Source organism: Larus michahellis, chromosome 4, assembly GCF_964199755.1.
Source record: "Larus michahellis chromosome 4, bLarMic1.1, whole genome shotgun sequence".
Classification (NCBI taxonomy): Eukaryota; Metazoa; Chordata; class Aves; order Charadriiformes; family Laridae; genus Larus; species Larus michahellis.
The window spans coordinates 66,361,890-66,504,564 of record NC_133899.1 but is presented as its reverse complement, the minus strand read 5'-3'; the positions used below and the strand labels follow the sequence as shown (position 1 = coordinate 66,504,564).

At 45.5% G+C, this 142,675-nt stretch overlaps 3 protein-coding genes and 1 long non-coding RNA gene across 12 annotated transcripts; 1 reads left to right on the top strand and 3 right to left on the bottom strand.

Annotated features, from left to right (window-relative positions):
- Window positions 1–72,409: 72,409 nt before the first annotated feature.
- Window positions 72,410–93,240, bottom strand: LRRC74A (leucine rich repeat containing 74A). Its single transcript, XM_074586814.1, has 14 exons — window positions 93,147–93,240; window positions 89,222–89,332; window positions 87,678–87,853; window positions 86,930–87,037; window positions 86,098–86,194; window positions 85,635–85,684; window positions 84,763–84,844; window positions 82,975–83,060; window positions 82,430–82,624; window positions 79,479–79,574; window positions 75,757–75,900; window positions 74,502–74,609; window positions 73,783–73,868; window positions 72,410–72,485 (listed from the first exon to the last, which is right to left on the bottom strand). Exons 1-14 carry the CDS (start codon window positions 93,238–93,240, stop codon window positions 72,410–72,412), a joined length of 1,509 nt encoding a protein of 502 aa, XP_074442915.1.
- A 2,165-nt stretch (window positions 93,241–95,405) lies between these two features.
- Window positions 95,406–127,385, top strand: ANGEL1 (angel homolog 1). Of its 8 annotated transcripts, none has more exons than XM_074585337.1 (11): window positions 95,406–95,558; window positions 97,538–98,137; window positions 99,289–99,515; window positions 100,125–100,194; window positions 100,614–101,047; window positions 101,729–101,855; window positions 102,746–102,856; window positions 103,611–103,680; window positions 104,112–104,275; window positions 105,129–105,293; window positions 126,759–127,385. In XM_074585337.1, exons 2-11 carry the CDS (start codon window positions 97,771–97,773, stop codon window positions 126,842–126,844), a joined length of 1,821 nt encoding a protein of 606 aa, XP_074441438.1. In that variant the 5' UTR covers window positions 95,406–95,558; window positions 97,538–97,770; the 3' UTR covers window positions 126,845–127,385. The 8 variants fall into 8 exon arrangements, 7 of the variants coding, with proteins under 7 accessions (XP_074441438.1, XP_074441439.1, XP_074441440.1 ...); XM_074585338.1 differs by lacking the exon at window positions 126,759–127,385 and adding an exon at window positions 122,973–126,272; XM_074585333.1 differs by having other exon boundaries at window positions 95,411–95,766.
- VASH1 (vasohibin 1) lies at window positions 112,295–128,093 on the bottom strand. 2 transcript variants are annotated; one of them, XR_012586775.1, is made up of 8 exons: window positions 127,379–128,093; window positions 122,221–122,309; window positions 121,079–121,135; window positions 119,918–119,992; window positions 118,515–118,896; window positions 118,008–118,120; window positions 117,223–117,426; window positions 112,295–117,007 (listed from the first exon to the last, which is right to left on the bottom strand). XR_012586775.1 is itself a non-coding variant. In XM_074585341.1 (7 exons), the coding sequence occupies exons 1-7, from the start codon at window positions 127,649–127,651 to the stop codon at window positions 117,354–117,356; spliced, it is 1,062 nt and encodes a 353-aa protein (XP_074441442.1). In that variant the 5' UTR covers window positions 127,652–128,093; the 3' UTR covers window positions 112,295–117,353. The 2 variants fall into 2 exon arrangements, 1 of the variants encoding a protein (XP_074441442.1); XM_074585341.1 differs by having other exon boundaries at window positions 112,295–117,426.
- Window positions 121,142–122,214, bottom strand: LOC141742620 (uncharacterized). The gene is made up of 3 exons (XR_012586776.1): window positions 122,062–122,214; window positions 121,604–121,805; window positions 121,142–121,487 (listed from the first exon to the last, which is right to left on the bottom strand). It is a non-coding gene; the product is annotated as an uncharacterized LOC141742620 (long non-coding RNA).
- Window positions 128,094–142,675: the final 14,582 nt, after the last annotated feature.

The window sequence follows — 142,675 nt, the reverse complement described above, 5'->3', positions numbered from 1 at the left end:
TGGTCAGTCTGATTTAGCCAAAGTTCAGTGGTGCCCCCAGCTTTGAAAGGCCTAGCTGTGACCCGTGAAGGTTTAGTGGGCTTTGTTCTGGGTGCTCGGAGATCCGTCGCTCCGCTTACAGGCTTTCACAAAAGTTGAGCTCAACTGAGAGCAGCAGAAGCATTCAAGCTATCAGTCCTTCTGTTTGTGAGGGTGGGGGTGAGACGCCGTCTTTGTATCCAGGGCACCACAACATGCTCCTTTGCTGAGTGTAACTGGAATCCCCGGACTTCAAATCCTGCTGCTGAGAGCCTAGCAACAAGTGAATGTATCTACTTAAGCTTTTAAGGAAGGAGTAGGTTAATGGAGATGAAAGTAGGTCAGAATGTTTTATTTTCTGAGTTTGTTGGGTTTCTTTCTAGGAACTGTAATGCTCTGCTTGTAAGTCATCTTTGTATCGAGAGACTAGCAGCGCCATATCCATTTACACTCCTTTATGCCCCACTAAACTTGAGATAGTTCATTCCCCTTTTGTTGACGGACAAGCTGCCTCACACTACCTCACGCTTACCAAAGGAGAGGAGCGTGCACTGAGGTGCTTCCTATGGAGCAGCTGACACTCAGCAGCTTGCTGTTCCTGTCATGATCTCTCCTAGTATTCGACCCTTGCAATTTTCTGTTTGGTTGTAGGCTGATTTAGGGCAGATTTTTACTGATCTCTTAGCTCCAAACAGCATTTTCTGAAAATATCAGCTGGCATCTATCTGCATCATTAGGTGTCTGAATAGCTTTTGAATCTGAGTCTCCCTACCTCCGTTCTTCAATTCTTCATCTAATAAAGGGGTCTAACTGCAGTTTGGCTTGGGTCAGGGTTGTACACCTGCACGTGAATGTGGCAGCGGAGGAGCTGTGGCCATCCAAGTGCTCCTGTGGTCCTGTTGAGGAATGTGGCTGGGGCCTTCCTTCTGCCCCTTCTGACATGATGGTAGAATCACAGAATCATAGGGTTGGAAGGGACCTCTGGAGATCATCTAGTCCAACCCCCCTGCCAGAGCAGGGTCACCTACAGCAGGCTGCACAGGAATGCGTCCAGGTGGGTTTTGAATGTCTCCAGAGATGGAGAATCCACCACCTCTCTGGGCAGCCTGTGCCAGTGCTCTGCCACCCTCAAAGTAACGAAGTTCCTCCTCATGTTTAGGTGGAACTTCCTATGCTCAAGTTTGTGCCCATTACCTCTTGTCCTGTCGCTGGGCACCACTGAAAAGAGCCTGGCCCCATCCTCCTGACACCCACCCTTTAAGTATTTATAACTGTTGATAAGGTCCCCCCTCAGCCGTCTTTTTTCCAGACTGAAGAGACCCAAATCCCTCAGCCTTTCCTCATAAGAGAGGTGTTCGAGTCCCCTAGTCATCTTGGTAGCCCTTTGCTGCACCCTCTCCAGCAGTTCCCTGTCCTTCTTGAGCCGGGGAGCCCAGAACTGGACACAGTACTCCAGGTGCGGCCTCACCAAGGCAGAGTAGAGGGGGAGGATGACCTCCCTCGACCTGCTGGCCACATTCTTCTTGATGCACTCCAGGATGCCATTGGCGTTTTTGGCCACGAGGGCACATTGCTGGCTCATGGTCATCCTGTTGTCCACCAGGACTCCCAGGTCTCTTTCAGCTGAGCTGCTCTCCAGCAGGTCAGCCCCCAACCTGTACTGGTGCATGGGGTTATTCCTCCCCAGGTGCAGCACCCTACACTTGCCCTTATTGAATTTCATAAGGTTCCTCTTTGCCCAACTCTCCAGCCTGTCCAGGTCTCTCTGTATGGCGGCACAGCCTTCCGGTGTGTCAGCCACTCCCCCCGGCTTTGTGTCATCAGCAAACTTGCTGAGGGTGCACTCTATCCCCTCGTCCAGGTCATTGATGAATATATTGAAGAGGACTGGACCCAGTACTGACCCCTGTGGAACACCACTCGTCACTGACCTCCAACTAGACTCTGTGCCCCTAATCACTACCCTCTGAGCTCTGTCTTTCAACCAGTTATCTATCCACCTTACTGTCCATTCATCAAGCCCACTCTTCCTAAGCTTCCCTATGAGGATGCTATGGGAGACCATGTTGAACGCCTTGCTTAAGTCAAGGTAGACCACATCCACTGCCCTCCCCTCATCTATCCATCCTACTGTCTACTGTAGGTAGACAGTACTTTGGTTAGGCCTGACTATTGCTGCTGTGCCTGAGCTTCAAAACTGTAACCTGTGTATTTTGCCATCCTGTCAGCCTACAGGGAGCAAATCCATTTCATCCAGGACTCAAACCACTACTGATGCAAGGAAATAGCGAGTCCTGAATTGCTCGGGTTTGGACTTGTGCAGTACCAAGAAACTTCAGAGAGGTCTTGCGGTTGTAGTCTTATACCTTATAGAAAAAACCAGGGCTGTCTAATCCATGTAACGCACATAATTTATCAGATATGGATCCCATAATGAACCATGGACAAAGATCAGCTGAGTTCTCTCTCTGTTCACTCATTTAACCTTCATAGTGAATGTCAGAAAGTGGATTATCACATCATTACAAGTGATAAAGTTCAGGGCAGCTTCACTGCAACTTCAGGCCCTCAGGTTTAGTTCCATCATTTTGCAACACTTACCTCTGTTCTCTTCCAGTAACAGATCTCAGTGATCCCCTTGTCTGATGGCAGGATGGAACGGGAGGAGAAAGGAGCCAGACCATGTGCTTATACAACATGACAGCTAGACACTATTATAATTCTTGGTTCATGGGAAATCTGCTCAGTTTTTCTCGGTGTTACACTTTGGATCTAGCTGCCAGAGCCAATTCCACCTTTGGGAGAGAAGTATCCCAATCTGTTTGAGTGATACCAGCAGTACTGCTTCTTCACGTTGTTCTGAGCTGGTCCTGTGTTCCCATCAGAAATAGAAGAAGTAGTGACATACCCTAAGATAACTGTTGCTCTTTGAGATATTATACTTCACGTGGGCCTTGTGACTGTGTTGACACAATGTCAAGCTAACACAGCCATCAGACTATGAGGGAACAGAAAGTTTCAGCTGCTCTGCTTTTTCTCCCCTACTTCAGAGTATCAGAACTACACGGTTCACACACGGCCATGCCAAACATAGTTGTTTAAAAAATCCAAACTTGTTCACATGAGGTACATGTGCAACTGCAGAAAGATCCGTGCTGCCTGCAGCATTTGAAAGAACACCTGAAGGGGCACCTCATCAGGGTATCATAAGGAAAAATATGTCAAAGACAAGGTAGTGCCCAGATGTCAGAGAGAGGACACAAGAGTATTTAAGATACTGTAACTTTGAGAGTCAGCTTCTTCTGTCTAGCCCTGTTTTATTCCAAATGAGCTATGCTTCACGCAGCAAGCAAACTAGGGATGGATACAGTGCTGGGATGCAGAAGTATTTTAGTAACGCTGAGTTATGACAGATTATTCTTAGCAGTAATTCCCATTTCTTTCCTGAGGCACACTCCTAAAAGCAGGCACTTTCAGGAAACCACCTGCAAATAACACAATCCCTGTTTGGCTGATACCCACTGTCTCTCTCTGCTCTTTAAAGTGGGTATTTTTCTGATGGAAGGCACTCGGTTAATTTTGGAGTCTAAAAGGTACATGCAGGACAAGGCAAGTTTCTTTAACATGGGCCTGATATTACTCCTCCTGCCCTCCTGGAAGTAATGTGCCTGAGGAATGCAATGGCCTCTTTTCTGAGCTGGCAAGCAGTGCCATTTGTAGTGTTGATACTTGTCCCAGTGGGACTCGGGCTGAGATTTTTCCACCCTTCCCTTGCCCAGTTCATTTTGTCCAGAGTGCCAAAAAGCTGTCAAATGGCATTTTTGCAACTATCAATCTAGACTGGGCTGGACCTGGTGACATGGAGGTGAAAGGATCTGGAGTCTATTTTCGTGTCCTGCTAAGCTAGCCAATATCTCCTTGTGCTTATTCAGGGGGTTAGCACTGATAATGTCAGTATTTTGCTGCCATTTAGTTAATAGCAACATTTCCCATTGCAAAATCACATAAAGGAAAATAAAGGGAAAAGAACTGCCGTGGCAGAAGACAAAGGTACAATTCAGTAGCTTGTTTAAGGTGTGCTTGTGCCATCGCCCGATTCCTGTTTAACGGCAGGTCTGACATAATGTTGTCCAACTGCATTGAGCAAATATCCATGAGAAGCTGTTTTTACAAACCAAATCCTTGAGATTATCATTTCACTGTTTCTCTCCAGCTGTTCTTCAGTCTCAAATACCATACACAGAGCAGATCCAACTCAAAAACAATGAAAGGACTATAGTATCTCAATAAGAAGCAGTTAGCCCCCCCTAATATCAATGGTAAAAATAATTAAGTCTTTCTACTTCTCTAGTGTGTTCCATCTGAGGGTCTCAAAGCATTTTACAAGCATTAATTAATTAAACTTTTCATCTCCTCCCTGAGGCTTTTTCTGTGCTGGAGGTGGTTCAGTCCAGTTTGGTAGATGTGGCTGTGGAAATGACAGCTGATTCTCAAACCAGTGGTTAAAAACTGCCTCCAGACATCTTCAGTTCTTACAACTGCTGCCCTTTCATCCCACAACTGTGCTTCCTAGTCTTAGTTTGGTGGATGAAGTCTTTTCCTCTGGCCCATACAGGCTCAGATCTGCAGGTCCCATCTCCTGACTCTGCCCTGTCCCGGGCTGGTGATGCCACTGGCACAATGCCCAGGAATAAACTGACCTTCTGCTAGCCCCAGAATTACTGCAGTATTTAAGTAGCTTAAAGCCACTTTTGGGTTCCATAACCCTCCCTCCCTGTTAGACCAGGGGATCTGGACTAGAAAGAAATGAAAATAGAAGGGATAAGGATCACTAAGTGCAAATATTTGAAAAGTAACTCTTTAGGTAACTATTTTAATTTGAAATATGCCAAGTGTTTATGAGTAAAATATAGAAATTGCTTATCTCACTAGTGAAATCCAGCCATTCTTAGGGCCAAACATGACAATTATTTAATAGTACATAGCAGCACTTGAATCGTCTTTTAAGGAAGGGAGGAATCAGGTTATATCCAGCTGAAACCAGAGAGGAAGTGGGAGAAGGTAGAAATTAACTATGCAAACTGGGAGGCAGTCATTGGGATTCAGATCCCATCTTAAAGGAAATGCATCAGAGAATCTGTAATCATAATTAATATGTTGTATTACTTGCCTTTTTTAAAACAGTGATAATAAAAATAGTAAAAGTAATAAATAAACAACTATGCTAAGTATGCAGCAAGCCTTGGGGCTTTTGTTGGTGAGAGAAACTGTTGAAATACTTTTGCATTGATATTTATGTAACATCTTTTGTCTCGGGGATTCCAAACTGTATCACCAACTGCAGCATTGAAAAGCTTGTGAACAAGGCAAGCCATATGTTGTTTTGTTAACAATATCATTTTGGAAATCATCTGTAGCATTTCTAATTAGAAATATGTAGTGTAAAGTATTTGATCATTAATTTGAGTTCAATACTGTGCATTCCCCACCTAGAAACCAAAGCAACTTGCACATTATAAATATGCTGGCATATAGAATAATAGGATGAATTAATAATTTAATAATATGTACCGCTAACTTCATGTCATATGTTTCTTTCCGAGCAATTGAAGTGCTTTATAAAGGCTGGTGGTAATAAAGAGTGATCCTTTCAGTTAATTAGACTTGTATACTTTGTTCCTGAGATACACAATTATCCATTCATTGAATTCTACAGTTTCCTTATGTTTAGTGCATTTTAATGCATGCGTTTTACAGGTAAAGTAATAGAAGGGATACATTCAACCCCACACAGTCAGTGGCAAGGCAAAGACAAATTCAAGCCTCTTGATCCTCTTTCTCAACATTGAAAACATTGTTTCTCTCTCAGTTTCACTCGGCAAGGAACACAGGACTGGAAGAAAGGCTTTTCTAGGATGACCTTCTGGGTCATCCTCTCCTGTCTCCTGCCATCAGGGGCAACATGTCCTATCGTGGCTTTTGTGACTGCAACAAAGAAAGAATGAGTCACACTTCTCTGCTGGACACCAGACTGCTCATTGATACAGTTCAGGTTGCCTTTCTGAAAAAAGGCAAGGGTGGTATCTTAATGGAGTTTGCAGTGGGAAAAGGCTGTTCTGGCTTGTGCTCTGGGATTAGAGGAGAATGGCAGCCTTCCAGTTTCAGGTGCTGGGAATTGAAAATAAAGTTGCTGCTGAGCAGGGTTTTTCTCACAGACTTGGCTTCAGCTCTGCACTTCCCCAGCCATGTCAAACAGTACTTTCTTAAGGGCAGAAGACTCTCTTTAAAACAGAAGAAAAAATAAATTCAGGAAGCATCTTTTAAGAGCATCCTGCAGACTATCTTTTAAACTGCTGCCTGAGTTTAGTTAGGTTGGTCACAGGATTGGAAGGTAGGATTAGGAGATCATTCCATTCATCCCCTTGGTCCCAGCAGGACAGCATTCCTGGCAAATGCTAACTGAACTGTCCCAGAAGCTTTCTGATGAGAGACTCCACATACTTCTCTTGAGTCATCTCTAGGCCTGTTCACTATGACAGCTTATCATCTTCCTGACCATGATTATTGGTCCGTTTTGTCTCTTCTCTCCGCTCTGTATGACCCAGCCCTGCCTGAAGATGTGTACTAGGTGGGTTATCTGTCCACAAGTCCCTGCATGTATTTCGTCCAGTTTCTCTCACCTTTAAATCATATCAGTGGATGCGCACAGGCGTCGGTAGGACCATTAGGGAAGAGTTCAGAGAACACTTTGGGAATGTCCTCACTCTGAGAGCTGGGAAGTCACAGCTTGTCTGAACTTCCTGTGCAAAGACTGTTTTCCTCCATGGCTGTACAGTACTCAGCAGGCTGACGGCACACGGGAAGTAGCCAATTCTGTAGCCAATTTTATTCTTTCTCATTTTACTGTCAAGGGGAGGGGAAATCACAAAAATTGTGAGGATTTCACCCACTTCCCCTCCCCGCTGCAGAGCTGCTGAACTATTTTCATTTCATAATATAAATAGTTACAGACACAAACCTGCCCAAACCTTGATGTGAATCCCAGCATGTAGCACCATACATGGCAAATCCATGTGATCATGCTTCTCATCACTGTTGCCTCCATCCTCCCCACCTGACTAGTATCCTTTGGTTCCTGTCTTAAGCTCTCTTGATAAGGTTTCAGAGCATAAGAGGAGCAGCAGTTGGATGGCAGGGACAGGCAAGAAGATGGTGTAGAAGACAGCAGGATGGGGAAGTAGGTGAGTGACAGCAGAAGGGTCACAGGAACACTGATGAAGCTGGGAAAAGCATATGCAATCACAGGAGCACTCTCCTATGGAATCTGGATCAGAATTCATTATATCTGCATGCTGACATTTCTCGTCTGTCAGTTTACTGGCAATCTGCTGGCAAGGTGTGCATCACTGTCTTTAGTTGTACATGCATTTGAAAAAACATCAGGTGTTCTAACGGTACTAAATCCCTTTTCCATAAACTCAGGCTGTAGGAAGACTGGAAACTAGACATTGAAATCTGAGTTTGGTTCAATTCACTGGGCTGGAAGACAGGTTGATGATGTCCTCGGTCACTGAACACTTCAGGACGCCTGGTGTACTGAATAGGTAGGAGTCTGAGGAAAGGGAAATGAGAGTAAAAGACCGGATTGCTGCACATGCATTTCTCACCTCTTTATTTCTGAGTGCTGGCCTCTGCAATCTTTACACTTAAATGTAGATTTTTAAAATACTATTTGTAACGTTTAAATTTGTAGTACTACTGTCATTTCCCCAGTCATGTTAGAAACACCTGCCTCTGCTTTGTGTTTCTTACTCCCTCTTAATGCTCATGCAAGCTGGTGAAACTGTTACTCATGCAAGTCATGGATTAGGATAATCAAAATATATTGAGTCTTTATCTTTCTTTTTATTTCCTTAGTTAGATCTTACCAAACACCAGATGTTATGTCATGGTGCTTTGTAATCTTCATCGCTTCATCCCTATATGCCATTGCAAATCAGACCTGGATGGATCCCCATAGGGGTGACAGAGCTCACTGCTACTGTGTTCAAAGCAGAGGCTGTTGAGAGCTGTGTCTCTGTCTATTTGGTCTAAGGAGAATTTTCTAGCTGAATATACTTGACTGAAATAGGCTGGAGGGGATCATCTGGCACTAACCTCTCTTTCTCCCACCCCCCTGGTTGGAGAGTCGATGGGAACTAATAGGTCTTTTCCTGCCTAACATCTCCGATTCACAAAACTTTCTGTGGCTGACATGGTGCCAGGAGGCAGAGGGGTTATTTTGGGGCAGATTCCTTTTCATTTGTTTTGTTTTCCTCTTTCTATAACAGTGTGGCAATCCTGTCCTGGCAATAGGGATGCCCTGAGGGAAGGGAGAGGAGCTGCTGCTGAAGACAGAGAATTCTTCATGGCTGCTTGTCCTCTCTTTGACTGCGGCATCAGCTGGGGGCTGGGGGAGGAGAAGTGCCTCAGGCTCATTCAGAGTTGACCCATGGTTATTTTTAGCTCCTTAATGCTCTTTCCAAGTGCCCCCCCTTTCTCCCCCCAGCGTATTTCTCTCCTCTTGGCAAATGGCACTTTGTGAGCTACTCAGTCACAGGTTAGAAAGCACTGAAAAAAGTCAAAGGGCAGGCAACTGAGGTACTCCTCAGAGAGGGGCACTTGAAAGGTCAGGAAATGCCTGAGCCGTGGGTAGGAGCCCCTCCTAGCCTAGCTCTGCTTATTAAGCAGGCTTGCCAGCCCATACAGACAGGGCCATGGGGCTCAGATCTGAAAGAGCATGTGAAGGAGGCAGAGGAGGATAGAGAAGAGAGTAAAGAAAAAGTAGGAAAAGAGATGGGGAGACAGGACAAGGAGAGTTGTGGTATACAAAGGGGACTAAGTGAGGTAAAGGAGGATGTGTGCTGTTGGAGCATGACTGAGAAAAAAAGGAAACAGGAATGGAGAGCAATTTACTTCCCTCAGATTGCAAGCCTGGAGGATCTCTCACCCAAGGGCCATGGGCTTCCTCTTCCCCTGGGGAATCCCTACATGTCAAAGCCAGGCCCACATCCTACAGGCATCAGGAGAGGGTATGTAGGCAGCTCCACTTAGAGAACACATCTCTTACCTTCCCATCGGATGGGAGTTGCCAATGAAGGGTGAACAGCTGGCCAACATGAAGCTGCTGTGTCCTGGAGAAAGACAGGTCTTTAGGGAGAGAGTCAAGCCAGCCAGCATGGAGAGGCTTCTTCTGTGTTTTGCAGAGCTGATGGCAGCCTGTCCCAGCTCCTGGCTGGTAAAGCATCAGGTGAGGTCTGAAGCTGGGCACCAATCCTTGAATCTTGATCAAAGCAGGAGTGCAGGATCTAAAACCCACCTGTACCTGGTGCTGGTAGAAAACAGTGTAGCTGCCACCCAAGCAATAAAGTACTAACTCCTGAGGTGCTTGGCTGCGGAGGATGTGAGCATGGGCTGCTCCAAGGGCCCATGGCATCTCTGCGTGCGTGTGCCAGTATGTCTGTCCATACATTTATGGTTTTGGCCCTTAGCACGTGCAGCATTTGAGCTTTCCAAACAATACAGAATTTTTCCTCAGAATGCCCCAGGAGGCAGGGTTATGGTGCTCTCTCCTCCTCCTCCCGCAGGAGCTGGGGAACGGCTCCTGCAAGGGGCAGGGTAAGCCTTTCCCCATGCCAATCTTGTGGGAGGATGAACAAGCCACTTCCTTTCCCTTCTCTCGGTGGGGACCCAGAAAGGAGCAGCTGGGTGGCTCCAAGGGCTACTGTAGCTGGGCCCAGAGTCACGCTGACGCCAGGGCAGAAATAACCTGCTCAAAATAACGTCTCCCCCCCTGCACCATATCGCCTCCTCCTCCTCCCCATAGCCCGCTCTCTACAGTAGGTTCTTCTTAGTTTTCCAAAGTCCAGCTGTGTGTGCTTGTCTCAGGCAGGAGAAGCGGGTTGCCTGGATACAGTCCCTTTGATGAGCAGTGCAGTCCCCCTGGTAATCAGGCTGCAGTCCCTCCTCTCCCCTTCCCAGCATTGCTGCTCAGTGTGAAAGATGGATTTGGGTCCCTGAAGGGCTTGTGAATGCAAAAAAGGGTTGGGGGGCAAAGACAAAGCATAACAAATGTCAGTGTTCACCCCCCACCCCAAAGAAACAGCCAGGTGTAGGGATCGCAGAGACAGGCAGGGCCAGGAAATGATCCCACCTGTTTCTAACCCGAAAAAAGAGGATCCCACACCCCAACTGAGCCAAGAAGCCACCCAGAAATGTGCATCATGAGCAACGGAGATTAGGACTACTTGATACAGTCCCGCAAAGGCAAGCTCAAGTGAGTTTACCCAGCCGTCAGGATAATCATCGCTCTGAAAATGAATTTGCACAGAATGGGGCAGGGTTGGGAGGGGATAAAACAATTCCCATTTCTCTTGGTGTGTGAAGGGATAAAACAATTCCCATTCCTCTTGGTGTGTATTGCTTCACAGTTTCGCAATTACACAGCTTCCTTGGCACCCGAGAGCTTCCTTTGGCTGATGCTGCTAGAAAAATTGCCTAATGTGGAAAAGCACCATGATGTGCTTACAGGTGTCTAAACTGTAAAGACCACAAGGAAATGTTCACATTGTTTCAAAAGGCTTTAACCAGGAAGAATATGAGAAAAATGAACGATAATTTATTATCAATATTGGGAAAAAATATCCAAATCAGTCTTTTTTGTTTGCTTTATTCCCTAATTTTCTCAATGCAAAAAGCCACACCTGCTCCATTTCTAGATAACAAGTACGTGTACTGAAAATCCGTACAAAGGATAATTTCTCAGCCACATTACAAAGTCTTCACAAAACAAAAATCTGTAATTGAAAACTACTATCTATATTACTCAAGCCATCTGTCTTCAATGGTAAGCCTCTGACGTGGGCCAATTTCAGAGAAAAGGAAACAGGATAATAGGACTAAACTGGCTGGTTCCAGCAGGAGAGTGCCTGCTTCAGAAATCCAGTAAAGTGGGTGACTTTTGTAGCAGAGCCTAAAATACAAGAGATGAAATGTAAAATACAAGTGTATTTCAGGATCAGAAGGAGAAAAAAATCCCTAAACTAAGACCCTTTTGTGGGGGTTGCTCTGCCAGGAGCACTCAGCCCCCCCGTCTGTACGGGCAGGGCATCAGTGGAAGTGCCTCTGCCAACTACAGTGCTGCAGGATCTCAGAGGGAGGTAGGTATCTTTCAGTTACACAGGTCTCACTCAGGGCTCTACTGAACCAAACAAACATTTCACATTCCCCAAGAAAAGCAATGGCCACCCACTGCAGTTTGGCGAGCACTAGTAGTTCCCAGTGAGAAAGTCTATTTAGCTGGCAGTCATCTGCATTCTGCAGCAGTTTCAGTTTCTTAGTGCATTTAGAGTGTATCTCCTGATGGAGTGCTTTAGAGCACGTTGAGCATGACATAATTCATAGATGACAGTAGGGATTTCTGCCCCAAGAGGAATGGTTGCAACCTTTTAGCCACATTAAGATAGAAAAATGCAGTCTTGGAACTGGCACATATGGTAATCTAAAATCATCCTGGGCTTTGATAGCTTCCCTGTGGGGCAAACCAATGTGCTAGTGAAGACAGGCCCCAGCAATCAGAGAGACTCATGGCAGCCCTGCCATTCTTCTTGGTTGCTTCCTTCAACCTCAGTCATCTCTTGATGTGACGTTAGAGAGTTACAGTCAGGCAACTGCGGGTTAAGGGCATTCAACTGCATCATATGCAAGTTGAAAAAGACTAACCACAAAGCTGGGATTCATCCCTGTATACAGACTGCCACGAGTCATGCCTTCTTGCTGGCCCTTCTGTTAATCCCATATGAAAATCAAGTAATGAAAGTAGCAAGACAGAACTGCACAGCACCCAGCAAGTGAAAAGCCCTGGAGCAATTGCCATCAATACCCTTCGGATGCTCCTAAGATAGGTGTGGAAGCTTCTCAGAGCAAACGCTCTGAGGGCAGGGCAGGGCAGGGAAAGGAGAAAGAGAAGATAGTACAGATCTCTGGCAGGGGAAAAGAGGATACACAGATGGGAGGTTTCTTTCTTTATTCTCTGAAATTAGGATTAATCAGTGCCTAACAGGATAATACTGATGGGACTTTTTAACAATGATGGCTCCTATGCCTCCATTTTCTTCTGCATCAGACACACTGAAATCAAGAGACCAGATGTAAATGTCATTGAGAACTGGGCTCTGACTGAGGAAAGAAGGAAAAGGGGAGACAGAAGTCTAATCATAGGTTCTTTTTTTACATTTTTTCTCTCATTCCCATTTCAAAGACAGAGAAAAAGAGAGACACATATAGAGAAAGAGAACGTGAATCACTTAACATGAATTTTGCCTGAATGAGGACAGACATAACTGTGTGAAACAGGAAGGAAATGTATGAATAATGCAGAGCAAGGCTCTGTCCGTGCAGACGGAAGACTGTTACTGTGTCCCTGTTTACAGCTTCTGAAAGCACAATCGAATAGATATGGAAAGAGTGCAAAAAGCCTCCATGGTCATCTCATGTTGAAAAGGTGTTAAAATACATTGCAGATCACAAAATAACACCTCTCAATCACTGCACTGAATTCGCTTATCTGCTCACACCAAGACAAAGAAGAGGAGTTGGTGTTGCTTTAAGTTAGAAGTGAGTGGAAGTAGGTTTTGTTCCCTGTGCAGGTTTGGCTTGCTCTAAGCTCTGCCCAAGCTGCAGTGGCTGCTATGGCAGACTAAGGCAGAAACACAAGGGGAGAACATACCCTGAGCAGCTCTGCCATGCAGCCTTTACCACGCACACCTGGGAGAAAGGTCTGTAGAACTACAGAAGACAGATTTTTTTATGAAGGTGACCCCTGAAGGAATTTATACCTGCCCTTCTGCGTATTTACAGTTGGTGTGTGCAAGAAGCTGAACCCATTTTGTATTCCTTTTATGGGAGAAAGTATGGCTAGGAACTAGCACACTCTCCCAGGATGCTTGGAACAGCTGGTTTCCATTTGTGGTTCTGCCACTGGCTGGTTTTGGCCAAGCATCATCATTTTTGTGCCACTGGTGAAGCACTTTGAAATCTTCTAACAAAAAGCAGCATGTAAGAGCTGGATATTAATTCTGATTATTCTAAGAAGCCCATCATCAGACCGTGTGGTCTCTTGCATTCTGTAATTAAGGCACACTTCTGCCCTAAGGAGGGTATTCTTATTTCTTCCCTTGCTTTATACCACTTCTGAATGGAATTTGCAATAATTTCCGAGGTAGCCTGTTGGATCCTCTCCACATGTCTGGTCCTTTTCCAAATCACAGTCCACAAGTTCATCCGAGTAGTGATGGGAGACTCTGGCTGTATTGTGTGCCTCAAGAATTCAGTAGCAGCAGAACTCACACAGTCATCCATAGCTGCTGAAGATTTCTCAGAAAGCTTTAAGAAAAAAGGCTGACCAACTGAATGACTCTTTCTCTAATTTATTGCTGTATTAGGAGCAGCCTGGTCTAGTGGGAGGTGTCCCTGCCCATGGCAGGGGGGTTGGAACTAGATGATCTTTAAGGTCCTTTCCAACTCGAACCACTCTATGATTCAGTCTATGATTCTATAATACAATATTCATAGGTTTATGGAGGTGACTGGAGGACATTCATAGTTTTTGACAATATAGAGAAGCCTACCTGGAGGTCTAAGGAAAGATGTCTTAAAGATTCCAGGGAGAAACAGAAGGAAGGTAGGGGGTAAAGCCGGGACACTAGGACACAAGGGAGATTCAGAAACATTGATGTTAAATTTTGGATTGAAAGGAAGCAGATAGAGGGAAGAGGCAGAAAGGAAGCAGACAGAGGGAAGAGGCAGGGTCTTTGAGGACAAGAGTATAGGAGACTTGAGAGCCTTGGAAGAGAAGGAAACTCTTTGTGGAATTATCCAATTTGTAACAGAAATACTCTTTGTGTGCAAACAGGCATTCTCACATTCAGCCTGCCTACCTAGCAAACCTCGTATCATATAAAAGGGCAGACTGTGAAAAGTGCTGTTGCATATAGAAAGGAAGACTGTGAAAAGCGCTGTTGCATATAGAAATACACACAGTTTTAAGTACAGTACTACAAGCAGCCAGCATGGAGAAGCAGTGATGCTGATGCAATGCAGTGATGAAAATAAATGTGCCTGCTACCTCAGGGGTGGAAAAGGTACATTCCGCCTTCTGCCTCCTAGAAATCTGCTGCAGCCTTTCATCAGCCAAAAGAAGCAGTGGGCCTGAGTCAAAATCAGTCTGCTTTTGGTTCCTCAGTTCACGCTTGCCCATTTCCCCTTGGTGCCCAGGAAAAAGGAGAGGCCAGCAGGGATTGCTATGTTTTCAATACACCGTATTTCTATGCTGATATTAAAGTGCCCTCTATTTGCTTTTTATCTTTTCACCTTGAAATGGGAGCTGCAGGTGCTTGTATGCCATGTAGCTATTGCACATAATGAAAAGTGACAGGGCAGTTCAATCTCTGGGGTCCTTTCAGTCCATAGACTCCCTGCTGAGAAACCCAGCAAGGTGGGCACTTGGGTTGATATGTTTTCCTAAGTTGTTCTAACATATCTCCTCCAGGAACTGTACTGATGCCCCCTAACCCTATCATGTAACCCCCCTGGCTGCATCAACTAGCATTTACTTCTGGTCACTGATAATCTGAGCTCCTATCAAACTAGTAGCCTAAATATGAAAGGCTCCCTGCTGTGTTGTCCACAGCACTGAGAACATTCCTGGGGAGGTAGATTTTTAATAGGTGATCAGAGGACAGGTTGCACTCTTTTCAGCTGGGCTTTGAGCTCTTTTGAGGGAAGATGATAGGAAAGATGGTGATTAGTGGCTTTTGGAGACAAAGAAAACATGCTTTAGGCCTGAATTAGAAGCTCTAAAATGCAGTGAGATCAGCTATTTCTGCAGACTGTGTGATGCTGCAAAGAAGCAGATCTGGTGTAGAAGTTGCTTGGGATCTCATGCCATCTTCCCCTTTCTTCATAGCAATATACCCACTATCCCTGCTTCACTGTGCTCTGAGGATCTGTAAAGAAGCACTTCCTTCTCAGACATTCATATAGGCTGCCACAACATCGTGGTCCTGGAATACATCATACCCTTTTCTCTACTCCTACAATTAATTTACAGTTCGTATTAGCTCCCTGTAAAGCGCAATGAGGACCAGTGAATCCAGCTTTTGTAAATGAGGGAGAATACCATCAAATCTATCTCTGCATAAATGAAGAACTATCTTGAGACCATCTCCTGTAAAGGAAGATGTATTACACTGAATCCAGGTTTCCACGCACTTAAATATAAAGTCAAATTGAATCTGCTCCTCTCATAAATGGGAATGCGCAGACAGGCTTCCGAGTCAGGAAGGCCTACAATGCAGAGTTCACAATCCTTATGTATTGAAGCTGCTCTGTCTTTCCAGACCTAATGTTGAGCTGAACTCCATGCATCCTCATGTTAGCTGGTGAAGTATATGGTGTCCAAGCCTTATATATATGAAGGCCGTGCTGAATCATCTCCACATACATGGAGACATATTCTGTCAATTTGCTTTAAAAGCAGATGAACCTTAATCGGTCCAACATACCACCCACTTTAATGAAGGTTGAGATATTGATCTCCCCAGTAAATCAAGGTGAGATCTATAGATCCCTCCCCAATAAATGATGTTGGCTGTATTGATTCTCTCCTTCCCACACCCCATAAGTGAAAGCAAGACATATTAGTTCCTCCCCATTAAATGAAAGCAAGCTGTATTGAGGCCACCCCCATAAATAAAGGGTGGGCCATGCTGACTTAGACCTTAACCACATAAATGGAGGTGAACTGTATTGATTCCATCTTCAGTAATTGAAGGAGCGCTGTATTATGGTCCTCCTTCCAACATAAATGATGGCAAAGCATATCGATTCCATCATTCTTGAAGCGAAAGGTGAGTTTTGTTGAATATCTCCAAAATAAGGAAGGAAAGCCTCCCAGAATTTAGCATCTTATCCAGAAATTAATTTTGAACTGTTATTTACATATTGAGGCTTTTACTGCATTTGGATGGCAGAGGTGTGTTACTGCTTAAAAGCTCTGGGCACAAAATGAAGTGATAAGGCACCAGGGTTTCAGCGAAGGGATCTGATGGCTAAGCAGATGGCCTCCTGAGTTCTAGTCCTTGTGTTCATGTAAACCACTTGCATTTAAGCAAGTTTACATGTCTGATCTGCCTAGTAAAGATAATGATTTTCCTCTGAAATTAGGTGGTAGATTAGATTTGTTCATGACTGTCTACAATGTTCTGTTGGCTGATGTGACCGAGTAAGTCCTGGAGACAACAGAGGAAGTGGATGGAGTGTTGTTAGGGCAAAATGGTTAAAAAATAAGGTGCACTGTATATGCCCTGTGCCTTAAGAGAGGCTAGGCCTGTACATGGCAGATAAATAATTAGCAGCAGCTGCCTGGAGCCTGTGGTGATTTTTGCTCTTTACTTATTCCTGCTCCTTCCTATTCCTTTCCACTAACAGCACTAGTTTTAAATGGTCTTTGCTGATGGGAAAGATACCAAAGGTACCTCACCTCAAAGAGATGCAATAGTTCAGGAATTCAGTCTTTCGAACTATGGCTGTTGCATCGAGGCAGCCAGGACAGTGCCCATCTGCAAAGCAAAACATTCAGATTGAACTGCACCCCTCCAGGAGATCATGTTCAGCCCAGGAGCATGACAAAACCCAGGACCGCACAGGGACAGCTGCTGGCGGTATAAAAGAGGTGCCAACTCCTTGCTTCCCCAAGGAAATATACTCATTTTCCCCACAGTGCTCCGTTGCACAGTTGTTGTCTTTTGTTACCTGTTATGAACATCATAATCCTTGGGGAAGCTACAGAAGACAAGTGAAGAGGACAGAACCAGTGGAGCCTTGCGGAGAGGCCTGTCTATGTGTTTCTTCCTGATTCTTCCCAGCAGTAGCAACAACACAGAAAAAAGAAAAACAAACAAAAAGACAAAGAACAAACCAGACAGGCACATGTAGATGACATGAGGAAGCTAAAAGTCAGTACTAAAGCCCTTAAAACATCCCACACAATAAATCATACCATTGTCACTTTTTTTCCCAATGTCATAGAAAAGCAGCACACCTCTGGTACCATGTCTTGTGATGAGCTGGCAGAGTTATGGTATCTTGTGGCTTGTTGCCATGCATCTGCACCTCCTCCACAATATGGGGGGGGGGAGGGGGGATAAGCATGCAGAAAGGGAGATACGAGATGGACAATTAAAGGAAAGCGTGATGATTCGGTGCATCTGTAGCAGTATACATGAAGAGGAACCCAGGCATCTTACGTTGGCCACATCACGAGTAATGAAAGCTTTGATCTTTTCTTTAGGATGAAATGCCGAGGTATATTTTACCATGTGTTTTTTAACACATAATAATTTATCTTAAGATCTCACAGAAAACAAGATGTGATAGCTTTTACGTGAATTAGCTGTTCCTGGTCTTCTTCCCACGTGGGTATTTCCAAGCATACTGCTTTGCCCAGAACAGACTTTGAACATGCCAGTCAAGTGCCAGTCCCCCCCTAAGCCCGTGAATGGAAAAGCCCAGTTTCTTTGCAGTTGTCTCATATCACCAGCTGTCTAAAACCCTCTCCGAGAGGATTTAGATTGGATTTTGTGCTGATTTTATACAGTTGTCTTATGTCTTCCCCATGAGTGGTGAAAGAGATTTGTTCCATACAGCATTGGGGATGCAAATATCATTCCTGTTTCACTGCATCATTTGAAAGGAGGACCGGACAGTTGCCATGGCAACAGCACATCTGAGCCAGCTGTAGTTGCTATGGAAACAGAAATGATGGGAGCCAGGAAAAATAGTCCCAGAAGACAAACCATTTTAAAACACACACAAAAATGCCCTTAAACTAAAATAAAATCTTGCTTTGAAATTCTAGGGCCTCTGAAACAAGGGGCACACCAGAGGAGAATGCAAACACCCTCTCATGATCTCGGTCCTTTCCTTTTTTACATTTCTGAGAGACAAGGGAGAAGTCGTTGGAAGTGATCCAGTGATTGCTAGAAAGGAGGTGAAAGTAAACTCCACCATACCTTTGGCCTGGTCTGCTGACCCTGTGGGAATGTGAATGCTCTGCATTGGCAACTCTGCGCCATGGAGGCACAAATCAGTACTCCAGTCAGGTATCCCTCTCATTTGCAGCAGGCTCTCCTTCTACAAAGCTAACCATTCTCCATACAAGTGCTTTCAAATAATGAGATTATATCTTTGGACACCCTGCAAGAAGCATAGTTTTTTATCATTAAATAGGGGGCATGATGCACTGTTTGAGATGTCTGGGAATCTCAAGCAACGTCTGGATGCCTAGCAGCATTGTGACCTGCCCTCTGGCCTTCAGGGATGAGCCAGTCTGTTTGATAGGTTCTAAAGAGACGAATCCATAACATCCTACATCTCATCGGGGTGTTTTGTTACTGTTTATCTGTAACTCTTTTTTAGCTTTAATATTACAGTTAATCAGAGAGAATGATTAAAATGAGAAATGAACGTGGAAGAGAGGAAGGCAAACAGCTTCAGAATCCACACAGAGATGTGTGGATTTGGGGTCTCCTGAGAATGTAACAGGGCAAACACAAGGACTGGGATGGGAAGTGGCGGAAGAGCAGAGAGTAGACGGAGGGAGAAGCTTATGGGAAGAGATGGAGTAAGAGGGCAAGGTGAGGCAGGAGAGATTGGGAAACAATAGGGAAGAGGGAGCATGCTGGAGCTGAGTATGTTGGGTAAAATGAAAAGCAGCGAGAAGGCGAGCAGGAGAGCAGATAAAGCCTGAGTCAGAGGACAAGGATGGAAGCAGGCAGAGATGAGAGGACAGAGGGGAGCAGGATGGCAGACCACAGGATATGAGGGTTGGCAATCTGGGGGCAACAGAGTTGGCACAGCAATATGGGACAGGACAGGGAGGGAGACCAAGCCTGGCTCAGTGAGTACAGGGGCAAGAAAAGGTGAAGAGAAGCAGGAGGTGTGGAGGCCAGGTAGGGCACAAGATGGTTTGTAGGGTAACACACTTTCTGTTGTTGTTTGTCATATTGCCATACTTCAGTAGATTTCCCTCGGTTTTCTAGAATCACTGCATGTATAAATACTTTTGTTAGCTGGTTCACTCATCACACTGTGGTGAGGGCTGCTTAATCCAATACAATGATGCACTTAAATTTTCCAAGCATTTCTTTCCTTGCTCTGTACCAAAAGCTAATATTATCGAATCTTTCCACTCTTTTCAAGGTGCAGACTTTCATTATTTTCTTACAGAAAGTGGGTTTATAAAAGCAGTTCGGCATCTCAGGTGCCTTTGAATTGTCACTGTATTTTCTGCCTCCTCATTTTGTGATCACAGTTCCTGCCCCTTTGTTTCAGTCTCACTCCTCTCTTTCTGTCTATAAAAAAGGGAGACGGATGCTGCAGTCTGCACACACCTGTAATTTCTCTTGAAGCCAAGGGAATCTGCATACATGTAACTAACAGGACTGGAAGATTTGGCTAAGGATTCCTGTTTAAAGGAATAATAAACTGCTCACGTTTACTGAGAAGGAGAAAGAAAAAAGTCTTTATTCAAAATGTAAATCTCTTCCTGCTGAGGAGCGAACCCAAAAGTCAGCCTTCAGGATATAAATATTTATGCCTTTTGCATAAACAGCAGATGTAACATTTCCAATTAACTGTCGATCTTTCCATTTCTCTGGCTGCTGCTGCTTTCTTTCACAATATCAGAATGAGCAGTCCGCTTGATTTGCCTGAGCTCAGATGTGTCACACATTTCCACAGTCAGTAAGATGAAATTGTTCCTGAAAATGTTTATTTATCAGAGCCTAACAATTTCCCTGTATTTTTCATTCCTTGTATTCAATGTAAGATAAATTCTATTCTGCTGAAAGATGTGAGATTCACAGCACAGATAAGAGGACATCAGAGAAGGAGCAGAAGCAGGCATAGGTGAGAGCATGCACTCAGCCACTGCAGCATAGTTCAGCCCAGCCCCAGAAGAAGCCCTCATGACATGAGGGATACCAGTCTCTGACCCATTTGGCCCCTAGCCTTTCTACCAAGGCTGCCAGCCTGGGGCTGGGTAGCATTCCATGTAAGAGGTTTTGCGATGTTCCCGAGGAACTGCCTCCATCACTTCTTTAGTGTCAGCTTTCTCAGGTGTCTGACACTGAATACTGCTAATGGCAGCTTCCCACTTCCACAACTTCTTTCTCTCAGGGAGAAAGTGTGAACTGTGCCAGCAAGAAAAGGAACCCTACAAGAGCTGGTAAACATCAGTTTTCATTGGCATCATGACTATAAAGCAGAAGATTTTGCTGGAGCACTGGAAGGAGAGTAAGAACAAAAATCAACAGCAGGGAAGCAGTGGTAGGTAAAAAAACCAAGCCAGAAGGAAGATGCAATGTGAAGGAAAAGCACTTGTCTGGTGATATGTCAGAAAGTGGGGATCCCTCTGTTCCCTTCTGCCGAGGGTGCTTTTGCATGTAGCCCTGTCCTCTGACCTGTCCCGCAACACCATGAAGTTTAGCTCAGAATCTTTTCATTTCCTGGGAATCAAAAAATGGGCTAGGGTATTGCTTCAAACCAGGAGCTGCTGTTTAGCTGATCCAGCTTTCACTGGGGGCTCAGGTGAAGAGCTCTTGGCTTCCTGCTTACGGGGAAAGCACTGGCCTGGAAGCTGCGCAGCTAGTCTGGGACAGGGTTTTGTGCTGCTGGCTGGGTTGGTGCGGGAGGTCAGCCTTGCTCTTTACCTTCCTCAGGAGCTGCATCCCGATGGCTGGCAGCTCTGGCAGGTGCTGTTGCTATGGGAACTGGCTCTGCTTTAAAACCATCCATGTGGCAGTGCAGGGATGGAGGCATCTGCAATCCTGACTGCTTAGGGGTGCACCCTCCTCACACAGTTCTGCTACCTGACGCTTGCTTTTCTCCAGCTTCCTGGCACTTTGAGCTGCATCTTTGCCCTCTGCTCAGGCTCTTCTGTCCGCCACATCCCTCCTGGCTCTGGATTCTCACTGGTGTGAACAGCTGGCCTCTTGCACAGCATGAGAAATCAAACACTAGCTGAGAAAAAAGGGTCCAAATTCACAAGTACCTGGAATTTTAATTGCTTAATAAGCACAATTTTCACTTTGTTCTGCGCTATGCCCAAAAGGCTTATATAGTAGTCTATATTGTAGTCTTGACTCAAGCATCTGTGACCAGTGATCAGGTTATCTGCACTGTAAAGTCCCAAATAATCACCATCATTTGCTTCAGGTAAGCTAACTGAAGTGCATTTTGATTACAAGTAGAAGCTAACTTTGCTTGGCTCACTTACTGCAAATCCATGCATGTGTAGGATTCCATCAGCAGCGGAGCAGGTGTACTAACATAGATGAAGTTATTGCCAGCTGCTTGCTACCATCCTCTTCTTTGTATTAACTTCTCTGTTTGATCAGTTACACCTGAAAAACCTGAGGTAGTGTTGGCAAAATGTCCAGGCTTCGCTTTCACACCAGGAACAGGAGCCAGGGTAGCCCCAGTGTTGACTGGCTCCTGTGTCATGCCCTGTCCTTGCTGGGAGTCACACTGTTGCTCCTGCCTGGGGATCTGCACAGGCACGAGGCAGCCCTACCAACTTTCTTAAAGTGGATCAATGTGGATTAACAATTTAGAATGGAGCAATCTCAAAAGGAGACTGAAAGTCAGTTTTCTTAAACCACAAGCATTTCTTTCTTTTTTTTTTTTTTTTGGTTCAGCCCCCTTGACTGTGGCTGACTGTCTGGTATTTCTCTTGAGTTTTCACTGCTGGCTGAAGAGGCTCTCTGGTTTAATGGCATTCATTAATCATACAACAATGCATCTCTGCAGCACCAGAGCTTAGAATTCAAGTTACATTACTGATGGGTGTTGGCTTGGCTTCTCAGGTTGAGGGTGCTCTAAGGTCAAGTCAGATACTTCAGGCTCTGTGCGCATTTTGGGTGTAATGTAGGACACCCGTGATATAGGCAGCTGCTGGTTCAGGCACAGGAACAGACCTTCAGCTGAGTGTGCTGAGTGCTCCAGGTCACGAGTCACTCTTGGGGCTGAGGCAAAAGGAATTAAGCCACTGTCACACTTCCTGGATTTGAAGGGGATCCGAGAGCTGCAAGGACCCTCCCAAGAATTGTCCTGATCTGTATCAGTTATAGCAGGTCCTTACAAAGCCCAGGATCCCAGTCTCTCATACCCACTGGCTGTTCTTCAAAAAGCAGATGATCCTCCTATGCACTCTTTGTTCTCTGTGTTTTCCCTAGAACAGTTTCTCAGGGTGTTACCAGGGTATCCAGTTTTTCCAGTGCGAAAGGACCCAAAGTCAGTACTGTCTTCTCTCACATGCCTTGTGGATGCTGTGATGACCAGCAGGCAGTCAGAAGCAACCTTCCAGTCTATCCTCCCCCTCCTAGCTGGACACAAAAGCAATTGCAGAGCCTGTGGCTAGAGTCCGCAGGAATGCACTAACAAATGGCCTTCGAGGGCTTCCTTAATCACCTTTCCCTAGCTCTTCTGTTGCCAAGACGGTGTTCAAAGGAAAATGTCAAGGCCTGATCCCAGCCCACAGACCGCCAGTCAGACAACTCACTGCTAGAACACTCCCAGATTTGCTTTATGATCCTTGTTTCAAGGCCTCGGGTAAGCATGATGGTATGCACCATAGAATTGCAGCATCAATACCTTTCCTTTAGCATGGGACTGCAGTTGTTTTTCTTACTTTTTAGGATACAGGATCCTATATGTTATCAGAATCCCCTGCTTTACCATTGACAGAGCTTGACTTACCCCTACTGTTCTTGCTCTGGGGCGGAGTTGGTTCCCTGTCAGGAAGGCTCCTATGCAAATTCCTAGGAAGTGGCATTTTAGTAAATGACCAGAATTTTGACCGGACACTGTTTTCAAGGCCCCTGATACAGCTGTGAAAGTGCACTAATGCAGAAGCGGATGAGATATGCCCTTTTACAGCTCCTATATACCTGAGAGTGACCTTTACGGAAGGTTCCTTTCAAGAACGACGTGGGTCGTTTGTGCATTACATCATTCTCTTTGCGAATATGCTCACAGAGCATTTGAATTACCTCATTCTTCACAGAATTTAGACCCTTGAATTTGCACATTAAGCAGCAAGACTCACTGAGACGATTCTCTGGAGCCCTACTGATGCGTAAGAAACCCATCCTGCCTTTCCCATGTCTTCCACGTACCCTGTTACTTTGCCCATCTGTCACGCATAGTGATTCAGCAAATAGATGTGCTTCTTGTTGGCAGGTTGTCCAGGCATTTAGCTTGATAGCAATGTAGAATATTCTATGTCCTTTTATTTATTTTGCCCAAATGCAAATTTGACTACAGGCTGTTCCATCGTCTATTTAATATTTTGTCCAACCTTCCAGCTTCCTTCCAGAGAGCAAGGAACCTGCAGGTGCTGCAAGCACTTTTTGTTCCTTTATGACTAGAAGAAACTATTCTATTCCTCTACAGCTTTTAGTCTGACTTGATTCTGGCTCGCCCACCTGCCTGCTTTCTCTGGAGAACTGGCAGGTGAACATTTTCAATAATTTACTTTAGAGCTGTTCTATCATCCTGCTATTTATTTCTGCCATAAATTATGCCCAGAGGTTAGGAAGCTCTTATCTTCACACTCACAAAGGAACCGAAGGAAAATATTCTGCAGGGCACAGAGGCATCTTTAGGTGGTTTGTAAATATTTCCAGAGGCAGGTATACTGGGGAGTGAAAAGAGCTGTAGTCCTTACCCTGTTAGTATTGCCTGATATAACCTGCATCTCCTAGGTTATGCAACAGGGAGCAATTGTGCTCGCACAGCCCCCCCTTCCTACTGTGATTTACATCCAGTGTCTGTGAGATACACCTGCGAGTGCTTCAAAGCATGAAAAGGAAATAATAAAAAAAAAAAGCCTTAAGAGATGATAGCTTACTCCTCACACAGTGGTTTGACTCATTAAAATCAGTGGAGCAATTTTCAGTGACTTCTCTGGGATTTGGGTCAGACCGTAAGCCCAAACCCTGAGAGCTGGACTGCAGCCAACTAACTTAAGAGAAGCAGAATTCCAAGCAAATAAGTTTTCACTTTTAATTCAGCAGCTAAATAAAAGTGAACTGCAGAGCATTTGGATGGGATAGCTCCAAGAAAAATCCAGGGAACTGAAGGAAGTGATACTTCTGGTGTGCTTGCCTCTTCTTAGCCATACCCAAAGGGGATAGTTGCTCCACAAAGCAGTATCAATTATACAGTAATGGTCGCTACCACTCTTATTATTACTATATGCTTAAATGCTCATTGTACACCAGGACTCCAGCAAGCTGGACAATAGACAAGTATAGAGCAAACAGATGGTCCTTGCCTCCCAGAGCATCTCGGAGTCTAGATTGACCATTTTATGCTCAGAGTTTGCTGATGGGTGTTGCACCACACAGAGTGGCATTGTTTTTTCCCTGCTGAAGTCAATTAGGTTCTTAGTGCCCCAGGGAGGTGATAGGGAGGTTTGTGCTGCTTGCTTTGATAGAAGAAATAAAACATAAGTCCTGGTTTTACCACCCAAAATCCAGTATGTTTTGTTGGAAAATGCCTGCAGAAGCTTGTTCAGTGTGAGGGTGAACTTGGTTGTACCATACAGGCTTGTTTACAAAATGCAGTGTTGCCTGCCTGAAGGTCAAGCAGGTACCTTGTGCCGGGGCTCCCTGTCCAGGTCTAGGCATAAATGGAGAATTCGCCTACACTATCTCACTGCTTCACAAGTACATGCCTTCCTCTGGAAGATCTCTTTTTCAGCATCTTCTTCTTTTTTTTTTTTTCCCCCCCCTCAGCACGCTCTGATTTCCTGCCCTTTCCTTTGCTACCTCTCTTTTTTTTTGTCTTTTCTGATAGCATCACCTGGTTACCCTCTGCAGATAACTCCTCTGGAGAATGGCAGACTTACAAAAATAACAGTTGTAAATCTAAGCCTATAATTCACTTTGTTTGTGAGTAGCAAAACCAGACTTAACTATTTAATTTCTTTGGGGGCTACTGTGCCCCTTGTGTTCAGATGGGCTGTCCCTGGAGGAGATGTACTTATGTTCCTCCAGACCTAGGCAGAAAAGGAAGCTCTAGAAATCCTGTAAGAAAAGATTGTCCTCGTTTCCATCTTCCCCCATCAAACCCTCTGCCAGTGTGAGATAAAAAACCCAGTTATGACCAAAGAAAGGAGAGGAAAGGAAAAGCGACTCAGAAACTTGAGGGCAGTCCTGGCTCTGCTCCAGCAGCTGGTGCTCATCTTTGACAGGTACAGGGAGAAATTGGACTGAAGAGGGGATCTCAACCAAACAAACAAATCAACTAAATGAACAAACTGGGTGATAAAGTAGAGCTGAGAATCAGTAACTAACGAACACATCTCTGTCGCTGCATCGCTTTCTCCTGGGCAGAAGGGGAGTCAATTACCCACCTTCCAACAAGCTATTGATTGAGCTGCTGCCATGTATTGAATCGGAGCCCCGGCAGCCCTGTGTGTGGCTCTTTGATTTTCTCTCCCTCTGTAGCAGCACGTGGATGGAAGCCAGATGAGCCAGCACAGGACTATCGATCAATCCGCCTCCCTTCTCCTCCTCCTCTTCTTCACCCCAGTCGCCATGACAACCACGGCTGCTGCAGCAGCAGCAGCACTGTTTACCTGGCCCATTTATTTTCCTTTTCAGTATCTTTCCCTTCCCCCCGCTGCTCTCACCTTGGCATGATATTGGCAAAGCACTCAGCAGTTGTAAAAGGGATGAGTTTTTATGACTCTGAGGAGGACAATGCAGTTCTCAGCTCTACTTTATCACCCAGTTTGTTCGTTTAGTTGATTTGTTTGTTTGTGAGGAGCCATTGCCTATAAACAACAGATATCTCAGTCACCAACTAGGTCGTGCTCCAGTCATGGAGGAGGACCTGTCATTACAAAATATAGGTCTCCTTCATATGGTCTAAGTGTGCCTGTATTAAGACCCACATTTTCTTCTTATATATTGCCCCAGAGTGGCAACAGAGAACTTATTCCAGGTATGACATCATTTACCAGCTGTTAATCTCACATGACCCCTTAACAGTGGGGACGGTGTAACATAACCATTGGGTGGACTACACTTTCTTTCAGGTCTTCAGCCACCCTCGTAATTTCTGTTGAGCGCACTGTGTCCATCGGGGGCCAGCTGCTGTGGACAGAGCAGCAGAGCAGGCAAGCGTCACCTCCCAGTAGAAGACCTTTGCAGTATGTTCATCACGGCTTTCAGATCCATACGCTGAGCCGTCCAGTTACCGCCTTTGCCCAGTTCTACAACGCTTTCCATCATCCCTGCAATCTTCCCAAGTGCCAATGCAGTCTTTTCCCATCTCTTTCCTCATACTGCTTCCACTGCCTGAAATTGCCTTCCCGTTCCTTGGCAGGATGACAGTCATGCTACGAAGACCAAATAGTAGATAAATGAACAATGTTTAAGGAGTAGCCCATTCCCCCCCCTCCTGAATGTTTTATTTGTTGTGCCGAATCATCCATCTGCAGCAGAGCAGGATTCTCCACTGAAATGTTAAGACAAAGAGGCTTTGTGCAGGGCTATGGGATATAAGACATATAAATAAACGATATCTCTTAAAATATAATACAGGTGTCCACCTTGTCTCAGAGGTCTTCCTGGCTTCCTTTTAATTGAAATTCTTCACACAAGTCTCACATTCCTGGTTCTTTCCACAGTAAAGCCATCAAACCCTTCCAGGAGACTCCTAGATTTCCTTATAATTCAATGATTGATACAGGATGTAAGATATCACATGCTGTTACCAAGCACAGATTCTCTCTCCGAAGCAGAAAGCTATGGGATAAACTGTGGAATTTGCTACTGCATGATATTAGGGAAGCAAATACTGTATCTTGAAGAGGAAACAGACATCTATAAGAAAGTGAAAGGCACTGGCAATTGTCTGCAGGAGCGTTTCAATCCCCAATGCTGGGAGGCACAGGAGGACGGACCGGGGTCAGTGAGGAGTCCTGCTTCATCCTTTTATTTTGCCTGTCCTAGAATAGTGCCATGCTGGGAGCACTGCAGAGCCATCATCCCTTCTCTGAACAGTTTGGCAAGTCTCAGTTCATCAAATACATTAGCAAGCTCAATTAGCCAGTGGTTTCTCTTTATGCAGCAGGAGCTCAGATCCGAGAGTGGCTGGGCAATGGATTAATTCAGAACGAGCAAGCCTTGGACAGACTCTGCAAAGTGAGACTGGGGCTGGGGGTTCAATCACCACCAGACACGAAGCCCTGGCATCGTTGGGTGACAATTAATTCAGAGCACCACGAGAAACAGGACTATGACTGGCTGGAGCAGTGGTCTGATGTGACATGGCAGGAAGCATGATACTAATGCAAATTGTTAGTACTTATTAACTAATTAAATTGTTGTTATGCCCATAAGGCACTTAACACTTTCCAGGCACAGAAGAGAGCCCGGTCCCCACCCTCAGGAGTAGAAGGTCTAAAAAGGCAAACACAGAGGAATGGTGAAAGAAAAACAATTAACATAGAGCAGAAGGGGTGTAATGAGAAGAAGCACATGGTTTTGCAGTTACAATTTATGTCTGGTTTTGAAAGAAAGAAGGTTTATGTGATCACAAGATCTTTGGCGGGGGGAGCATGTATGACATCATATGTCTGTCGGATGCATGTGTAATTTTTGATGCATTGGTCAACTAAAAGCAAATTGGATGGATGAAAGGCTGGCTCGGATGTACTTAATTTCATTAAAATAAAAAGCCAAGAGAAGAGATGACCTTTTCTTCAGCTCAGAAGGCGGCTGCAATAGTTCATATTTTCTCAGCTTTCAGAAAATTTGCATGGTCTGCAGCTCTTAAAAACACCCAGTTAGAAGAAAAGGCTGAGAGCCAATGAAACAAAAACCTGCAGGAAATCTGCGTACTTTAGTTGCAGAGAGCTGACCTGGGTAGAGATGCTGCTGCAAAAGGTGGAGCAAAAAGAGGTATATATTGGGGAGGTGGAATGAAAGAATATGAGGAGAGTGGCAGGGTTGGTGAGAGCTCACATTATTAATGGAGGAGACAGGGAAACACACTGGAAAAGATGGACGAGTAGTCTTGCACAGGTGACTTTCACTATAACAAGTTCCTTAAAATCAGTGCGAAGTAGGAAGTAGTGGATAAATTCAAGACAGGCACGAGACAATACAGTGTGCTGCAGAGATGACCTTTGTAGCTCCATTTGCCGTGTACTGCAGGAAGGAGAGGTGCACATCAGACCTGGGATGTGAGTGTTATAGTAATAAAGATGAGAGATGCAGAGCCCTTGATATTATGGCTATAGCAGAAAGATCTTGTGAATACTGAGTGTGAAGAAAAATTAAAGTCTGTCCACAGATGGGATGGATGGAATAAGAAAGAGTGAGGAATTTTAACGTCTAAGCCACACAGGGGCTGGCTGTGGAGTCTACTATAAGTAATAGCAGAGCAGTGAAGAGTGAGTGTAAAGGAAGATTAGGATTTCATTTTTTATCCAGAATTTTAATTAATGACAAGATGTGCAAGAGGGAGCATGCATTCAGGATACCAAATGACAGTCTGACCCAGCCAAGCCCGTCTGTTCCGCAAAGAATCAGAGTTTCAATAAACACACATCACTCTGTTGTTTCATCAGACACGCCGCTCTGGTGTGTATCATATGATACGGCAGCCGTTCAGCCAGGCGGGGAGCGGCACAGGCTATAATTTCCTGGTCATATGTAACTGGGTGGGGAAGCGCCTGATCCTTGGGGTGAGTAATGCTGGAATCGCACCATGTGGCACCCTGCTCTTTGCCGTTCAAGGCATTGGAGGTGTTGCTCTTGCTATTCAGGCAGACGTTCCCCAGGGCATCTGAATGCTCTTACGCTCTCCTACACTTAAAACACCCTCCTGTAACCTGTTCTGCTGCACACCCGCACCGCTTTCCCACGTTCCCAGCGTTTTGCCGGGGTTCGCTGCTCCGAAGACTCGCGGGTCTGAGCGAGGCACGTTGGCTTCCCCCTGGCAGGAGGCCAGGGCCGCGCCATAGCGCTCAGCTTTGCAGCCCGGTAGCCCCCAGCCGGTGCTGGCCAGGACGGCTCTCTCCCTTGCCCTGCCGTGCGCCGTGTATGTTGGGAAGGCTGCGGGCTGGTTACCGGGACGCCGGGGGGAGCACAGCACAGCCCGGGCAGCTCAGCTCGGCTGCCGGGGGAGGGGGGGGGGCAGCGCCGCGCTCCTCCCCGCCGGCCCCCGCCTCCGGCCGGGCCCCCCGCCGCCGGCCCGCACCAGCCGGCTCCGGCCCTCCCGCAAACCGCGCCGGGCGAGGGCTGGTTTGGTTGTTTTTTCTTTTTTTTTTTTTTTTTTTTTTTTCCTGCCCCGAGACATTTTCCTACGTGTATTTTTCTCCTGCCGAGCTGATTTACGAGCTGGGTTTGGCTAGGACCGGGGCTGTCGGCCCCAGCTCGGGGGCGGGGGCGCGGGGGGAGAGGGGCTCCCGCTGGGCTCCCCAGCCGGAGAAACGCACGTCTCCCCCCGCCCGACATGAGCTGTAATTTCCGGCAGACATTTGAGGTCCCCGACATCTGCATAAGGCGCGGCAGCCTCCCAGCAACCCCCGCCGCCGCACGGCGAGGAGAGGCGGCCATCGCCGGGGAGCGGGGCGGCCCCTCCTGCCTCCTCCCAACTCATTTATGTTTTACTCATTTCCTGCTCCCAGTAATGAGGCCAGCGATGCCGGGGTGGCGGCCGTGCTGCTGAGAAGGCAGATTGTTACACACACACACACACATGGATGTTTTTGTTTCAGGGGGAATTTTTAGTGCTCGTGAAAGGGAGGGACTAAGCCGAGCTCGCTGGAGCCTGGCACAGCACCAGCAAGCTTCCCGGCAGCCCTTTGCCAAAAAAATCCAGACATACAGCCTGTCCCCCCCCGGGTTCCGTCGGCCCCTCCTTGCCCCCTCTCTCCCCCCGCGGCTCTTCAGGGGCCTCCGAGCGCTGCCATTCCACCCTGAAGCCCCTTTGCCCATCCGCCTTGCTGTCGCCTCGCCACCCCAGTGCGAGGTTCCTCCTGCCTCACACAGACACGCCGCAGTCCTGACCCGTGACTCCTTAATCCCAATCTCTCTTCTCGCCTGTCTGTGGAATTGCCGCAGGAGGGTGGGGAGGCTCTGTGATATAAACATATTATCCTCGGAGGCGAAAACAACTTGAGGCCAAGCAGATTCATTGCACTAGTGACTTAAACTAGGTGAAATGTCGACAGAGTTACTCAACATCACATTCCCAAACTCTTGTTACATAAAATAAACAAACCTTCTAGTGATGTTTTGTATAGTCTCCAGCCCAGCCCCAGCCCTACTGATCTGCTTCATTCCCCAAGGGAGGGCAGGAATGTGGGTCTCTTGGCTTGCGACCATCTTCCCCTACATATCCGCCATGGATGAACTCTGCCATTTGTCTCCTCTGTTATAACGTACTAACAGGATTCTGCGGGTTTTGTTCAGTTTTGTTTTGTTGTTTTTTTTTTTTTTTTTAAATTTGTCATTAAAAAAGAGAACAAAAACTTTTTTGGCTGCGGCTATCAGCTCATTTTTGGTTGCTTTCTAACGCCAAGGCTAGCAGGATCCAGGAATTCATCTACTGGTGCCAGCAAGAAAGCACTGACCCAAACAAGGGAGCCAGAACTTGGACTGCAGTCCTTGCCAGGGATCAGCAAGAGGCCAGAGAGACCATGGTGCTGAGTCATCACCGCTCCAGCTGCTACAAGCCTTTTCTGGGGACGCGGCTGTTGCTAAGATTCCTGGGAGCTGACTGATTGCTCCTTCTATAGTCATGTAACACACACACATACACGTCAAAGGAGCAAGGAACAGCAGCTGGGGCCAGCTCAGAGCGAGAACACAGCCTGCTGGCCATGAGCAGCCAGACTTTGTGGCTGTGCGGATACGCAGATGGGGCAGGCTGTGCCCCGCAGGAGCTGCTCTACATAGCTCTGGGCTCCTTTTGCAGGGCTAAAGCTACCTCACTCCCAGGGAGCTTCTCCTGTCACCCACTCAGGAAGGTGTTTCAAAAGGCAAACAGTCCAGGCAGTGGTTCTGTACCAAGTTTTCTTTCTCTTTCTCCCTTTACATGTTTCATCGCGTTTCCTTTAGATCAGAGAGGCAGAGACATTAAGAGGTAGGAACATGCTTAAAATCTGTGCGTTGCATTCCTTGCCGGGCCAGTGTTAGGTCATTCCCTTCATACAGTAAATAAATATGTTCAATCAGCAGGCACATAAAGTGAGCGCTTTCCAGATCTGAGGCCCAGAACTGAAATTAATGACATTTCTTATTAAGCCCTGTCAAGTTTGAGAGCGTTCTGCAGCCTCACACGATGCGCAGGGAGGGAACACTTCTTCGTGTGCATCCTGCGTTTTCCTTTGCCCAATTTAATCTTTTAAATCTTTTTAATCTTTTTATTCTCCTGCCTTTTATCTGCCTCAGGTACTCGCCTCCCTCAGATGCTGCAGTTACCCATGTTTCCTGCTCCACATTTGACACTTAACAAACTAGATGTACACAGGTTTTAAGATCTCTCCCCTCACATCTAGGTTGTGAGAGCCTTGGGGTGTGGGACCTGTCTTCTCTCTCTGACGTTAGACACATCACTGATTCCAAAGGAATAACTAACCATACTATCATTTAATAATAAAACTAGTAATTCCAGAGCCCAGGCTCCCTGCTCCTCGAGTGTCTGTTGGGGTGCCAAACACAGAATTACCAATTGCCAAATAAGGTTTCAGAGCAATTGAGTTTCATGGTCACTCAAGGTAGTACCTCAGAGTCCTAACCACGGACCAAGACCACTGTATACCATAATACTGAAAAAGGGTCTCTGCCCCAAGGTGTTCACAGTCGAAGTATAGGAGAAGAGACAAGCACAGGCAGAGATAGATAGGGGAGGTCTAGCAGGCAGTGAATTTGTTTTGGCCAGAGTGGCAGGAGGTGGTCTTCATAAACAAGAAACCCAACTGAATTTTAGGGCAGATTCAGGTTCAGAAGGTTGGATTCTCTGAGATCCTCAAAAAAAGACAGTTTTTAACTCAATAGTTCCTTTTTGCAGGAGAAAATAGTTACCTGTGGCCATTTCCCACAAGGAGCTTTAAGGTCAGTAGCATATTTAAATCCGCTTCTGGCCAAATCAGCACAGAAATAGTCTCTCGGCATATGAAATCTGTTTACGCAGACAAATGTAGGTATAGCCAAATGCAGACATGGGTAAACTTACTTATTCGGTGTTTTGAGAAAGGTGATAAGAAATCCTATACATACCAATATTGAAATAAGTAAATTCTAAATTGCTCAAAGTGGATGTGGGTAATCTTCATCATACCAAGTGCAAGAAAAGCCTGAGGGACACAGCAAAAGTGCTAATGGAAAAGTGCTTGGGGACTGCACTGCAAGAAGCCAGTCTGTACCGTCTGTAAGGGAACAGATTAAATGGGATCAGATAGGATTCTTCTAACGTTAATTTATACAGTGTTTTAGGTATTTTAGAAAACAGAGGAGAAAAAAGCATTGCACACATTAAGTTGCCTTAATTACTTGCATATGCAGACTTGGAAGCTCCATTTGGCTTGTAGTAAGGCATTATAGTGCTCGGACAGTGTGCCTGCATGGATGGTGAAAGCCATGTATGGTGAGGCTCATCCCCTCCACTCCATGCAGCTACAGGCAGGCCGTCCTTAAAAAAAGTCTGCAGTTACAACATCTGAATCATGGTTTTTTGTTACCCAGGAGTGTTTTTATGCCCCTAGAGTGACTTGCTCTTCATAGTACAGGGAACTTTGTTGGGTGTTGCTTGCAGAAGCTCACCATCAACAAAACTATGAAGAAAGTATGCCCTGAACTAAAGATGCTATACAACATCCCCCATTCTCTAATTTAGGGTATTTTGGTGTCACGAGACCCCTTAGATGTGTTGTAAAGCATCAGTCACCACTGGTATTTCAGAGTCGTGTCTGCTATGGCTGGGATGGCCGGTAAAGGATGCCTGGGAGCAGCTTAGGCTGCAGCTGACAGGAAATGTTAACACTGCTTTTGAAGAAGAGGTCAAGTTCCACTGCATTCTGAGCCATACTGTTGTTCAGCCAGTCCTACCGATACCATCTCTGGAGAAATCAGATCTTCCAAGCTACTACTTGGTGTCAAACCTCCCGTATTCGAAGAAGGTAGTAGAGTGGCCCATGAAGAGTTGCTGCCCGAGCACCTATCCGTCACTGAAATCTGGGACGGTCCTCAGCAGATGTGTGAGCTTGGTCATGGTAATGACGGTGCTGGCAGCACAGACAAATGAACTCCTTCAAACCCACAGATAGGGAGGGGACTTCTGTATTCATTCTTCTGTGTCTGCCTGCAGACCTTGCTACACCTGACCTCGGCAAAACTTTCTTACCCCAGACACTGGCAATATTTAGCGAGCCTGTGAAACGGATCCTTTCTGTTTGTAAGAATGTTTGTTTGCATGAGATGGTCACAGATAGCTGCTTCCTCTGCCTTCAAAGAAGTCATGTGAAGAGCCCCAGAAGGTTTCAGCCTTACCCCCAATACTTTCTACATCAATTCTAGGTCTTGACATTTATTTTCAAGGCCTTCTGTAAAAATATCCAAGAATATCTTAGAGAAGCCTCTTTCTTTGCATGTTGATAGTACTGTTCCTCTGAACCCTGGGATAATGAAAGACAAGGCATTCTCTACAGCAGGGTCATGGCTTTACAGATCACTGCTTGAAGATATAAATCTCCTTTCTCTGGCTTTACTGAAGACAGATCTGAAAACAGCAAAGAAAAAACAAGAAGGCGAAAGAAAAAGATAAAAAGAAAGCATGATTGAAAAGTGCTAAAGCAGTGAGAGAGAGGGAGTGAGTAAAGAAACAGCTTGAAAATGACAATTAAATCAGTTATAATGAAGAAAAATATTTTACCTTTCCTGAGATATGGGAAAGAAAATCAGCCCAGTGGGATGGCATGCATTGCTCTGCTCTCAGATACTCTACAGGGAGAGTTTATGAGCACACGGAGAAAGGAATTCCACACAATACAAACAGAAATGCTTATATAGGTGATGCCCCTGCTTATACAGCTTAGGCCTGTCTAGCTCTGTGCAGACTTTCAGTCCAATATATATGCAAAATCAAGTCCTGTGCCACAGGGTTCCCAGCTGTTTTCTGATGTCATTCACAAGAGCATTTGACTTGGTGGCAGCAGGGGCCCATGTGGCATCGCACCCCAAATCACAAGACTGCTATGTCATGTAATTTTTAGCCTTTCTCATGTTTCCAGCCTGCAGCTTTAAAATTACATTTTCTCCAGTGCACTGTAGTGATACACTCTTTCCAAGGTCATGCCACAGCTCTCAACACACCAATATTAAACACCTCCAATATCTACAGGTACTGGGCAGATCTTAGGGCCACTGTGAGATTCTGTTAATGACAGAGTGAGGGGTCTGGCATGGAGAGAGATATCTGCACTCCCATGCACATCATTTTGAAGGTCCACGAACATTTAATCCAAGAGACTTAATAGGATTTTAATAGGATTGTTATTCTTGGAAGTCTCATGGCACTGCTTTAGTGTCGGTGTCATAAAGGTTCTAAAAATGGTAGTTAATCATTAATTGGTTTGGATACTAGAACACAGTATTGATTAAAATTGAAACATAAAGATCTAAATAAACCACATATCCACCAGCATTTTACAGTGCTGATCATTAAATTAATGGCAGTTCAGTGGCTGCTACATTCCTTTGTCCAGCCGCCTTCTGACACACCGCAAGCCCGCCAGTGCTGTTTGTAGCACTTTAGCCATACCAACAGACAAAATACTTTTCCAGATTTTCTTTGCATAAACTATTAGCAGGTTTTATTTCACCTATGGTAGGACCATCTGGTTTTGTTTTTGCTATACTATTTTTTAATCCACCTGAAACTTCTTTTCCTCTTCCATATATAAAGTAGTCCACTTGCAAACTCAGGGTGCATCCCCATTCCTCAGCAAGGATTCAATTGCAAAATGCTTTGGTGAATTTTAATGTTAGCAAGATCTAGTTTTACAGACCATACTGCACTACATTTAGAGAGAAATTTGAAACTAAACTGTTGTTCTGAAATAAATGAGCAAAAGATGTTTCCGAAGGCACAGCAACTCACAACAATAATACACAACAGGTCTCTAAGTCAGGAATGTATTAACAAATGATGCCTCACAGTGGAGTGTGAGATACTGGTTGATGGCAGCATCACTGTTGAGCAGAGTACTTAATCACTTGCTCAGCATTAATACATGTATGGAGAGGTTAAAGAGAATTAATAGAGGGCAGGGAAGCACCCAGCTTAAAAAGGGGCAAAAGCAGACTTTGACGTTGTAAGCAAGTCAGCTAGCTTCAATATCTGAAAGAACACCAGAATAAATTATCAAATAATCAATTCATAAGCACCTAGAGAATATCAAGGTAATCTAGGACAACCTGGGTTCATTTGTTAAGAACAAATAATGTCAAAGCAATTTAAATCCCTTTTTGACAGTGTAACTGCCTAACAGTGAATGGCTAAAAAGTAGGTATTTATGTCTGGATTTCAGTAAGGATTTCAACAATGTCTCATCTGACCTTTGTCTAGGCGTACAGCAGAAATGTGATGTAAATTAAATCATCATGAAATAGGAGCACACTTGTACGGATATATTTTTAAGGAAGAGCTCTCAGTAAGTAGTTTGCTGTCACATGGGTGGCTAGCATGTAAAAAGGAGCCTCCATACAGGTCTGTGCTGGTCCTAGTCAAAGGTCAGAATTTGTAAGGTTCTGGTTAACGGAGAAATGGACAAAACCTGATTCAGTAAAGGCAAGTCACATCCCTTTCTTTGTGTCAGCATAGGTTAGACAAAGCTCTGTGAGCACTTGTTAAGATATACTGCCTTAGAACGAGAGCGATTTCTGAGAACCTTTCCAGTCCTACATGTCTTTACTTTCTATTTACTTAGCTATTTGACCGAAATGAGAGTTTGCTGTTTGATGTTTTTATTAAGTGGCAATTTTGTAAGGCTGCTTTCTTTCCAGTAGCCGTATATAACTTTACTTACAACCTCAGAGCAGGGACATGTGAACAGGTTAAGCTGAGGTTGTTGATTTGTCTCTCAAAATGATATAGACCCTCTCCTGGTTAGACCAGAGGGTAACTCACGCTTTTGTATGCATGGGGGCCGGGATGGAGCCTGAGCAGTCTTCCAAACTCCTGAGCTGCCTGCTTCTGCGCAGCTACTATGGCAAGATTTATGCCTCAAGCTTTGCCTTTCCAATTCTGTGTCTCTAGTCCAAGAAAATGTTTAATAAATTGTATATGTGAACTGATTTTGGTACGCAAATATAATATATCTGGAAGAAGGAATATATTTTTGTCTATGGCACTAGATTTTTAGTTTTATCTTTGTGTATAGCACAAACATAAGACAGGAGTTTGGGCAACTGAAGGGAAGATGGGTGAAGAAAGTTTTCAGGGGTAAAGGGATTAAGGACACGTGAACCAGCAGCTATCAAGTTTTCTGCAGCAGCCAGTCTTAGGGATGAAAGACTGATTCTTGCCTTGATGTGTGTCCCAGATTCTCGTTGCCAAAACCTGTAGCCACACACTTATCATTTTGAGTGTCATGTGTCACACAGAGAATGGAGACTAAATGAAGTATGTGCGCTGGAGCTTGTGACAACAACAGCAATAACAACTGAAAAAACCCATCCCATATCAAATCCCAGAATCAGAGTGATGCAAAGATGCATTCATTTCAAAGGGCTGCGCAGTGTCAGACTCAGGGTCATTTCAAATCAGCAGTCAGAGCTGTCACAGTCAGGCTCTATAAAACATAAAAGGAGCAGAAGAAATCCCTGCATGTACACAGACACGCACACACTTCATGTCACATACTCATCAGGTATTCCGAGAGGAAAAAGAGTTACATGAGTATATGTGAATATTCTCCCCTGGACACAAGTAAAAAACTGCTAACATCCTTAACCCCTCTTCCCCCGAGTTACTTTTGAATGTTTGATGCATTTCCATATAGAAGTTTTATTATTTTCCCTCCTAAATAGCCTCCCGTGTAATTCTATGGCTGCAGCTCTCACTGCGTCGTCCTCACAGTAAATAAGGGCACAAGTCCTGGCTGTGGAAAAGCCACAAGTCAGAGGCTTTGCAGTTCTGCCACCTTCTTCCCCAGCCAAATTGTGTGCGGTCATGGGCACGCAGGGCCTGGTTCTAGCACAGATGCTTCAAGTAGATGGGAGCTGTGCCTTCTGCTACTGAAATAGCTGTTGATTTATTAAAATGTGAAAAATCCACATCTCAGATAACTATGCTTGATATTTGTGATCTAACGTGAGGTTCCTAAATTCATGTTTATGCCTCTTGACAAAGATGTTGTCTTTGGCATGGGACAGGGCTACAGGAGGTTAATGTACTGCCCTAAAGTAAGGGTCCTTATTCACTTACTACAAAGACTCCTATTAAAAGATTCAGAAAAAATTACTTTGTAAAAATTTTCTCTCGCTACTGAACACAAAGTTGTTCTGAGTGAATTTACTGATGGGCATAATTGCTTACTCTGATAAGCCAGTGTTGGTAAGGGAGTGAGCTGGGTGTTGCTCTGCTTTGCATTTCCATCAAATCCACGGCAGCTGGGTTGTGACGGTGGTTCAGGGTAGAATCATAGAATAGAATCATAGAATATCTTGGGTTGGAAGGGACCTTTAAAGGTCATCTAGTCCAACCCCCCTGCAGTAAGCAGGGACATCTTTAACTAGGCAGGGCTTAGTCAGGTTAGAGGTTAGAGAGGGGTTATGCAGTGAAGCCCAAGGCGGGAGAGGGGATCAGTCTGTTTTCTGACCATGTTGAGTTCTCCTGAATTCGATGCTCCTCTATTCTGAATCCTTGTTCAACTTACTGAACTGGTGGTGTAAGGACACCTAGCTCCCACCCCTCTCCCCATGTTCTTTAATACTAACTGTCCCACAAGTGTCCAGCTGAAGAATGTAAAGATCGTAGAGGTCACTATGTGCTGGGTGTAGCACAAACCATAGATCCTCACCAGGTATTTCTGGATCAGTCATGTAAGGGATGATCCAGGGCTGAGTGGGAGCATATTTTTAAGCTCCCTCTTGAATTACAGAACTCAAACAGCAGAAATTCTCCTGCATCCTAGACAAGATAATTGACCTCACTGTTAAATGTTTTTTGGTGTTTATCTAAATCTGCCTGGTACCTGATTCAGATCACTAAATATTGATATGCCTTTTTCTTAAAAATGATACAGTCAAGTACTTTCAGAACTCTTTCCTATATATCCACTTAGAGACTGTAAACAAACTACCTTAAATAAACAGATTAAACATCCCAGTTGTCATGGAGGGATGTGTTTTACGGTTCTCATATTATACCTGTATCTTTCTTCAGAACCCTTTCCAGCTGATCAGCATCCTTTCTTCAGATATGTGTTTTTGGTTTCCTCTCATAATCCATAAATATTTTTCCAGGTCCCTACAGTCCTGGAGACTTTCCCATTTCCCAAATACATGACTTTGCACTTGACTGTAGTTGTACACTTGTTGTTCAGATAAGCCCATCTTATGAAGCTTGCCAGATGGATCTTTATAACTACTACGTCCCATCATTATTTGTTTGTCTGCCAATTCTTCTGTCACACAAATGGATTCTCTGTTTTTCTTTTAGTTAATTAATAGAGATATTGAGTAGTTTTGCACCCAAAACAGATTTCTTAGATGCTCAGTAGAATAACTCACATATAACGATGATTCCCCATTTACAGTTACTTTTTTATGATATGTCAGTTGCATGGGAATTGAATTTGTTTAATAAGGGCAATATTGATTTGTGTAGTGCTATTTTTTATCAAATGCCAGAACAAACAAAGTCAGCTGCCTTACAGAAACCTAAATATATTATATCAGTACCAGTTACTTTATCAACCAAATTTGTAAATGCAGCAAAAACAATGTTAAGGTGGGACAAGATATTCCACATTGTTGCATTGTTTGGTATCAGTCATGCCACCTTCTTTTTATACTTCACTGACTGCCTCCCAGTTTCACAGAATTAATGCCAGGCTAAGCAGCCCAGAAGCCACACAGCATGCTATTTAGCTTTGCAAATATTTGCACACATCAGGTTATTTTCTCCAGTGTGCCAGAATTGTCTTGATATTCTGAAGTTTATTAAACGGAATTCAAAATTAAAGATTCAGGGTGGCATACACCTCACCTAACATTAGCTTTCTAAACCCTAGAACCTTGTGTAAATTAGTCATCTAGGCGTCTTCCATAGTCTGTGCTAAGAGGGCAGTTTGCCTGTTTGCAAGGTATATTTCTGAGTAGGTGAGATGAAATGCCAGAGGATGAAATCTCCTTTGGGGTGCCATTCTGTTTCTTTGGTTATGAAATGCATGAGGTGAACAGTTTATTTCATCTTTTGGGTACCTGGTCAGTCAGTTGAGATGCCTCAGAAAGTTTCTCATTCCTTCTTCTAACAGTCTTGCTCCCAGACACGCATAATAATTTTTACTCATATGATCAGACCATGTGGACTCTAAATACTTCCTTAGCTAGGCATCCAGCTCCTCATTTTTATCCCATAAACTAACACAGATAGATACACTGATATGTCTTTGTTATACTTCTGCTGAGATATTTTGGTGTCCAGGTGAGGCAATTGATCACTTAGGGACAGAGCCTGCAACCTTTGACTGAAGGAAGGAGATTATATGGCCCTTGCTTTGGGACTATTCATACAAAGAAGGGCTGCAGACCTCTGGTCTGTACACATCGTATGGCGTAGGACAATGTGCCGTTCCTACATTGTTACCAATGGCGGCATCAGGAAGCTAAAGGAGACACAGTGAAAATTATTCCAGTACAGTATACAGCAAAAGATAAAGGAATAAAGAATGGTTACAAAAAAGTTGACGTTTCATGGATTGCTATTTCAAAAAAAAGACATGTTCTTTTATCTGGAATTAAATTTCCCTGTTAACCAAATCCAGTAGCAATGGATTTAATAAACGTAAAGGGTTTTTACAGTTTTCCAAACCTACATAACAGTATAAGAAATATCCTACTGGGTCAGACTAATGGTCCACCTAACTTAGTTTTCTGCTTCCAGCAGTGCTAACTGGAGGCTGTATTTCAGGAAAGCACATGAGTATTTGATATAAGGAAGTATTATACAAATCCGTGTTGCCTTATTAATCAAATCTCATTCCTTGTGGGCCACCTTGGGGAGGAAACTGCTGAGGCAATTGCCCTCCTACTTGCTGTTGGGATATCTCCTTGTGGACATTTTGGAAAGCATGGGACAGTCTCCTTTTGTGCAGCTGTTCTTCAGGCTGTTCTTCCTGGAGTCATGAGAGTCTGCGCTTTCAGGATTCATGGACATATCCTCATGACAGCAGATAGAAGATGGAAGAATTGACCCCATAACAATTTCAGAAAACAGACTTAGAAAACAAACAGCAACATTGGTATTTGAAAATGTCTCATTGTTTTAGTCCTTGACTTTTGGTGTATGAATGCTTAGCACCGGCTAGTGGCTATAGTTAGTCCCTCAATGCCTTCATTTCCTAACTTTAAAATGCAGAGAATAATATCTGCCTCCTTCATGAGATGTTGTCATTATAAATATTTTAAAGATTATTGAGTTGTTCAGATACTGAGAAATAGGCTCTATCCAACAATCTGACCTGATTTCCAAGAAGTGGCTGGAATCTCTTCTTAAAGGGGAAAATTCACCATCTGAGGAGGTTGTTACAGCATCGGGAAAATGAGCAAAATGTGACCATGACCATTACAAAATAAGAATGTGGAGACATCAGAAGAAAGATTAAAAGGAAGCTTTAAGCAGGACGTTTTCACAGATGTGGTTACATGGGAATCACGTGGGAATGGGAGAATTCTGCCCAGAGCTGGAAGACCCAGTGTGGACAAGCATGTCTTTTCTGCTTTCAAATTCCAACATCACAACTGGCCATATGGCTCTGAGTAAGTCATACCGTGCATGAGGCACCATCCTCTCCATTGGTGACACAGGGGAAACAGGGGCCCTGACAGGGAGATGTGAGATTAGAAACGGGAAGGTTACATTAATTGATGTCTGAAACATTGTAAGCTCTTCATGGAGATATACTAGAGGAAGATCAAAAATACCACCATTTGTTAGTCATAACATCGACTAGAAAAATTTGGAAGAATGTGGACTATTTGTTGTTATTTTGAAAATAGGGTGGCTGTTGTTATTGATGGATGACAGAGAAGTGACACGGAGATGGGTGTTCTGGTGCAGGTGCATATCACCCATCTGATCCCTGCAGAGTTCAGATGGTGAGAGGTATGTGGTATCCTTTTCCATAAAGCAGGGACAGAAACAATTGTTATCTCCAGCTGCGCCTCAGGCCAGGCCAGGCCAGTCCTGGAGCCACCTGAGGATGAATAGCTTATTCGGCCTTGGACTGCTCCTTTGACAAGAAGTGCCAGGTGTAATGTGGCTTTTGGAAAGTAGGAACCATGGGAACTACACTGAGAACAGATAGTGCATTTCACCTCGTCAGCAGGGAGACATTGCCTGTGGTCTCTGTCCTCCTGGGCAGCATTACAATAGGCAACACGTGCTGGAAAGTGTGGTGAGGACATTGCAGAGCACTCGCACTGTCCAGAGTTCAACCAGCCTTTTTCCAGGTGGACATCCATTCTCCCCTCACTACTTTGAGTAACCTAAACATGCCTTCAGCTGCTGTGTTTCAAGAGGCAAACCATGGATATCTGGCACCTGTATGAACCATTTCACTTAATTAAAAAAACCAGAGTGCATTATAAAGACCTTTAAGCAAACCTGCTTGTTGCCAGATAGATAATTCAGAGGCTGCCCTGGTGGTAGCCAGCAGTTGTTGGTCTGGATTCCTAGCAGTTTTCCTCTGCCTGTGACACTATTTCTTCTTTGTCCCCTCCATTCCCATTGTAGTTATCGCTTCTTTGTCCCCTCCATTCCCACTATAGCCGTCTCACGTTTAATATTTAAACTCTGCGTTCCTTGGACAGGGCCCATTCTTTTCTTCTCTGTTTGCACACAGGCTAACACAGTGGGGTACTGGTCCATGACCAGGACTACTGGGTACTATGCTAATGATTATAATGGCAGTAATTAATAATGCTTTGTTCTTTGATCTCTGGGCTTGCTGAGGCAGTCAGCTGCTGCAATTGTTCTCTGCCCTAGGGCTGAGTGTGTAGTCAGGTTGCTTTTTGGGCTATCTGGTGGTTTGATCTCGGTGCCCCCTCCTATATGCTGACCCTGCCTTCAGACTGGTAGTCTGGAGTCTCCTAAAATGGTTTTGAGGGCAGTTGGCCAGGCTGTCTTTGGATACGGTCCTTCAATTGGGAATAGTTTATATTCCCTTGTATGCTCTACTGCTAGTGATAACTTTCTCAGTGCTCACACCAGCTCCCAAATAAGGTGTTCAGATTTCTCTGCTGTGCTGCTGCCTTGTCATGATACAGCAGCGTTTTTTACACTGACAAATATATGGATTTTTCATGGGTCACTTGTTACTTCCAAGTCCTAATATCCATACACAACTTCTGTTGGTTGACTGGGGATTTCAGGGGGAGAAATCAGAAGCAGTAAATATCTCTGAATGACTAGCCTGAACATCTCAGGTGATCCAAGGAGGAAATCTGAGAGGATAAAATGGTATGTATTTGTGTTTCATGTCACAAATCATTTATGCTTGCGCATTTTTTTGGGGATGCACTGTCAGAGAAAGTTGTATGTGCAGTCCTGGAAATGTCAGTGGAGATTGCATGAATTCCCTGTGCAGTGTTGAGGGACAGAGGGAGATTCCCCAGACCCTGAGCAAATGGCTTCTCCAGAGCAAATTGCTTCTCTACTTAGCGCTTAAATTCCCCTAATAACAGAACTGATGAAAATACTAACCACAGTGAGAATGGGTGGATTATTTGCCTTTCCCTCTCCCTTTTTTTACCTTTTTAAAAATCGTTCTAAGGCTTTACTGGTCCCTCAACAATTGAAGAGGCTCTCACCTAACTATGCCGCTAGATAGCTGAACTGTATCTTGCTGATATCTGCCGTGCTGCCAGAGTCTGAGTGGAGTCACTGGGACAAGCCAGCTAAAAATAATGTGGCTATCTATCTGAGGTCCTAAAGAGAGGCTGGAGATAGATGTGGCCTCTTCTCCCCAGAAAGACCTCTAACACTTTCTCCAGAAGTGGAATGGTGCCATGAGCTTGGAAGGTTTCTGCAGCTGTAATACCACTTAGATCCCCATATACCAGCGTGCCATAGGGAGGCAGAGTGTGAGGAGGTAAAAGTCTGGAAAAATGGGAACTGAAACCCTCTTGCCTTTATTCCAGCCTCTGACAAATCCATTTCCAAGCCACCCAGAACAGCCTGAAATACTGCACAGGTTTAACATCTAAAGAGGAAACTAAAATAGTGAGTCACTCCAGGAGGGTTGGACTAAGGTAGCAAAGCTGGAAACTTCATCCCTTCATCAAAGCCACAGGAGACCAGGGGATGGCCCGAACTGGCAGGATTAGAAATACAAGGGTGTTAGAGACCTAATCCAGCTTTTGGTGACCTGCCTGAACAAACAGCTATGACAGAGAGCTGAGAAATATGATATTTGTGCTTGTGTGAGAACCAGCGCAGTGGAATGGTTATTATCATCTGCTGAATTGGACAGAGCATGGTGGAAAGTCAGGACGGATCTCTTCTAGCTGGAAATGTGACCTCTCCAAAAATGATTGTTTCTCAGGACTTGCTGAGTTTTCCAGGTTATTCAACATCACTTCAACTGCAGTAGTGGAGAGGACAAAAACACTCTTGCAGCAAACCTGTCTGTTCAAGTTGAAGTTCCAGAGCAGGTCATATCTGACACAAGGCTTCAATTTTCTTGTGAGGTCTTTTGAAGCATTTGCAAGCGCCTTGTTACATCCAGGCCCTATTTTCCTTGGGGAAAATGATTCCTGCAGTGAAGACAATCAAAGATTTCCTTTCTGAACTCTCATACTCCCATCCCCTCCTCTTGGCAAAGCAATCAATACCTCTAGCAATGGACTCAGCCTTGCAGATGAACTGTGGGAAGAGAGCTGAGGCCCAAACATCTCGCCCTGCCAGATCCTTGCTGGCTGGACTCCTTAACTCTACAAAAGAAGGAAGATCAACATAAAACATCTGAAAAGCAGAACTTGGAACAGTCAGCTTCTTCTGAATACTCCACTCCCAAGAGTTTCTTTTCCAAACAAGATGGGGCAGTGCAGGGAAGAGCCAGAAACCTTCAGTTCCATTTTATTAGTGCGTTAGCAAGAATCACCCATTAGCTCATTCTCATCCTGCTGCTTCACTTAATGGATTTCAGATATGCTCTGATGTCTACCCTGAGACTAACGCTGACCCCTTCTGATCCCTAGCCTGTCCTCCTGATCTTCTCCTTGCATCTAGGAAAAGAGAGACGTCTTCCTGCAATCTTGGAAGAACTGAAGGATACAAGTGCATTTAAATGCTGGTAGGCAAATGTTGTTAAAGGACAGAATAAACCCCGATGCAGGGTTACACCCTTGTGTGTAGAGCTGTTCATTCTTGTGCTGTATTGATGTTTCATTCCCATTTTCTTTTGTTTAATGAAAGCTTCACAGTCCTTCCCTTTTCATAAAGGGACTGCGGTATTTATTATGAACATTCAGACTCCCTGCTCAGGGGACAGTTAATGAGCACGTAGTAAACAAGTAAGAGCCTGTGTAAACAAAAAATAAAGATAATTCTTTATTCACCTCGACCAGAGAGTCCCGAGTCTCTGAAATCTTGGCAACCCCCAAACTCAGAGTTCCTCCCTCCACCGGGATGAGACATTAGCTAGTGTATCAAGCAATTACATAGGGTATTTTTTTCTGCAGAGCTGTGACATCATGCCTGGCAGCTCCCCAAGGCACTAGATCCAATTACCTGAGTCACCAGCAAAGGGAAATTGCCAAGGGGCTGTCACTGAATTCAGCTCTGGTGAATGCAAGAGCAGAAAAAGCCAAGTGAAATGGCTGACAGCAGACAGGGGGAGGGAGAGGGGAGGAAAGGAGCGGCAGCAGCAGTTCCTCATCAGAGAGATGTAAGGAGAAATGGATAAGGAAAGGATGAAAGAAATCCAGGGAGAGGCAGCTAAGAAAGAGCCGTAGGGGAAACTCTGTAAGGGGAATTTCCAAATATTCCCTCTGTCCCACATACAAGATGATTGGAGCCACTAGATTGACACAGGTCAAATGCTTTTGGAGGGGTTTTTTGGTAGGTAATTTAGAAATGAATCTTCACAGTCGATGGAACCGATGCCCTTTTCTTTTGTGATCCCATCTGATACCTCCTTTTCTAATTTGCTGTGTTTTCCAGCTTTCTGCTAAAGCTGTTTTCAAGGACTGAGAAACAGACCTCCTTGGTGCTTGCCGTTCCCTGCCCTGGGTTATGTTCCCTTTGCAGCTGCAATATCTTCCTTGCCTGGAGGAGTTTGCAAGGAGTACAAGGTTCCTCTGAAGCTGGCACGTGGAGCCTTGTTTTCGTAACCAGGCCTCTGGAGGCTTCTGTTAATTACTTCACCAGAATTCTTATATATAGCAGCAAAATGAAATTCCCCCAACACAGGGAAGAAATATAGGCCTCCATTGCCTAAGGAGCCGGTATTGAAGTGGTGACTTTAACATGCACAAAAGTATACCAACTTATATCAAAACCCTGGCATAAATAGGTTCCCTCTAGAGATCACATTTGCAAAATGGGAGGTACTCAGAGGGAGAATTTCACCTGTGTGCGGCATAACCAGCTACAGTCGCAGAAGGAGGTTTTATGTGCTGCACACCGGCAGTGCACACAGAGAGAATTAGACAGAAACGCCAGCACATGCAAATATGCCAGGTAAGATGAAGAAAGAGAGTCCATAAACCACAGAAATACACACTGCTCACAAGCGCAGATTGAAGTACTGTGCACACACAAAAGCTATTAAGATGTAGATCCAGCCTCATTAATCTGGGCTGTTTTACAAACCTTATTCCCTAGCTTTCATAGGGGATTTAGGTGATAAATGAGGCCATTTTGAAATCTGGCAAAATGCCGCCTTCCTCAGAGCATACTACAGAATAAAATTCTTATATAATGTGTGAAGCACAAGGGGGAGGGGGCATCTCGAGGAAGGAACACATGTCTGGGCGTGTGTTTGCATGTAAACTATTAGCTTTATCTCCACTGCAGTGCGTTTGTGTAAGTATTCTGTCTGGCTGTGCTCTGGTGGGGGGTATGGATGTGCTGCTGAGGCTGTGTGAACCGATTTGTGCATCAGATAGGAAGAGAAGGGACCTTTGAATGTGGATGTCATACCTGCCCCCATTCCCAGGTTGGAAAACTTGCAATGGCTGACCTTCAGGGTCTACTGCAAAGGTTATGGGTTAAGCAGGAATAAGGGCCTTAATTTATCATGGGTGGGTTGGGGAGTTGTCTAGCAATAAAGATATCTTGTCAGCATTGTGACCTTTGCTTTGTGTTTGTGAACTTCTACTACCGGTACCCTAGAGGTTTAGGAAAAATGAAGGATATGAGCAGATATATGGGTACGTGTATGATATGACTATCTTGTTCATTAATTGTGGAGCCACATGCTAAAAATATTTACACACATCTTTTCCTTTCCTCTCCTGCATTAATTTCAGAGTTATGGACACTCAGGAACTTAGCAATTAGTCTTTATCAAGATTGCCTCTGGCAGTGCAGACCCTCAAGCAGCTTTGAACAGGTGCCACTGATAGAATCTTCCATGAGTGAGTGATGCTTTGTCTCCTGTAGACTCAGGCCCTTTTTCCTAAATCGTAGAGTAGCCCGTGTCATCTTGTCATCTCTACATCTTTACAACACCCCATTTGGGTAGGAAGCTGCACATACGCAAGTTGCCTGTGTGCTGACTGGGCACCAGTAGAGGCAGGCTGACTGGTCATCTGGCTGCTACCAGAGTGTACCACAGTTAGATTGTGCCCCCACGCCCTCTGTGGAGACACTAATTTGGATTGTACTACTTCATTCAGCCATTCATTTTCATTAAATTTATTGCGTGAGATTTTTCCTGGGATTTAATTGCCTGAGAATTCTGCGAATTGGACTGCAACTCATCACGTTGTTAAAAAGGTAACAAGGGAGAGAGGTGTGTAGGCAGCACGCTCACAAAATCTTTCTTTCCTTGGGAGTGTAGTCTAAAGAAGAATATTTACTTCTCTAACCAAGCAAAATTTACCCGGCTTGAGACTGAAGTTAGGCAAGATTCAGGCGTGTCACACCAGCAGTCGTTGAGTCTGATATCTTCCTGCAGGGGGAAAAAAAAAGACAGCTTTATCCTGTTGGCAAGCTAAGGAATTATGGTGGGGGAAAGAGTTGATTTATTTCTTTAAGATTACCTCCCCCAACCCCAGTTTCAGATAATCATTTCCATGTCTGAAATAACTGACCGATATAATAGCATAGTCTGTCTTTCCCCAGTTTTCTCTGGGCATACTCTTCTAACTGGCTTTGTGGAGTGCATTTGCAGAACACAGAGGCACACCCAAGCTAGCTTTCCTTGGGTTAATTCAGGTTAACCCGCTGCTGCTGCAGAAATGCGATCCATAGGTAGCTGCCTCAACAATTAACCCAGTTCCCAGGAATTCCCGCTGCCTCTGCAGCAACCTGTCCTGCCGCGCTTCCCTTGTCCTCCTCCCCACGTGCGCTCAGTTAAAATTAGGCCTCTTGCATTTCTCTCGGTCAGAAACACATTTGCCTGCAACTCTGCAGATCCAGTTCTGCAGCTGCCAGGGCAGAAGGCAGAGCGTTGCGGCAGGGCGAGCGCATTGGGCATGTGGGGGCCAGTGGCCCGGCCAGGCACTCGCCATCTTCCACGCGCAGAGCGATAGCACAAGGCCCGCGCTCGCCGTCTGTGCGTGCGCGGAGCCACGGCTCAGGGCACATACTCTCCATCTGTGCGTGCCTGGAGAGAGCACCCAGGCACGCGCCTTCCACCTGCCTGTGGGTGAAGCGGCCGCTTGCTCGGGACCACTTGGCATCAGGCACGTTGTCAGGGCTGTGGTAGGAACAGGGGTCTGCTCCCAGACAAATTCTTCTCTTCATCTCTTTTCACTTGTGCAACCTTTCTGCGTGAGAAAGAGGAACATGTTGAGGAACAGCCCCAAAGGTGTTTCAAGTGCACAGATCTGTGATATATGTGCTATTCACAGGATGGATTTAGTCCCCCGGTATAGCCCAGTTCCAGGAGGGACTGCAATACAGTGCAGGGAACCTACAACCCCTCTAACAGACTCACCTGGGAGCTGGGAGCAGTCTGGTTGCAGCAGCATGGAGCTTGACTCACAAGAATTTGCTGTGTTTGCTTTGTCATGTATAGGTTTGGGTTTGTTTTCAATCGGGCTATTCATCAGATGTCTCTTCATTTGAATTCAGCGTCCCCTGTGTAACGGCATCTGGATCCTGAAGAGGTCCTTGAGGTGTCACTACTGCGACAATAATGCCAATAATGATAATAACAGCAAGGGGAGGATCACAAGTGCAGCACAAAGTACTTGCTTCTAGCCTTCAGATGGATCAATACTCTGACCTTCAAAGTCAAGGCATATTTATGTACTGAAGATCTTTTTAATACTTATTTTGAATTTTAATGTGTTTTTATACTGCCCCTCTGCACCTTCAGCAATTAGGTTTGTGGTATCAGGGTATCTGTGCAGCTCAGCAAGTAGAGGGATTTAAAATAGCCTCTGTAAAAGGTTTCAGAAAGCTTCACACACTTTCTAAAATGGCTGCTCTGTAGCACACACATCTTAGAAGGAATAAATGGTGATAGGTGGTTAGAGATTTGTCTGCAGTGATTTGAATGATTCATTGACAACAGGGGTGTGTGTGAGCGGGTGCAGAGAGAGCCACGCAGCTCAGCCTGTCTGTGAGCCTGCTGTCAGCCAGGGAGTGCTGCAACATCCCCCTGTGCCCAAACCCTGCTTGCAAAAGCCCCAGAGCATGGCTGTTTGAGCCTGCTTTATCCCCCCTGGACCAGGTGTCAGCCAGGCTGGTGGGTGTCACTTAAGCAGGACTTCATCTGGGATGCATCTCAGGCAGCTGGGCTGAGCTTCAGCTGGCTGACAGCGTGTCGTGATCTATGTCCCCCGGGTGCCTGATCTGCAGAGGACTCTGGTCTCTCTCCTCTGCCTGCTACCTCAGCTCGAGCAGCTTTAGAAACTCTTACTTTATGTTTTGGAGACCAGCACTGTAATCCTGAGGGGGAGGCAAAATGGCTGTTGTTGTGGGTATTTGCATATATCCCTATTTATACGTGGTGTTTTAGGCATGGATAATGTTCAGTGCAATGCAACCTGTATGTGCATAAATGGAGCCTGCTTTCAGCTTCAGCGCACACAGCAGCATGCACTCAGCCTTTTCTTCTTTACAATAGCGCTGGTCCCCAGCTCTGGCCGGCGTGCAGTGCATTCCAGCGAGGAGTGAGATTTCACAGCTGAACCCCCTGAGGTGGCCCTATTCTCCTGCCTCCTGTTGTTGCACAATAAGGGATGGGGTGTCTAACCGAGACTTCAGCTCTCATGTTGCTGGTGGGGGAGTGGAAACAGCAGTAGAGGGATTTCTAATGAAATGTACCCCATGACCTGTTCTGTCCAAAGCAGGAAGCCATTCCCCAGGGGCCTCCTCCCATCCCCATGTCCCTGGGCTAGCAGGGAGGCTCTTTGTGGTAGGCTTGGGACCCCCAAAGTGGATGCATTTTCCATGTTGCGTACACAGCCTGCTTCCTCCTTTTAGAGGATGCAAAACATGTGCCAGGGGCTGGGTCTGCAGTGTTCCCAGGAAGACAGCGTACATGGCTGCATGTGTGGTGGTGGGGTGGGGGGTGAGGGAATGGGAAGGGAGCAGAGGATAGACAAGAATCCCCTTTCTGCCATGCAAAATCTGTCCTTCCTCCTCGTCCCTCCCTGTCCTCCCCCCTTCCCTCATATTTTGGTATCTCCACATCTGTGCAGAATTTCAGGCACTTGGGGCTCCCAGGAGATAGCATCATTTTTGTGTTAAAGATGCTTATTGAATTTGACAAACGATGATTTATGACAGGGCAACCCGCATGGGGCGCGGTAAGGAGTCTCAGTGCCTCGTCACGGACCGGGAATCTGTTTCATTCCCATCTCAGCTCCTCGCCTGCCTCTCATTGGAGCTCAGTGCAGATCAGACTCGACAGATGCTGGGAATGTATTGCTTAGCTGAGAGAGACTGCGAGAGAGACCACGACAGAAACAAAGAGAGCGGAGTGAGGAGCTCATCTCCCAGTGTCTCTCCCTTTAACCCATGAACACACCTCCGAGACCTTGTAGGACACTCAGAGGAAGTACATTAGCTTTAACTGCCCTGGTAGCTTGGATTTGAATCCAACTTCACTGAATTTTCTGCCTATCATGACAGTCTAAATTCAGTTTCCAGGCCCACTCTACTAACTGACTGAGGGCTAGATCTTCTGGATGCAGCTTACCCAGATCTGCAGCAGTCCCTTCTTGCTACTGTCTCCTCTGGCCATTCCACTTCCACTGTGTACCTTGTCATCCAGCATCCCTGCTGTTCTGGTCCTGGAGCCCACACACAGCTCTGCCTCTGTACTTCAGTCCTCACCGCAGATGTAGAAAAAGGAGAGCCGGGCCAGGTCTGGCAGGGCTCAGAAACTGAGGCTTTGTGCTGCACTGTGTGACTATGGCCACTCTGCTTCCAGAACCAGTCTAGGTATTTGAGTGGCTTACCCACCCCAGGCAGAACCAGTGGGGTTGTTTCAGGACCACACTGCTGGAGCTGCAAGGGCTGGGAACCATGGTGCAAAGACACCTGAGGGATTTCGCACAAATCCTGCTGGATCCAGCAAGGCCTGTTAAGCCTGGCTTAGCACCAGCCTGGCCAGACCTGGGCTCCCTTAGAGCCACGCAGGTGTCTTTCCACTGTCCCTGAGCATGGTGAAGCTCTCTTAGTTCAAGCACTATATAGATGCAGAAAAGGCAGCTCATGTCTGGCAAAATGCCCAAGCTAATAAACCCTCCCAAACCCAGAGTGCTGGGAAGCACAATGTGGAGACACTTGAGTGGTCCTGTTGGGAAGCAGCCCAGGTCCAGCAGGGTTGATGCTGAGCCAGAGCTAATAATCCCTGCTGGACTCAGGCTGAGCTTGTGCAGAACGACTGGGTGTCCCTGCATCGCATTTCCAGCATATCCTGTAGGCCCCTCATTAACAGGGCTTTCCACTGTCTGAGGTATATCCCAGCCCCCTTATCTTGGGTCATGGAAATTTGACAGTAATGTCTCAGGGAGGGACGGCGCATGCACTAGTCCTCTCGGTGACAGCAGCGTGTGAGAGGCAGGAGGGTGGGAAGGTCTGGAGGGAGACACTCCTCTGCTGGCAGGGACCGCAGCATGGTGAGGGGGAGGTTGGGCAGCACATGGCTGCTCCAGATGGAAGCCATTAACCAGGAATGTCTGTGATGTGGTCTGGAGCAGTGTAAACAAGAGCCATGAATTATCCAGCACCTTGTAAGCAGGGCTGGAAAGGATCCCCTGCCATCCTCTCCTTCCCTCCTTCTTTTCCGATCTCCCTCCTTCCTTTCACCTCCTCTCCCTTGATTCCCCATATTGCTGTAGACATTTCTATATTTCCATGTGTGGTTAAATAAGGCGGTGCTTTCTTCAGTCCTGCTTTTAACCCGTGCCGCTATTCCTGAAAGAAGGGGGAAGGCTAGAGCTAGAGAGGGGCCAAGGTCTCATGTACCACCTCTGAGCGAAATCAGCCCTCGGGTGAATGTACATCCACCTCCCCAGACACTCCTGCCTGCAGCAGTGCCCTCCCAGTAGCCCGGACAGTGACTCTGACTGATCCTGTTGCCTGTTATTGTTCAGTGGTCTGACTCCCAAGGAAGCGGAACATCATCAGCCTGCTGAAGTTCTAAAACAATTCAGTATTCTGTCACAGAGTCTAAAATGCAGCTTGCAACAGTGCTAGTGAAGCTCCTGTCTTCTTCAGGCTCCGGAGGAGTGCATCTGAGGCTGTCTGAATATAAAGATCAGTAGAAAGGTTTGAGGAGAGAGTAGTTGGGCAGAAATGTCCTTTACCTGGCAGGTTCTGGTAGAGTGGCTAAGCTGACCATACTGGATGCTCCTACCTATTAACTGCTTCTTCTCCAGACAGCAAAATCAAACCATAGATTTATGTTTATACATCTCAGTGATCCCAACTAGAAGCTCTAGAAACTATAAATACTAGGATCTCTTCAGTCACTATTGAAATGTAGCTATTTCTGGCAAGGAAGAAGGAAGTTATTTAACAGAGCATAGCAACGCTATGCAACATTTAAAGTAGCAGGATGCTGCATCCAGCAAACTAATATATGGAAAATTTAGGAAGCAAAAGGAAATTGGTCAAATTGGAATATGAATTAACACCATGGTTCTCCAGCAAAGCCATGAATTATTTCAGGGCCAGGAAAAGAATTTCAAGCTTGAAATCAAGATGAGTCTTCTAGCTATACCACGTGCCCAGCACAGCACTGGTTTGTGGGATCACTCCTCACCACCTGCTGAACTCTCAGTGCCCCATCCTATAGCACCTATTTACCTTGGACTCCTCTGAGAACGTCCAGTCGGACACCTCTGCAGCTGAGCTCCAATGGGAATACTGTCCTGAGTTAGATGGCATCACAGCAAATGTCACAAGTGTCTGCATTTCTAATTCTGCAATAGCAAATTATGAGTTTGTTCCATTTTAGCCAGCCAAATGCAGGGTATCTCCATGGGGGGCAGATCTTCAATGCTTCTGAATAAAGGTGTTTTAATCCCCCTAGTCTCTGCTGTTGGGGTGGATGTCATCTCTCCAGGACGATGGATGGGGCATGGAGGGCCCCCTGCAGCAACACACGTCCCAGGAAGCTATGCAGCTTGGTGGCAAAATGGCTTTTGACGGAATCTAATATGGATGGCAGTACCTCAGAAAGCAGATGTCAGGAGGAATAAGCCCCAGCCAGCTGGACTGCTGCATGATTTAGACAGCAGCCTAATGTCTGTTCCTTACCACCTCCAGGAGGGTGTCTCTGCTAATAGGGCTTCTTCCTGTCAACAGCCGTTCTCAGTTTCTTGAACAGTAATGAAGCAAAACTGCTTTGGGGAGAAAAATGTAGACGAGAGTGGGCAAAACTCCAGACCTTTCCCAGGGTTCTTGTGAGCACATCCAGAAGGTCACATCTACATCTATGCCATGGGGCAACCCACAACACCATTCTTCTAGCAATCCCATGGCCTAATCTTTATTAGTGGAGTTACTCTGTCCACTTTGTGGATCCCTGGCCTACTGCCCGCTGCAGATCCAAAGAGTCAGAGTAACGTTACATTTCTGTGATTTCTGTGAGTTCAATTAGGATGCACCATTTTATGCCAGGAATGAAAGTGGCCCGTTTATTAGATCTGGGCTGTGAAATGGTCTGGATAATCTCTGATCACCAGCAGTATCTGCTTGGGAAAGGAGTGGTAGTCAGATATGCTAAGCACAATATACACTTATGCTAAACATGATATACACTTGAAACAGATAGAAGTTTCAGGTTTTAGGGGTCGTTCCCCTGGTTCAAGGAAATTTCTTTCACTGTATACCACAATTACACCCTTGGCCAGATGGGTTACCTGCGATTCTCACTGTCCTCTGAGACTTCATCAGGTGGACACTGTTAAGACTGCCCTTCATGAACAGATATTCCCAGTCAATCTGGGAACCCTGTGTTCATGTTTTCAGAGATTTTAAGGACAGAGCACATCATCTACTCTGGCTTTTTACATAATGCAAGCCCTGATTTTAATTCAGCTGGGGCATACCCTATTCATTTTCACTTTCAAAGATAATAAGGGTAAAGTATGTCTTTGCACAGTCCTAGTATATAGAGCTGGAGAAGCCCTAATTGGTCTCATTTCACGTGTCTCCTGGGGACCGACAGAGGATCATTTCCTTTACCAAGTGCAGATATAAGTTCTAAGTGATCCAAAAGATGGTGTTTCCACTGCTTTCCTGGAAAAAAAAATCTCCTTCTGCAAAAAGGTCTTGCTTAGTTTCTCCACTATTCCTAGTATTATCCCTATAAATACAATAATTCAAACATCTGAAAGTGTTTTCATCTCAAAAGAGCCTACCAGTATTCTTTGCACACTGCCTCTCGGGGTTTTGTACAGCTTTTACCTGCCTCCAAATTCACCTTAGTCTCACCTTGACATATCTTTTCAGGTGTAAAATCCCCAGATCCTTGGGTCCACCAGTTCTATTTTTCCTGGACACCTCAAGAAAGCCCTGCCTGTCATCCGAGCTGAGCCCTCTGCTTCAGAGCACACCCAGCAGTGAGGAGGTTGCACAAGTACCAGGCCTTGGGCGTCTCCCCAGCCAGGAAGCTGCTGCCGCCCACTGGGTGCATCAGTGCCAGAGATACTGTCTCCATAGCAACGCAGGGCTTTTTGTTTTTCTGATGAACAGTTTCAAAGAATAGAAAAAGCACATCTGGGGTTGCTGTATCAGCTGCAAACCCACCCCCCCCCACCCAGCCTGCTAGAGTCAACAGGAGAGAATACCTTGGGTTTAGCAGGCTTAGAGCTGAACACCCTGGGGGGCAGAATGAGAGTGAGTGAAGTGTACAAGAGAGAGGAGAAGTGTAGTGGGGTGTATTATTGATTTAAGAGTGGGTTTGGGTTAGTTACCTTCCTACTGTCGTATGGGGGGTTTACATGGGAATAGCTCAACCACATCAGCCTGCTGTGTATTCTCTACTTGCGATATGTGTTGCTGAACATTTTAGTAGGACTAATTTTTGTATCCTGCATTTGTAAATCCAGAGTTTCTAAGTGCCCCTAGTTCAACTGCACATGTCTTAGAGGGTAGAAAATGATCATCTGTTTTGGTTAGCGCTTTAAAAAGGTTCTTTAGATATGTCATTATTTTCATTTTCTATGTTGAGTGCTGGCAGCAAGTATGTTGCTGCTGCTGTCTGCTGTGCGAGAAAGTCTCTTTTTGCAGCACTTAACATCTTACAGGGTATCAGGCAGAAGAGATGTTAGTGCCATGGGACCATACATAGTCCATTCTGGACTGTAGATGGTTTCTTTAACTTCTTTGACTCCTTATGGACCGTACTTCAGGTAATTTTTTGCTCTGTTCTCAGAAGGGAGAGCAGATGTTCCTATTCCTTCCCTGCCCCACTCCAGCTTCTATTGCATACAGCAGTTTTAGCAGACAATTTAAAAAAGAGGTGATGCTGGCTGGCTGTGTCCGGCACAGGAAGAGGCAGAGGAATCAGGCTCCCTGCCATCAACCTCTAACTTCAGCAGGCGGGATGTGGGAAAAAGCAAAGCCCAACCCCGGCCAAATAAAGCTGGCCTGCAAAAGACCTTCATTCCTGAGGAATTTTTGAATTAAATACTAGCTACAGCCAGCCAGATTCCACTGAAAATGACTATGTCAACTGGTTTTAAATAGCAGTCTTTCATGTATATGTTTTTTATGTTGCTTCCCATTGTCTGTTGATTTCCCCGTAGACACTGGGAAATTAAATCTTTTGCTCAACACATTTTTGTTCCTTCTTACTTGGCAAACATGGATTTTTGAGTCTGACTGGAAACAAGATGGCTGGCTGTGCATGGCTCACTGTCCGCTGCCCGAATGGCCGGCGGGAGGAGGTGACAGCTGCCCTTGTGCAGCCGAAAAAATGAGTGCCTCCTTTGGGTTTTCTGGACGCCTACAGCTCATTCCTGTAGCAGTCCCTGTTCCTCTTCCTGTTATTTTAGCAGTGCTGTAGGAGTCCTGCTGTACTCCTTACGGAACAAGCCAGTCCTGACTACACTGGGCTTCCTTTGTAAATAGGCAATTTGTTTCTAAACCTTCCCCTGAGTGCCAGCTCTGGCGTGCAACAGTAGCCACAGATTGCAGAATTAGTTTGCAACTTACCTACCTCCAGCGTTGGGCCAGGTAAAGAGAATTAGTCCCTTCTGGGGACGCCGTGCCCTTATTACACTGTATTAGAAGAACTGCAATTTCTTTGGAAAAGAATTGGAACAACTAAAGCCACCTGAATCCCTCTGTCTGGAAGAAAGTCTGACAGAGGCTTGGAAAAGGCAGCTACAGTATTCCTTGAAATTACTGAAAGCAAATGGTAATGAGGAGCATCTGGAAAGAATGAAATCTTCCACATGGCTATATGTGCCATCCATATTGGCCCAGATCATATGGCTATGGCCTGAAAATGAAGACAGATCCCTTACAAGCACCCCTGCGTTCCATGCCATTGCTACAGTAGGGATTTATTTTTAATGTCACTCGGAAGTGCCGTGAGAAAGCACACAAACCTGCCTCCCCCCAGGACGAGTCTGTTGCTGTTGATGTTACTGCAGCACCTAAGAGTTCTCCTGCTGCCAGAGTAGTCTTCTTCTCAGGCTCAGTAGCACATGATGCTGTTATTCAAACATTTCTGTAATACTGTAGGTCTTGAACATGGTTGATTGTCTTCCATCTGTGTCACTCCTTTGATGTATAACATTAGGTGAGCATAATGTCCCTCTGGCTTTTGGCTGCAAAGGTAAAATAATCTTCCACAGCCCAGCATTGTATTGAAAGACATTCAGGGCAAATCTGAAGCCTCCCCTTAAACCTCACCAGTATAGCTTCTGGCTTGGCCTGGGCTGCCTTTGCCTGGAGAAAGCATGTCAGTCATGATCTGCCATTTGATCTGCTGATTCATTCTAGCAACTTGGATTTAAGGGAGCAGATAAGGAGGAAGAGCAAGGGAGGGTTGACTGCATGACCTCTAGTGCCATAATGTTCTTCTGCCTCTGGCAGAAGCAGGCTTTTCTAATGCTTTATAATCTCTGAATTTCTGTGGTTTTTTTCCAAAACTGCTTGGTATCTGAACTGTTCCCTAGGGTGCAGAGTAAAGTCATCCATAACTACCATATCATACTTGGCGAAAGGCCCAAACCTAGGAATGTCATTTGTATGAGTTCGTCTCACTTGCTACGCCAGGTATTTGTAAATACATAGGAAACAAAAAAAACCCATAGTGGGTTCGCTATCTTTAAATCATTAGAGTTGGTACCTAATTCATCGAGACACCACAGCAAAAGGTGGGCTGAGAAACAGTTTGTAGGAAGACAGGTTCATGGTATCCTCTTCATAGCAAGGAAGAAGCATATTGATACTTGCCAGAAGGACACAAAGCGGGAAGTGAGAGCCATTCAGAGGAGTGAATGGACAAAACTTTCGTCATGGAGTGAGAGAGTAGCTGGTCTTTCAAATCCAAAAGCAGTTTCTGTTTCTGCCAGGAATTAAATATATATCTTATATTCAATTATGCCTTTCAGTACACAGTCTGGGCTCTGAGGAGGAGGAGGGAGACCATGGTTATGATCATTAGATTGTTTTTGCGGTGTAGTAGGAGTGGCATCAACTGGTCATCTTTGGAGTTTGTCCATTCTTCTTAACATCCTGACCTGTAGAAAGAACCAGGCAGCAGTTACTGAGTCTAGAGGAGTTGGCATCAGGGCACAGCAAGGGCCGACGGGTCCTTGGGGTTGGAGCACAGGGAGCTGCAGGGAACCCTGTGGGGTGGCAGGGCATGGCTGACAGCCTGGGCCTGTCCCACCACCCCAGCCAGGGCCACCAGGGCAGCCACAGCCCCGGGCACTGGGGACCTCCCAGGGGATGGGGACAGGCCAAGGCCAGGGTGTGATATCAGCTCCCCTGTAGGGAGCTGGAGACCAACATTCTACGTTGTCACTGGCACAGGGACTGATGGCCCTGAGGGGACTGAAATGGGGTCCTGGGCCATGGGCAGGGTAGGGGGAGCCCCAGGTGAGGGTGTCGGGGCCTTGTCAGTCAGGATTAAAACACCATGAGCAGTTTAAAAACAGCATCAGAAACCTCATGCCATTTGGCTGGTTTGGGGTCGCCAAGTGGCTGGGGCTGGATCTGGGCTCCTTGAGCATGCTCCCACTCTTCCTTTAGTCTGAATGGGTTTGGTCTGAGTTAGTTAATTACATTTAAATCTTTTATGAACCAGTTTTGTGAGGCTTCATTGTCAATTCAGAAGGAATTTGGCCTCTTCTAAGTGACTTCCATCTGTAAATAAAATGTGGTCCTGGAACCCTTCCAGTAGAGAGAGCTACTGGTGATGTTGGTGCAGCACCAAGCAGTATCATACAGAGATGCTCAAAATTAGATAGAGCTAATTTGGGTCAGGGAAGAAATGTAGCTGTGTTAGGTGCATACATTTAAAAGAGAGGATAAGGAGCCCAGTGAGAGAGCTACGTTAATATGAGTGTATTGCTTTGGGTACTAATGTTGACTTGGACATCTCTTAACTGCCCTATATGGTAGACACCCCTTAGAGGCTTCAGTTTACCTTTCTAGGTGAGTACATCCCTCAGGTGCTTTAAAGTGCTTCTGACGCAGAAGAAATACTCCCTACTGAGTCACCCCTTTCACTTCCACAGTGCCACAGCTCTGGCCCTGTGTGGGGACACCAGGGACTGACACAGACTCTTTAGCAGCAGCACTCCAATGAATCACTCCTATGGAAACATTTGCAGAGCTTCCAAAGATGTAGCTCTAACTATATTCAGTCCAGTCCGCGCACATATCTGTGAGGTTTCCACTGCCTTCTGCCCAGGGTGCCATGTGTGCGAAATTGTTCGGACTCCTGTTTTGACTAGAGGAGGCCTAGCCAGTTGCAAACTAAGAATAGCCAAAATATAACTGTCAGCATTAAAATATATATATATACATAAAAAAATTAACTGCTAGTAAAAGAATGTAAAAAATGGACCGTGTCAGTAAAATATTTTGGCATTTCATTGGTATAAATACCCAGACTCCCTAAGCACTTTCAATGCATAACCTAGATTTACTGCCTTTTTGAGATGGCTGAAGTGGTAGATTCTTTAAAGCTTGACATGACTGACCATAAGCATGAATTGTACAAATCCAGAGTTACAATTTTACGGCCTGTGTGAACACTTTTAACTGTGTGCTTTAGAGATTTATTGAGGTTTTCTATGTTTGAAGTGTTTTTGTGAAGAAAATTAGAATGTCAGTTAAAAATGTGAAAATGACTAATAAATTCTCTTCAGTTTTGGGAGGTCAAAAGAAAAATTATTAGTTTGCATCTCAAATAAACCCCCCCCTCAAAGGAAAATAGTTTTTTTACCTCATCTTCTTTCCTATTTTTTAAAGTTGATTCAACTTGATGAAGGTTACCAAGCCTAGAACTTTAGACCTGGAGGATGAAAAATGTCTAAGCTTCACAACAGCCAGGAAAATGCGAGTAGTGACAGGACAAGCTTCCCCTGTGTGCTGTTCCCCAGCCAACGTGTTGGTGCTTTCATTCATTCAGTTCTCACCTTCCTAGACTACTGCATAAAGTTAGCTAGTAATTGGATGGAAACCCTGTACCTCATTTCAAGAGAGCGTATAACAGCTGTCACCTTTCAGCATCGAGAAGACCTGAACCGGTGACTTGAACAGAAGCCACATCTACATCCTTCTATTGCAAGGAACCGTATTTCAGACCTGACTCAGCTCATCACCTCCCACCCTCATTGCCTCACATTCCTGCTGAGACCAACGGCAGAATGATGAAAATAGCAAGGCAAGGCATTTCGTGTTATATTTCTGATCTGTAGGGAAAAGCAAAAAATGAGAAATGTCAGGAGTAAAGCCAGCCTTAGGAGATATCCTCTTCCCAGACAAAAGAGATTTGGAAGCACAACCATCTTTATTTTAATGTCTTTCTGAATAAAACCTTTGAATCTCTTGATGCATGGGCCACCACTAATGTGATCAAATCATACTCAGACTGTCTGTGGATTTCTAAAGCACCTATCACTGCTGCAGCTAGGTGACAGATTACAAGAATTAGAAGAGACATTGCTGCAGTTCCATTTATACCATATTCTTTGTCCCCCCTAAGGCATTTTAAGATGGATTCTCTGGTCTCTGCTAAATTTGCTTTGCACTGGTTATGGAGCACAGAGAGAACTCAAACAGGCAGGAGATTCCCACAGGAAAATTCCCTTAATACAAGGGAGGTCTGTGCCAGTTGTATAGCTGTCTCATCTCTGCTGGCTGTCCCTCATCCCTCTACTCCCAGCAGGAGCAGGATGAAACAAAGTGCTATATTACAACAGATCTTTCTCTGGTATAAGGTCCATTATCTTGTTTGTGCTGGTGGTGTAAACTGGAGTATGTGATTTATTGTTATAGCTTCCAGTTGGATAAGGCGGCTAAGATTTGGACATCTGCCTCTCCAGCATGCCTTAGTCAAGGGTCAAGGTCTCTCTTATTCTAACTGTTTTGCAGGATAGCCATGTGGAAAGACACCCACTGTCTGTTTGGCAAATGACTTGGTAGAGAAGGATTACTGCGTGCAGGGGCACCATGTAGTGGTCTCAGTCTGAGGTCAGGCTGAGCTGTAACTCCACTGGAGAACATGACAAGATGTTCTCATAGCTGAAGGTTTTCTGGCTCATGAGATCTTTTTTGCCTCTGAGGATGGCAAAACACAACTATGGGCTTCCCAACCTCAACCTGCTCACAGCAAAATCAATTGTTATTTCTTTTCTTCTTTTCTCTTGCCTATATCTTTACAAAAACTAATCACAGACTCCTTTTACTGACTGCTATTGATAATTTCCTCCTGCCCCCACAAACCTCCTTAAACCAAGCCAGCCAGCCTAGTCATTGGAGAGGGGTTAGTTTCAGGTTGCAGTTTTACCTGGGCTGATAATCTGCCCGCTCTGCAACGAAGGTGCAGTTTAAATTTCCCTGGTTTTATTAGTCTTCCAGTTCTTTTGCAACTTGCTCCTACCGGGCCCTGCAGTTAGTTAGCCAAAACTCATCCTACACTTACTGCAGCCCAGAGAACCTCAGGACATTCCTTCTGGGCTTCTCAAGTCCACCTCCTTGCTTGCACAGCCAGCCATTTCATAAAATCCATTGAGTAAACGTGTCTAACTGCCTCTTAAAACCAGCTTGGGTTTTGCCCTTACTAAACCCATTGGGAGGCCTTCACAGAACATCAGTGCTCTCAGCATTAGAAACCTGACAATCCCTAGCCTAAATGTATGCATGGCTAGTTTATACCCATTTGTTCTTGTGCCAACATTGTCCTTTATCTTTAAATAGCTCTTTCCTCCTCCCCATGTGTTCACCCCCTGAAGTATTTATTTATAGATTGCAATTATATCCCCCTTTGCTAGGCTAAACAAGCCAGGCTCCTTAGTTAATTAAGCTCTGGTGAATGATGCAAGGCCAAGCATCGCGGATGCCCAAAATCAGGGCTACATTAACAGATCGTCAGGAGCCAAAAAGGACACACCTAATTTTTACTGGAGCTGATTCTAACTGCCCTCCTACTTAATAGGAAGCTTCTTAGTTCAAGCTGTGATCAAGTCTTCACTAGCCAGTCCTCCATTTTATCTTTAAGGTAAGGCAGATGTGGGCTGCCTTTGATGCACCCTGTTCCATCCTGCTCGACATATCCAAGCAGCTGGGTAATCCATACTACATTAATCACATCGGGGTTGATTTTAAAAATAGAATTAAGAGGTGAAAAATACAGGAACCTCGGTTGCTTGCTTGTTGAAAACATGTCCAGACAGAAACTGAGGAAATGTGTGAGAGGCAACAGTCCTGCGTGAGCTCTGGGAGATGGGCTGGAGGAGTTAACAGGGCTTTTCCATCTCTAGCCTGTAGGACTGTTGTAATTCATCATTTCTATAGCACCATAAATTAGATGGCGCTTTGCAAGCACAGAGGCAGTTCTTGCTTCCCTGAAGGCTATAGCAGGACTGTCAGTACGGGGTGCCTGGCTGGGGCACGCTCTTCCCCAGAAAGGCTTCCACTGTGAATACCATGCCTACAGGACTATGTGACAATACTGTGCCATTGTCCCACTTGGAGTGGGAGGAAAAACGCTGGGGAAGGCGTTTTTCCCAACTCCCCCATATCACAGCTGGACTTCTCGTCTCTCCATGGCCTGTTTTAACGTTGCCCGGATGGAGAATAGGCTTCTTGGGGCTTTGATTCAGTCTGGCTGTCCTCCAGCAATATCCACAGTACTCCCTCCCCTCCCATATGCTCTCCATTAACATCCTCCTGTCTGCTGAATAAGGAAAGAATAACTCTCCCAGCCCCAGCCAGAGCCCCTGAGCCAGGGGAGTTCATCAGTCAGACTGGTTTCTCCTGAACCCAGAATAGGCCTCGTTAATGGGCCAGGAGGGGATTTTATTTTGCCTTTCAGCTAGTGGCTGCCCTGAGCCAGGAGTAGAGTCAAGTTACTGTGTCCGGGAATCTCAGCTATTCCAAGAGTAGGAGCAAGTGAGCTGCTGACTCAGGAGGTTTCCTAGTATTTTCAAGCAGGGCTCAGTCCTGTCAGAGCAAACTGAACTGTTGGTCCCACTTTCTTCTAGCCCCAGGATGGGGATTAACAAAAGTCACAGCCGACTGGAACAGGCTGGGGAATGGAACAGGAGAAGAACTGTGTATCACACCCTTTCCTGGCATGGACACAGGTTCTTGCAAAGACTCACGTTAGTCCTTTACCCTTTTTTACTCCTCTCCTTGGAGGGCTGTTTAATATAGTACAGACATCCACAAGCTATGAGGCAGCTCAGCTTTATTTGCGCCATTTTCTAAAAAGGGAGATAAAATCAGAGGGAGAAACAGACTCGGGAGGCAAAATGTTTCATTGCAAATCAGTATCAAGAGAGGCTGGTGTTCAGCAATCCCTGCCTCCCTGCACCCTGCTGTCACCCAGAGACCACCCTGCTTCTGTTTTGTGCAGGAATGAGGGAGGTTCCCTCCTGGGTAGCTAAATCCTCCTTTGGGCTTCCCAGAGCCTGGAATGGAGTCCTGGCCTGTGTCTGGGACAAGCAGTTAGAAATCACACTGAGTTCAGGATTCTTGTCCTCGTTTCAAGTCTGCCTATGTGCTCTCATCTCATCAAAAGGAACCGATTTCTAGAGGTTAGCAGAGAAGGCGAGGCTACTAAAGCAGTCCCCCACACTCACCCCTCGTGAAGCAGTGCATACGCCTTTGCACAGGGATTGGTCACTGGAGAGCATATGTTTGCACCCTTCCGTGTCCCAGCACCACTATGACTCCAGCCAGCCAGTTATAACATGTGTCCTTTCAGCCCCTGCAAAGTTCTGTCAGCAGAGAGAGCCTCAGCTCTCTTCCAGACCGTGTTTGTCCTTTCTTCTTTGCTGCCTCCCTCCGTGGGCTGTTTCCTCTTGCTGTCCCAGCCCCTTCCTCAAACTCACTTCAGCAATGAATAACCAGACTAGGATGTAAAGGACAGTTGGGTACAAGCTAGTATTTATAAAACAGAAGGTTTCTATCTGCCTGCAGCTATTGGCATGTCTATCCCGGCCACATCCCGTAAGAATAGGATCTGAGATAGGGGCAAAGACAGGTAAGAGCTTCTCTCACTTTCCTTCAGTCTTGAAGATATGAAGGTCCCCATTTTGAGCAGCTAAGGAGATCATGGATTATGGCCCAAATGCCACCTGTCTCTGCAGTGTGGCCAGATGGGTAAGATGTCTCCCTTAGCTAGCCTCTCAGAGAAATGTCCCTATGTAAGGAGAATTTTCAGCTACTGTTTTGAAGGCACTTAATATCCCTTTAGAGCTGCCCAATATTACAATAGTGACAAGTTGCAGACTAAGGCTCTGGCCCCCTTACCTTTGACATGCTGCTCGCTTTAGATTATGAGCTCTGTAGAGGTCCAGAGATGGTGCCCAGGAGTTGTGTTGGGTACAAGGAAGCAGCCGGCGAGCAAGCGCATGGCCTGGGGCACTTTCATTTCTGGAAAACTGTTGATTTTTCTCCATCACTTCTTAACACACCGTTTGGATTAGGATGGGAGTCCCATCTACAGAGTTTGCCCATTGAACAATGACCCCAAGAAATCTAGGTGTCTTCCTCCAAAAGTCTTTGAATCAGAGGGGACTGAGTGGTTTCATTTCAGCTAACCAGGCCATGAGTTAAGTAAGTGGGACTGGAATAGAGTAAAAACAAACTGCAGAGAGCAATGCCTGTAGGAATAGATTTAATTTGGCCTGTTTGCTACCTGTGAGACAGGGATCCCTGTAAAAAAGGCAGGACAAACCTGCTCTCATAAATATGACCGTGTGAAATAACTTATTACCCAGTCTGTCATCTAGTTCAGTGAGTCACATGTGGTATCTCTAGAAAGTTGGTAACACCCTAGAAGTCACTAACTTAACACATATTTAACTGAGGTCTTGTCTCATATTTAATAGCAACTCCAACTGGGCTTGCATGACAATCTAGAGAAGGGTGGGGATCGCCAACACGGGCCTGAATAGAGCACTAATAACCCTTTCGTATCCAAGATGCCTAAGAAAGAAGTCAGCAGGACATTTGTATTTATAGCAAAGGCTTATTTGCAATAAGTGATAGAAATGTGGTAAACCAGACACCGGTGCTACAGTTGTATTGGCTAAAAAGCAGGAATCCAGGTAGAGGGCAAAGGATGGACACAGAGAGATGGTGGGGGTGCCCTGAGCAGGATGGCTCCCATCTGAGGGCAACATTCAGAAGATGCTGTGAGTTCCAAATGTCCAGCTTCAGAGTCAAAGACTGTCTTGAGGGTGTCTGGATAAACACAGCTAAGCTATCAGGATGCTTTATCTCCTTGAAGGGAGGGAGCCCAAATGCTGCAGTGTTGCAGGCAGCCAGAATAACATGTGCTGTGTGACATGAAATATTTAAGCACACATGGGCTTTGTGGCGTTTCCTGCCAATCTGCAAAGTATCAGTGTGGTGACTTGTGCTGCCAGGAGCTGGGTTAAGGAGAGGAGTTCCCCGGTGGGCATAACCTAGCTGCCTTCCTACATGGGGCACATGGCTGAAAGACATGACTCGGCTATGGGGAAACCCTGAAATGTCACACTGTCCCTTCCAAAAAAATAAATAGATGTGTCTGCCCCATCTCCATCTTCTAGAGAGTCCTGCTCCTCCTCCTCCTCTAGCTATACGCACAAGGAAATAGAAATACTCTCCAAGTTCCCCAACTCGCCCCAGCTGTGCAGAGCAGGGGCTGCAACAGAGAAGAATACAGCATGTAAGGGCTATGTCCTGTGCCCACAGACTGCCCTTCCCTCTGGAAGATTTCTCCCCCATGAGCAGAGGTGACTCCTCATGACGCAGTCATCCAGCTGCTTCAGGTGAGGTGCATGTGCCCACTTGACTCTCTCCTGGAAAACCTCACACCTTCCTTAAGGGTTGCTCACACCCATCCATATACATACACATGTAAACAGCATGATACCACATTAACGCAGTAGAGACCTACGATAATGGCAATGAAACATGAAAGCTTCTCCTCTCATCCTTGTTTTTCTGGATTGAAAGAGCAGGGTGTGAGTGTCTGAGTGGATGGGAGAGGGGTAGGTACTCCTCCTGACAAGCTTCTGAAGGTGCTTCTTCCTTAGCAACTGTGCTCCAGCACCGCCTGGCCCAGCACTGGCAAGGCAGAGCTGCACAGCAACTGCTTGTGTGCAACTCAAGAGCTTCAGGTCACTTTTGACCCGGGGTGGCGTTTAGTGTCACTGGTAATTGTTACTTACACAAAGCAAACAAAAAGTCCTGCTGCACCAGCACAGTCACCTGCTGTGGTTTCCCCAGGGGGGAAGGAGTGGGCAGTGACGGCCTGGCTGATGCAAGAGAGCGCTCCGTGCTGCCCCATGCCTTTTGGAAAGATTAGGGACGTTCAAAACCTTTCTGAGTGCGCAGTAGCCAGCTTTCCTCTCCCCTATGTGTACACTCCACCCTAAACATGGGAACTGTCTCCCTGCTGGTCTTGTGGAAGGAGATACATGGAAGTGCTCAGAGGTGCGTGACTTGAAGTGTGCAGGAGAGGGACATGCTGACGTCCCTTCCCTCCGAGGCCAACTGGGACAGGGGTGGAAGGGGCTGGGAGTGGGGAGGGAGAATTACCCACTAAAGATAACCAGGAACTGTAAAGACACAAACCAGTGCCCCAAGCTTTTTGAAAATGGTTTCCTCCTCTCTGAAAACCAAGAACTTGCAAAGCTAACAGAGGTAAATGCCATTTGCAGAAGAGACGGGATTTTTTTGCCTTGTTGCAGGCAGGACCAGCTGCGTTCCAAACCCGTGACTGCAGCAGCCATGACCCCTCTGAAGGGAAATCTGAGCCCGCAAGCAGTTGTGCTGGGGAGGGATATGCTCTCACGTTTCTCTGTTTTGTTTTGGAGCCTCTGATAAGTAGTGGGCTTGCTTTTTTCCTTCCTTTCTTTTCTTTCTTTCTCTCTCTCTCTTTTCTGAACGTATTTCCACAGCCCGAAGGAAGGAATTTAAAAAAAAAAAAAAAAAGCTCTGGAATGGGAACAAGTATGTTTCAAATTACAGAAAGGATGTGAAAGGTTCAAGAATTTGAGCCCTGACTCCGCCTGTGTCTGTCTCCACCCCCCCAGAGAGCAGCTCGCATTGTGGCTTTTCCACTGCGCTGCACAATAATGTGGCAGCGGGACCAGCCCGCCCAGCGGCGGCGGGGAGGCAGCGGCTGCCCTTTGCCAGGGAACGGCCTGGCGGGGGTCGAGCCCTGCCCGCCAGCGCTCGCCCCTGGCCCGGGCAGAGCCGGGGGCTTCCCGCACCCGCCCTGGCTCGCCAGCCTCTGGCCTGGCTGCCTTTTCAAGGGTTTCAACAAACCTTTTCTCAGCGCGCAGTTCGTTTGGAGCTTAGGTTTTGGGTGGTTTGTTTTTTTTTTTTTTTTTTTTTTTGTCTCCTAGGGTGTGTATGTGTGGCAGCGTGTGTGTGCAGGACTTTTTCCTTCCAGTGGTTAAGCTGCAGCCCAGGAGTATGCCGAGGACCCACTTCTGAGAGCGGAGCGCCCTCTGCTAGGTGGGAAGGGAGGAAAAGCAGGCAAAGGTGCAGTTCTAGGGTGGAGAAGCACGTTTCTTGATGCTGCTTCTAAGGCGTAGGTCCTCCTTAGGCACTTGCACACTGAGAGAAACCAGTGCATGGTGCATCGACACCATCAGTGCCCTCAAGGTGACTCGATGGGAAGTCTGGTAGCCATGCTGTAAGTTGTACAACAGCGGTAAGCCTGTTCCTAACTGCCCTGCTTGGACTTCTCAGCACGTGTACCCAGTGTAACTGGCTCTCACACCAGCTCCATCCAAAGATGGGGTGGGGAAACTGTTGAACTGACTTCATCTTCCCTTATTGGGGAAGATCATGATTGGAGCTGGTTTCAGTCCCTTATGGAGGACCGTATCCTGGAGACCTTCTCCATCATGTGACCGCTTTATACTGTGACCCCAAATGCAAACACAGACCATCAGGAACCGCACATACCCAATTTCCTGGAAGGAGGATCCTGTGAATAAGGTTATTTGTCAGTACATTATTTCCTCGTCCTCCTGTGACATGATCAGGTGCCCCTTCCAGTGAGGCTGTGAAAGCTAGCATATTTGTCCCTTGAGAGATGCACAGCTAATAGCATGTCAGTGGAGGAACTAAGGTCCTCATGAAGTGTCTGGAACAGACAAGGCTACCAGAGCAATCTGTCCAGCCTGCGATGTGTGTCTGGCTGCCATCTCAGCAGCCTGCAAGAAAGAGGGTGGCAAGGAATGGACTATGGGTTGACTGCATTCTTCTGGTGGGCCAAATTTGGAATGTAATCCTTTGTCTGGGCTCTCTGGATTAAGAAACTATGAAATAGCTTCAGTATTGTTGATAGATAAGGAGTCACCCACAGAAGAAGAAAAGAACAACTATAACATACATTTTCAGGAACTGAGATATCCATTATGATCTTGACCTTTTCCAGTGTCTTGTAAAAACCATTAGCATCAGTCAATTGACCTGAATCCACTGCCTTATGCTGAAAAAATTAGATTTTGTCCTTGAAAACTTTCACTTCATCATCTCTTCAGATTCTATAACATTGCTATGACAGATCCAGGTGAGCTTTTACTCAGTGAATGAATGGACAGGGGACTTACGCATCTCAGTTACACTGACCAGTGCATTGTGCATGGCATGCTCCCAGTCCCATGATGCTTGATTTTGTGCATGGCTGCAGAATGCCCCTTTGCATAAGGCGTACATCCACTGATACGCACTGAACACTTTTTGATATACTGATTATATGGATGGGAGGCCACTGGAACAAAGAACTATTGATGCAAGTTTAAAAGATGAAGACTAGTATCAGTGTACCCACTTCAGCAGCCCATGAGATTTCTCCTTTGAAAGTAAAGCCAAAAACCTTTAGGCCAGATCAGCTAGATAGATCAAAGATCTTCAATGCGAATAAGCTGAGATAGTTTGGCATGTAACGTTAGTCTTCATACTTACTCTGAGATTTCCAGAGATTTCTGACTAGCAATGTCTTTTTTAATGCAATGATATGTTGTCCTAAGTGTTGCGGTGGCACCTAGGAAATCAGTCTGAATGACAAAAAGATTATTTCCCCTGCAAGAGATCCAAAGGTTCATCTAAACTAGCTAACACATTAAATACTCTGGTATGCATGCTGTGTTTTCAAAACATGATACCTAAACAGTGTTATTTTCTTTGTAATATTGAAGCGATCTGACAATGTCACTCGACTGTGTCACTCTCACAAGCCATGGAAGATACAGAGATTATGTCTAGCCAGCTTTCTGCACTGTCTAATTTTGTGCTGGCAGGCTGAATTCCTGAGGTATGTTAGATGAGTCTCAGAGCTGCCTTAATTTATGCTGGCCAAACCATTTCCTTCTGCAGCACTTCACAGGTGCGGGATCAGCAGAGCAATTCATGTTCCACTCCCCGACCGCCCCTGCTCAATATCTACCACAGTTTATCCCTGAATTCCCAGCAAGGGGACAAATGCTGCCACCAAGCTTAAAAAAGCTTTATTGATCTGAGTGTGCTCAGAGAGACTCTGCAACAATACAAACTGCAGCTACATCCCTCCCCCACGCTGCTTGCATATGAATTTGGAGAACTAAAATTTCCACCAGCACTCCTGGTTTTTTGCTAGTATTTTAGTTGCATCAGGCCACAAAGTAGGACAGAAGGTTCATCTCGTTCCTTCCCAGAGATGTAATCTCTTTTGATTTCGTGTTTGGCAAAGTAGATAATTTTTATTTATCAAGCCCTTCTGGAATGGAAATTTGGGCTCAGACTCTTCAGCTGAAAGAAACCATCCAATCTCCCTGTAGGTTTTTCCTGGTGTAGAGGTACAATGTAGCTGCTACATCATTGTTGAGTCTGGAGTTTAAGTGGACACTCAAATAAATAAAAGCCACACCTGCCGCAGGCCAGTACCCATCCCTATTCGATTATGTTGTTTTTTTACAGAAGATATTTGATGGCTGTAGCTAATCTAGAATCTTAAGGGCGATAATTGGACAAATCAGTTTAGCTGGGCAGCCAATTCTATGTAAACCTAAGCTGAATAGTAATGCGTGACTAATACACAACAGCACTCTGCATGAGATAAACATGCATGTGTAACATATGCAACACAAACCCAAGACACTGTGGGAAGAAAAGACAAAGATATTTAACAGTATATACGCGCTACTCCTCCACCCTGAAGTCCACCCTTTTCTGCAGAACAAATACAGTGATGTAGGGACAGTGAAGCACGACCTTTGCTCTCTGCCATCGGGTACCCCAAGATCCCATTCTTCTCTATTAAACGGTTTCCAATCTGAAAACAAGTGAGAAACTTCTCACCCCTGATCCAGCTTAAGTGACTCACAGAGCATGTGCCTGCTGATAAACTAAGAGGCTCGTTTTTGAGGAAAATCTGGGATCTTGTTCTCTGTCAGGTAACAATAGTTGCTGGTCATGCCAAAAAACCCCACTCTTTTTTTGTGCGAATATAAAATCACGAGGTGTTCCCAGCTCCCTGGCCTTAATTCTCAGCCTGCACGTGTTGGTATTTACATTGTGTGCCTCTTAAGCTGAAAGACTCAAAAAAAGATTTCTTGGGACTGAGGGGGAGAGAGACGCATAGATAATTTACACTGGCATGGTCACTGGGTGGTGAACACTTGGTCAACAGGCTTGGAGCCACTGAAGAACATCCTAGAAGATGACCTGTTTTAAACATCAGCCCCCTCCAGAAATGATGAGTGACTACGCTGCGATCCATGGATCACGTGCAGTAACTTCAGTGGATCCAAGAGGTACTAAACTGGTCCTGCAGCAGTGAAGGTATCATGCTGTACACATCCCAAACGCGGGCCAACAAGAGATGTCAGAGTTGCCACATGGGTAGGGACCAATTGTCAGGTATCTCCAGTCCCTCAGCCGCCGATGCAGGAGTCCAGCACAAAACATACCACATCTACTGCCCACCAACCACCAGCTTCTGGAGCAGGATGGTGGAGGAATGTCTCGCAACAGTTAAAATGATGCTCCTGCTGGTTGTTCATTTCAGGACAGAAGCACCGAAGAAGTTTTCAGAAGGGGAGCTGCAAGGGGGCTCCGGGCACGGCCGGTGGGTCGCAGGGGGTCAGTCCCCGCAGGGCTGGGGGGATCGGGCGGGAGGCGGCGGCGCAGCCCGCTCCGCTGTCACTGCCGGGGCTGGCCTGACACCTAGGGGACAGTGCGGGCACTGCCGCCTTCCCCCGGGCCCCGCACGGCGGCACCGCCCCGGCTGCTCCGGGCTCAGTGGGTTAGTAGGGCTTTACTACCGGTAAGTGAGCCCCAATTGTAAAATGATGGGCACGGAGCCCTCCCGGCCCCGAGCCTTGGTATTCTGGAGTAAAATCTTGCGGGTTTGGTGTACACTTCTAAGTAGTTCTTCCTCGGTACATAGGAACAGTCAAGAAAAGCTAATTACATTTTAGGAATGATGAGGAAAGGGAGAGAGAACAGAAAACCCCATAGTGTTATGCCCAGCATGTGCAAACTACCTAACATCTCAAATGCTCTCTGCCGTTCTGATTCTTTGTCTCAAACCCCACATACTCCATATGTGAAGGGGACACTGACTGCAGGCACAAATTCTGGAAGTCACAGACATCAGAGAGCACAGACCTGCTGGACTAATGAGTTAAAGCCCAGCAGTTGGTCGCGTACTGAGAATAACTACTCAGCAGTTATACCAGCACCATCATGTCAACGGTGATGTTGACCTCTCATGAGGCACTGGAGCCACCAGTGCCGCCACCAGCCAACTCTAATTCAGAGATTTTTTTCCAGGTGGTTATTCTGCTGGGAAACACACAGGAACACTCAGAGCCTTACCAGATGGTAACCAGCTTCTTTTCCTTTCCACTGAAGGCTGGTCTTCCCAGAGGGGACAACATTTCCCAGTTTTCTAAGTTTCTTGGTGGCATAGTCTATATTGGCAGTTGCACATGTCAAAATATACTTCCTGTGGCTCTGCTCATCTGTGTATTTTTACATTTTATAAATTCTATTTCTGTAGAAATATTAATATATACGAGGCCTTCATTCTTTCTTAGGAGTTGTTGAAGTCTTTTCCTTTTTTTTTAAACATTGGTTTAAAAAAAGCGGTTTAGTATCTGAGCCATTTAAAATCTGTTATGGCTTCCACACTTCTAGCATATTTTTTCCCATGGAGATATTTAATACAATTCTTATTACCCATAACGTTTTGAGCAACATTAGCTGTACTTTTGTATGAATTTAATTCTCCTCTTGCAAAGACCCCTGTGTCAGAACCGCTAAGTCTGGTAGGGGTTGTCTGCAGAGCACGTCCTTCAGTCTTTCTTTGTCCATCTGCTCTCCCTCAAAAGGGGATAATAAAAGTCATGAGTTCTCTTGGTTTCCTCATTCTCACTTTTTGTTTGTCTCTGCAAATAAGCCAGCAGTAGTCAGCATGCAGTGAGACAGATTTGGTAACCAGCTCCAAAGGACCAATCTCTTCTGCCCCCAACCAAAAGGACCAGACTGTATAGGGACCTGCTGTGTAGTGGAACATCAACTTTATTTCTACATTCAATAACTTAGACTTTCTGAGCTCCCTAATGCTGGGCCTCCCCAAGACCAGGGCCGCTCTGAGCTTTCTTCCAGTATTTCTCCTACAGTCTTCCATTGTCTGACCTGCCTCCTTGCTTCATTTTTATGGCTCTTCCTTCTTTTCCTCCTCAATTTCCCCTTCCACAGGCTTCATTGCTGGCTTCTGCTCTTTTAAGTGACTGATTGAAAAGAAAAAGGGTGAAGCAATATTAATCTAGTAAAGTGAACCTTCCTTGTCAGCTATCTTAAAGCTGCTGAGAGGACCTTGAGGAAACAGCCTGAGGTGGGAACAGTAAGGACAGCAAAGGTCACAACTCTTCTGGCTGTTGTCTGTAGGATGAATATTACCACTAGCACACATTCTACAGTGCTAAAATGCATTAAGCAGCTAGATAAGAGTAGATATTGGTACTTCTTTTTCCCCATATATCAACTCAGCAGCAGTAATAGCACCAAATGAAGTCTTTGCTGACCATTGGGTTTTAATGGTACCTAATTTGCTCACTACTTAACCACAGTTCTCTAATTTGTGCCTAAAGTACTTGGGAACCCCATGTAATCTCTGATTCAAGATTAAGCAGGCTAAAGCCTGTCTAGCGTCTGAGCATGGATGCTTTTAGTATGGCACCAATGTATAAGAAGGAATAAAGACCGGATCTAGTAAAGTAATTTGCTTCTCTTTGAAAACATTAGGAAGCTAAGAAGTGAAGAGATATGCAAAACTGACCCATTGCTTCTAGCCTTAAAACTAGACTACAGCATATATTTAAACCCATCAATATGTCCTGAGGGATGGGAATATTTGGGCATGATTAATACGGCTTTCAGCTGACTAGTCACATGTCAGAACTGATGGGAAATCTAAGGAGAATTTTGGGTCCAATGACAAGCGGTTTAGCCTGCAGCGACTGACAACCTCCAAGGAGTTTGCTGCTGACTGCTCAGGCTCTCAGAACTTGGACATGATTGCTACAGGCACTAAGGAAGAAGCACTTTCAAGAGAATGAAAAGTTTTGTAGTTTGAAGGTGGGTTTCCAGGGAAAACTAGGTCTCCTAAGAAGAAGGATCAGAGAGAAGGAAAAAAAATGAGAATCCCTGAGGATGGAGGAAAAGGTCTGAAGGCACAGATATGCTTTCTTTGCAAGCCTTACACTGGCTTCAGGGGGAGGACAGTGTTAAGCTGATGCTTCTCGCACAGGCTTATGAGCATGAATGAAAATGCCATTCAGCTCTGAGATCCCCGTGCTCTCACAGCAAGTTTATCAAACAGAAAAATTAGACTGACTTGTAGTTTGACTCAGCAGGGCTTCTAAGCATGCAAGGTATTATTTCATTTACCTTTTACTTAGGTAAGCAATGGACTGGCCAAAAACATATGTGCCTTCGCTTTCTAAAGTGAATAAGGATATGTTTATTTGGTGTTGAGCCAAACCAAAAAAAGACAGGCCAGGACAGTAAGTGAAGGCACTCGCTCACCTATAGTCCACAACCCCTGTCCGATTCTGGTCAAACTGGCGCACTAGTTCCTCAGTTTGGTCTCGATTCAGTGGAATGCTTGATTGCTAAGAGGATAAGATAAATATTATCAAACCTGGGTATTTTCAAGTAGAAAAATACTCCATATCATACTGGGACCCGTCATCTTCTAATAGGTGAGCAGATGGCCTGGTGCATGGAAGAAGGGATGGAAAAAATCCAGAGTGGGGCTGGAGAGGCAATTTCACTCTTTTAGGATTAAAATAACAATATTTTGCATTTTTTTTGGTAAAACAGCATCATGGCTGGCTGACTATTGCTCCTCAATCCGAGCATCATGGTGGTTTTGGCAGGAAGAGAACTGTCTACTCAGTGTGTAGAGGCAAGGGTTTAAATGCCTCTTTTTTACTTCCCCATAGCAGTAACGTAATTATCTATCAAGATCCTGTATATTCTATACAAACAGCTGACCTTTGTGATTTTATAAAGCCTGTGATGCTCTAAAGTTGATCCATTATCACTGTTGCCATCTGAGGTATTTATTGAATGTCATAGCATTTCTGTTGGGTCTCAACTTTTGTTCACGGTTCAACTTTTGCAATGGGTGAATTTAACCTTTCGGTCTGAACAATGTCACCAGCAAGGCTGGCTGGTGGCTGTGCTGCAGCAGAGGAGCTCCCTGCCAGAAGAGCATCCTGGCTGTGCTTCCAGAGGCACACCTGCATCATGGCTCTCCGGAAGGCTGCCACAGGGATCTTCATGTTTCCATCCTTGTCAATAGTCCTAAAAAAGTCCCAGAGTTGTAGGTTGCGCTCTTTCAAGTAGTTCTAAGAGAAGCAGAGATAAAACATGGGCATAACCATGCAACAGGTACTCATACCTGTCTCTGGCTCTCCCCTTATTCTTCCATCTGTCACCCCGCCTTTCCTTGGCCTATCACTGAGATATATCAGTCCATAACTCCTTGTGCAGCCACCCTATTGTCAGAACAAAATCCTTGTGTTCAGGTTAATCCCATTCTTCTCAATTATACCTCCTTCTCCCCTTACCTTGGAACGGGACTCGGTAGTAAACCTGTTTCTTCTGATAATTGCATATGCTTATTTGGTCCTTATCCCAGCAGCCACTGCTTGGCTAGGCTGTCTAGTCCAGAGACAGTCCTCTCCCCCAGATCTCTGATCACTTTAGTTGATCTTCTCTGAATTTCTGTCTGTTTGAGTGAAGATGCATCTGAGTACCTTAACTGCTGTTAAAAACTGCAAAGCATGCTAGTGTGAGCGTCACTAGCTGCGAAGCACAGCAGCACTGTCTGATGTGAGCTAACGGCCCAAGCTTTTGCTTAAGCTCCTCTGAAACCATATCTACAGTAAAGTCTCACCCAATTAGCTAAAAATCTGCACAGCAGCTAAGAAACACGGTGAAGTTGGTAGTGCAAGTGTGTTATTTAACTCAGCAGTGCTCAAGTGCTTGCATTGCCTTCCAGCAAGGAGGACAGCACCATCTGCTGCTATCCATGGAAATTACAGACCTTGAAAAGCTAATTTCTATTTAGGGCATATCCTACTTTTATGAAGCACATTAATTTTGATGCTAAAGCACAACTGTCAGTGAAGGGTTCTATGAAAGTTAGCTGTTGTGCTGGGCTTGTGATGAGGATGGATAGTCATTTGGATCAGACTTGAAATAAATCGGTGTGTTTTACACAGTGAGTAACCTTCTATTCAGATTTCCCCCCCGCCGCTGCAGTGCTTTCAGATCCCAAGACATTAGCTTCTCCTGAAGATCAAAGGATTTGCTTAGTCAGTTTGCATGGACTGAGATATGTGAACATTGTGACAGTCTTTGTGAATATAATTTTCTGAAGGAACTTGGCTGAATTTCCCACTTGGAAGAAAGCTTACCCCTTCCAACCTCCATCCCTCCAAATACTGGGAGTGTGTGTACTATGTACAGGACCCAAATTCAGCAGCTCACCTGAATCACTTTCATGGGATTTGGATGCTGCTTGGGGATCTTGGTGATACAGCCTTCGATCTCACCATAGATGACATGTAGTTCAGGACGTGTTTGACACACCAAATTCAGCAATTTGATGAAAGTTTCATCCACCAACACATTCTGGTACATAGGAGGAAGGAGAGTGCAGTCAGTGTGGACACCCAAAGAACAACAAAGACTTGTTTGTATTCACAAATCCATCTAAAGTCAACATTAACCATTCTCTCCCGAGGATGGTGCCTTCTCCTATCTCTTCACTTTCAGGAATCCCATGGAGGCCTGACTCTAAATAAGTCTTATGCTTTCTCTTTTCAAGTGTCTGAGACAAAAAAGGGCCTACCAATTTATGTAGAAATTAGCTTAATGCAGCTAGATATATTAATCACGTAAATGTCTACACTGAAGACCTTTTATGCCAGGTGATTCAAGTGATTCATATTCATCCCTGAGACAGTTTTACATGGGTCTCCTCTCCATTTGGTTAAGATGCAGATTGTAAGTTGCACAGTCAATGGCTAAAATGTACCATAGAGTTCTGCAAAAATAATTAAAAAAATCATCTAAGGGCTAAAATTATTAGTATGTCCAGGAATGTAGCTTTATAGCCCAGACAAGAAAGATGCACCTATCTGGAAAGGGTTGGGGTGTCTCCAAATGAAAAGAACTTTTGGTAAAGCTCTGTTTCATTGCGTAACCCTAATAGGAAGCTCCAGTCGGCAGTACAAGACTTGGCGTTTGTTTTTTCTGAAGAATTTCAAACCGGGTAGTGACAGCTCAGCATTTCAGAGCTCACACTGTGAGTTTTCTGGTTTAGCACATAAAGAATGGGCAGCAGCACAGTGTCCTGATTTAGGGTTTGGGGATATTAGAAAGTGAACTATCAATGCAAATATTGTTGATGTCACTGTAATTTATTCTTCTAAATTTAAGTTACGACAAACTTGCATTTGCCTTAACTGATCTTTTAAAAACATTATTATTATTTTGTTCATACCCATGATGTTCCCATTGTTCATTTATTATGTTAGTTATATATTTAATTGTTGGAAATTTCAAGGCAGTTCAGGAACTTCATGAAAGCTTCTGTTTTCTGTCTTTGTGGGAGGTTCCCAAGGCATCAAGCACTGTATTTTTCCCAAAGTTTATATACAAAGTCTCCCAATACTTTCTTATAGCTTCTTTTTAGAAGCTTAAGACCTACAGTTCTTAAGATCCATCTAGAAGCTTATGATCCACTGTGCAGGGAGTTCTTGACTGTTACTACTCGAAGACATGAGTCTGGGTCTGGCTGGGCTTACTATCTTGCATTCAGCACCAACAGCTTTATGGATGCAGAGTGTCTCTCTGAAGAAGCCAGTCAGATGTTGCTGTACCAGTCCCACTAGCAGAATGTCCTGGTCCTCAGAACTCAGCACAGGAGATCTCGAGCTGGCCCTGCTGGCTGCCAGCTCTCTCCAAAGCTTGCCAGCCTGGGCTTGACCCCATGAGAAAGCCAGTGGACCTCAGAAGCAGCATAGCCAAAGCACCGTGTCTGGCCTAAGAAACTGCGCCTTGGTCAGGCAGCACCTGGAGGGAGCCAGCTTGTGCGTTTCTGCATCTTTCACACAGTCAGTTCACAGTCCAGAAAAGAAAAACAATGGTATTTTCTTTTGCACTGGGCTGGTGAACATGAGCGTGTGCTGGCTATGTTGATTTATGACTTCTGTAAAGTATTTGGTAGTATCTGCAAATTGAAACCCTATAAAGAGTAGATTATGAAAAGAATGTTTGGAACAGTCATGCTTAGATATGTTGTCAGAAATAATGAACTGTTGTTAAAAATGTACCTTTCTATTGCTTCGCCTTTGCTAGGTGCTGTCAAACCCAGGCAAAGATTTCTAGATATGATCCTCATTCAAAATTCCTCTTACAGACACATTAATTATTCATTCTTTAAAAGTCAAGATAAACATTTATCACTAGGAAAAGGGGCAGAAGAGGCTTTTGTTTATGTCTTCCCTTAAGTTTCCTATAAAAGATTAAAACCTTTACTAATTTCTTAAAGGTTTAAGACAGCATAAGATCTTTGGAGCTGTATGTTTGCAAATACTCTGAATTGAAATGCAAGACTCCCTACATCGCAGGTGGAATGAAGTCTGTCAGACAGATTAGATGTTTGCCTACAAGCATGTTATTGGGATACTGAAATGTCATTGTAAATTTATGCCATTGACCATTTATCTTGTGAAATGCCAGGTAATTTAGACTTCTTGAAGGGTGAAGTGAAGAGAGCATCTGTTAACTCTAAAAAGCAGAAATGCATAGTGAGATTTAGGTTGGACTGAAGATTCTTAATGTTAATTAACTCTTTGCCTCAAAATTCCTTGAGTGTCTCCTTTTAAATAAATGCATTTCAATAATTTCTTTAATTTCTCAGAATTTAGCTAAAATATATTACTCTTTCCAAGTTTATGAATTGTTTAGGTTATTAGTAATAAAACTAGCAGAACCACATATACTGTAATGAAGTCCTCCTTTACCCCCACACAGCCCGTTTTAGTTTTCCTTTGCAGAACGAGCCCTGACTCCTTGCAGATTTGGCAAATAATTCTCTTTGATCTTAATTTATGCAGGAAAAATTGCCTGCCCTAGAGGAATGCCTGTTCTTCAGATGATGTCTGTTGAAAGCCCTCGATAATCTCAGGAAAGACCATAGATGCACATTATTTATTCTGCTTTGGTTTAGTTTCTTTCTTTAATACAGTAACCACAAGACAAAGATACACAAGCAGATGTAACTTAATTACAGCCCATTACGTCAGTCTCCAAAACTGCCCATGAAGGTTTTTTTAGCTTGTTTCAAGTGTGAACATATTATTTATGTTCCAACTCCCAAACCTAATCTTTGTCAAAATGCTCTTTCTTTTAACCATGATGGTCCCAAAGGTAGATGGAGGGCCCTGAGGCCCCTGACACTTTCTGTAACTGCTCCCATGAAGCACCATTGCATGGATGGGAAGGCCAGGAGCGGACTGGTGTATGGCCAGGTCTCTCCCCAGCACTGGTCTGGAATGCAAGCCCTGCCCTTACTCAGGAGCTCAGAAGCATTTCTGGGTCTCCTATTTTAGAAGCAGCACGTGAGGTTACAACAATATGTGCCGTGTTCACAACTTGCTACGCAGTAGCATACTAAGATTTGGCCGCTTTGATGTTTTTTTTTCCTTCCACACCAGCCTTTTAATGTTTTGGGGTGTTTGGGTTTTTTTTGTTTTTCTTTTTTTTTAATAAAATTGCTTTGCTTTCAATGCCTTGAGGCATCCATCTTCTACTCTTCATACATACTGATGGGGTATCAAAGCACTTCACAGTATCTAGCATTTTAGGCTACCCTGGAGGGAGATGGCTCAGGGGATGAAGAGAATTCATCCTCTAGTAGGAATTCACTCCTTGTTCTTGTTCTGCTATTGCAAAATGAAAGGGAGTGAAATGCGGTGATACTAGAGGCACCTCTCTCTAGAGCTAGACCAAAGTCCTGTAATTTCCACATGTCTCCTAGAAGGGCTGTCAAATAATAGCCTCTTTTTATTAATGGCTGTGCATAAATGAAACAAACAGCAAGTCTCAAAACAGTTTTGGCAGGAGGCAGCTCTGTGATCCACCCAGTTCCTAAGAATGTATTGTTTATGGTCCTGGAGGCTTTTCAGCACATAAGCTCTTACTGAGATGTTGATCTCCTCCATCATGGATTGGGGGTTCTTCCTGATAGATATGACTAGTTCAATGGCACCTTCCACGGTCAGGGGATTATTTGCCATCTGTAGAAGAAGAGACATAGATCCAGACATGGTGAGAATGAGGATTTCATGCCCTGGTACAAGGCATGCTGTAACTTCAAGGATGACCCTTACTTCCCATTCTTCAGCAGGGTGGTAGAATAACGGTGAATCCTTTCGATGGGATTGTCTGTTATCTGACAACCTCTTGTCTCTGTCCCACAAAACTCTACAATACAGCTTCCTAGTGGAGTTGCCCTCTCAGCTTCTCTCTGTCTCCTTGTGTGAAATTTCACATACCAAGTCCCTTATATCTGTCACCCAGGAGTATGTGATGTGGATTATATTCAGTCATGTGATGGGGAGAGGCTGAGGCAATGGACTGCATTTGAATGTGTGCTTGCTAGTAGGGCCCTCTGGATGGGGATGTGCCCTCGGGACATTTCCCATACCCTTGGGTCCTTTTAGCAGCACAGCAGATCAGAGCTCAAGCTCCTCCTTTAAGTCCTTTGTGTTACCAGCTCCTAAGACAATCTGTGCAGCTACACAGAGAGAGGAATACCTTGGTGTAAGGTAGGGTTAAGAGCAGACAGACGCTTTTATTTGCATAATCTAAAACAGCAGTCCCAAAGACTAGAGTGGTTGCAGTGATTTACAAGGACAGGGGTGTCCCAAGACACACCTACCTGAACAGCTTTAAAGATGCCCCCTCAACCACCATACTGCCATTTTCAGACTCTCAGGATGGTGATGTTAGATCTAGCCAAGAATGCAGCTCTTAAGCAAGCTGACTTTTCTGAGATGAATTCCTAGAGAATGATCTGGGATTGACAAGATATGTTAGCTCTCAACTCTAACCCCTGAAGTCATCTTGGCTAGCCATTCAGTTTTGCCCTTTCCAGAATTATTGATGCCTAGTTTACTAGAAGGCAGTTTTGGCTTTCTTTTTCTAGGACTTGATAATATTCCTCTCCTTTAGGTAGTGCTGTGGCATTGCCCTGATATGACAATGACAGTTTGTCCTGTGTTTGAATAAATTTTTATCAAATTATTAACACACTGAGAAAGGCATACTCTTGCCCACCCACAAACTTCAGTGTGAACCTTTGCCTTAGGTTGAAATGCATATTACATGTACGTATGCATTTGGCCCCTAGAAGGGCCAAAGCCTAACTGGAACTTAATCTGGCTACTGCTGTAAAAGACAATTTAAAAAGTTTCTATAAATACATTAACAACAAAAGGAGGACTAAAGAGAATCTCCATGCTTTATTGGATGTGGGGGAAACATAGTGATCAAGGATGAGGAAAAAGCTGGGGTACTTAATGCCGTCTTTGCCTCAGCCTTTAATAGCAAGATCAGCTGTTCCCTGGTCCAGCGCCCTGAGCTGGATGACAGGGATGGGGGGCAGAATGAACCCCCCATAATCCAAGAGGAAATGGTTAGCGACCTGCTACACCACTTACACACACAAGGCTTTGGGGCAGGATGGGATCCACCCAAGGGTACTGAGGGAGCTGGCAGAGGGGCTCACCAAGCTGCTTTCCACCATTTATCAGCGGTCCTGGCTAACCAGGGAGGTCCCAGCTGACTGGAAGATGGCAAATGTGATGCCCACCTACAAGAAGGGCCAGAAGGAGGTTCTGGGGAATAACAGGCCAGTCTGTCAGTCTGACCTTGGTGCTGGGGAAGGTTATGGAGCAGATCATCTTGAGTGCCATTACATGGCACATACAGGACAACCAAGCGATCAGGCCCAGTCAGCATGGGTTTAAGAAAGGCAGGTCCTGCTTGACTAACTTGATCTCCTTCTATGAACAAGATGATCTACTTAGTGGATGAGGGAAAGGCTGTGGATGTTGTCTACCTAAGCTTTACTAAAGCTTTTGACACCATTTCCCACAGCATTCTCCTGGAGAAAAAGGCTACTCATGGCTTGGAAGGGTGTACGCTTCGCTGGGTAGAAAACTGGCTGGATGGCCAGCCCAAAGAGTTGTGGTGAATGGAGTTAAATCCAGTTGGCGGCCAGTCACAAGTGGTGTTTCCCAGGGTATTGGGGCCAGTTCTGTTTAATATCTTTATCAACGACTTGGATGAGGGTATAGAGTGCACCCCCAGTTGGGAAAGAGTGTTGATCTGCTTGAGGGTAGAAAGGCTCTACAGAGGGATATGGACAGGCAGAATCGATGGGCCAAGGCCAATGGTATGTATGAGATTCAACAAGGCCAAGTGCCAGGTCCTGCACTTGGGTCACAACAACCCCATGCAGCGCTACAGGCTTGGGGGAGTGTGGCTGGACAGATGCCTGGTGGAAAAGGACCTGGGGGTGTTGGTCAACAGCTGGCTGAATATGAGCCAGCAGTGTGCCCAGGTGGCCAAGAAGGCCAACAGCATCCTGGCTTGTATTAGAAATAGTGTGGCCAGCAGGACTATGCAAGTGACCGTCCTGCTATACTCGGCACTGGTGAGGCCACACTCAAATACTGTGTTCAGTTTTGGGCCCCTCACTAGAAGGAAGACATTGAGGTGCTGGAGCTGGAGAAAAGGAGGCTGAGGGGAGACCTTATTGCTACTACCTGAAAGGAGGTTGTAGTGAGGTGGGGATCGCTTTCTTCTCCCAAGTAACAGGTGATAGGACACTTTGGGGTGATAATGGGTGTGGGGTTATGCCAAGCCAGTCCTTGGGGGGTTTTTTGAGGGAAGAGTGGAACTTAGTTGCCCTGGAAGAAATTCACGGGATAGAATTTCCTTCTGCTCTTCTCACCTTCAACGCAGAGCAATATTAATTTCCTCCAGTTCTAGCTCAGACAGCTCACCTCTGTCTTCTGTCCCTCCTGACTGAGATCTTTCTACTCCCTCTGTTTATTCCTCCAGTCATGCCTGGTCTTTATTTTACCTTCAGGATTTGGAGTTTTCCATTGACTTCAAGGCCCCTGCAGAGCTTCTTGGCTCCCTCGTTGTTGATCTGGTTGTTGCTGATATCCAGGTGAACCAGCACTTTATTGACTTTGAGAGCTTCTCCTAGGGCCAGCGCTCCCTCATTGCCAACACCATTCCAAGAAAGGTTGAGTATTTTCAGTGTACCATTGCCCTCCAGGGAGAGAAGAAGAGGGATCTTAGCTACTGCATGCCCATCTTCTGTACCACTCTATCCTTTCTTGCCTGGCTGAGACAGGAGCATCCCCCAAGTCACACCCAGGCATCCCAATGAATCCAACATCTCTGCAATGTCACCAGGGTTTCTCCATCTACGTAAGTCAACAGACCTACTCACTGCTTTGGTCTTTCTCATGCTGCTTACTGCCACTGTCAGTAGGACGAGCCTTGCTAGGGCTACTGAATCCTGCTCAGACATCAGGGATTTGAGTTTCCAATCAGTGTTTCAAGCAGCTCCTGGTAATAATCACTGTGAAGGGTATCACAAAACAGGGGCATTCCTACCCTGAGACCTCTGCCCAGTGCTTCTGTCCCCTTCCTCCACAGGTGGTTCCAGCTCAGGTCCAGAATCTCCAGTGTTGTGTTGCTGGCTAGGAGACAGAAACTGAGATGTTAGCTCATGAGAGTAGTCGGGACACAGCTGCTGACACACACTTAGGGACTAAGAGAAAGATTGCTGGGGGTTCAGAGAAAGTTTGCTGGGGATGCAGCAATAGCCTTCATTGATTGCAGGAGGAGGAACCTGTACCTACAGAGTCTTTGCTGTCCACAGCATGCAAAGAACAGAGAATGGGCTGTTGATCACAAGCAGAAAGGGAACACGGGTTTTTTTTTTCCTGGCTTAATCAAAAAATAAGTTGTGAAGGAGGAAGGTAGGGAGAGGGAGAATTTCTTATATTAATAGACACTGTCTGTGTTTCTCACTGTGAAAAATGGCTGGGTTCTCCTTGACACATCTAAAATATCAAGACTCACTCTGCGTATATTTGATTAGCAGAAGAGAGGAATTCAGCTTCATATGGTAGCTGTGCCCAGCTGTATATGTGCCAGTGCCAATTCACATGCATAGCACACCTCGCAGTGTAAGTTCTACTTAGAGCAGGGTATGTGTGAATTAATTTGTGTCTACTGCGACACTGGGAGGGGCAGCACTTGCTGCCAACACTTGCTTCTCATTTTCAGAGAGAATTTCTTATCCAGATTTTCCATGGATGGGAGGTTGGATGGAGGCAGATGGTGAGTTTAGCTGACTTAAAAATATTCCTTTAAGAAACAAAACAGAAAAGTAACAGATTCTGCAGTAATCTCTGCTACTCATGCCTCAAGTGAGCTGGAAGGAGAGAAAAGCTGTAAGACCTTTAGGTTTTGAGAGGCATTTTTCTGGGTGAGGAAGGTCACAAGTTTTAGGACTGATCTCTGCGTTGCCTGCAGGCTTGTCCAATACAGGGGCACAGTGCCTTGTCCTCCCTGCAGTTTTAATTGATCCATCTTTTAAAGACATGAACTGTAATTAGAAAGAGGCTCATATCAGTGGAAATACTGAACCAGGAGAAGGAAAGCGTTAATTAAACTGAAGGCTTTGTGTTAACACTGGATGCCCACAGAACAGGCTTGTGGCTGTTATGGTAGCAGGCATGTTGGACATTCAGAGGGAAGACGAGCCATCAGATATTCATTCGTCTTTCCCAGTGCACTAACAGCACCTGAGATTACTGAAGCACAGTAACTGTTTTGTTTGCTTTCCCTTTCCAGGGCTAATAGCACATTTTGTCTGAACAGATAAATTAGGCAGCTTAATTTTATTTCTTCCTAATCTGTTTCCCTTGCTGCTTGCTGTGCAATGGCTCAAACCATTAGGGTCTGGGCTACTTAAGAAAAATTGAAATCCCACCTGAACTTTGTAATTAAAAAAAAAAAAAAGCAAGCTTAAAACAAGCAACAGTTCTGATCCTATTAGATTTTAATAAAATGCAGTTTTCTGCTTTATACTCCCTGAGGGACTTCTCTTTCAGGCCTCTTCTCTCTGACCCAGACTGCTCTGTTACTGTGGTTTCTCTCCCTGCATTTGTGTTCTGATACCTTGGTCATAGTGGCTGGAGTCACCTGTGGTGATGAGGGCAAGCCTGTGGACCCGGCAGAAAGCTCTAAATCTGGGCGCCCCATCCTTTGTAGTGACCCACCAGGTCATGGGGCATTTTTGCTGGAGAAGGAAATACATGTACACTGTGCTGATGCTATCAAGTCCCCCAGTGCCTGCACTCCTGGCTTTGTGGGAGTAATAAATTAAGTTACCAAGCATCTGTCCCAGGAGCTGGCCTCCCTTCTCAGAGAACTCGTTGTGGCTGAGATCCAGCTCCTTCACTTGGTAATTGCCCTGCAGAGAGACAAATGTGCAGAGACAATGAGATCTTCCAGCCAGCTGTAACCAGCTGCCGCCCCAAGGCCCCCACATGGGGTTGAAACAGAGGGATATCAGACACACTTTAGTGCATGGGAGATCACCAGCACGGAGACTGTGGCACTGCATGTCCCAAAACAAAGCTTTGTCAGGCATATAACATCACAGCATTTATCTTCCCAAAACAGCAAAAGCAATGGGATTTTGTGTTGTGCAAACTTCCCTCACGCAGCTCATGTCTGGCCTGCAACACATCCTGCATTGCTGGTCCTGCCCCCGTTTCACTCCCACCATTGCACCCTGACCAAGAGCATTTTCGGATATCAGGTCCAGGCCTTTGTTCAGGGCAGCTTCTGGTGGTGCCGAATGATGCAGAGGCTTTGAGGCAGGAATTAACCAGAGAAGTCAAGCGTCTTCTTTTTACTGGAGAATTGCACAGTGACAGGAAGTTGGGTTACTTATGCTCCTTGAAAATTTTCTGTCACCCAGATGTTGTTCTGTTGTTCCGTTACGCAGTCCTGAAGGTTTCTCTCTCAGCCAGACTCACACAGCTGTCTTGAGAAAACGTTAATGAAGTTCATCCTGCTCTGTGTCCTCCCAGCCTCTCTCATTTCTGAAGTAAGCAAGAGGCACTTAGCAGAATTATGCCAGGAAATCGTATGGGCATTGCCAAGTGAAATCATGCCAAGCGAGCAGCAGCTTCAAGATGAGGAGAGCCTGTTATACAGCCAGGGCTGCAAATGACCTTGGATTTCAGGTAACTCACCATTAATGCCTCAGCAAAGTATGGTGCAGTCTCCTCTCCAAAGTTGTTTCCTGGGGAGGAAAAGTATGTTAACAGTGCACTGATCTCTCCCTTGGTCCTGTACAGGGGTCTGCAGAAAGCTGTGCTTTTAGGTGGAACCTCCAGTTAATCAGGCTGTAAGAAGTTAGTCATTATTGCACTTCACTCCATAGAGTAGAATTACCCCAGGATGTGGGACAAACTCCAGCACTTACCTAAGTTTCTAGTCAGGGACTGATTTTCAGAGGTGCTGGAGGTTGAACCAGCCAAATATTTAATCACATCACTATAAATCTGGATTTCCACTGTTACTCTGGGTTCCCATCAGAGACATACCTGAGAGACTGATTTTGCCCAAAATCTGACAAATATTCTCAGGATGAGAGACTGGAATGACACACGTGTTATTTCACTTCCACCGCCATCACTGTTACATACGGCCCACCTGAGAGCTGAAGAGCATGGAGGCTGGACATGTTATCCAAAAGCAAACTGGCAATGGCTTTAGCTCCTGCTGTGTCTAGGTTGTTATTGGAGATGTTCTGGAAGGAAAGAAGGGAGGATAAAAAGGGTAAGTGCAAAGAATGAATTAGCTTTATTGTCGTCTTAATGCTCAAATTATCAAGGGAATAATGCAAGATGAGCAATATGAGAAATGACAGCCAGACAGTAATTAACATGTGAGTTATAGGTTCGTCTAACCCTGTATCCTTCCTAGCAGGAATAAAGCCCTACAGCCACAAGTTTCACGTAGGTCTTTGTCTTCAGTGAGCAAGAGGCATTTGGCCAAGAATCTTTTCTTCCAGTGTAACACAGATCCCATAGACTATCAAAATGCATTTTGTATACCCCAGTTTCAGATCGAAGGAACATTCCTACCAGTTCCTAACTGAAAGTTTTGCATTATTCCCTTAATCTATTTAGAAAAGTTTCCCCATGTCATATTGGAGAATGAAAGTTCCTAACCAAAACATTTTTTCCGTTGGCTAAGCATGAACTAGAAAGACTTAGTTATGGTAATTATTGTCACATCTGCTAAAGAAGAGAACAGTTCGAGACTCACCAGACTGCCATTCCATGCACACTTCTGCTTTTCAGAAGCTTGTACTTTTTAAAAATGGAGCAGCATAAAATATCATGACTCTCAGAATGTGAATATTTTTGCATGGGAACAATGGTTATTTGGTTAAAATCGTAATGGAACGAATTGGTTTTCTGTTAGATGATTGAACTTGGTGAACAATAATTTTGGCTACAAACTATGTCAGATTGGGTACCAGTTTTTGAAGGGAGGAATTCTCTCGTAGCACCTCTGCTATGCATATGGCTCCTTCTGCCAGAATGCAGTTGTCTTCCAACTCTAGATGGGTGATGGTTGTATTGGACTGGGAAGACACAAAGGTAAACAAAGACACACAAAAAACTGCTGAAAAGTTAACGAAGGGGATAGTTTCCTCAGTTCAACAGACATTGGACATTTCCTCCAAACCTCAGAAAGCATTCCAGGTGCTGAGTAGGACAGTGATCAGGGGACGTGGCAGAGCCATGGCAGTGGGAGTTGGCATACAAGAGAGATGCTTTTTTGGAGAGGTTTTGAGTGGGTAGGACTTTCCATTGCTTTCTGCCAGCCTGGAGACCCAGGTTCAGATCCAAGCTCCAATTCAAGCATCCTGGGCCTGTCCATTGGTGAGTGTAGCACATCCCTATGCAGGACCCAGAGTTTGGGATAGCAAACCCTCCAGCCCTACTTCTGGCCCTGTAGGGGTTAGGAGCACTGGGGACTTGTGTCCCATGAAAAAGCATCAGTTTGCTTTTGGGGGTAACTCTAGCAAGGGCCAGCAGTTGCCACACAAGACTTTCCTGTGCAGGGGATTAGAAACATTAGGGATGCTCAGAGCTCCTATGGGGAAGATATATGACTTTCTTGCCCACACTGTGTACTCAGTGATGGCTTCCAGGCCTGAGAGAGTCCTAAAATGGCTATCGTTCTTGAGAACAGTGGCTCCACTCTTACTGGCTACTCACCACCAGAGCAATAGCAATGGCTTTGACACCTTTGGGTCCTAGACCACGGTGGTTCAGGTTTATATAAGGCTTGGCCAAGTTCTGAATAAAGTGTGAGACAGGCACCACCTCCATCAGCCTGCATGCTTCCAGGTACAGCTCTGTGCCCATAATGTACACAAAGGTCTTCTCAGGATCTACAGAGAAAATGTGTATTGATGAGTGGTGCATTCAGTATCCTCCCTTCTCTTTTAAATAAATTAAGTAACTTAATAAAATTAACACTATGCAACAACAATAGGGTTTTACTCTTAAAGGGTTATCGCCCCCCTGGTTCTCCCCAGCCCTTTATCCGAGACCTCCAAGAGTTAATGTATCCTCCTTGCTTCTCCATTTGGCATCCAGTGACTTGCTGTAGCTTCTCACCAGTCTGCAATGTGACTAAACCTTTCTTGGTGTAATTGAGAATTCTTGACATCAGGCAGAAACATTTTCATCTTTTTTTTTTTTCCTTAAAACTCTTAATTGAAGCACACAGATGATATTGCCAACAGAGCTAGGGCAGCTCAGAACATTTTGGCTTACAACCAGCAGAAAGAATCCCAGCATTCTCATCTTGGCCATTGGGTGTTGTTGACACAGCTGCAGTGAGACATATCAGTGCAGCTGGCGGCTGTATTTCCACAAAAACCTGTCATTTGGAATTCCTTCATCAAACCCCATACTTCGAGCTCATATTTCTCGATGTTGTTATATGCATTCAATGGTCTGACCTCAAGACAAATTCCCCTCTCGTCAAAGCCATTTTCCAGTTCAATCCGAGGCCTCTAACAGAACAGTCTTTTTTTCTTGCATTCTTATGGTTTTTTTTTATTTTCCTTCCATTTATAATAAGTTAAAAATTTCTTATCCTAAATTATGGTCAAATCCTACTGCTACGAAAATGAGTGCAAGGCTTGTTTAGCCAGAGGACTGACTTCACTAGGCAGGAGATAAGAGGAGAGACACCAGAAAAGGCTAGGACAGTTGTGGCAAACCTATGGTACACAGACCACAATTGTTATGCAGTGTTTCATCGGGAGCACAAAACCAGAGCCTTGGTCCCACCCCTGGTTTCAGCTAGCTGCTCCCGCTGCCCAGGCAGCAGGCTGGTCTGGCAATGTTGGTTACTAGGGACTAGAGGAGAGAAGAAGGAACAAAGGAATAGCCATGGTCTACAGAAAGCAGCTGAAGGAAGATGCTTGACATCAAAGGGAGAGCCCTTATAATTCTATGATTCTATTGCTTAGTGATATGGTTTAGTCATGGTTTTTGTCAGAGTTAGGTTGATGGTTGGACCACATGATCTGAAAGGTCCCTTCCAACCTAGGCAATTCTATGATTCTATGATTCTAGAGGGAAATTTACCCCCCTCCCCCCTTTATGAATTGCCAGATTATGTGTGGTTATGAGGACCCTGGCAGAGGTGTGTCCTTGGTCTCCATTTCGGTTACATACCAGTTGGTAGGTGCAGCTCTGACTGTAAGGGAAAGGCTAGTGAGGGCACATGGTCAGAAAACATTCACCTTCAATCTCTAGGTCGGTGTCAGAGCCTTCTATGTCCTTCTCTGCTGAGGCGTCAGCCAGCGACACAGACACTGGAGACTCACTGGTATTGGACGCCTCTTCATTCTGGTCTGCTATCCAAACAGATTCATTTTGTCAATGCAAGCCCAGCAGAGATGTGATTCCCTGGATGTGACAGACCTCCCACTGAAGCCTATGCCCCTCTTTGACATGCTGCAGATGCACCCCTTTCCCAGCCCCACTTCATGCCTGCCGCTCCCTGTGCATTGTGTACTCATGCAGTGCTGGCCCTGGTGTGGGGACGGACTCGCTCTGGGGCTGCAGATCTGCAGAGCGGCCATGGCTTGGCAGCTTTTGGAAAGAGCGTTCCCCAAACTCTGCAGCCCGTGTGCGGGGGACTCACAGTTGACCCACATTAGGTCTTTGTTCCTTCATGAGCTGCCTTTCTCCTCTTTCTCAATTTCTGAGCCCACCGGGCAAAGCAAATTTCCCCGCTTTATCCCATTTCCCCACCGACTGACAAGCCAAACCCATGCTGGTTCCTCCTAGCTGTCCTGAACTGACTCACACTTCCCCAGACACAGGCAGGACACTGTTGGCTGACTTTGTGATCAGACTGGGAATGCTTTGTAGTACTCTTCCAGCATGGCAGAAGAGAAAGTGTTTGAGTGCTATTGTATATTGGGACTGAGTGTAACTAGACCCACTGGAAGTGATACAGCTTCTCTTGCCCGCAATTCATAATTTATTTTACAGTTAGAGAGAAGGAGAATTTGGAAAATTCCTTTTTAAGAGGAATAAATCCATAAAAAAATAATGAAGAGTAATTTTGCCAAAATAATTTCTGGCTAATAACATAATACATATTTTTTCCTACTCTGAATCTTCCTTTTCATCCCCCGTCTCTGCTTTTACTACCTTCTTCCCTTACCCCTTATTTCCCTTTAGAGCTCCAGGCTGTTGACCTGTAATTTTGTACCCTTCTTGGGTGTCACTTAGCATTGATGTGTGACATGGAGCTTGCAGTTTGGCTGTTCATTCAGACCTATGTGAGGGAAAGACTGGCTAGCCGGCACCCACATCACCGCATTTCAACCAGCCCTGCAGCTGCAGCTCCTTCATTGGGGGTTGGACTAGATGATCTCCAGAGGTCCCTTCCAACCCTGTGATTCTATGGTTCTATGATTAAGACCTTTTCCTTCTGCCAGACTTTATTTTTTCAAATGATGTGTTTACTTGCATTACTTTAGTGTGAGAAAGACAAAAGAAAGGGCACAAATAGGTCTAAATCCCATGTAAAGAACTCGTGAGACAAGTGGAACCAACAAGTAGAACCAAAGATTTGGGACATTATGATAGTACCCACTGATCCTCTTTGCTTAATGGCTCTACAGTGCTGGACATCCTGATGAAAATAAACTTCCCACTCTGGGGAACGGACTGTCTATGCTATACAAAACCCATCCAGACTGTATCATCCCCCAATAACGTGTCTGTCACGCGCCCAGTACGTCAGCCAGTCCTGCAAGTGTGTGGGCTGAGCCTTCTGAGATAGATCCAGAAGTGGTCCCTCCATCGCTGTGAAGCTATAGAAGTTGGCACTGATACAGAAAATAATACTGTAATTCAAGCAAAAATTTGAAAAGCATTGAATCATGATTGTTGGTGTTAAAACCAATGCAGTGGAAAGTGATAGGTCTGGCGACTCCTTTGTCACCCTCTCCTTTCCCCAGTGCTGGGGCTGCAGACGCAGCTTTCTGGTCAGCCTGCTTCATGCATGGCTTTTACCAGTCGCAAACCAAGAGTAAGGAGGGGAGCTCACTCCATGTTTTGATGTGTGACTTGTGAGGGATGCATCCAGATAACTGCAAATCCCTCCTCTCGTGCTAGGTTAACAATGCCTGTTGTCTGGGTACGTTGCTTTAGGTTGTCCCCTCATTTGTGTTGTACAAATACTCAATAAATCACAATAGCAATTTATACTTCAGTAGCTCTGTGGGGTGGAGAAAATGTTTCTTATCTTTTGCCTAGCATTGCAACAAGGTCCTAGTTCGTGGCACTGAACTAATGAAGTGGTCTCTCTTAGAATCACTCATTACTAGGAGCAAAGGTCAGATGAAGATTTTAACAAATTGTTCTTCTTCTCCACCAGGATAAAATCTAATTGATATATACTAAGGAATTCCAGCTGTGAAAGGAAGGTTGTCCTCACTTCTTTCATTCTAAACATCTGGCGTAAGAAATACATCAGAATAACAGCTCAACTGGGGCAACTCATGAAATGGAACATAGTATTTTGCAGTATGCAGACAAAATGATACAAATGTAAATGCTCAAATATAAGTATTTTTTTTTACATTCTGTAAGGAATCAGTTAATTCAGTGATGTGTCAAACTATGATTGTACTAATTTGGGAGTATTAAGTGTTGAAGGAATCTACGAAGAAACAGCTATGAGACACGTGACTTTGTATCTGAGCAAAGTATTTAGGAATTAATATCCTAAATGTTGTCGTTTATTGAAAAATTGAGAAATTAGGTTTATTGTGGTTTGGAAAAAACTGTGTGTGCCTTAGCTTGGTCACCTGGTCAAGAATATCGCATCTTTATCTCCTATTTTAAGCCATGCCACTGTGGATACCAAAAGACTTTTAGAGAAATTATAAACAAATATGTTAGACATCTGTGGAAAAAAAGAAATAGAATGCATATTTTTTTTTCTCCATCCTAATATAAATAATTTAGACCAAGAAAAAAGCAAACCAACCAAACATTTTGACAACATTTTGCCTCTGGAATAGGGTAGGATTAACAATGATACCATTCTCCTCACTGCTACTGTCAGTCAAATTCAGCCAGCATTTTTCCCACAATTATTTAATCCAGTATGTAAGGGAAAATGCCAACCAACTATTAACTGACCAGGTATTTCCTAGTGATAATACTTTTTAATAGTGTCAAAAACCCATGAGAAATACTAATTTTAATATAATTGTTTGGGCTCGATAGCAGGTAATTAATTTTGTCAGATCCCACTTAAGGAGTGAAAGTTTCATGAGTTCATAGCCAAGAGCAGAAACCTTGTTTGCAGAAAAGCTATTTAAAAGCGACTAATCCCAAATAGGCAATGAATTATTATTGCTGGATCAGAAAACCCCCCAGAGCTACCTTTACAAAAAAAAAGAAAGGATATTTAGACAAATATTTTGAAACAATGGAAAATATCTGATAAAGCATATAATCTATTAGAACAACCATTAGGGAAAATTATTATGTAACACTTCATAAATTGCATTATATTCTATTTAAATACAGAAAAATAAGAACCAAAGAGAGAAGTTGTCCCACATAACTGACTACCTTACAGTAATTGCATTATGAAGGAAAATAAGAAATTAATTTGTAATGACTGAGTGACAGGCCAAAGAAGGCTTTGGGTTTTGCGAGGAAGCGTTATGCTAAGCTAGGAAGTCAGGCCAAAATGCTGCGAGCAGACCCGGAGCCGGACTCTGCTATGCACAAGCATGGCCTGACAGCAGCTGGTTCAGAAAACTCTTCTGCCCCTCGATCCCTGCCTGTCCTTTGGGGCGATGGAGGGCTCAAACGGGATCTGGTCTCAGAAAGTGCTGAGCTCCAACATCTCCTGTAGGAATTAGGGGCAGCTGGGTGGAGTTGCCTGGCAGCTGGTACTGACAAGCCCTCTTCTGATGCATTTTACTTTTTCCGAGCTGCTCCTGGATGGCAGCTCCTGTCTCAGGGCACTGGCACCCTGTTTCTCCTCATTGCTGCCTGGCATGCGGAAGGGAAGCCTTCCCACCTGGTGATCAGCCTGCAGCAACCTGTGTCCCTCTTGAGTGCTGGAGATTTTCCTTTGGCCATTCCCAACTATTCTGAAGTGAGTTTGCTGGTAACTAAATGGCGCACCTGTGTCCTTCTCAGACTCATTCTCCATCTCACCACCAGCGAGCAGCGGATTCATTTGGTTTTTCTCTTCTGTAAATGAAGAGTTCACAGCCATCTCCGAGACCCTGTTAAATTCCTCACACCTACACGCAAAAAGCACAGCCACTTGGCTACAATTAAAAAATCTCCAGGAGGAATGGTGCCACCTGTAAGATCTGTGTTCTTGATTTACACTGCTTGTGAACAAGAGAATCCCATTTTCCACTTGCAGGAGCTGGCCAGGTGTCATAAGAAAGCCCTTCGGAGCCTGTGGCCACCCTAACCCCACATCCTGCCACCGCCACCCTTCTGTGACCTCGCCTGCACGTTCCGATTCCGAGAGGTGACATTCAGCGCTGGAAAGCCTGTTGGCTGGGAGTGTTGGGAGCCCATTGGATCCCAATAACTGAGAAGAGAACAGCTGCGGTTTTGGCTGTGAACCCCTGCCAGACGTATCAGAGTCATGCAAGGCTGCTGGTAAAAGTTTTCCTCTGCTTTGAGTTCGTATTCCAGTTTGTACAGTTCCATATGAGAAAGCCAGACTGCAGAATTATAGTCTAAAAGGAGTGCATTCGGCTTACTAGTCTTGAACAAATTCAGACTTCCCTACTGCCAAATTCCTGGTACCTTCGCTAATAAAGTGTGGCTTGTAAACATGTCAGCACTTAATGGGGCCTCGAATCAAGTACTCATTCATCCCACCAACTCCTATTGGTGCCAAAATTGCTTCAGTGCTTATTATTTTACATCATTTATACCGAGGACTTTGTGACCTTTCCTAAGGGGCTAAAACCAAAACTGTAACAGAAGAGGTGTTCTGATAATGGTTGAGCAGAACTAATACATAGACTTAGAAATCTTTCCGTTATGGGTGATGCTCCTACAGATTTTTAAGTTTATGTAGCCTACACAGTGTAATATGGGCGATACAGTGAGGAAGAAAAAGTCCATTCCCCCAAGGACAGGGTATTTTTGGCAGTTTTATTCCCCTAGGTTTTACATAAACTGCTCAAGTAGTCCAGTCATTAGAGGCTGTGGTAGGGTTATATTTGGATCTAGAACAAAATGCCGAAAAAGCCCGTGGAAGGTTTGACCCTGAAGCAGATGACCATTGTCAGCTTTGATTTTGTTGCCAAAGTTTGTAAATATTTTTTCTAGTGTTGGCCAAACAACTGTGGCTGTCTGGATACTTGTTTGTTTGTGGCACTGGCTAACATTCTTCTCTGATTTCAGTCTGATTATCCTGATGTGGTTTGGATCTGAAGATACTTTCTTAGATCTTTCCTTTTAAAGAACAGCCCTGTTTTAAATGCCCCAGTCATCAGCCCTTAATGTTGCAGATCCTTGCTCTGGAGAACACCCTCCATTTTCTGACTGGAAACCAATGATGGTTCCAGAGGTTTGCTTATGGCAGCAGGAGGTCAGAGACCAGAGTCCAGTTCTGTGCTTTGCCAGAGACATACGTGGGATCTGAGACAAGTCACTGCGTCTATGGTCCATGGTGTTTTATAACGGGGGATTTGAAAATGAGACTGGTGGGATTATTATTTATGTACATTATAACATCAGCTCAGATCCTAGCTGTGGACACCCATTGTGCTAATCACCATGCACAAATAGCGTTAAGAGGCAGGTTGTCCCTCAAAAAGTGTTTTGTCTAAGTATAACCATCAAGGGAGCAGTTGAGCAGCACTCGTCAGCGCCAAAGCCAGGCAGGACACGAGTCTTGACTTCATTGCAAGTGCCCATCTTAGAGAGTTTGGAAGAAGGCTACCGAGATCACACATTGTGTGTATTTGGTGTAAAAAGCCGTAGCGGTGCTCAGTTCCATCTGTTTGCCTGGCGAGAGGGTGTGATTTTGCAGCGCGGTGAGGACCCGTGGGCAGCACACCCAGGGAGATTCACCCACCCCCAATGGCGTTTGCCCACACGCAGGCTGCACACTGCAAAGCCTTGACCATCACCAACTGTGCTTGCAAAGCCTGGGTAATTATTAACTCATCTGGAGCAAATGGGACTTTTATTTGCTCGGCAGCTTTCCAGAGGAAAAATTTCCTAGAAATTTTCCTTTCTGTTTGAATTTCCACAGAACTGGGTGTATGTGTGTGAAAACTTTTGTTTGAAAACACAGATTTCAAGGCGGCGGGGACAGAAAGCTGCTGCCGCCCTGCTCAGGGTCACAGCTCCCGACCCCCTCGGGCACAGCAGTGACAGCGACCGGCGGGGCCGGGCCTGTGCCCAAGCTGCGCTCCGGCCCTACAGCGGGGCGGGCACCGCCTTGCCCGCGGCCTCCCGGAGGCGGGCGGCCCCGGAGCAGCGGAGGAGGAGGGCTAGGCCCCGGCCGGCCTCCAGCCCCTGCGGCGCGGCGGCCCAGCGCGGTGCCGGCCCGGCGCGGTGAGTGCCTGCGCGGCGTCGGGGCTCGGGCCGAAGCCGCCGCCGTAAGGTCGTTGCCGAGGCGGGGCTGACGCGTCGCGTCGCGTCGTTTCGCTTCGCTGGGGCCGGGCCCGGGGTGGTGGAGACCGGGCCGCGCCGGGCGGTATGATCGGCACCGTGCTCTGCTACGTGCTGCTGCCGGCGGCGCGGCTTCTCCGGGCCCTCCAAGGTAACCCGGCCCCGGGCGGGCGGCGGCGGGGGCCAGGGGTGGCCGGTGGCGGCGGGGGCGCGGACCCGGAGGGGCGGGGGGCGGGTCCCCCTTGGCTCCCCCTTGGCTCCCCCCGCCCCGGCCTGAGGGCGGTGCGGCCGGAGCAGCCTCGGTGGCGGGGGACGGGGGTGACCCGGATGCCCCGTAGCTCCCCGAGGGCCCCGCCCTGGGCAGCAGGAGAGGCGGGCAGGCCGGGGCCTGGGGCCGCTGCCCAGGTGCCGCAGGCACCTGTGCCGGGCCGGGGCTGCTCGCCCTCGGGGCGGCGGGGAGCCTGGGTTTTTGGAGCAAACAGCTGCCGACTGTCGTGCTGCAGTCGCACATTGCAGTCTGCCTGGAGGCCGCAGCCTCCTGCCCCGGACCGGCGTGCAGGTTTGGGAAGATCTTTGGAGATGGGCTGCTCTGAGGTCCGTGACTCCCCGAGGACTTGCTGGTGACTCATGGGCGGACTCTTGCTTTGCATGCACCAATGGTTCACTTAGTTTCCTAGATCCTACTGCTGCTGCTTCACAGTCCCTGGTGACTGCGCTGATGTAGAGCCACCCTCCTGCCTGAACCTGTCGCCAGGCCTGGAGTAGCCACCGGCATGCTGCGGTCATAGTGAGCAGCTAACTGACTCCTCTCAAATTCGGCTCCTGTCCTGTAGTAAACAGGCTCTTGTAACAGCTGTGCCTGGCCAGTGGGGTGTGAAAATATTACCTTGGTGCATTGGTGTTTCTGGCGTTCATGAACCTAATTACAAACATACAGAGAGGAGTATGGTTCTTAAAGCTCCATTTCTGACACATACAGAAAGCTTTGACATGAAAGATACAGTAAAAGCATACATGGATGTTGCTGACTCCTGTATGTTACAGCTTTGGCTGGCTGACTGTCACAGGGATATAGCAGAGAAAAAGTGATTTGTAGACAACAGTAATTGCTAGTCAACAGGAGGGACTAGTGTCTGTGCAGAATTCGTAGCAAAACGTAAATGCCGTCATCTCTTACATAGAAACAAGTGAAAAGACTCCCTGTCTTTTTTTACTTTACCCCACCAATATTAGTATATTCAAGTGTTAGATTAACAGTAGGGTTTGTTTTTTTTTTAATTTTTTACCACAGATGTCAGTCATCAGGTTATCTGTAATTCTTACCTGGTCTACTTCTGTGCGTATACTTTCTAATAAGGCTTTTAACTGCATGTTTGTCCTTCTGTGTCTTTATTTTTCATCTCTTAACAACAGAACAGTTTTTCTGTTTCGTTCTTATGATACGTTTGATCCTTTTAGCTGAGGACTGCTTTCTTACTCAATCCCTGGAAAGAAACTTGCTCCAAGTGGTCATCTACAAGAGCTTGGCATCTTAGGCCACGCACCCCATCAACTAACTTCTGCAGACTGTGCCTTTACATGTGTTACTGAGAGCTGATGGTTTCCACAAGGCGGCCTTTTAGCTTGGCTGACTGGTTGTGTAAATTGCATTCTCTAGAGTTGGTAAAGCCATTGCCATCCTGTACAGTTTCAGCAACTTTGACTAACACAACTAGTCTTGGACTGTGGCCTAGCGTTCAGGTAGAGGCGGGATAAGTTTTTCATGCTGTAACTGTTTTTCTTCAGAGAAGTCATTTGTTGCATTGCTATGCTGAATAGTTGTATTGCGCAGAGTTGCAGGAAATGCATAGGAAAAAGAAAAGAGTGAGTGGGAAAGGATTTCCATCTGTCTTACGTTGGTTTTGTTTGTTTTTAAATGTCAGATGCTTTCTTTACCTGTCGAAAGAATGTGCTTCTGGCGAAGAGCACGTCCACCCAGATAGAAGGCGTCTTTGCTGCAACCAGAGGAAGGTCGGTCCCAGAAGAGCAAGAAGCCCTTCTCCAGCAGTGGCTGGAGGAAGGAGCAGGGAATTTGCCAGACAGCGAGAGTGTTCCAACAGTGGGGAAAGTATCAGTTACACTTACTAGTGACTGGTTAGAAGGTTCAGAGCTATTGATGACTAGCCTCAGTGACCTGAGTTCGGCTCCAGAAGTCACCCCGTGTGCTGGTCAGCAGCTCACAGAGCTACACGCCTTGGCTTCTTCAGAACCACAAGATCATGCAGTGACTGAACTGGCAAAATTACCAGTAGAGGAAACAGTGGCTGTAGCAGGCAGTGCCCCTTGGGCAGCTGTGGTGCCACAGACAGATCACCTGATAGCTGGCTGTGCTGCTATCGATTTAGGAGTGCAGAATGAAGACCCAGCTGTGGTGGCCTGGAGTTTAGCCTGTGATGCAGAAGCAGTGCCAACGGAACCCCCAGCCTGGCCCGTTCAGGATGCGGTACAATTTTGTCCTCTCCCAGCAGAGGTACCCTACCATGGTCAGTAGTAATAGCTCCGAATCTAATGGTCGGGTTGGGATTTCCATTTGTAGTGAATGTGGTCAGGTTATTGTGTCTGGGCTTGCTGTCAGTAAGACAGTGATTGTATCTGTCCATGCAGAATAGACAGGATCTGTCAGTGAAAACTATAAAGTGATTTTTTGCTGAGGGAGGGCTGGTCACAGCTAGTAGTCTCTGCGCTATTAGACCATCTGGTGTGAACATCAATATACGTGCATTTCCCAGGAACTGTGCCGAAGTGCTAGCTTGATAATGTGAAAAGCACCCAAAAGCTGGTCAAGTGTTCCAGTATGCTTGACTCTGGTTTTCGGTTATGCCGTCCCCACTAACAACTATCCAAAGGCATCCGAAAAAAGCACCTGAAAACCAGAGTGGGGGAGGGTTTGCTCAGAGACTAGAACACCCTAGCTTAGAGCTGGCAATGTGCGCTCACAGCCCAGAAAGTCAGCTGTTTCCTGGGCTGCATCAAAAGAAGTGTGGCCAACAGGTTGTGGGAGGTGATTCTGCCCCTCTACTCCTCCCTTTACCCAGGTGGGGTGAGACCCCACCTGGAGTACTGTGTCCAGCTCTGGAGCCCTATGCACAGGAGGGCCATGAAGATGATCAGAGGGCTGGAGCACCTCTCCTTTGAGGACAGGCTGAGAGAGTTGGGGTTGTTCAGCCTCGAGAAGAGAAGGCTCTGGGGAGACCTTATAGCAGCCTTCCAGTACCTAAAGGGGGCCTACAGGAAGGATGGGGAGGGACTCTTTATCAGGGAGTGTAGCGATAGGATGAGGGGTAACGGTTTTAAACTGGAAGAGGGGAAATTTAGATTAGACATTAGGAAGAAATTCTTTACTTGTGAGGGTGGTGAGACACTGGAACAGGTTGCCCAGAGAAATCGTGGATGCCTCATCCCTGGAAGTGTTCAAGGCCAGGGTGGATGGGGCTTTGAGCAGCCTGGTCTAGTGGGAGGTGTCCCTGCCCATGGCAGGGGGCTTGGAACTAGATGGTCTTGAAGGTCCTTTCCAACCCAAACCATTCAATGATTCTGTGAATGAAAATGGCTATTTTCTGGGTCCCAGGGGAACAAAAGCATCAGCAGGGTAACCTTTATGGCTGTAACTTGGCTTTTTATTTCTTGCATATAGAGGTCTTCTGGAGAGACTGGGAGGATCTTTCTGTCCAGCCCTGTATGCTAGAGCAGGTCTCGAAAAACACTCCTCTCTTTGAATTTCGAGTCATGTCTTACAACATCCTTGCCCAGGACCTGGTGGAGCAGGGCCTTGATCTCTATCTGCACTGTCATCCAGACATCCTGAACTGGAACTACCGCCTTCCAAACCTTTTGCAGGAGATCCAGCACTGGGATCCTGATGTGAGTATGACTGAGCCCTTCCCACATCAGTGTCACCAGAATTTGAATTCCTTGTTTGATCTAACGACATTTAAAAAAAAAAAAAGTTGGGGAAAGTCCTAGAAATATACTACCTGCTTAGTAACTGAACACTGATTCCTCTGAGAGTGTTTGAGGCCTTGTGCATACATATGTTTTTTGGTGTCTATCTTGCTTTGATTGTGTTACTGTAGAAACTAGTTATACTTTGATAGCAGGGCTTAAGTTCTTTAAACAGCAGAAGTAGAGGAAGAAGAGATAATGTGTGTTTGGGGAGGAAAGGACCGGGTTTATAAGGCAGCACAGGAAGGGAAACCTGCATAGTAGAGGACTTAATGACTTTCTCTGTTCCTTGAGTCCTCTTTGTATGATGAAGAGTCTTCTGCCTCACCACTGTAACAATGAATGATAAGCTAATGTGACCCAGAAAGTTACTGCTCCCTATCTGGAAAGTACAGGACAGAGTTGCAGTGATGATCTTTCTGCTTGCAGGGTTGGTACATGAGTGCATTTTTCCGATTTCTTCCTTTCCCAAAACAAGGTAACTAGCAAATACTGGTGGAGCGAGTGAGGTCTCTGCCTTCCTTCCAGGTTCTGTGTCTCCAGGAGGTGCAAGAGAACCATTACTGGGAGCAGCTGGAACCGACGTTCAAGGAGATGGGTATGTCCTGCTTTTGTGTGTGTACCTCCAGCTCATGGGACTGGCCAAGCAGTGCTTCCTGCTTAACATCTTCAAAACACTCGGTCTTGAGAGAGCTCTTCCTGTGTGTCGGGTGGCTGCTGGCCCTACTTCTGAAGCATCTGCCTAGACCTTTACCCTTTCCTTTGTAAGTGATCTCTCTCGGAGTTCACAGATCAGAATAACAAAACTCAGAGGGTCCTAGAAGGACAAGGAGAGAGCAAATACCCTCAGCGATAAATGATAAACTGTGATTATTGGAACAGAATTGGATATAATGCTGTACCCAAATGTAGTAGGAACCTCTTCTGCTACACAGACTTGCTGAACTCCCCAGCTGATGAGGAGAGCCTGAGGTAGTGACTGGGTAAACCTTTTCATAGGTGATGGTTTCTTTTCAGGCTTTGCGTGCTTCTATAAACGGAGAACCGGGACGAAGACAGATGGCTGTGCAGTGTGCTATAAGCACAGCAGGTTCCAGCTGATCACCCTCAGCCCTGTAGAATACTTCCGGCCTGGCCTGGATGTCCTCAATCGGGATAATGTAGGCTTGGTGCTACTGCTACAGCCTCTGCTTCCAGAGGGCCTGGATCGGAAGGCAGTCAGTCCTCTGTGTGTGGCCAACACTCATGTCTTGTTCAATCCCCGGCGGGGAGATATCAAACTGGCCCAGATGGCCTTGCTCCTAGCAGAGATCGACAAGATTGCAAAAACTACTAAAGGCAGCTACTGTCCTATCATCTTGTGTGGAGACCTGAACTCTGTACCTGATTCTCCTCTCTACAAATTCATCCGGAATGGTGAACTTTCCTACCATGGGATGCCAGCCTGGAAGGTAGGTGCCAGCCAGAACTGGGATTGGGTAGCTCTTTGTTGCGTGCTGCTAGAGAAATGCGTGGCTGCATTCTTTTTTCTTGTGAGGAAATAGTCTGAATACGGAATTCAGTTATTCATCAGTCTTCCCCAATGCCTCCAGCACTGCTGAGGAAAGATGCGGACAAATGTGTGCATGTTGTTTCCACCACTGCTCTTTTGGTTTCTCTCGAGGCAGACCAGTGATAATAGACCACTTAATTTCAGGTCCTGGTTCTCCCTTGCTGTGGGATTTTTGTGCCTGGGTGACTGGAAGTATAAGGAAGTACAGCTCCACCAAGAGTTACTGAAATTTTATGTGGATGTTTGATCTGAAAACAGTTTGAAATGGGCATCTGTGCTAGAGTCTCTTGTGGTTTACCTGTTACTGTGTGTCCGTGATCAAATACATCATTGGCTTTCAAGCCAAATCATAAGTTCAATAATAGATGCCTGCAAAGTATCTTGTTAGGTGACTTCTAGCTAATTGTATCTGTCCCCCCACAGCTGAAGGTTTATTATATCTGCGCCTTATTCTGAATACCTTAGTTCATGCCTTTCTGTGAGGGCATTCTCCTGTCTTGCTACTGGAGATCTTTCCTCTGATCATTCTGATCAGAGGGTGATGCTGGTCTTTCCTCTCCTGTTTCTGGCCTCCTTGCAGGTGTCTGGTCAGGAAGACTTTTCCCAACAGTTGTATTCACGGAAACTGCTGGCCCCACTGTGGCCAAGCTCACTGGGTGTAACGGACAACTGCCAGTATATCACCCTGTGCCAGCCAAAAAAAACAGGTGAGCTCCAGTGTGCACAGAGAACATGGGTTTGCTGAGGATGGACAGTTTGTGGGCCTTGCTGTCTCCCTGAGTAGCTTGGGCATGTGTTGCATGAGGCACTCAGCAAAGATTCTCTTCTTCTATCCATTTCCTTGGTATATGAATTCATTTTATTTTTCCTGGAGTCTATTGCTATAGCCTAATTTCTACAATTTTCTTTCTCTAGTCAGGAGTGGAATGTTCTCATACCAGTAACCATTGCTCTATGTATCTCTTTCATATTCCCAGACTTAGGCTTTTCTGCATTTGTAAACCACGTTCAGCAGCCACAGCTTTCAGCTGCAGGTGTTTGTGGGAATGGTTTTGAGCAGTATTTGCACACCACTGTTAGTAAATCATTCCTCAGAGCCCAGTTACAATCATGACTGTTCTCTACTGTCCTTGGAGAGGATTTTTTTTTAAAAAAAGGAGCACACACTAAATAGCTTTTGTTGGAATCTTGAATGTGGAACTTGTATTTAACCTGATATCCAGAATAATTTTTTCTTTTTCGGCAGACATTTCTTTGAGTTGCACACTAACTGATCTGCTTAAAAGTCCCTTGAAATTGTGATGTCTCAGAGGTCACATTCTTCATTTGTTTCATCAAGGTGCTGACCGTGACTGTTGCATTAGCTAAAGGGATGGCAATAACTGTGCTCTGTTCTTCTACATTTACACGTGTGTTCTGTTCTACATTTAGGTTTTTAAGTGATTCCCATTCTCATGATATCAGAGTGCTTGGGCACAAAAACCTGTCTCAAATTAGAGCTAAGAGGTCTAAGGGTCTAAAGAGTATGCAGATGTTCCCTGTAGATGGGACTTCGTGGCAGTTATTTTCTTCTTTTAACTTGTATTTTTCACTGCAGGCAGACGTAAGTACAGCCGGGACTTCCTGCTCCAGTTTCGTTTTTGCGATGTTGCCTGTGAACGACCACTGCAGCTGGTCCTCTTGGAAGGTGTGACAGATGCTAAACCAGGTATTAATGGAAGATTTTTCAGCTTGGTACTCTCCTAGCTTGATTTTGATGAAAATGTGAGGTGGAGTTAATGCCTGCTGAGAGAAGGGGAAGGCAGAAGGGTGCCTTCTGTGGCTGTGTGATTACTAATGGGTTCCATGAGCGCTCAGAGGAGTACAGTCTTACCACCCTCATACACACTGACTGTGTTCCTCGAGGAACTTCTTATAAAGTGAAATATATATATATATAATTTTTTTTTTCTGCTTCAAGATTTTTGGTGGGGGAGAGCAAACCTGAAGACTATAATGTCACAATGCCACAACATAGATGTCTCTGGATGCCAGTACGCGGTAGACACTGCCTCACGTCTAGGCCTTGTGGCATGGCTGGTTCTGCTCTCTCCATTTCTGTTCTGCCTTTCTAGACAGCCTTTGAGTAAGCTGTAGGCTAAGGCAAATAAACTTTCTTTGCGAGCAAAGGTTAAAGTACCCCAAGCTTTGACAATACTAAATGCTTTAAGACCATGTCCTTAGCAGGACAGAATATGACTTCTCAGTTGTTTGCACTGATCTGCTCTCAGGATGTTCCTGTTAGTCTTAGAGCTGGGGTTTTCTCTGAATGTTTTTCTTTAAGGTGCCTGTGACTGGAAGTTATCTGCTCTTCTTGGGCAAAAAGATTTGTTTGATGTCAGGAGAAGCTTCGTAGACTTGGGATAAGCAACCTGTTCCAGGATCTATGTAGGTCTGGCTGGAATCTCTTTGCTCCTTTGCAGACCGCCCTGCACACTGGCCGAAGCCTGCTGCTGTGGTGAAAGACCCTGATCCCCAGCCATTTGTCCCAAGGTAATTTGGTGCACCTTCAATGGCCCCACTCTTCAAGCCTGGACTCGTTTTCCTGAGTACTGAAATTCTGGCTGAAGTAAAGACTGAAATAAATGTGAGGGTGGAAGAGAGTAAGGAGGGCTCTCTGGAAGAGACAGATTCACCAAGGGTTGTTGGAGCAGCTGGGTGCTGTTCTGTCAGTTGTGTTGGTGAGGTTGAGAATGAAGGGCATAGGCAGGACTGGGTATTAGAGACAAAGTTCATAGTCCACTTTGCCTTTGGTGTAAGTGGAGTGAGTAATTCTGAAAGACTGTCTTTTGTGTGTTCACAAAGTAGGAATAGTTTGGACAGTTGCATCAGCGAGGAAACATCCAACTTGAGCTGCGACTGCAGTACTGAACACTGCATCATCCTCTTTCCTTCCTTGGTAAACACTGGCTGTTCATGTGCAGGTCTTCAGGCGTTATCCAGCATGGCCTCAACCTGACCTCTGTCTACAGCCACTTCCTGCCACAGAGGGGACGCCCAGAGGTCACAACGATGCCCATGGGGCTTGGAGCCACTGTGGATTATATCTTCTACTCAGCAGAGCCGGTGCAGAATGGGAACAAGGGGGGTGAGTATGGCAATGTGGGGCTTATCCCTGTGATGTTGGCAGAGGGCTGTGAGGCGTGCCAGAATGCATCTGGGTGTTGGGCAGTGCATTTTGTTAAGCTGGAGCGGATCTACGGGGTGTGACTTCGAAATGATGCACAAAGTATAAGCAAAATTTGCTTGGGTAACATGAGAAGACACTGTTTATCTTTGCTTTGGAACAACTGGAGCCGCTTAGCTTAGGTTCATGTAGACTTTTGAGGAAGCTACAACAGAATGGATTCTGTTCTTTTGTGTAAGTATCTTGTGCTTCTGATAACAGGCAGTGCTGGGGGTCCTAAGTTCAAGGCTTGGACTTCTGATCTGAGTGAGATCACACACTGGCCTTAGAAGGTGGTGACTCTAGTTACCTGACAATGGCACCACCTCTCTGCTACCTGAAACAGGAGTTGTGTTGATTAAAGACTGCGTGTAAATGCATCCAGGCACTGTCTCTGAGCTGGTTCGGATCATGTCAGAATCAACTCTGGGGAGGAGGTTATGAATGAAGAGATGAACTCCTCAGGGAAGAATCTGAAGTTATTGCTAGGACTTAGTACCGTGAAAGGAACTTCGAATGTAAGCAACTGCCTGGTGAATTTAGTATATACTTGATTCCTGGACCTGCAAGTTTATGAAACCAGTGAACAGCAGTATTATAGGATGCTCACTGCTTTCACATCTAGTCTCAAAGGTGCATGCAGCGTTTGCGCAGGCTGTCTTTGTTCATCAGGGGAAGAGTAGGAAGGCATTGATGAGCCATCCTTCTGTGAGTGTATAGACTTAACCTACAGCACCGGTCTCTGGCTGATGTTTATTTCCATTTTCTTTGTCAGGTCGAAGGCTGTACCAGGATGGAGCCCTGAAGCTGCTTGGCCGCCTTTCCCTTCTCTCTGAAGATGTTCTGTTGCTGGCAAATGGCTTACCAAATCATTTTTGTTCATCTGATCATCTCTGCCTGCTGGCTAGCTTTGGCTTGGAGATCTCCAGCCTCAGAGAGGGTTAGTGTTGGTTCCCTTTCCCTAAAGAAAAGCGTTTCTAAATACAGCAGTTGAGGCTCTGGATTTCACAATTTGCTTGCAAGAAAACTCTTTTCCTTGTCAAGCCCTCAAAGTCCCGGTCTTCCCTCACGCCCTTACAAAAATTAGGGATGGGAGACTTGGAGTTCTTTATGCATTGGTATTTTGTTGGTCTCTGCAAACCTGGGCTGTGTTCCCAGTGGGCTTCCAGTTGTATTCAGGTATTACCATCTCTTAAAGGGTTCCGTGTTCCACTGCTTTGTTTAGCAGATGTTTCAGTGCTGCAGGAACCAGCCTAACTTCTATGTTTATTTGATCCTGTGTGAGATCTTCAAGGAGCTGGGAAAAAAAGGGGCAACACTGCCTACTTGTGGTTAGTTAATCGCTACCAAGCAGTGGGGCATGCATACGCCAATATTCTTTCACACCAAAACAATGGTTCTTTTAATTTCTCAATGATAGTTAATGAAGTATGGTCCTTCCAGGACTAGTTGTTTTGTTGCCTTTGAGAGTGGTGACTCTGCTAACTGCTTGGAAATGGCTTTTACTTAATAATGTTTAAGGGCTGCCTTGCTGGCAGAAGGGTTTGTGTAGTTGAACAGTTTCTACAAGAAGCTGCCTGCTGCGACTAATGGGCCAGGGAATGGGATTGCTAGGAATGGAGTCGGGGGTTCTAGAGCCACCTGCAGGAGCACCACAACAGCAAAAGCCTAGAGGCCTTGGGGAAGGCTTCCTTCCTTTTTAACAGTCTCAGAATGATATCTAGCTTGGCACTTGTTGGAAGAATATTTACGATCCTCCCAGTGAATATCAGGTGGAAAAAATTGTCCTGTAATCCACGACAACCCCAGGAGGCTATAGCTGTGGGAGGTCCCAAAATAGACATGCAAGTGGAAAGCATGTGAAATGCAGCAGAGCCATCAGATGGAAGAGCTGATAACTTGTCACTTGCCCTACTCTTTCTCTGTGCCCTCCCTATTCCATTCAATCTGCCAGAGGTCAGATAGCCAACCAGAAGCATCCTCCTGCGCCAGAATTAAGTTCATGCTACTGCCGCCCTCTGGAGCCAGCCACATTTAGGTGGGTAGAACCTATAGGACTGACTCCTGTCTCTTGACAGGCATTGGGTGGGAGGGGAAAGCCGTGTAACTTGGAGCCAGATTGTCAGACACTTGGATCCCAGTGTACCTTTGGTGTCCTATCAGTGTACTTTTGTCAGCAGTGTCTTGGCCAGTACAAAACCAATAGAACTGTACCTGTTGCTAGGGCAGATTCCCCAGTTCAGCCTGATATTTGATTCTCAGTTTTTACATGAGAGATGAGAGCAATATTGGCAGAAACATGAATCTTCTGTTCACAAATAAGGCAGGGAAATCTGGTCCCACCTCAGGTTTTTGTGTGAAGGTATGAGGACGCTTGACATACTGTTCTCTCTTCCTGGGTTATATTGGGGGACTTTCATATTTTAAATGTTACTTTCTTTATTGAAAAATAAAATTTTTCTAATCTAAGAAAAAAACACAACTGCAGCACCTTGTGCTCCTGGCAGCTGAACCCTCCAAGGACTTGCTTAACAAGGCTTTGCTGGCTGGGATGTGAAAGAGGAGTGGACAGATTAGCTACACAAGATAGTAGTGATGAGGGTTCAAGAGAGGGAAGGAATGGGCCTAGCTCTTGTCTCCCAGCTCATCCCCAAATCCCAGTGGTGGTTTATTTGCCATCGGGCTTGTCTTGCAAAATGCTCTGCATTCAGGAACCCTTCCCCTCCTCCCAAAGAAAGCAAACACTGCTGATCCTTTACAGCTCACGTCTGTAAACTCTACAGAAACAGAGCGGGGTGTGGGGATTATGTTCTGTGCCCATATGATTGTGTAAGGGCTGCATGTTCCCTTCTTGCCCCTGCCAGATGGTGTGGTATTTGCCTGGTGATGTGTGGATGGCTTTTGCTACCCCAGCTGGGATAACATGTAGGAGCCCATATAAGTGAACAGCAGTCTGGGGCCAAATAAGTTTGCAGCTTTCCTTGCCTTTAGTTTCACAGGTGAAGGTTCTGGCATAGCACTGGTGTTTGTACATGGGGAGAAATGCAGAGCTGTGTATTTTTATGGCTCTGTTTATCTGACAGTTGCACTAATTTCTGCAAGTACTCTTATTCTGATTTTGTAATTGGTTGTATTTGTAAAGTGAGGGGAGGAGAGGGAGACTGGTGAACTGAGAGCTTTATTTCCTGCCAGGAAAGCTCTCAAGAGGTTGCTTGAACACAGGAAAGCCTGGTTGCAGGTAACTCCCACCAGCTGGTAACATTGTAATAGGAAACTTGGAAGACACTAGAAGTTTAAAAACAACCAACAAAAGCAAAACAAAAACCACTATCACACATAGCGTTGACACTTACAACTTTGGCTGTCTGCTTTAGTTGTAATTGCTGGTGGGGTCTGATCGTCAGTTGATGGGGGGGGGTGCGTATTTATGTGAAAGCAGCCCCCCTGCCCCACCTATTGGACCCATGAGGTGTGCACAGTACACCGTCAGATGAACTGGTTGCCCCTGCCCTGACTGAAGCAGCGTGCCAATCCTGTGATGTAACTGAGGCATAGGAGCTGTGCTTCAACATCACAAGTGCTTCTTCTGTTTTATTTAAACCAAAGACTTGACTTTTCTTTTGGGTAACTTGCATGAAGGCATCTCTCAGGGAGCTTTTCAGTTCCAGCTATATTTTGTTGGAAAATCTAATGTTCCATGGGTCAAGCTAATGGTTTCCTCTTTCAATATGTGAAATAGTGTGGTATGAACTCGGAATGGTTAAGTTGTTGAACGCTGGATATGGAGTCATGTGCTGAGAAACCCCAGGATAATGCCTGCAAGTCCTCTGATTCTTCTCTCTGAAGGTTAGAAAGCTCCCTGAGGGACCTGCAGCTCCTGGAGCCCTGGCTCACAGATGCTTCCTTGGGCATTCATGGGTGAAACTATTGCAGAAATGCAGGACCATTGCTAGTGACTGCGTACAGAGAGACAAAGGCAGAGTTGAAGAGTTGATTGCTGTGGTTGTTTTGACCACTGTCCCTGAAGCTCTGGTATAGACCCCTACAGAGTTAACTGTTTCAGGAAAGAAAAAAAACCCCTGTGTTCTAGAGCGCTTTGGAGTTAACATCAAATGGATCTGAAGACCTGTGAATGCTTCCAGCTGTAGGGGACTATAGGAGAAGTTTGGAGGTAGGGTGGGTAGAAAGTGCCCCTACCACTAAAATAGCAACTAGTGTATAGTTGTAGGGAGAAAACGTGTTCTGTGATGCTTTAAGAATAGCACACAGTGATATAATAAGAGGCTGTGCTAATGAGCAACTCATGGTGGGAAGCAGAACTAAGATTCCAGATGTAGCTCTGAACACTGTTTCCTGACCGAAATGCATGACTAGTTGTCATTAACACAACTTTCTGATGAATTACAGAGGGGTCTGTAAAAGGTTATCAAAGTGAAACAACAGGAATATCTGCTATACTGAGAAAGGGAATGCAGGTATCCTAGAGGTAGGATCATCTGCATCATCTTAGTAGTGATGTAGAGCTCAGGGAGACTGGTACTTAGGGGCAGGGATGCCAGAGGCCACTGGCAGTGTGTGTACATACCCTGTTACCAGTCTCCTAAGCTGCAGGAGCACGCGGCTGTAGAGGCAAACACGTTTGACAAAGCATCTTTGCTATACCACAGCTTAGATTGCACCACAGCTGCTAGGCTGTATTTAGTTATGCTGTTTAGATAGAAGTTTGACATCCTTCACTTTCTCAGAGTTTTAAGTTCATCACTTCAGGAGGATGCCCTTTATAATCAGTTTTCCCAATTACATGGGAAATTACATGGTGGGAGGAGCAGTAAACAATATAATGGCTTTAGTTTCTTTCCTTTTCTCAATAAATGAAACTTGGCTGCTGTTTGAGGTCTTCTTTCTCCATGCCCTTCCCTTATGAGGTATCTCTCCAGCAGCTGTTTTCCCACGACTGCCGTATCCAGTTATCTTTCTGAGTTACTGATGTTTATTTCTTTCTGCAGCTGTATTTCTTCAGTTAAAAGCTGTGGGTGAAATTCTTTAGGGCTCTCTTATTATAAACTCAACATTTCAGTAGCATCAAGCCATAAGATAGTGGGTTCCCTCACCCCTGAAGAGTTAAGTGGGAGAGGTGGAAGCTCTGAAACCAACACTTATGTGGGAATAACTCTTGTTATATGAAACAAAAAAAAAAGTTTAAGATTTATCATTAGTGCCCTTTATGCCACCTGCTTTGTGAAGCACAGGAGAACTCTGAAATATAATTGACCTTAGTTCCTCTTTTCTGAGGAGTCTCTTAGAGGCTCTTAGAACAGTTCAGCATCTCAGAGAGAATCTCTTTAAGATCAGAGGAAGGTATGTGTCTCCTGCTCCTAATGGTACTTGAGAGCGGTGTTGGCAAACAGTCTGCAAAGCAGAAGGTGTTGCTACAGTGCAATTTCTCCTCCCATTGCCACCACCTCACTAATGAACGTTTATTGAATGTACTGTTAGGAATTTGCAGACATCCATGGTTCATACAAATGCAGATGGAGCCTTTTGTGGCTCATCTAAAGGAGGAGCACACAAGCCTTAGTGGGATACCACCTCCTTTCAGTAGGCTTCCCGTTGTGCAAGTTAATTGAATTGTTGGCTGTGACCTGCTCCTTACCAGACTGTAGCTGCCTGGCCTGTAGTGCTTTCCATAGCGCCAGTCATGCTGAAATGCGCAAGCTGCATGATCACTGCTATTGAATGCACTGTGTCGTGTTTCAAAGTAGGATACTGAATTTCTGTAGAGAACTCACCTGCTATAATGATAACAAAGATGACCGATTTAACAGCTGGCATGCCTCAAGCTCCTTCTTTTTGTCAGCTGTGCAAGTTTGGCTTCTCCTGTCAAGGCAAGTTATCCTCCAACTTCCACTGAAAATGTCATTCTAGTCTTGAAGCTCTTTTTCCTTTTATTTATTTTAAAATGTATTTATTTTATTTCAGATCTAGACTGCACACTCCTGTGCTCTAAGGGAATAGGAATGCTGTATAGTAGAACTGGAAAATTTTTTCTAACTTTGGTTAGACAAACACAGGTGCTGAGGTGGCAAGTGGAAGGACTGGGCTAGACACTGGCATGTGCTACAACAAAAGATGCATTTGTTCCATCCAATCTTTCCTTTTATACAAAAAAAACCCCACCTTGATTTCAAGCCTTAGCAATATTATTTAGTCTTTTCTTTCTGGATGGAAAGCCTTCTACAGCAGTCTTAAGTTTATTCAGTTATTGGCCGCTTTCAGCAGCTGCTCCTGAACTGAAAGTAGATGAATGCAGTAGTTATTCTAAAGCTATTCCTCTCCTCCCCTCCTCCCCCAGAGTGAGGTTGGAGATAGGATGGCAGTTGTTCTTTGCCAAAATAAAAATACTAACCAGGAAAGCCAACTCAGCTGAGTTAACTGAAATCTGTAATGGCCTGCTATCCACAGCATGTCATATGTTTTTGCCTTCTATAATCCTGCAGTGAATCTGGCATGAATGGTGCTCTTAAGGCTCAGTCTCACTCTCTCATGAATAGATTTCTATATGCTTTTAGGCATGAGAGCCTTAAGTTTTGCAGTCTTGCACTTCTCAGCATAGCAGCTAACTAGGTTTTTCTTATTTTTTTTTTAATTACTGGTTTGCTGGGTTGTGTATCCTTTCCACAACAAAGGTTGGTCACTAAGATCCAAGTAGCGTAATCTCTAATGGATTTAAAAACCTAGAACTGAAGGAACTATCAGCAGCAGGGGGGAAAGCGTGATCTAAGAGGGAGCAGGAAATCTTATTTTTAATCTCAGCTGTGGCCAAGTCACTGTTTTGCCTTTCTCACTCCATTGTCTAGCAATCACCCTGACTGATATGTCTATAGGAGGTTTAGGAGTTACCTGATTTTTAGCAAAATTTGTAAGACATAGGGCAGAGGGTATTTTCAAGCAAGTATCTGAACTAAAGGTTTAAAAAAGTCACAGCACTTTAATCTTTTTTGCTAATGTTATTAATCATTAAGTATTTAATAGGGGAGTAAGAAACCTTCTACTGCCGCTGAAGTCTACTGTCAACTCTTGGGCTTGAGCACAGGCCATGCAGGCTTATGAAGTGGCTACTTTCTTCTTTTCTCTATTCATACCACCTACTAGGTGCCATGCAGTTACTTCCCCTCAGGACAGTTGTTGTTCATATAATTAACTTAGCTCAGAGGGAGACTATTGTATGTGCCATTCTTTTTGGAGTAACAGGTTAGGGGATGTTTATTCCTTTCCTCTACACTCTCTAAGCTTGCCTACATCCTGGCCCTGGTCCCAGCTATTACTCATTTCCCTAGAGAGAAGGGGTATGTTATGCCTGAAAGATGATAGCCTGAATAAAGTTGGATCCCCCTTGCTGGGGGAATGCACTGAATCTTGCAGCTGACTGTCCTTTATTAACCCAGCATTTGTCTTGAGAAGTCCTGGTGAGGTCATTAGTTTGGAAGGCCACTAAACTACAGACCTTAAGCAGAATTGCTTTTCAGGCCAGGAAGGGAGACTGGATCATATGTTGAAGAGCAGAGCAGTGCAAGCAGAGGCTTGTGTTAACCCTTACAGTAGTGTTTCAAGACTGAAATTTCTGTTGCTGCATCCACTGACTTTTTTTTTTTCCATCCAGCCTGACTGATGGCAGTTCAAAAGTAAAGACGAGTTTTAGCCTTTGCTACACAGCCACGTACATACTTCTTACTATCTGCCAGCTGCCTCTGTCTGTACAGCCATGCTCACCTGTTCAAGATGACTGAAGGAGAATGAGGGTTCTTCTGTGTCCATAGTGTTGTAAGTACAGGGTATCTATACATAATCTGTCTGATGCCATCACTCAAGGCTGTGCCTTTGACTTACCATCTGACTGACGACAGGAAAGTTTAAATCAAAAAGAAAGACAGTACAGACATCTTGTTTTCTCTGCACAAGCTGAGAGCAGTACAGAGGGAATTTTATTGTCTAAGTGTCAAAGGAAGCAGGAAGAAGTATCAACATGAGGGCCATGGGAAATGCAGTAAGAACTAAATCTAAAGTTCTGTGTTGGCTACATAAGAACACAGAACCACACTGATTAATTACAAAAAGACACACATGATATTGTTCTTAAAGAAAGAAACCTTCCATTTCTTAGTTCTGAGCTGTACCAGTGATAAAGATGTAAATGGTTTTGGAGCACCCTATCAGTGCTAGAGTAGAATACTGATGTGCATGGAAAGGGACCACTCTGGTCCCACTAGCACCATCTCAGCCCTGACCTGGAGGGAAACTCTGCTCTGCAGAGATTACAGGGGATTTAGTAGCCTTCTGGGCCTAAATTGAGTTGCTCTTGAGCAGACAGGGCCAGGGCACCACTGGAGAGTGGTTGTGATACAAGTAAACACCTGCTCAGGAAACAGACAAAAATATTAAATTCCCTAAGGAGCTCAGCTTGGCTGTAGAGGGACCATCTCCACCTTGCTCTGGCAGAGCAAACACCAAGCCAGAATAGCACTTGCTTTCTTAGGTTAAGTTATGAATCCATAATGCAGGTCTTCATATTGACAGGACAACAGTGCAAGACCACTGGAAAATGCGGTGTTATTTCAGGCAGACTTGCACACACAGTACGCATGGGACACAGGGTACCTCCTGCTTATATCTTGTGCCTGATCATCAGGACCACTTTAAATACTTAGAAAGAGCAAGCGGCTAAAGCAGCCACCTGAAGTGATTAGCCAGGGCCACTGGAGCAAGGTCAAGCCCATCTAATCCAGACTCTTGCCCTTTGGCAACAGGAGCATTCTTCTGTTCATTATGGTTTCTTAAACTCCCCAATTTTAAGGACAGTCATGTTTCAGTTTATACAACACCACACATGAGCCTACCTTAAGGGGCAGGCACCTGATTAAGGCTTTCACCTGAAATACTTAAAAATTTCTTCATCTTAAGCAGATCTGATAACAGCAATACAGCTACTGCATGAACAGAAACTATGTTTCAACCACAGTTCTGGAGTCATTTATTCTGGTAGATGCAAACATACTATGTACTGACCCCATACAGCGGCACACAGGTAAAATAGTCAACTGAAAAAAACACTCCACTCCCAGCTAAAACACTTGCTAACATACCTTAAGTTCCTAAAGACTCATTTAGCTTATCATATCAGAGTTAAAAAAAAAGGCTAGTGTGTCACAGACTGATGGACACCTAACCCCCCTCTTTAGTATATGAAGTTTATGTCAGAGTGACACTGTAGCAGAAAGTTTTGCTCACTAATCCATTCATCCATTAAAAACAATTGCAGTTGGCCAGGTATCAAGGGATACAAGGGAACTTGTCTAGATAAAAGTATAAAGAGGAACTCTTATTTCAAGATTTGCATTAGATTTAAAATAGTTTTTCTAGTAGTAGGTCAGCATTTGTTCAAGTCTTACAAAGCTCACCTCAACTTCACATACAACACAGGCAGTGCCTATCCATTCCTAGTGTATGGACGCAATTCCCTTCCACAGAGTTCAGAAGGATTTGTACTGCAGAACAGACATCAGATGAGACCTACTGAACAGTGAAATTTACACCCCAGAGCTACATGAGCAATCATATTAATATTTAACATTAAATAATAGGACTCCTCAAGATCCATCTTTTTTGTTCTGCAGGCACTAAGGAGTATGAGTTACAGTCAAGTTGCTTATTTTCATTCCTTTTCTGTAGCTCTGAAGACTGCAGAAGTGAAAAAGACTCATCTCCAGCCTTTTTTTTCCTTACGGTTAAAGGCAGACAGACCAGAAGCCAGAGCAGGTGGACGAGGGAGGAAAGAAGTGGAAGTGCAAAAGTTCATCTCAGCTTTCATTGTACCCTCAGGTTTCTTATGGCATAAAACTGGGTTGCACTAATCCTCTGTCCTGTTTGTTAGCAAGGAAGGTAAGCTTTGTATTGAAGTGATTCATCCTGTTACAAAGGTGGGGGGAGCAAACGCAAGAAGGGGAGAATTGTTTGGTCATTTTCCAGTTTCTTGCACCATCTGCTAAACTGGAGACACAAAACCAGTAAGGGACAGGAATTCTACCACACAGAGAAACATAGCAGAAGGCGTGAAATTGTAACCCTAGTAGAGGGCTCATGTCTGCTCCTGTGTCCATCTTGAGAAGCTGTCAACATTACATACATAAGAAGAATTAAATGCCTCCTAACGTACATAATTGTGCAACTAAATCTTCCAAGACGATATTCTTGTCTGGCTACAGCTGAGGATTAAGAGACTTTGAACTCTACCTGTTATTCATTCCTTAAACATCCACTTCCTTTGATTTTCTAAGCTATTTGACTTAGTTACATCCTGCAGGAAAGCGCTTAATTACCAGGTCAAACAAAGCATTTTGTTTTAAGCCATTCTGCCCCAGTGATCTAACACTGCTGAGCATCCCTTTTGCCCTGCTCTCAAGAAAGCAGCATTAGCTTGCAGCTGACTTCTCTCTTGCCCTGTCTGTTTTGAAGTCTTCCTCCCCCAACACACTTCCCCTCCTTTCCATCTAAAAAGGCTCAAGTCTGTCCAGCTATTGAATGTGCTCTGTATGAAGCTACTAATTATTCTTGAGAGCTTTCCAGTTACTCTGAATTAACTAACCAACCAAAGGATGCATTCTAGTTTTATCTAAGTGGCTTTTATAATTTTTTTTCTGGATTTCATCCACTTTAATAAAACCTGACATTCAGTCTCCCTTGCTGACTGTTGCTTCTATTTATCCTGTGATTCACAGTGGCACCCGAGCTTTCAATCCGCTGCATAGCAAACATGATGCAAAGGCAGTTTGTGGCTTCCAAGTGACCCATATTATTTACAGGTACCATGTTGTACCTTTACAGCTAACATCATCGTTAGATCACGAAATATGTAATTTACAGCCACACAAAATTGACCAGAGGACACATTCAAATGGCTGCTTGGCTTGCTAACACTGTCTAATTTCAAATTGTTGCATGTAGCTGGAGTGCAGGGTAGGGGACAGGTGTTGCACTGCGCTGTGGAAACTGGCATCCTCTTCTGGATTAAGTTTATCTTGGATCAGCAGCAAGTTCTGCCACCTCCCTATGCATTCTCCTCCTGGTCGTATAGAAAAGTACAGGCTACAAAGAGAGCTTGGAAGGACAGACTGCAGCTGTATGGATATAGAGCCTTGCAAGTTACATCACAGTTAAGGATGTACAATTAGGAACCTGTAAGGCCTGAGTTAAATCGCTTGTGGGTGGTGCTTCAAGGATTAACACTGCTTTAACTGGACAGAAGAGCTGATTTGTTTGGAGATAAGAACCCATTCTCTGCCGCCAAAATAGCACTGCTTACTGGGTGTGTCCCAGTAAGACTGCAACAAAAAACCTGGTAGAGCTAATCTCCATCATGTTCCTAACAAGTTCACAGGAAAGAATAAGCCCAGTTCTAACAAAATGAAACATGTACTATTTCAGAAAGTTTAGCTCCTTGTCAGTGCAGTGATAAAACATGACGCAGTTTCTCTCAAGGATACTCCCACTCCCAAGCTCAGTTTTTGTATCCCCTAGATCCATGCATCCAGATCGCTTCAAGGCCATGCTGTTCTAAGTTCTGGCAACCCCAGTGTTTCCAGGCCCTAGGCCTCAAAGAGAGGTCTGAGCACTCCAGATTTCTGACAAGCATCACACTGCTTAATCAGTACTACAACACTCCCTGAAAAGAACTGTAGGAAGAGTCAAGGCTGTAGGTAAGCCGGCAGAAAGGCGCAGCCCAGCCCTGTGGGGAAGGCTGTAGCGTAAGTGGTGCTGTTAAATACTGCAGCTATCAGAAGAGCCAGAAGATAAGCACAGCTCTGGGACTGGGGTGGGGAGCTGCTTTCAGGAGGCTGTAGGCTGAGCTGTCAGGAAAGCAGCTGCAATCTCCTTGAGAAGGGCTTCCCACCAACAGGTGGTTGTAACTCTGGCACTAACATTACAGTCAGGAAGGAGCAAGACCCTTGCGGAAAGGAAAAACGCTTGTAAAACCTGTTCACATCATTAAAACCTTCTTTAACTATTTACTCTTAAAATTCGTATCTCAGTGACTGGAGTGCCTTCTGCAAGCTTTCACAGTAGCAGTCAATAAGAGTTGACAGAGAGAAGGCTGATGAAGAGATGAGTCAACATTCAGGCTTCCCACCAGCCCCTGCCTGCCCCTGCTTCCAGTGCTGGGATGATTGAGGTCTCCATGCCTGTTTTCATATGGCAATGGCATAGGCATATCCTGACCGACTCAACCACAAAAGGACTTAACAGCGACAGCTCACCATCATTGCAATGGGTAAAGAGGATCATCATCCCACTGTCTACTCGCCCCCTAGAGACAATGAAATGCTTTGAAATAGGCAGGACTAAACATACAAAATGTGGTTTCTCCAGATGAGAGGCTCTTGTATGATCAATAAATCAGGCTGAGCAAATTCAGCCCTGTAATTCACAAGAGCAATGCTAAACAAAGTGTTCATAATGACAAAACCAGGAGTTTTTGCACAAGATGTGGGGGCCATCCCATTCCAGCGTGACTTCACCCTCAGCCCTGCTGGCCTTGCATGGGTTGAAGACTTCTGCGCAGACAGGGAAGAAGTACTGTCGACAAGATGCTTCATCTACTTGCTGTCAACACAAAAAAATTGATAGCAAGTCTGCTGACCCCACTCACTTCATATTTTTCCTGCAGCAAACTCCCACCAATGTACAGATCTTTTTTATTTTTTCTTTAAAAATACTTCTTTCAGTGAATTAAGATGGACACCTCTCCCAGAAACAGGCAGGTGAATCCTTCTGGGACCCATGGGATCCAGCTCTGGGACTGGCCCACTAGGAAGTACCTGGGAAGATCAGCACTCTGTTCCACTCCTGCTCCCCTGTCCCCTTTGTCAGAATCACTGCAGGTGGATCCAGGTCCCAATTGTGGCCAGCAAGAAGTCTGTGGAGCCAGGCACACAAGGCACAGCTCTCTTCACACCCGGATCTGGTACCCATTGAGGTCTGGCATGGCTTTGGAATCGGCAGGCTTCTTCTCACCAGATGGCCTGTGAGCAAAGAGGGCAAGAACTATTCAGAAACTGTTTTTCAGTCAGGAGGTGCTGCACATAGAGATGGCAGCACAGGAAAAGGACAGGAAAGCTTCAGACTTATCCCACACTATTGAGGGCAGCAATATTCTGCAGCCTCCAGTAACTCTCCCAGTGATCTCCACAGAAGAAAATGCAACTTAGGAAGAGTAGGAAGTCCACTCTGGTAATCCAGATCAATTTCAGGATTGACAGCAGTGTAATTTTTGGAATCTCTTTGGGGCACAGGTCTGTGAGACACCAGATCTCAGACCCCTGCATAAGCTTAAATATCAGCTACCAAGATCACTGTCTGCTTGAGCTGCCTTCCTCCTCCCTACCAAAACAAAAAGCCCCAGCTGTGCCCCCACACCCCAAGCAATGATAAACTCACAAAGGCACAGACTAGGGAGGAATGCTACTGCAGGTCAGAGAAGTATCCCCTGCTATAAACAACCCAAGTAAGACATCAGAAGGATGCAAAACCAGACAGCAAGGTGGAATCTGTGAGTAAAACAGAGATGGTATAGATAGGTCTCCTGCCCAGCAGCCCCACTCACCGTCGGTCTCCACGGCTGTTGCGCCGATGGGGGCTGGCCTGACCTCTTTGTGGGGAGGAGACATCTTTCTTTCTGTCCTTGGTGGGAGATGGTGGCCCAGTTCCTTTGCCAATCTGCGAGAAAAATTAAAGTAAGAACAACATGATCAGAAAACCGATACGAGCAGTAACCAGAAAACACAAAGCCTAACAACAATTATATGGGAATAAAAGACAAAAAGGCAAGGTAAGGGCATCAAAAATATAAAAGCCAGAAAAAACAAGCTACAGTGACAGTCATGGTTCCAAGGACTGTATACAGTCCAAGCTAATCACAACTGTAGTACTGCGCTAGCATCCATTAGGGGACCAGCCTGTATACAAAGGAAAAGAGCCCTCAGCCTCCAGTTCACCCTCAACTCCACCACCATCTAGGAGAGCCTCCTGCCCCTTCATTCCCCCAGCACACCATCAGCCAGGCAAGACAGCGGATGCAGCAGGGAACTACTTCTCCATCCTTGCTGCTTACCTTCAGCCTCATATCACGGGCATGTCTCTCAAGTTCTTTGCGGAAGTCTTCCCGGGTTAGCTTGTCTAGATCCAGGATGGAGTGCTTCCACTCAATCTGCTCCACACTGTGTGGGTCGTGGGACACACAGTGTCCCAGCTTCACCTTTTTGAGAGTGTGCCAGCAGCGGCGATATGCCTCCTCGAAGTCAAAGATGAGTTCACTCAGTGTGCGGAAGACGGGTGCTTTGTACATGAGCTCCTCACGTCGGCTGATGCCCAGTGCCCCATAGCGGCCTCCAAAGTTCACCCCCAGCACAATGTGTCGGAAGTAGTTCCCTGAGAAGTGCGTTTTGAAGCTGATGGGGAAACGGTCCAGCGTGGTCATGTTGTTGGTGAGGTAACTGACAGCAGCCAGTGTTCAGGAAACAAGTGATACCATTTTCTTGACAAGATACTTCCTTCCTGTTCCAAACCCTCCCAGCCTGCTCAGCGGACTCACCAGGGATTCAGGCATCACATAGGCAGGATTTGTTCTCCAGATCAACAGTCCAGCTCACTGCAAGCTGCCCTACTTTCATCTGGGTCATGGGGAAACCAGACTTGCCCTCTTCAAGACAATCAACAAATGGAAATTAATTTTGAGGCCGTTTTGTGATGCAGAAGTTGCAATGCTAACACCTCAAGTGTACTTTATTCCAGAGCTCCCAAACTGTTAATGCTGCAGCATTATTCCTCAGTTTGTTTTAATCTGGTTTACTAGCTACTATTTCACACATGAACTGAGGAACCTTCAGGACAAAATACTCATCAGACTTCTGAACCATTCACTTGCCATCTCTGCCCCTCCAGGTGGCTTTGCCAACATGCGTAAAGAATCTATAGCCCAAGAGACATAGACTAAGCCTGGAAGGTAGCTAGGAAAGATGTGTATTTAAAGACGACACACATCTAGAATTAATAAAGGTATTGCCTAAGCTGGCAGGCGATGTTAGACATTAATAGTAAAGTGACATACACCATAATTAGAAGTTGGGGAGGATCCCTAATTTATTTTAATGTAGAACATATGCAGGCAACATTGCAGTAAGTGGACAATGTGATCCACAAAGGACTTCCTGACCTAACTCTAGCTACTATTTTTGCCCCTCTTTAGATGTTCCTTAGATCCTTCCTTTATCTTTTACTCACTTGTAGAGTTGTCCAGAGCAGCACCACCCTTCTTGGGGAAGGAGGAGCAACTCTGAAGAACTATTGCTTGGATTTGGATTTTATTGGTAGGTTTTTTTGGGAGAACTGGAGAAGGAAGAGAGAGACATGTCAGGCTTGGTGATAACATTATCAGCAGCCTCAAAGCATCATAAGAGAGCAGAGGAAAAAACACAAGGATGGGTAGACAAGCACAATTCCAAGAGGAAAGGATACATTCCCAGGATCACAGCTTCCAGGCATTTTATTGGCAGGGCCTCTTTGGTCATTTCTTTGGCCAGGTCCATCAGCCTGCAGAGTGGAACAAGGGAAAGTCAAGGACAGTTAAGAGGGCTTGTGCTATGCCAGTATGGCCAGTTCAGCCCTTTTGCACTATATATGTAAGGTGGGTTTCCAGGAGAGAAGGTGGCCCACTGAGGACAGGGAACAGGAGAAAATATCTTCTTTAGGAAGATATGGAATCCAAACCAGGTCTCTACCACACGCTGTCACTGCTTACAAGGAACTCCCATCAGTGAGTTACAGCAAAGCTACCCACTAAACCAACCTCTGTTCTCAGGGAGACCACAGCACTTGGCACAGCGAGTTCTGGATGGACACCAATGTGGCCACAAGCAGAAGCCTCAAAGGACCAAGAGTCAGCAATGTTTGCCTCACAAGGTTCAAGGACAGTGAAGCCCTCTTCTCTGGCATTAACCCTACTCTCCATTTAACAAACACTGTGGAGAAGACATTGCACTGATTCAACACAAGACTTTTGGGGTCACATAAGTCTATGGACTAGAAGCCAGTCTTGGGAGACTCTCAACATGCTGGCCAAGAGAGTCAATAAACATCATGTGCTTATCTCCAGGAACTTAGGGGGCACAGCTCTTCCCAAAATCTGCAGTCTTCCCAAAATCTGAATCCCCCTTGTCCTTCAAAGTATGAGACACCAGAAGCTTAGTGAGCCTAGGTTCTGCAAAGGCACTCACAGGAGCTATGAAGTAAGACCTGTAAAGAGACTTGGCTTTTACAAAGCTTGTTTAGGGCAGGATCTCATTTCAGAATCTATCAGAAGTTCATATAGTTATGTTCCAATTAGAAGCAGGCAGAATCTGCACATCTTTGAAATACATTTACGTTATTTTACTGAATTTACTGATTCATGACAACAAAACCTACTCTTGTCCTTGAGAAAGGCCAGACACAGCTCTTCCCAGCCGTGCCCCAGGCAACAGACAATAAAGTCACCTAAAGTAGGATGGAGCTGCAGTACTGAAAGCCCTGAGTGCCACCTAGACCTTGGCCAGGGGATAGAAGAAAAAGCAGTGGGTATAGCAAGGCCCCAACATCTTAAAGCAAAGATTAAATGCTGTAGGGGCTGCCAGCACTTACCCAGTCAGAGGTCTGCTCTTCTTAATCTCAAAGAATTGTGTCCCAGTGTGATTGTACCTGGAGGCGAGAAGTTAAGGGCCTGGCAGCTTGTAGGGTTTGAAGAAAACCTGTCTGAAGAACTTTCATGATACTTACTATTCTCACAGCAAAGTATTCTCACAGCAAAGTCAAGATCTCACAAATATAACAGCAATGCAAGAAAGTCCCCACCTCCCTCTCCTGCATTTCTCCCATTTCTAGTCCCTTGTTACTTCCACTGTATTTCCTTATTGTCAATTTTTCTCTTTCTCGTCCTCACACACAGGTTTCCACTTCATTTCCCAAAGGTCCATGCTGACAGCACGTGCTCTGCTCAGCTTTCCAGTTACCAGGGCAGAACAAAGTTTGATAGATCTCTGTGTGCTCTGGTCTGCACAAAATGCACAGAGCATTGAAACTTTCATGGTATCTTATTCTGACTAGGACCCAATCCAGAGCACAACCACCATAGATGGGTGAGAGGTACCAAAAGGTCTGCCTTCTTACCTTGTTTTAGGGCTGAAGCCAGAGGTAGCTCTGTATCTCATTAGTGAGATGAGGCTGTGCTTGCGTGGCACATGCCTGCTGTCCAGCACAACAAGGATGGAGAAATCTCATTGCCAGGAGCCAGTCACACAGGCAGCTCTGAATAAAGGGGCAGGATACCACAGATGCACAAAAGCAGGGTGTCTGACTCTCCCCTAGACAGCTACAGAGAAGAGTGTTTGAGAGGCAGTTTCCTCACCTGTGCATTAACCGTGAGGTGACACAGTTTATAGTCCACCTGAGACCTGACTGTCAGGGTCTCAGAAATGCACGTTCCTAACGAAATGGCACTGTAAAGCCACTGACCTAGAAAGGTGGGTAGTGGGGAAAGGCCCTTGACAACATGCCCATTTGTTACATGGAGTGAACAGAATCAGAAGGTAACTTGGGCAGAAAAGAAACAGAGGAGTAAAACAAACCATCATCCTGAGTCCAGCTTCCTGTTTTCAGGGAGGAAGATTCAGTTCCCCTCCAGCTATAACAGAATGAGCTTTTCTGTTCTTCACAGGGAAAGGAAGTCCTCTTGCTCCCTCTTCCTGGGTTATCACACCAGTGACTAAGGTAACAATAAAGGATACTGAAGCTCCCTGATGTAGCGCTGTACAGCTTCCAGGCGCTCAGGGATCGGGGTGGACGGCTGGAACGCAGGCACACTTGGTATGGGAATCTGAAATGGGAAGCAGAACATAAATCACTGCTGCTAAACCCCTCCAGTTCTCAGTTCTTGCTGAACTCAGTAGCACATAGCTGCTGGAAGCATGTTCCTCTGAAAGCAGCTCCTTTCAGCAGCCCAAAGTGACCATACCAGGAAGGGATGACCACCGGCTGGTGACCACCCTGGGAAGGGATTCAGAATGAAGCACCACCACTGAGCTGCAAGAGAAATTGTGGGAAGGGGTCCTGCATTTAGGCAACATTATATTGTAAGAATTAGATAAAATTAACTGACAAGGCAAGATGCGAGCCAGGAAAGCTATCACCCGAGGGAGCTTGTCCTCATTTGAGTATGCAACCTGGAAGGCACAAAACAAAAGAAGGAGAGAGAGAGGCAAAAACAGAGAATGAGTTTCCCCAAAAGCACCAGAGCATGGAACAGTGCTGTAAGCAAGGGTATAAAGGTCCCTCACTGCCTCCTGGCGTCTCCGGTGAGTTGGCACTGGCTAGAACACAGGCTTGACAGCATTGCGATTCCCCCTCCTGCAGTGTCCATTGTTTTGAATTACGTGGTCAGAGAATGACTTCTGAAAGTTCACTGTTCCGACTGCTGTCTCATTCTGAGACCTTAGCCTTAGGGGGTCCAATCACATTTTCCTCACCATTTGCTCCACAGGGGATAACTGCAGCCCCGTCAGCAGCTGAGAAAATATGTCTAAGGAAAGAGAAGGGTCCTGTCCACAGCACAAATATAATGGAGAAGACATGAATTTGGTGTGACTGACAGGCTTGGAGAAACAGCCCAGCATTTTCCTTCTGAAGAGTAACTCGTGCCTTGCACACACTCCTCTGATACCAGACTGCAGCTTTTCATGGCAGTTTGTTTTTTAGCATTTCAGTTCCTCCTCAGACTTCCCCGAATTAGCTACCCCCAGCTAAGAAAGGGTGAGTCAGAACCAGATCTTCCCTTGGGCCTTCTACTCTGCTGTGCACAACTGCCTCTGCTGGCCATGGTTTTGTAGCCAGCAGCGCTGCTTAGCCGCTCATTACCCTCTACATGTATTTCTGCGGCCACTCATTTCCATACCTCCTTCTTCTGGCCTGGGTTGGCACAAGTGACTGGTGAACCAGGTCAGGCACCTGAACCAGCTGAAAGCTGAACCAGTGAGCATGGGTAGTTTTCAGTCAGATCAGTTCCCTGTCCTGGTTGGCCACATGGTCACACTCTGCTTATGCCTGCACAGCACAGGGGCTAGAGACTGCTTAACCTTGAGACATGGGCTGTTGCTGCCTCTGGGAACTGTAATCTGTGTTTTTCAGTCTAGCTCCAAACACCATTAGCAAGTAAACACTGAACTAAACTAGTCTCGATCCATTTTCTCTCATGTGTTTTGATCTTTTTTTTTTTTTTTTTTTTTTTTTGAAAACTAAGTAGCACTATTTGGCCATTGGTACCCATTTTCCTAGCACCTCTTGGAGGCGCCAGTTGTCAGCGCCAGGCCTCATTTCCGTACCCTGCTTGGAGCAGGCAAGAGGCACCGGCTGGCTCACTTGCAGGAGACAGCACAGGAACGGCAGGAGCAGCTGTGAAACTGGGTTTGTTCAGCTGCAGCAGGAGCAGGGAAGGCTCCAGAGAGCGGCACAGGGATGGAGCCATCTCTGGAACTGCACAAGCTGAGTCAGTTTGGATGCTGTGAGCTGACACACTGAGTCATAGGAAATCATTTCCAGGCAGAAACAATGAAAGAGGTAACAACCAGGACAGGCTGACTATTTAACTTTGTTTAATTTCTTCAGCATAGAGACTTTCATGCTTTTTGAGTGGAGACAGACAGAGTAAGTGCATGTTGACAGTGCAGACTGATGATTCTGGGTAGTTACTCCTCCTTTTACTAGTACAGACCCCCACATCCCCTTTTCCTCAAAGGACCCTGCAACGCTGAGACAGCGTAATGGCAACCAGTTCAGCAGGGGACTAGTTAATGCAGAAGAGCCTCCTGCACCTCAAGTAATTAAACTGATGAAAGTACAGTGTGCTCTCTCTTTCTCAGATCTGGGCCTACAGCCCAGACTGGGCTACAGTTTCTTTTGCATCAGGTCTATAGCATTTTAATGGGGTAATAGAAGCAGGAGGAGAGGAATAAGGTCTCCATCCCTCAATCCCACACTGACAGGATGGGAGACTCTTAACGCTTTGTTCTTACCCAGCATCATCCACTGCACATCTCAGAAGGGCTATAAATATTAGGCAGCCTTCACAATCCTCCAGAAAGCAGAGAAGAATTTATTTGTAACAGAAAAGATAGGAAATCAGCTCTATTTTGCTTTCCCTTTAGTTATTCTGAAAGCTGGAGAGAGGGCTAGGAAGAGAGCCCAGAGTTCCCAGAGCACATCCCTCTGCCAGGCTTAGCAGACTGACTGAACACGTCCTTGGTCCCTCATCACTTGTGTGGAGGGATTGCATCACCCCACTCCTACATTCATGCACCCCGGCAGGCTGGCTACATGCACGGGATTGGGATTCTGCTTTTAGAAAGGGGATTCCAAGAACAACAGAGATTTTCATGTACTAAGTGGGATATGCTGTACATGAGACAAGACAGATGGGATGGAGGCACAGGCAAAGCTCCACCCTTATCCATATCACAGAGGTGCTTTTTTGGCCAGCCTAGTTTCACAGCAGTTTCTTTTATGGTGCTTGTATGTATCCAAGCCCCTCCCTAATCTTCCTTTTGCAAGCAACATGGGAGCGATACCAATCCCAGTTGTTAGCCTGACTAAAGAAACTCAATATATGAACCCATTAGATGCAACTCTTCCTGTCTTTGCCCTCATAACCACCTCAATTAAAATCCATCATTTTTTAATGAGGCAAACACACATAACTTTTCATTTCCAGTGTGCACCCATTTGATGGTCCCAGCAGCTCCGAGCAAAGCAATACCTCACCCTGTTGCTAGAAAGGAAACAGCCTACAGGAGGGTGGCACCCTCAAGCCTAGCTTGCATGGCCCATCAGCTGTGTCCTGCCAGCGTGGCACGGCTCGCTTGATGCCACCTCACCCCCAAATCTATGTGAAAGAAACAGAGACCAGAGGAAACCTGCAAGCTCTCACACCCCAGTGAAAGACACAGCCTCTGCAGCTGATCTGTGAACTTATTTATAAAGTCTGATCACAGCCTCCTGCAGTCATCGTTTTATGGTATTAAGTTTAGTTTATGGACAACTCTTCTGAGAGTTGTTTCTCCCAAAACCAGCTACTGTTGACAGCCAAAAATCTGGGAGCAGGCAAACCACTGACCCATTCCCAACAAATAAAAAGGCCTATTCACCCTCCAGCACATGGAGAGTACCTGGCTTTTCAAAGGAGCTAGCCCTGCAGAGTACACTCATTGCCCTAATTCTCATCTGTTGCACCAGCTATTCGGAGAAACTTGATTACGTGGTGATGTAAGCAGCCCTCAAGATACAAACACATCCCTGGAGGGGAGAAGGAGCTAGGGAAACAGAGCCCATCCATCCTTGCTGCTTCCTGCAGCCCAGCATCCTCTCGGCTGGGTGCCTGGTGAGCTTGGAAATGGTATCTCAGATTGTAGAGGGCCGAAGGGAGTTTATAGATCTGGTTCCCAGGGGTGCTAGCAAACACCAAAAAGAACGGATAGTCCAATTTCACCTGTTATTGCTAGGGGAGCTCATACTGCTTGTGTCCCCTAACAGTAACCCTCTAGCACCATGACCATAAAGTAGGAACAGTGGAAGTACTTCGCATTAAGACAAAAAACAGAGATTGAACACTGTATTTCTCTCCCCTCGTGGACCAGACTCTTGTTTGTGAACTTCTTTCTTCCACTTCCCTCACCTCTTCTGGTCAAATCAGCCCTTCTGGTTACAAAATTAAGTAGTGCATGGTCTGATTGATCTGAAACATGTTTTCAGCCTTCAGCCAGGCTCAGGACAAAGTCAGAGGAGAGGAAGGAAATCTGAAAAGGAAGGAAAAGTCTAGTGGGGTTAGAATAGAGACTGTAATCAGGATTCAAAATTTGTTCTGGTTGCTGCCACAGATGCCTGTAACTCTTCACTGCACAAAGGATGTTCCATCACATGCTTCTCCAGAGTTCCTTGTGGAAAGCAGTATGGACTGTATAATAGCATGTTCTTGCATACTTCAAATTACCATGCCAAGGAGGGAAATCCTTGCTAAAAAAGCCTGAGCAGAAAAAGCTTCATCTTCTTGTATTTGAATTTCCTCTGTTAGGATGATGGGAATACTCTCATAACCCACCAATGGAGTGAAACACCAGATGTTTGCAGCCTCTTTTGTTCACAGGATGCCAATGAAAGGGGGAGATTTTTCTCCCGGCTGAGGTGCAACACAGATAGCAACAATCACAAGAATTCACATGCTAATGATTCAGTATGGCACAAGATTAAGTGAAATGATCACTGGTTCTTCTTTCCATAGAGTTTGCTGCAGCAAGGCCAGGAACGCGCTTGGAAATCACAGCATCTGACCCTACACCAGCAACAAGCTCTGCAAGCGTTCGCTAACTCCTCTTCAAACTCTTTGGCAGCAGGAGCGCCTTTTCTGACAAGACACTGTTCTGTGCAAGAATGCCTTTTGGTGTGGGAGACTACCCAAATCTAATTTCTTATGGCTCAAAGGCTTACCTCTGCCTGTCTCACCCTCCCACCTCAAGTATTCAGACTCTTCTAAACCTAACTCTCCTCATCTTTTCATCATTTATCCAGTCTTTAGGGCAACCCATCTCATAGAATCTCCCTCCCAGGGGACTCGCACACTACTCTCAAGTCCGTTTTGCAGCAAGGCCTCAGAAGAAGAGGGTGCTGCTGGCCCGCGGGCACCCTCCCGCACCCCGAGTCACAGCGTGGCTCCGCTTCCCGCAAGCGCACCGCCGGGGGCCCTTTTCCCGAGGGACGGCTCCCGAGCTGAGCAGCCCGGACGAGCGAGTCCTCCCAGCGGGATACCACCGTTTCCCCCTCTCCCCTTCGTGCGCCCCGCAGGGGACGGCCCGGCCGGGCGCTGCCGCCGACAGGAGCCCCGGGGTGTGTGTGGGGTCTCACCTTGGGCAGGTCGGCGGCGCCCCGGATCCTCTGCGCCACCCGCTCCCCCTCGGGGTGGATCCTGCCCACATGCCGCCACATCCGCTCCCAGGTGGGCTCGTCCACCGGCAGCCCGCCGCGGTTGACGAAGAAGGGGACACCGCCGTCGCGGAGATCCTCCTCGCCCTCCTCCTCCTGCTGCTCCTCGTCCCGCGCCGCCGCCGCCGCCTCGCCGGACGGGGGTCGCCTGGCGGCGGCCGCGGCCCCGGCCCCGCCGCCCCCAGGCATCGGCATCGCCGCCGCTCAGCGCCCGCCGCCCGCCGCCGGGCCGCCGGGGGCCGCGCCCCGCATGGCCGGCGCACCGGGCACGGGGCGTCACCGCCCCCGCCGCGCCCCCGGAGATACCGAGGCGGAGTGGGTTGGGGGAAAGAGGGGAGAAAAAGCCGGGCGGGGCGGCGCCGGGCGCCGCATCAGGCCGCCGCGGCGGGGAGGCGGGGGGAGGCGCCGGCGGCCCAACCGCCCGCGGCAGTGACGGCGGGCACCGGGCGGGGCGGGCCTGCCGCCCGGGCGCCCCCGCCGCGCCGCCTCCCGAGCGCTCGGCGAGGTGGGGGGGCGGGCGGGGACAGCCGCCTCCCCGGCGGATGCTGCATGCGGGGTAACAAAGCCCCCGCGCGGGGCGGGGCGGGCGGGGCGGCGCTGGGCCGGGCCGGGCCGGGCGCCGCTCCCCTCCGCTCTGCTCCGCCCCGGGCCGGGCGGCGCGGGGTCTCGCAGGCCCCGGGCGGCGGCGGCGGACGCCCAACGCCGCGCCCGCAGCCGGGCTGCTGCTGGCGGGGGTGCCTCTGCCCGCGGGCGATAAGGCCGGGGGGCGGCTGCGGCCGGGCGATAAGGGGGGCGGGGCGGGAGCGAGACGCTGTGGGGGGGAGGCTGGGGGCGGAGCCGCGGGGGGCGGGCCACGAAACGACCGTTTAACGGTCGCCGTGAGGGGCGGCCGGCAGCTGTACGCTGCGTCCGCTGGGTCGCGGTCTGTGCCGGGGGCTTAGGTGGGTGAGGGAGCGGGGCCGGGGGGGTAGAGGGGCCCGGGGAGATGACCCCGCTGGGCGGTAAAGCCCCGCTGGAGGTGGGGGCGGGTTTTCACATAGAGGTGGCCTTGAGGAATAGAAGAGCTGGGATAAATTTCCCAGGTGAAAAGCAGCGAGTAGCAGCAGTGGTAATGGGGATGCTGCTGGTTTGACTCATCAAGCGGTCCCAAAGTGGTTATTGCTGAGCTCAGGGTGTGCCACGATGCAAAGCGCGTCTAGCTCGTGGGAGGGCCCCAGCGGGGCTCTTCTGCCTGGAAAGAGACAAAGTGCATCTTTGTATGAGGGCTGGAGATGCACCTCAAGTGAAAGACGGTGTGCTTTGCTCTGGCCTCGCTGTCTGGGCCTCTATTTCAGCCCTCCCGCAGTAGGGTGATGTGCACGTCTGCCATGGGAGGTTCTCCACAGAATGCAGGAGCTGTGGAAGCCTGTTCTTGTCCCGTGTGTTCCAGGCACAATGGTTGTGTCCTCATCCATAAGAGCTGGGCCATGTCCTGCCATGGGCAGGACTGCTGGCTCTGTGTTGTCCCCACCCTGTAATAATAATAATAATCCATTTTGAAAGCCCTAATGTGAGGGGAAAAGTGTTCTGTAACTTAAGCACCGAGTAAAAGAAATGCGTACAAAGTAACAGGTTGGCTGTTGAGGAGCCTGCTGAAGGGCATCTTGAAATGCTTGCATTTAGCGCCCCAAACAAAGGGCTGTCGTTTAATACCATTGTGGAGAATGAGAGAAATACATCCCGGCTCTGGTTGCCATGGGATTTGATAGTCTTGAGAACTGGGTATAACCTTTATGGAGACTGGCAGAGGATTTCAGAGAGAAATGCCACTTTTCCTGTAGTTCTCTGTGGGCTGATGTTCACATGAGATCATTTCTGAGAGGAAATACTTGAACACAGCAACTCTATCGAACTCAACATTGCCCAAATTGTTGAAAGGTTGATTTCCTTTCAGGAAAATTAAGCTAAATGCGTGTTCCTGCTGCTTCTTTCTGCTTTCTAAACAAACCACTGGCCTTGCTACATGCAACCTACGTTGACTTCTGTAATACTTAAGCATATACTTCTTCACTGAATAAGGATTTTCTCTTGAATGGAGGTGTCGAGCAGTGCTGATTTATCACTTCAGTAAGGTTTTTAGTGTTATGGTTGTCTTTGCCTTTTACCTGTGAGCAAGTGGAGATTGGTAGAAGTTGACTTTTTCTATCTAAAGAGGCAGCAAAGCCTGTGGCAGGAATCACTCTGCAGACCCTGAGTCGGCACCTTTTGTAAGAATCGTTCATACCCTCCTGTGTCCTCGGTCCCTTCTTCCCCAGTAGTCCCCAGTTCTTCTACAGACACAGGACTGGAAGTGTGCCAGTCATGCGATGGCAGTGCACAGGCATATTGGGGGACATCATCTGCATTTCGGTTGAGTGGGAGGTACATTTCCAGTAACAGCACTGGGAAAAAGACAGAGTGGCTTTAAATGCTTCTATTAGAGCTGTATTGCCTCCCCTGGCTGAAACTAAGCGCAGCTGTCCATAGAAGCAAGGATGCTGGTTTCAATTTTGAGCTCTGGCACTAATTCACGGCTGGTAATTCGCATTGCCATCGATACCTCAGCTTTTCTATCTGTAAGAGGGAAATGCCAGTAACCCTGACTCGTAGCCAGTGATTTTGTAAAGATTAATTGGCATTTTTGGCACATTTAAGGATTATTCTTTCCTAAAAATGAAAATAATATGTTACAGTAGAAGTGAAATACAATCCTTGTATGTTTAATGACTTAAAATATATTCTCAAACCTCAGTTGAAGGAAACGTAGCTGATAATCATCATCAGGCCTCAAAATAAGGCTTGCCAGGGGATTTTTGCTTCAGTTTACATTAGTTAGTTATTAGTCAGTGTCCCTTCCTTCTGGCCACCACTTTTAATAATTTGGCAGCAGCAGGGGATCAGTATTTTAAGCTAATAAAACGGCACTACACTTGGTTTAGCTGGGAAAAAATAGAGTACAGCCATGGTGAGTGGGCCAGTCCCGGCAGTGGGGACTGAACATAACTGAGGTGACAGCAGAGGGCAGAGACTTCGCTGTCTCTTCTGCACAGCTGGTGTTTTCTTGTCTGCGAATGTCATTACCTGCAGTGCAGCCTGTGTAATGGACATTACCGCAACACTGCCTCTAATTTCTCCTAGCAGATTATCGTGGCTAGGACGATGAGTGACCAGAAGACCATTCAATTTTTGTTTAATAACAATATAAAGCTTTTATTTACCTATGCTTTGTAGAGGAAGTGTGTAGGGACTCTGTGTGAATCAAACCCGAGAGTGGTTTAAACGGGTGAAGCTTTCTGAAGACAGAGTTAAGACTTGCTGTTAGTGAAAGAATAAATAACATTGGTAAATGTTATTTGAACTTTTTTGAATAACGTTTTTTTCATAAAATATAAAATATTTCATAAAAGTGTTCAAGTGGTGTAGAGAGCACTTGAAAAATAAATTTTCTCCTCTGTTTTTCAGGGTGAATTGGGAGTTTTGTCTCTATTGGAGGGGGTCCAAAACTTGTTTCTGTAAACATGGATAGTGAGTGATAGTGTTGACTTTCTGTTTTGTAATGTTGTTTACATTTTGATTAATATTTCATTTTATTTTTTTTTATTTCTGCCAATCTTTTGTTATTATGCTGTCATTTTGGTTTTTTTTTTTAAAAAAATCTTCAAAAGCATGACTGTTCTTTAAGCAGTATCTTTGTGAACTTGCATAGGAGCAATTAAAACCTTTACCAGAGATTTCTAGTTCTCAACAACAATTTTAGGCCACTATTTCCATGGTTTAGTTAACCTACATTTTCTTAGTGTGAACTGGAACCCTTCATATGACACTAAATGTTGCTTAGAGCATGAGCAGGGGCTGTGCTGTCTTTATCCATCTTGGCCTAACTCTTAGTGATCTAAGCTTCTCTGTGCCACTAACTTCCTTTTTTGTAACTGTTTTGGAGTGGGTTCCCTTTTCTGTATTCCTGCAAGAGCTCAGTGAAAAGCCACATGTGACAAATCACCCTCTTTCCAAATTTATTTCCCAGAGTTTATTTAGCTCTGAAGCTATTATCAAAACCCATTGAATTTCCTTCAGTGCTTTTTTTTACACATTAATTCTGTTTAATTCTCTGTGTGTTTGGAATGCTTCTTTCAAAGGCACCTGGAGTTTGTCTAAACTGATTTTCAGAACTTTGCAACTGATTCACCCAGAGCCTCTATATCACACTGGACAGCTTGCAACAGGCTTTGTGAGGGCTCTTCTCCTGAAAGCTCTATTCCTATGTATCACGGATTCCTTTGCACCTGTAGGAAACTTCCTGCAGGTTCACCTATTTTCATCCAGGCTTTACTCTGCTGGTGGCAGTTCCGAGAGGAGGTGAGAAGCTGCCTGACTGTGCTTGCGCCCCGCACTGTCATAGCTGAGTCCCCGTGCCGAGAGGAGTGGGCTGGGAGCGATGTCATGGTGAAGTCCAGGATGGTCTTGGCCTGACGGGTTAGCAGAGCTGCTGTGCTCAGTGAAGCGGGGGGAGGAAACCTGTGTAGCTTTTTAGTTGCAAATTCTCTATGCAAAATATTTATGTGAGATATGGTGTTAATTTAAATTCACACTCCCTGAGGAGAAGGACTTGGGGGTGTTGGTGGGTGAGAAGCTTAACATGAGCTGGCAATATGTGCTTGCAGCCCAGAAGGCCAACCATATCCTGGGCTGCATCAAAAGAAGTGTGGCCAGCAGGTCGAGGCAGGTGATTCTGCCCCTCTGCTTTGCTCTGGTGAGACCCCACCCAGAGTACTGTGTCCAGCTCTGGAGCTCTCAGCACAGGAAGGACATGGACCTGTCCAGAGGAGGGCCACAAAGATGATCAGAGGATCATACGAGGACAAGCTGAAAGAGTTGGGGTCAGCCTGGAGAAGAGAAGGCTCTGGGGAGACCTTATAGCGGCCTTCCAGTACCTAAAGGGGGCCTACAAGAAAGCTGGGGAGGGACTCTTTATCAGGGAGTGTAGTGATAAGATGGAGTGTAACAGTTTTAAACTGAAAGAGGGGAGATTTAGATTAGATATTAGGAAGAAAGTATTTACTGTGAGCGTGGTAAGACACTGGAACAGGTTGCCCAGAGAAGCTGTGGATGCCCCATCCCTGCAAGTGTTGAAAGCCAGGCTGGATGGGGCTTTGAGCAGCCTGGTCTAGTGGGAGGTGTCCCTGCCCATGGCAGGGGGGTTGGAACTAGATGATCTTTAAGGTCCCTTCCAACCCAAACCATTCTATGATTTTATGAACATGATTTTATGAACTTGGTTTTTTTGCATGGCATAAGAGAGACCTGAATTTGTTAAGTCTAGGGGAAGAGAAGCCTAAGAGGGTACAGTCTTTAGATATAGAAGTGACATGTCTTGTATGCCTAGGGTACATAGCACAAGAAGTATTACATGTTTAAAATGTAATGAGAAAGACTCAGATTATACATTAGAAAAAAAGCCTTTCCTTAAGGACAGTGAAAGACTGGAAGAAATGGCCTCAGCAAAATACGGAGTCCATGTAATTAAAAAGCTTCAAGCATTGTTCATCAGTCATCAGTCAGGATTTCCTTAAGAGTTGATCCTGCTTTTGGGAGGAGGGGAAAGGGCCTATATGACCTGTTAAAATCCCTTATGGCCCTTTCTTTGTCTGAAAATTTATGGCCTAATGTATTGACCACTGAAGGTGGGGAGAGGTTTTGCTGATTTGAAGGGCTCTCTTGAAGAGAAGTAAGCTCGACTCGCTTCCAGGAATGATCCTTGCTCATACAAACAACCTCTTGGATTCAAGTTACTGCACTTAAATGACAGAAACAGTGTGTATCAGGGTGGAACATCAGAGCAGAGTGGCTTAATGGAAGTTGTCTTTGTAGTATCTTTTTTTATACGTTATGTGAACAACCATTTTTAAGTGTTTGATCTGTTTGTTTATTTTTGTTTTGTTTTGTTTTAACCTGTTTTCAGTTAGAGGGTTGAAAATCATGTTTCAAGTGTTTTTTTTTATGTGGTGTTTCCTCTATCTGTGTTTAGTTTTCTCCAGTTCACAACTGTACTGGTTTTAGCCAATACATACATATGTATGTACATATTTATCCAGACCATACATAGGTCTTCATGAGCGATGAAATTCTCTGCTGAGCAGAAAACCATTATGAGGTCAGTATACTGTTGGGCAGTATGCATATGTTGCAGCAGATATTTGCCCAGAGCAGGAATTCTACCTTTGCCCCTAATTCTGCTCTTACCTCAGTTCTAATCAGGACTATCTCAGAAGATAACAGCAAATCATCTGTTATTTGATTGCACAACCTTTAGTCTGTCTGGGAGGCTGATTGGCGTAGCAGTGCCAGAATAGCCCTATTCTGTGGGCACCTAAGAATGCCTTAATCAGAGACTGATACAGTGACTCCACGCATTTTCCTATTCAGGTGCAGTCATACTGGTTACTTTTCCTGTGTAGGTCAGATCTGAGAGAGGAGATTTAGATCTAATCCAGTTATAAAATGTCAGCAAATATTTGTGACACTTCTGCATTTATCTTCCTTTATTGTTGGCCAGTTGAGTTATCACACAACTGACTGACATCACCTTGTCCCATAACCCAGCACGTTGTGGCATGGCATTCTCTGTCCTGTCTGTCACACGGCTCATACACTAGCCACGCATCATCTGTCATGTGGAGATTCACACTGGGACTGAAGAAGACTGAAAGGTTAGGCCTTGCTGGAACGAGGAGAGGAGTATAGATGGTGATCAGAACTTTACAATTGGACTGTTTTATTTGGAGTTTCTAATTTGTTCTTAATAATAACTCTGCTTGATGAAAGGGACTTGGACAGGGCCTGGGTGTGGAGTTTCAGGGTTGAGAAAGGAAGCAAATAGCCCATCATCTTGTGTGCTCTCTGCCACTCCAGCTTAGGGGCAGGGTGTGAGACCAAAAGCTAGAGTTTTGGATTGCGTGCAGAACTGGCACCTGAAGATTTATTCATCCAAATAGGGAACCGAAAAAACACCATGATGCGTGTGTGACAAGTGAAAGAGCTGTAAGTTCAGCTATCTCCTTCAGAGAAAGACCATAGCCTGATACGGTTTCACATCAAACTTCAGTGAAAGAAGCTGAAGAGCTAGCAGGTATAAAGTATTCTACTTAGCTGTTAAGGAAAAGGGGCTTTTTTTTCTGAAGAGAGTGGCAAACTCCAGTTTTAGGAGTCACAAAACAGTTAGTAGAGCTTTCTTCTATGTGAATGCTAAACAGACATAGATCAGTTAAAAACTGAAGTTACAGTAGTAAAAAATTGTGGAACATAAATTGTGAATAAATGTACCTGATCTTAAAGTTAATTATCTTCTCCAGTGACCTTTTAGATAAAGCTAGATGGTTCTTTTATCATAAAATTCTTAATTTCCTTTCTATCTATCTGATATTTTTTCTAGAGGTGGAGAGGAAACAGGCTCCTATCCCATAAACCCTTTTTCCTGTTCTGCACCAGTACAGAACAGACACCTCTGAAAGATTTAACTGGAACCACAATAATGAGTACACCAACACGCAGGGTATTTATTTAGGTTTTTGGAAGAACTGCTTTCAAGTCCCAACAATGCTTTATAGAAATTTAAGCATACATTTCTCAGATCCAAACAGGTGTGCTGACCTTGGGCTATAATGTGAGTCTTTCTTACACGGGTCAGAGTGAGCATTCAATTATGTATACAAAGGACGCACACTGCTCCCAAGTAGCCAGGTCAGGAACTTATCTGGAGCCGTAGGTTCAATTCCCTGTGCCAAGTCTCATCATGTGTGCGATTTGAACTTAAGTCTGTCTTATCATTGACTCTGCAGATTGTTGGTACATTCTGGAATTGGCGCCTCTCCCTTTCGGTTTCATTAGAAAATCCTCCCTGAACCTGAGTAATCTTTCTTAGCAGAAATTTATTTTTCTTCAAGAAGTTTCAATAAACTGACATTTCCCAAGAGCAAAGATATTTCCTCCAGAAAATTTTGATTAACTTTTTTCTCAGTCAGATAGGTCCTGAGCAGTTTTCTGTTCACAGCTTGATCCTTAGTGTTTCCAGTTTTAACTTTGTCATTTAGTGCTAATAGATGGGTTTTTTTTTCTGAAGCCTGGGATAAAGTTACTGCAGCAAAGAAACTTCCAAGTGTTCCATGGGCTTTAGAGATCTGTGCTGGATTCCCTCCTCTCTGGTACTCTGTTTTGTCTGTGCTTCCCCAGTTCTCTTGTTTGTATGCCTGCAATGTCCTTGCAAAACATGAAAGTCCTACTCTTCTCATTCTGCAAATGGAGAAATGAGGTAGAGAACTTAAGCACGTGTTTTTACTGTAGGTGAAAAGACACCTAAGCAGGCTGTGTGATCCCTGACCTAGAGCAGTGTGCTCGGTGGAGCGAGCCAGCTAACTCCTTTAGCACCACTTCCACGTGCTGACTCTGGTTCGTAATAGCACAGCAGTGCTGTGCCACGTGTGGTTCTTGGCTTGGGAACTCGCAGCTCTGCTCTGCCTTGTTCTCTGCTGTGGGCTGTAAACTCGTCCTGAATGACTTGTCCAAGATTACACAGGAAGACACTGGCAGAGCAGGGACTTAACGCGGGTTTTCTCCTAAGCAGCAAGCCAACCTTCTTTAATTTTCTTTCTAGGCTATGTAAACTGTAAGTGAATAAAATTTCTGTGCATCTGTAAAGAATTCTTCAATATTTTTTGGAAAGTGGGTTAATTCCTGTAACAAGATGGGTCTTGAGGACTGGAGAGAATAGGTTGGAATGGGATTAGTTATGCTAAGGAAACGCTTAGTTTGTTCTTCACTGTCCATCTTGCTTTTCCTTATTAAAGTTAGAGTAGGGATGCGTTGATCTGCCCTATTAAGTCAAAGACTGGGAGGAATTGTTATACATTGAGGAATGTATTAGAAGAACATTAGTAAAATGTTTTGTTAAAAAACTGGGTTTATCTCTATTAAGAAATGGTACATTCTTCTTGTCAGTGTTAATCTCCTAGTTCTTGATCCCTCCTCCCTGACCTGGTTAATAATTCATAGTCCTGTTATACCCAGTTTATTAACTGAAAACAACGTGAAGATGGTTATTTTGAAGATGGTGTTATTTTTTTGTGCTGTCTGCAGTGTGGAAGCGTTTTCTTGTTTGCACAATGCATTAGTCAGTAGTGTTCTATCCCATCTTTGAAAGCACAGGAAGTGTGAGGAAACTGGAGTGACAGTGGGTGCAGCTGCAGTGTTCCTGATGCAAAAATCCCATCTTTTGTTTTGGTAGTAACATCAACACTAAATGTAGAGAATGGTTGAAAAACTCCAAATGCAATTTTTTAAAATTGAGTTCCATTGAAATTTCTCATAAGAGGGGAAAAATTCTCCGGCCGAAACATGGAAAAGCTTGTGTAAAGAACAGAACTTTTTGAAAAGTGTTGTAGGATTTGGCAGCATTTCCTTCTCCAAACCTTCTCCAAGCCTCTGCCAACTCTTGAGTTATACAGGGCAGAAGAAAGGCACCCAAGAGGCTGCACTAGTGTCCTAGTTTGCATGCCAGTTGGGTTCAAGAGTGTTTGTGTACTTCCTGTTTGTTAAAAAATACCGAGTTTTGAAGACCTAAATTTAAACAGGTTGATGCAGAGCCACAAAATTAGCCATTTAAGCTGGAGATGCTCAGTCTCAGTGATTTACAAGTGGTACCTTTATTCTTGGCTTCTTTCTCCAGTTTATTTCCCAGAAATAAAACATCTAGAGCCTTAAGAAAAGAAAATGCACTTCCCAGTATAAAAGCGGCCTAGAATACAGCTCTGCTTTTTTTTTATCAATGTCTCAGCCTTTCCTCTTTGCTTCCTTCCAGTATACGTCCCCTTGCTTAGAGGAAAACTAGCATGTTAGGATGCCAAACAAGGGCCAGAAAATGCACAGGAATTATTCTGAAGAGAATCCTATCCAAATTGTGACAAATTCAGCTCTATCCTCAAAGAATTTTACAAGGCAGTTCTTCACTATTACCCTGGTTTGCTGGTAACTGCTAATCTAGTATTGATACTTTTGCATTCACTAATGCATTACATTTTTTTGGTAGGTATTATATTGAAAACACTTGATGCCACACGGTGCCATCTATTCACACAGAGGAGAGTATTTGTTACTGTAGATTTTGGATGTAGAGTTGGATTTACATGAGAGTTAAATTGTTGTACAAAGAGCTGATTTTTTTTTTAGCTGGATGCGGGCTGAAAAGATGTTTTCTAAGAGAATATCATATAAGGAATATACTGCAGGGCTCAAGGCTCATGCTCTGGGAGTATAATGGACTCTGCAGAGCCTGAAGAGGTGTTGCTTTTCACCCAAGTTATTCTCTTTGTTAGTGTTTGAATTGGAAATTTATTGGACAATTAATAAGTCTGTTCCTGAAACTTCAGAGATTGTATTTTTCACCCTCTCTGATTGGAGGTGGTGCTGAATCTAAGCCTCAGCTCCAAAACATCTTGACCGGTGAGTATATGAAAGCTAGATTTTTTTTACTTCAGGCTTGCAAAAAAAGAGCTGTGTTTGTGAAAGCTTTGTGCCCTATTTGATCATTTGTCTGTTTCTCTGTAGAGTGATTGCTTAGCACTTTTTCGGGTAAAAATGTTACAGTGGGTGTAAGCAAGAGAACAAAATGGGAGGAGGGACATCTAGTGGTTGGTAATGAAAATGCGCATAATTAATCTTTTTCGCCTCCAGACTATGAAAAGTAAAGCAATTCCTAATAAATGGCCTGAGATTTACTGAGAATTTATAAAACTTGAAATTTCGAGATAATTTCTGATCAGTGCTACTTTTTCTGTGTGCTGTCAGCCTCTGGTGAGCAGTAACTTTCTTGCTTCATGACTGATGCCAAGGCCTGGTTATTCTTAACACATTCTAATGTCTTCCTGCTTCTGTTTTCCATTTCATGGTTTGTTTGTTTTTAGGAATATTTTACATGGCTATCCCTTTCCCACAACCAGAATCACCTTAGGATCATATGGTTTTATGATTATTTGTTTTTAGGATGTTGGAGGGAGGTAGTCTCATTAATAGCTCAGTTGTGAGGAAAAATTATTTGAAAAGAAACTGATCTCGGCAAAGATCAACTGTTTTCTTATGCTGAGAACTTAACTTTCTCATTTATTGCTCTCAGTATCAGAAGAGTTGACACAATTCACTGTTCACTTCCACTGAGAAGGATTCTAGTCCTGGACCAGACTTCTGTCATCCAGCCCAGGTCTCTGCTAGCTCAGGCAACCTTGTTGAATGGATTCTGTCTAAGGGTACAGATGGATTACACCTGCATGATACTAGGTGAAGGAAATGGGTAGTTTTAATTATTATTTCTTGCTGTAATTTCCAAAGGCTTGTTATCTAGGCTACTGGACCAGTGTAACTAATCCTGCTACCACATACTTACGGACAAATTCCAGTTGTTCAGTTCCTATTGACGCAGGAGCTAGATAAAAATCTCTATTGCTCCTGGGCAGTACTTGGCTTCTTGTGTTATACAAAGCTATGATTTCAGGTTAAATTTGGAATACCAAGAAATGAGCTAGTGCACGGAAATATTTTTTAGATCTCGGTAACGAAAAATGTTGTACCTTCCCACTGGCCTGGCAGGCTTCAGAGAGAATAGAGACAGACATTTCCCTCAGAATTGAGAAAGGAGTGGGCTCTGCTGAAATTAGATCACTCTCTCTCTTACCTGGCTTCCTGGGAAGTCTCAAATGTATTCAGAAATCCTCCCACCCATCCATTATAACACGAAGTTGGGTAAGTTTGTTGGGTCAAGTTTAGAGTCATGGCCACTGCATTTAACCCAGTAATTAAAGTAATACAGCAAATTCTGTGCCCCAGAAGGCTTTTGGGGTGCATAGTATATAAATACATATGTAGCTATGGAAAATTCTGGGAAAAGAGGTGGCATTTAATACCTAGGAGGAGCAGTAGCTGTGTCAATCTGTCAGGCTGCAGGAGTCTTTGATTGGACCTTAGATACATCCAGATAACTCTGCCCAGCTTTGTTTCCTTTCAGTTCTTCAGGGGGGCAGAAATGGAGAGGGGAAGATAAAGGGATGTGTGGCACATGTGCTGTGTGTGTTAGTAACGTATCCGTCACAGCTGTGGGGTCTGAAAGGGGAAGGAAGGAAACAGGTGAAGTCTGTTGTGCTCAGAGGAAGTCAGCACGTGCTTGAATGCCAGCAAATGGCAGGTCTTTCCTTTAAAACTCTGTCCTCTCATACTGTGAGAAAGGGCCAGGCTTGTCACTGTTAGATGCCCCCTTTATGAAGCTGTATGGTGAGCTTGTTTGGATGTAAGTTTTGTGGAGAAGTCCATACTACAACAGGGACAAAGCCCAGTGCCATCATGGAATCCCTCTGGAGCAGGGAGCGTTACAGGCAGGAGCTGCACGTAGGGGAGAACAGCAAAGGAATTTTTCCAAAACTTCAGTAGTTACAGCTACTGGGATATGACAGAAATGATTCTGAGTTCAGCTTCAATGCTCTGACAGGTACCAGAACTTCTTCAAAATGTATGCCTATTGCCTTATAACTTCTGCACGTATTTTTCAGCATGGTATGTGATATGACAGCAATTACAGGTAAAGCCACACCAGCTGCTTTTGCTGCAGTGAGTCAGGCCTCTTAGGCCTATGGTGTCCACGGCCTTTCTCCAGCCATGGCTTCGTGCACAGAAGTGTCAGAAATGCCTTATTGTGCCAAATCTATGGCCCACCTCGACTAGCATTTCTGCCTCGGACAGTAACAGCAGACAATACTATATGGGGCCAGGACGCGATCTGCACCATTTCATGTTGTGCATTCCCCTCATTCTTTCCCAGCATCCAGTTGTTGGATTAGGATTGTTAGGAGGTACACTTATGCCCATTCCCTTACCTGTTTTGGAACTACTGCCCGTAAATTATTCCTCTTTGTATGGCCTGCTCTTTTTATCTAGCCTGCTGATATTATTGGTCTCCTCAGTCTCACGTGACCAAAGTTCACTACATGCTGTGTTTGTAAAGGAAAGTTATTGTTTTTGTCTGTTTTAAACCGATCTTGCACATAGTTTGAGTGAGCCCCCATATTTCTAGTATTGCAAGGTTCGGTGATTAACGGTGCTGCTCTCACTTTCTCCACCACCTTCATGATTGTGTAATTCTCAATTGTGTCCCCCTCAGCCTGCATGTCTCCGCATTAAGGAGAGAAATCTCTCCTCATAATGCAGCTGCTCCATCCCCTAAATTCCTGTTGTACAATTCATGTGCCTGCATGAAACGCAATTGCTTAAATGTGGATACAAATCAATCTCTCACTAGTTGCATTTCCCAGCTGTCTGTCACAAGGCAGAGTTGGCTGCCCAATTGAAGCAGCCAGAGGGATCACAGCATAACTACTTTTTTGAGCACCTTCTGTTTGACCTTTTTTAAAGCTGTAGCAAGCAGATTCCAAGAACACTTGTGGGTTGAACTGCAGCAGCTTTCTGTGTTTGTGGATGGAGACTGGCCAATTCGCAGCCATCCCTGTGGATGTCTAGCTTTTCCTTGGCCTGAAACCAGCTGCTACAAAGGGCCACATCCTCACTAGTTGCATGTGGAGTTTCTGGTCACTTGGGTTACAGTGCTGGCCAGTCACCCCTTTGTACTTTTGGTGGTGACTCTTGCCTGTCTCAGTGCTGAATGTGTAGAGTCGTTTTTTACTTCTGGGTATTAGTAGCCTTGCTGTATGTGACAGGATATCCAGGGTGAGAATGTGGCCAGCTGCAGGGCAGATACAGGTAGCAGCCGCACTCAGAGACAATTGCACTGATTTTGGCCAGGACACTGATGCTGTTTATCTTGAGAAGTGGATGTTTAGAGGAAGTTGATGCTGCAGGCAGCATCTGTCACCGCACTTGTCTCTAAAAAGGGTGGAGGTTACCTTCAGGTCATGTGTTATGATAAAACTGGTTCTTATATGTTACTGTTCTTGACTTCTGGCAGCTTATTATAGATTAAATTGTCCTGGTTTACTGAAAATAATCCAGGTATTGTTTTTAATCATGAACTGAGGAGTTACTTCTTTCACAGATGACTGAGTAGCTCTTCTTGGGACCCATATTGAGCAAATATCCTTTTCTCGGTTTTAAGTCCTGTAGCTGATTTGATTGCATAGTGAAGGGAACGCTGAAGTGTTTGATTTTATTATATTGGTAAGAATTAAAGGGTGTAAAAGAAAAGATATCTAAGACTAACACTTGGTCTAACTAAACATGTAGTCTGGTCTATATAGTCTGGTAAGCAGAAGACTGCAAACAGAAAATTTGCTATATTTTTTTTTCTTTTAGAAAAGTAAAGATTTAAAAAATGGAATGAGAGTGACTCTTGCTTTCAGATATTAATAAAAATCACTGAATGTATCCGCTCATCTTTTTCCTGATTTTGACATGTTTATGTGGGAATAGTGTGAGCTACAACGGCTTTGTTTTGCAGTGACACTAATTCTGTAGGATAGGGCATGTTTTCTCTTGCAGGTTCTATACACACAGTGTTAGGAAACCTGCGGCACCTTTTCTGGATACATTTTGTGTTGGAGTGTCTTCCTGTCTCTTAATAAGAAGAGTCTTTCTGTCTCTCAACTCCTCAGATTTAATTTTCCACATCTCTAGCTGCTATATTTTCACCGCCAAGAATGTAACCTCATTCATCCTTTGCACCAAATGGTGTCCTGGAAACTTCATAGGTCAAACTAGGCAATGACAACGTACCAGAATAAACTCTCACAAACAACTAGTGAAGGACAAACACATACATGGTTAGTTCACCCCAGACCTCTCATCTCTTGTTCTCAAAACAATTCCTGCAAGCTATCTTAGGAACTAAAATTGTTACCATAAAGAGTAGACTCAGTGGAAATACTGTTTTTATAGTGAATGACAATCTTTCTTCCCACAAACTCTCACTGTTTCACACTAGCAGTTACCTATTTCTTTTTCCTTAACAGAAGCACACAATGTTACTGCTTCACAGGTAGCAGCTGCTTTTTCTCTTGGATGCTTTATCAATGTCTATCTAAGTGAATGCAAAGTTCTTGTTCTCAATATGTACTCAGAAAGAATTTCTGTTCTTGAAGGCTTTTTTCCCTTTTTTTCAGCTATCGTGTTTGGTCTAATAAAAACTACTACACTGGTCTACAAACTCATTTTAGAATA

Coding starts and splice junctions, on each gene's coding strand:
- VASH1 (XM_074585341.1), bottom strand. CDS start 127,651: ATGCCGATGCCTGGGGGCGGCGGGGCCGGGGCCGCGGCCGCCGCCAGG. Junction 119,993..121,078: donor AAGAGCAGACCTCTGACTGG/GTAAGTGCTGGC, acceptor TCCACTCTGCAG/GCTGATGGACCTGGCCAAAG. Junction 117,427..118,007: donor AACAGCCGTGGAGACCGACG/GTGAGTGGGGCT, acceptor CTTTGCTCACAG/GCCATCTGGTGAGAAGAAGC.
- ANGEL1 (XM_074585333.1), top strand. CDS start 95,703: ATGATCGGCACCGTGCTCTGCTACGTGCTGCTGCCGGCGGCGCGGCTT. Junction 98,138..99,288: donor AGCAGAGGTACCCTACCATG/GTCAGTAGTAAT, acceptor TCTTGCATATAG/AGGTCTTCTGGAGAGACTGG. Junction 103,681..104,111: donor CCCCAGCCATTTGTCCCAAG/GTAATTTGGTGC, acceptor GTTCATGTGCAG/GTCTTCAGGCGTTATCCAGC.
- LRRC74A (XM_074586814.1), bottom strand. CDS start 93,240: ATGGCTGTGAACTCTTCATTTACAGAAGAGAAAAACCAAATGAATCCG. Junction 84,845..85,634: donor ACTTTGCTGAGGCATTAATG/GTGAGTTACCTG, acceptor GTCTCTCTGCAG/GGCAATTACCAAGTGAAGGA. Junction 82,625..82,974: donor CACTGGGCAGAGGTCTCAGG/GTAGGAATGCCC, acceptor CTCTCCCTGGAG/GGCAATGGTACACTGAAAAT.